The following is a 125000-nucleotide window of genomic DNA, read 5'->3' on the forward strand; positions in this document are numbered from 1 at the left end:
TAGGGGTTTATTTCAAAATTTCCAACGATCAGCCCTGTCTGTTTCATAAGGGAGTCCCCCAGGGGTATAAGCATACCAGGGTAGAGCAGGGGAGAGGGTCATCCCGAAAAAATACAATGAAAAGCTTAAAATTGTCCTGACAACTCCCACCCCACCCCCAACCTATAAAACTTCTTTAATCATACAGAAACAAGGTCTAAAATCCTTGAACTTAAACAACTCAAGGTGAAACCTTTACAGCTGCATTCAACTATATGATCTTTTACTTAGTTTGTTTTTCTAAAAGCTTCAAAATGACTTGTGTTTGCTGTTGTTGCATGGCAGCAAACATTTGAAATTTTTGCTGCTGCTGGGCCATCATTTGCATCATTGCTGGCTGTTGCTTTTGAAACTCATCTTGCTTTCTACTCTCAACTTCAAGGTGCTGCTTGTGCAATTCCAATTCTTCTACTTTCCATTTCTGAACCATATCATTCTTCTCACGTAGGTTTGCCACTGTGTCCCCACCACTCCTTCTTGTGATTTTTGGCTTGGGTGCATTCTCTGCATCCTTGTCTTCATCACCCTGCTTCCTTTTCTGTGTCGAACGGATGCTCTCCATTGCTTTATTCCTCATCTCAACAGCTTTGACATTATCCACTCTTTTCCTGTCAGTTGCCAGGGTGTTTTCAGCATCAGCTTCCTTTTCTAGTATTTCTTCCAATGCTCTCTCAACACCATTCATGTCAGTCTCAATGCCACTGGCTTTCTCCTCTTCTTTTAACTTTTTCTTTAATTTTTCAATGAGTAGTGTGTAACGCTCTCTCACCGAGCGCTTGGTAACTTTAAATGTTGGAATTTCCAAGAAGTTAAGATTACTGGCAATCTGATCCCAAATTTTCCCTCTTGCAATACTGCCCTTTTTAGCTTGGAGGGGTCCTAAAGCCAGAATTTCTTGACAGAGAGAGCGGTCATGATCTTCTGTCCACTCCATGTTAGATCTACATTTTGAGAAAATAAAACATGGATGTTTTAAAAAATACAGCTAAAGCCCCATTCAAGAACCTGTCATCTGTTCTTAAAGTTAACCTTACAGGTTCTCATGATTGATGTTTACTGTCAAATAAGGTTATGTAGGTTCATATTTTCTTCAAGAAAAAATTTGTTCTTGCTAGAAGAAATTTGTATTATCTCCATAATAATTACCTGATTAGAATATTTTCATAGGGTAACATTGACATTCATGTAAATAAGTCAAAATGAAAATCTTAGCCCAACAGGTTCTTAAAAATTAGTTTCTCGTATTCGGTACTTTACTGTACATTAAATATTCGCGAGTATGCTTAAGTTTAATTATAATTTAACCACTTCGAAATGTTTTGATTCAGTGAAGATCAATTATGAGTTCAGAACTTTCCATAGCAAATCAGGGAAGTCTATTGTTTTTATAAATGCAACGAGGCATAACCCAAGCCTAAATTCGTCAACTCATGATAAATATATTTTGCAATAAACATTAATAAACACCTAATCAACGAAGGTAATTTGCCCGAAAAAGCCTTACTGATAACTCACGATGAGCCTGCTTGTTTGGCGCGAGAAAAGAGACGTGGAAAAATATAGCGAACTTCACTTCTGTCGGAACAACTCTAATGACCTTTTTTTTTTAGAAATAAACCAAGAAATAGGACAATAGCAAAACTTACTGGGTTGCTTTCTTTTCCATGGCTTTCTCACTGAAAGGAAAACGAACGACGGTCAAAATTTTCGGAGTCATATTTTCTTGCTCAACTCTTTTATTTTGCTCAGATATTTCACAGTCTTTCTTTAAAAAGAACAAACTGTCAAAATTTCGAACTAATTTAGTTAATTTAGTTAGTAAAATAAGTTTAAATGATGCTATTTTGATAAAGTTTACTCACGTTTTAGACGCAACAGCAAAATGGCCTCTTTCACGTCGCAGACATGGCCTCTACGGCGCGAAACGTCACAACGACGGCAGCCGGAAGTAATTCTGGCAGTAATTTTACTTCCGCTTGCCGTTGCATGTGTCAACCGTCGTCGGATCTTAAGCTCACTAATAACGAACAGTGTGTACACCTGAGTGAGTGAGTGGCACATTTGCATATCGGATTCCCCGCAACAAACACGTTTCTACGCTTCACGTATCCACGAGTTTAAACATAGGCACGCAAGGCGTGTAAGAGTTATTTTTTTGTGAGCTATAAGTCTCGGAGATAGGAGCATTCGTGGAACTGTTTACAGTAATGATTTGGTTGATTTGACAAGTTTTTTTTGGTTGCGATGTACAGCAAGAAAGAAACTGGGAGTTTATGATGTACATACGATGTTACATCGGTAATGGTAAGATAACTAAATAGTAAGCCATAAAATGTTTGACCGAACAAACTACAGTAATCTGACACGTCTCCAGATTAATGTAGATACCATCTTATTTTCTAACAGGCAATTTTATTCGTTTTTTGATACAACCCACACTGTGATTAGTCTGACACGCGCACATGCATAACTCCCTCACTCACCGATGACGTAGCCCTTCCCCCGGGGGAGGGGGGAGACTCCTCTATATGGGCTATATAGGTCTGTGCGGCCCCGAAGGGTATGGTTTTTCAGCCGTTTTGGTCATAAATAGGGTATCGATTTTAGCTGATTTTGGCCATTTTGGTCATAAATAGGGTACGGTTTTTGCACTCTAGCCTTGATATGGGTATGCTTTAAGAAGAAGCCACTTTTTCATCATTATCGAAAAGAAAATCAACAAAAGCCCTTCACAAATTCATATGTTTACGGTAATTTAACATTGGTTTGAACTAGGGAGCTAATTATAACGCAGTTCTGAAACAGGGTTTTGATTTGAGGGTCAGGTCGTAAATAGGGTTTCGAATATTTGGTCAGGTCATAAATAGGGTAAGGAATATCGCAGATTTTGGTCATAAATAGGGTAAGGGTTTTGGGAAGCGGGCCGCACACCCCCAACCAATTTTTCTGGGAGTACCCCCTCGGGAGCCCTTCCAGCCCCCAAGAGGAATTTTTGCTCAAAAATACTCAAGTTAATAGAACTTTTCGCATTTTATACGAGTAGTAAGTTTACTCTTTTTACACAACACAACGCAACAACACTACTTCGCCGAAAATTTAAAGAAAGAGAAAAAAAACCTCTCTGACACGCTGAAAGTCTGATTTAATTAAATTGCACTTTAACTTGGTGCCACACAGTCTTCAAAGAACATTTGAACAGTTTTCATACTTTTTACCTTTAAAAATATCGGACTGAAAAGAATGTCATAAAATGCCCATCAAATAAAAATATTAAACTGCTACTGCAGAGACGTAAAAACACTCTAGAAAGGAAAGCTTTTTTTTTTGTTTAATATCCTGGGAACAATAGCCGATAACTTGTAAGCTCTAATTAACCGCGCGGCCATGGGCCGAGCGCGGTTGTAGGTATACCCGTGGTTTATTTTTTTTTTTTTGTCGGTGACCAGACGCAGACCTCCGCTCGACCAAATTCCGAGTCACGCAACGTGTGATGTTTTTTCCGCCAGAAGCTGTTAAAACATCAATACACGGATAATTTTACGGATATTGTTTCCTTTGTTGTGGGTAAAATATATTTTCTTTTGGTTTTATCGAAGCGTTGGATTCAAAGGGATTAATAAATACGCTAAAAAAAGGTATTACGTCAGCCATGGAATGCGTTAACGTTGCAGCTTTCACTTTCGCTACGTGACTAATAAGATCGTGTTTACTTTGGAAGTTTATTTCGCCAGAAGCGACGGTCATTAATTTATTTGCAAGTTTGCGAGTATTTCTTGTGGTTTTAGGCAAATGAAGTAAATTCTTTGGCTCTTTCATCGCAGCGAGTTCATAGATCGGAAGGAAAATGAAATATTTGCAAGCCAAGCAAAGAACATGTCAGGACATGCAATGATTACGTCATTGGTAGGGAAATAACCACCGTACTAAAGATAGCTGTCGATAACGCAATTCTTGAATTATGTGACTCGTGTGACTTCTTTGCTAGCCCTTTACTCAAGGAAAATATTAAATTTAAACTTGACTTTTAAGAAAGAAAGCTGTTGTTAATAGTGTTCGTATCTTCATGCCCATACATATCCCAAAGAAAGTTCCAGATTAACACTATTACGTCATCGGAGATTTCGCAAGGGCTACGACTGATGGTGCAATAGTACAGTCTGTGTTGATCAAGTGATGTGATGTCTACAGTAATCAATGAATCATCAAGGATTACTTTCGAATGTACACTGCGTTGCAACTGTAGTGCTAAGAAAATAGTTAAATTTTAAAAGCGCGGTTTTAAGATCTAACAGATCTTCTTGTTTTTTTGTCGGTGACCAGACGCAGACCCCCGCTCGGCCAAACTTTGAGTCACGCAACGTGTGATGTTTTTCCGCCAGAAGCTGTTAAAACATTAATACACGGACAATTTTACGGATATTGTTTTCTTTTTTGTGGGTGAAATATATTTTCTTTTCGTTTTATCAAGGCGTTGGATTCAAAGGGAATAATAAATACGCTGAAAAAAGGTATTACGTCAGCCATGGAATGCGCTGACGTTGCAGCTTTCACTTTCGCTACGTGACTAATAAGATCGTGTTTACTTTGCAAGTTTATTTCGGCAGAAGCGACGGTCATTAATTTATTTGTAATTTTGCGAGTATTTCTTGCGGTTTTAGGCAAATGAAGTAAATCCTTTGACTGTTTCATCGCAGCGAGTTCATAGATCGGAAGGAAAATTAAATATTTGCAAGCCAAGCAAAGAACGTGTCAGAACGTGCAAAGATTACGTCATTGATAGGGAAATAACCACCGTACTAAAAATAGCCGTAGATAACACAATTCTTGAATTATGTGACTCGTGTGACTTCTTTGCTAACCCTTAACTCAAGGGAAAAAAACAATTAAATTTAATTGTGACTTTAAAGAAAGATAGCGGTTTGTAATAGTGTTCGTATCTTCATGCCCATACATATCCCGAAGAAAGTTCCAGATTAAGACTATTACGTCATCGGAGATGTCACAACGGCTACGACTGATGGTGCGATAATAGAGTTTGTGTTGATCAAGTGCTGTGATGTCTACAGTAATCAATGAATCATCAAAGATTGCTTTGGAATATGCACTGCGTTGCGACTGTAGTACTAAGAAAACAGTTAAATTTTAAAAGCGCGGTTATAAGATCTGACAGATCTTCTAGTTTTTTTTTGTCGGTGACCAGACGCAGACCTCCGCTCGGCCAAATTCCGAGTCACACAACGTGTGATGTTTTTTCTGCCAGAAGCTGTTAAAACATTAATACACAGATAATTTTACGGATATTGTTTCCTTTGTTGTGGGTAAAATATATTTTCTTTTGGTTTTATCGAAGCGTTGGATTCAAAGGGAATAATAAATACGCTAAAAAAAGGTATTACGTCAGCCATGGAATGCGTTGACGTTGCAGCTTTCACTTTCGCTACGTGACTAATAAGATCGTGTTTACTTTGGAAGTTTATTTCGCCAGAAGCGACGGTCATTAATTTATTTGCAAGTTTGCGAGTATTTCTTGTGGTTTTAGGCAAATGAAGTAAATTCTTTGGCTCTTTCATCGCAACGAGTTCATAGATCGGAAGGAAAATGAAATATTTGCAAGCCAAGCAAAGAACATGTCAGGACATGCAATGATTACGTCATTGGTAGGGAAATAACCACCGTACTAAAGATAGCCGTCGATAACGCAATTCTTGAATTATGTGACTCGTGTGACTTCTTTGCTAGCCCTTTACTCAAGGAAAATATTAAATTTAAACTTGACTTTTAAGAAAGAAAGCTGTTGTTAATAGTGTTCGTATCTTCATGCCCATACATATCCCAAAGAAAGTTCCAGATTAACACTATTACGTCATCGGAGATTTCGCAAGGGCTACGACTGATGGTGCAATAGTACAGTCTGTGTTGATCAAGTGATGTGATGTCTACAGTAATCAATGAATCATCAAGGATTACTTTCGAATGTACACTGCGTTGCAACTGTAGTGCTAAGAAAATAGTTAAATTTTAAAAGCGCGGTTTTAAGATCTAACAGATCTTCTTGTTGAATTTACTCCCATATGAAAAACAAAAGTGTCGAGTTACCATTTGTAACTAAAAATAGCAAACATCTCGTGGGAACAAGTGACGACGATTCGTCAGCTCTAATTGAATTTACTACTTTGTGAAAAACAAGAGTGTCAAATCACCCTTGTAACTAAAAAATAAAAATATCTCGTCATATTTGCATGCAATAAGAACAAAACAATCGTTACCTGCACTTACTATTGTAAACGTTAGAACTGCTTCAAATCTAAATAGTCTCGTCTCCTCTAAAACATGTCCTAAGAACTAGAACCGACGATTCGTGACCTCTAATTGAATTAACTCCTTGTGAAAAACAAAAGTATCAAGTTACCCTTTGTAATTAAAAATAAAAATATCTCGTGCCATTTGCCTACTACTCATGAACTGCTTCAAAACTCAAGACTCATCTCGTTCATAACTAGCCACCATTACACTGAAAATTATGTACTCTAAAACAGCCCAATGTACGTATGTAACTGTCACACTCCCCTCCAAACCGGACTAAAAATCACAAACCGGCAACATACACGTCACTCTTTATTTTTCAATTACCAAAGTCCTTGTGTTTATACATACCTTGTGTTTCTCACGTACCATTTACCTTTACAACAAGAAATTTGATTGGCTGTTCATAGTAGGTCCAGTCTGATTGGTGTGACATACATACATCTCTCTCTCACTCACTCACTCACTCACTCACTCACTCACTCACTCACTCACTCACTCACTCACTCACTCACTCACTCACTCACTCACTCACCCATTGACCCGTCCATAACATACCCGACGCGCCGACTAAGAGGTATTTTTTTTACAAAAAAATAACTCAAAAAGGACTCTCTGGCTTTTCTGATTGAATCACGTGAGGAAAGGAAAAGTTCAAGTGGGATTAGTTGCATGTCAGCTTAGCAGTGATTAGGATGAGAATGAAAATGTTCGGCAACAGTGGTGGGTTTGGATTTAATGTTACTTTTGTCGACAGAGCGTCTCTGTTCGTTGAATCTGTCTTTGAGAAAATCGTTACTTTCTGCAAGTGGAATTAATGGATAAGGGACATTTAGGTCAAAAATTAGCGGAATGTGGGATTCTCAGAAACCCCCTAATGGGGCCTTACTTTTCCAGTCTCGGCTTTGAAACCGGATCACCCTTCTTCATTTGTCATCTTAGTCCGTGAAAAGCGCGTAGATGAACAAATTAAATTTTAATCCAACTGTAAATTATGTTTAATAGGTTTCAGGTTCAACTTCTGAGAACTGAGCTGAATTGTCTACAGAACACTTGTTCACTTTCAAGAATCATTTCTACAATGATTCACGGAATCATTGCAGAAAAACTGTAACAAAGTTAAAGATAAATGATAGTGAGTATACGTCCAACCAATTTGAAATTCTTATGGAGGAAAAAAAGTTCTACGAAACACTTTACAAATCACAGAAGTCTGAAACCCACACGCGGTCCAAACCAACCTTTTTTGAGACTGAAAACATTACCTCTTGAAACGAAGAAGAAAAATTATCATGTGAAGGCATAGTCTCCGAAGATGAATGCCTAAGAGCTCTAAAAGAATTTAAAAATTGTAAAGCAACGGCACTGATGGCCTTTCTGCGGAGTTTTACAATTTTTTTTGGTCAGAAATCAGCACCGATATAATCGGTAGCTTCAACTACGCCTTCAAAACGGGGATTCTTTCTATTAGCCAAAGGCGCGGGATCATATTGTTAATTCCCAAGAAAAACAAGGATAAAAGCCTGCTTGAAAATCTCAGACCCATCTCGTTACTTAATATCGATTATAAAATTTTGACAAAATCAATTGCGAAAAGGTTAGAAAAATCCTTCCAAAAATCAACCCTAATCAAACCGGTTATATCAAAGGCCGTTTCATAGGCGAGAATGTTCGGCTAATTCAAGACGCTATGTTTCACACTAAGCAAGAGGAGATACCGGGTATTGCCATTTTCTTAGACTTCCGAAAAGCGTTTGACACAGTTAAATGGGACTACTTAAAAGCTGCGTTACAAAGGTTTAATTTCGGTTCTGACATCCTAAATTGGTTTGACGTCATTTACAACAATGCCTCTAGTTGCGTTTTGCACAATGGGCACGCATGTGAATTTTTTCTTTTAGAAAGAGGTGTCAGACAAGGTTGTCCTTTGTCGGGTCTACTCTTCGTTATTGGAATTGAGCTTCTCCCTAGTGCACTACAAAATGATCCAAACATTAGAGGTATCCAGGTGGGCCAGAAAGAAATAAAAATTGCGCAGTATGCAGACGACACCACGGTACTGGTGCGTGATCTCGATTCCGTTTCGCAGTTACTGAAGCTCTTAAACAATTTTAAGAATATCAGGGGCCTAGAAATTAACAAGCATAAAACTGAAGCAATGTGGCTAGGTTCTTGGAGAAACTGCAATGAAAAACCCTTTGGTTTCAAATGCCCCCAAAACTCAATTTACGCCCTGGGTGTTCACTTCTCGTACGACCCTGTACTTGCTAATAAGCTAAATTTCGAAGAAAAGGTGTACACTCTAGAACAAACGCTACACAGCTGGAAAAGAAGAAACCTCACTCTCATTGGCAGGATAAACATCGTCAAAACACTAGGTCTAGCCAAACTTGTATACAGCACCTCGCTTTTGACAATCTCGAAGCCGCTTATAGACAGTATTAACAAAATTATTTTTAGTTTTATTTGGGAAGGCAAAACCCCCAGAATTAAGAAAAAACCATTATCGCAGAAAAGAAACGCGGTGGCTTGAAAATGATTGATTGCGAAATCATGGAGCGCGCTTTGAAAATAGCTTGGATCAAACGCATTATAGAAGGTGGTGATGCGTCGTGGAAAACCATCCTAAACTACGCAGTCAGACAGTTCGGTGGTGTTGATTTCCTGATTAATTGCGACTACGACGTAAAGACGCTCAACTTAGAACAACTCCCTGAATTCTACCGCACGGTTCTTTGTTATAGGCAAGAATTCAAGTTTCCAATTAACAGCAAAAAAATACCCGTAAACGATCAAATAATCTGGAATAATCGCAACATCCGGCTGGACGGAAAGACAATCTTTATTAACGAATGGTACAACAAAGGCATCATCTACATCCAAGATCTGCTCAACGCAGACTTTAATTTTTTGTCTCTAACAGGGCTTATAGAAAAATTTCGTGTAAAATGCCCGTTTGCAGTGTACTATGGCCTCATAAATGCAATTCCAAAAACTTGGAAATCATCTCTCCGCAGTACCGCCACCTCCGCCAACAGTTTAACACCTAGAGCCGCAACACCTACACAACATTTCTCCACAAAATTAGCATACTCAAAACTACTTGAAAAAAAGATACCTATCACCGACAGTAGAACCCAAAATTCTAAATCACGGTTTTACTAATGAGAGCATTCATAATGTTTACTTGCTCCCATTTCGTATCTTAAAGGAAGCAAAACTCATGTTTCAACTTAAAATCATCCACGGCATCTTACCTACGCAATCCAGTTTCTTTCGCGCCGGTTTGACGGACCTCGATAATTGCCCTTTATGTAATTTAGAAAGCCAGTCATTGCCTAACTTACTGATCACATGCTGCGAGTCCAAGAAATTTTGGGACCTTTTTACCCGCTGGTGGCAGATAAATTTTCACCAACATATAGTTCTATCAGAAAAAGTAATCTTATATGGCTGGCATCATAACCGTAGCTCAATTAACTCCATAGCCCTCTACTACTCTCTAATAATTGCAAAATATCATATTTTCGCTTCAAGCATACGCGTTGGCTCCTTAGACTTTGATGGCTTTCTTTTGCGCCTAAAAGACAAACTCTGTATCCTTCGCACTTTGGCTGTTAAAAACAAAGAACTTGATCAATTTAAAGAAACGTGGGCCGCTTTGCTTTAGTCGTGTATCTGTACTGTCTGCGTGCGTGCGTGTTGCTTTAGAGAATGTAATGATAACCGCGCTACAGTCATTATGTTACCACCTGGTGCAAGTGATTCGTGGAAGTATGATTTATAACGTACTGTAAGTAATATAACAGTAATTTTATGCAACGTCTTGTAAGTAGTTAATGTCATACGTAGTAAATAATGGTTGTAAGCGAGAAATATGATGCTCTTTAAGTAAGTAAAATAGCATTTTGTTAGCGATAATCATAAACTAGTACTGTATCAGGTGATAAGTCGATGTTAGTACTGTGTTGTAAATTGTAAGCTTTTAAGGCTAGTATTTTGTATTTGTAAGGTAATACATGCTATGTGGTAATTAATGTTAAAAATATATATATTACTATTGTAAGTAATGTTAGTGATGTAAATAATGTTAGCATTGTAGGTAACGTTAGTATTGTAAAGCACATGGATCTTCCAATAAAAATAAAAAAAATTTAAGAAAAAAAGATAGGTTCAATTGCCTTGAAACATTGTCAGACAGAAAGGAAATCTTTCGGTAACTATGTCTCACAGTTTTGCAGCAAATAACTTCTTGAATCTTTTGATGTGGTAGCAAAATGAACCATGGAGTTTCTACGGGCCGACTCAGTGCATTGTATGTATAATTATATTGCATGTGCAACTCAAACGCAGCAATAACGTCTAACCCTCCAGTATCTCCTAGACAGATGATATAATATTTACCGATTTCTTGTCGTACGCCTTGCTCGAGGAATTCAGTACCTAAACGCGTGTTTGATGTAGCTGTAAAAGTAGCATTTCACACCATCCTCTAAACATACAGCTTCCATTCGATATCTCTTTATCTTAGTTGGTAATAGCACAACCACTACGGGAAAGTCTTGACTACTACTGCTACCACCACCACCAGCGATTTTGAGCTCTACAGCACGTCAAATAATGTTAAATAACAATTGGTCCATTATGAGAAGGAGAATTCTGATTGGTTTCAACAATGAACGGCCGAGATGGACCACCCGCGAATTAGTTTCGGCTAAGAATTATGTCTAGAAAACACTTTCAGTTAAACTTCCACGAAAACGACTTAAAAAAATGACATAAATATAGTTACCTTTGGAGCATGTTTACCGAGAATGCTGGATGCATGAATTTATCGGCAGAGTTAAAAATGGGCAATTACAATCTATAGCTCATAGCTCATGACTGGATGCACGTCTATGAGTTATACAAGTAACTGTGATTTTGAACATAATTTTATCAGATGTTTCATAACTTGTACTTTCTTTAGGTTTCAAGTCCAGCTTCCCTGACATGTCACGTCACTCCGAAGACAGTCACCCTTAAACAAAATGAAAGAATGTCGGGGCAACTGATAGTGAAGTCTTCAACGGCCACAGAATCAGGGAACATGCAGGTGAATGTGACGGCAGAATGTACACTAACGAAAAGAGAGAAAACAAATTATCATATTTTTAATCTTGAAATTGTGATAAAAAACAGAATCGTAGAGGCGGAAGTTAAGGAAGAGGAGAAACCAACAATTATCACAATCATTGGCATCTTGGTGGGCTGTGTGTTATTACTTGCTTTGCTTTTGTTAGTGATTTGTTTGTGTATAAGAAAGAGGGGCTCGTGGAATGTATGGAGGTCTAAATCCAAGCAAAAAAAAGAAAGGGTGAAGGTAGAAATATCAAACCAGGACAATGGTGTCGACAAGCCTGAGATGGTGTGATACCTTGCATATAATTAACTTTATACACGAACTCGTGTCTTCTTGAATATAATGGAAGACCTTCCCTTTGGCCCTTGCTTCTTGATAAAAGGTTGCCCGCTACCTTTTGAGGCCATATCGAACCTATTGCTTATTAAAGCTGTATTTACTTAGTAATAAAATTTTATTTCTGGACAACCAATTCTTTGCCAATTCCGAATATTTAAGGAAATGTTTTCTTCCCGTCAAGTTTTGATGGTCTGCCATTATATAGTACAAATATCATTAAATTTAATTACTTCCATTGGTTTAGAGACATTTTGTTAAAAAGTATTTTGCTGAAATGTGGCTTGGAGGCCTTTAAAAGGGCAGGAATCAACAGATGATCACATTTGCTGTAGCACGTAATTTTCGATGACTAATTTTTTACTGCAGATTTTCCGGGACACTGTCCGGACAAGTTTTATCTGTGCGTGCTTTTGTTTTACCATCCAGTCGAGTCAGAGTGCTTGTATTAGTAGTACCACTAGACAGGATATCACTCATGTTCTGTAGGATGAGTTCTACTCATTTTAGGCATGAACTGTGCGCATTGTCTTGAGGGAAAAAGCTATCACTTGCAATTGCCAAGCAAAATTCTTAAACAAGTTTCTGTCCTGATAACCATAATGTTCTAAAAATCAGTTAGAAAGCTAGAAATTCAATAGCTGATAGTTTGGTGTACAAAATACTGTTAGTTAAACCAGAAAAAAACCAATAAATACTAAATACGACAAAGTACTCAAAGTATGTCTTTCAGTCCAACCGCTCCACAGTCATTTTTAACTTGGACAATCCAATCCATCCTTCCTTCCGTCGATTCCTGTTACACTTTTTTGTGATCGAATCCGCATCTACCATCACATCTCCTCGTGCACTCTCTTACTGTTGCGTTTTGCGCTATTTCTTAACAACGCCAGTGGGCTTTAACTTTAACTTAGCCTACGGATTAAAACTGTACGGGTCCGCAAATGATCCCAGGACCGCAAATGATCCCGGACGGCAAATGATCCCCAAATTGAACAGCAAATGATCCCGTACTGGAAATGATCCCCATATTGGACCGCAAATGATCCCGATCAAAAAATAAGGAATGGCATGGATTTATATCAGAGGAAGGTGGGAACATATGCAAAAATTATGACCTAAAATCATGTTTTATCATTTTACAAAAAAATATTCCACAGTTGCTGTATTGTTCTTCGTACGGTTGAGATCGTTTTCACTGTCACGCAATAAAAAAAATAATAAATCGAAAACCAACCAATGGAAAAAGCTAAGACATTGGATGTACGCTATAGAAGATAACTAAATAAGACACTTCTCCAAGTTTTAGGCCTGTGCGTTTCCCCAAATTTCAGAAATTCGTCGTAAATGTTTCTCAGAAATTTACAGAGCCCAGTAAGGTCAGTAAGAAAACGCCATGTTGGTCCCCGTGGTACACCAATATGGCAGCCGGAATATAGTGTAAAACATCTAGAACTTACTTTGGGTTTCCAGGCGACTGATTATCAGCATTAAACAAACAAGCATTTACATAAGCACTTTTCCTAATGCTCTAACTTCCAAAAAGGCTCAAAATCATGAGAAGTATATATTTTTCAACAAACTCGATCGTAGCCTTGTGTCACGCAACCTCCACAACCCTGAAATTCAGAATGCTCTGGTTTCCAAACGAAGCACGCTAATTGTAAACAGATACAAATATACCGCCTCTTATGCCTGATGAGGATAAAAACACGTCACGTAAAGACGATCTATTGAATTAGAATTCTTAGAAAAACACATACTTGTAAACATTCTCGAAATCCCGGTGGCGATAGTATCAAGCATCTATCAAACAGCTAACTTGTCAAAACGAAGTGCAAGCCTTGGCCTTGCTTGGTCATGAAGCTGAACTTCATAACTATAGCTTAGAATTTTGGCTTCTTAGAGTATTCAAGTAGTCATTTCCGAGGAATTAACGCCAAAACACGACCAAGGAAAAATAACAAAATAAATTTATTCTAATTTCCAGTGCTATACACTAGGTGCTTTACAGATCTGTGATGAAGCGATAGGCTTGTGGGTCTACTCAGGTGACAGCGTCTTCCTTAACAGTTGCTTCATGGTTAGATTTTAGTTTAAAACTTTAGACGAGTGGCGTTAACTGCTGATAAAATGTGATTTAACTATAACACCGACATATCAATATTTAGCAAAGGAGGATATGTAGCGTATGTTGCACTGATCATAATTTTTACTGAGAATTGCAAAGAAATGTAAGCCAAGTCGCGTTTTGATGATTGAGTGGTAATATTCATAACATCGTAGTTAGCAACAAAATTTAGCCGAAAGTATGCAAAAAAAGCAAGTTGTAAGCCTCATTTTCTCTTGATTATAATTATAAGATGGCTTTAATAAAAACATCGGTATTCCCGTACGCCAATTCCTTATCCACACCATCCTACCATCCACGCCATTCGTTATTTTTTAGTCGGGATCATTTGCGGTCCCTATCGGGGACCATTTCCGGGTCGGAATCATTTGCGGTCCAATTTGGGGATCATTTGCGGTCCGGGATCATTTGCGTTCCTGGGATCATTTGGGGACCCGTACAAAACCCCAAGTCAGTGGCATCAAAACTGCCACTGTTCACAAACGATCCATTTTTCAAGTTGAGTGGCTCATAGCCACTTTGATTGGTTACTGGATTCATTTTACAGCAGTGGGATAACTGGATACGTCTTACAGCAAACAGAGCAAGATACATTCATTTAACGGCACACTGTGTTAACTGGAGTCAGTTTGCAAGACACTGTGTTAACTGTATTCACATAACAACACACTCTGTTGACTAGAATCATTTTACAGCACACTGTGTTAACTGGAATCATTTTATAGCACACTGTGTTAACTATATTCACATAATGTGAAGTTTATATGAAATAATTCATATATGAACTGCGGTTGTGGATGAAAGTGAAGAATGATCATCGCAGTTAATTTTCCAATTTAAGCAATTGGAAAGAAGAAGCCTGAAAAAAATCAGGGCTTCAACGGGATTCGAACCCGTGACCTCCGCGATACCGGTGCGATGCTCTACCAACTGAGCTATGAAGCCACACATTGGGAGCGAGGTGAATTAATCGAGTTCATATCTTCCCGTGAGGAGTGAAATGATGTGAAGTTTATATGAAATAATTCATATATGAACTGCGGTTGTGGATGAAAGTGAAGAATGATCATCGCAGTTAATTTTCCAATTTAAGCAATTGGAAAGAAGAAGCCTGAAAAAAATCAGGGCTTCAACGGGATTCGAACCCGTGACCTCCGCGATACCGGTGCGATGCTCTACCAACTGAACTATGAAGCCACACATTGCTTAAATTGGAAAATTAACTGCGATGATCATTCTTCACTTTCATCCACAACCGCAGTTCATATATGAATTATTTCATATAAACTTCACATCATTTCACTCCTCACGGGAAGATATGAACTCGATTAATTGACCTCGCTCCCAATGTGTGGCTTCATAGCTCAGTTGGTAGAGCATCGCACCGGTATCGCGGAGGTCACGGGTTCGAATCCCGTTGAAGCCCTGATTTTTTTCAGGCTTCTTCTTTCCAATTGCTTAAATTGGAAAATTAACTGCGATGATCATTCTTCACTTTCTTGTATTCACATAACAACACACTCTGTTAACTGGAATCATTTTACAGCACACTGTGTTAACTGGAATCATTTTACAGCACACTGTGTTAACTGTATTCACATAACAACACACTCTGTTGACTGGAATCATTTTACAGCACACTGTGTTAACTGGATTCACATAACAACACACTGTGTTAACTGGATTCATATAACAACACACTGTGTTAACTGGATTCATATAACAACACACTGTGTTAACTGGAATCATTTTACAGCACACTGTGTTAACTGGATTCACATAACAACACACTGTGTTAACTGGATTCACATAACAACACACTGTGTTAACTGGAATCATTTTACAGCACACTGTGTTAACTGTATTCACATAACAACACACTCTGTTGACTGGAATCATTTTACAGCACACTGTGTTAACTGGAATCATTTTACAGCACACTGTGTTAACTGGATTCACATAACAACACACTGTGTTAACTGGATTCATATAACAACACACTCTGTTAACTGGATTCATATAATAACACACTGCGTTGACTGGAATCATTTTACAGCACACTGTGTTAACTGGATTCACATAACAACACACTGTGTTAACTGGATTCACATAACAACACACTGTGTTAACTGGATTCATATAACAACACACTGTGTTAACTGGATTCACATAACAACACACTGTGTTAACTGGATTCACATAACAACACACTGTGTTCACTGGATTCACATAACAACACACTGTGTTGACTGGATTCATATAACAACACACTGTGTTAACTGGATTCATATAACAACACACCGTGTTAACTGGATTCACATAACAGCACACTGTGTTAACTGGATTCACATAACAGCACACTGTGTTAACTGGATTCACATAACAACACACTGTGTTAACTGGAATCATTTTACAACACACTGTGTTAACTGGATTCACATAACAACACACTGTGTTAACTGGATTCACATAACAACACACTCTGTTAACTGGATTCATATAACAACACACTGTGTTAACTGGAATCATTTTACAGCACACTCTGTTAACTGGATTCACATAACAACACACTGTGTTGACTGGATTCACATAACAACACACTGTGTTAACTGGATTCATATAACAACACACTCTGTTAACTGGATTCATATAACAACACACTGTGTTAACTGGATTCACATAACAACACACTGTGTTAACTGGATTCACATAACAACACACTGTGTTAACTGGATTCAAATAACAACACACTGTGTTAACTGTATTCACATAACAACACACTGTGTTAACTGGAATCATTTTACAGCACACTGTGTTAACTGTATTCACATAACAACACACTCTGTTGACTGGAATCATTTTACAGCACACTGTGTTAACTGGAATCATTTTACAGCACACTGTGTTAACTGGATTCACATAACAACACACTGTGTTAACTGGATTCATATAACAACACACTCTGTTAACTGGATTCATATAATAACACACTGCGTTGACTGGAATCATTTTACAGCACACTGTGTTAACTGGATTCACATAACAACACACTGTGTTAACTGGATTCACATAACAACACACTGTGTTAACTGGATTCATATAACAACACACTGTGTTAACTGGATTCACATAACAACACACTGTGTTAACTGGATTCACATAACAACACACTGTGTTCACTGGATTCACATAACAACACACTGTGTTGACTGGATTCATATAACAACACACTGTGTTAACTGGATTCATATAACAACACACCGTGTTAACTGGATTCACATAACAGCACACTGTGTTAACTGGATTCACATAACAGCACACTGTGTTAACTGGATTCACATAACAACACACTGTGTTAACTGGAATCATTTTACAACACACTGTGTTAACTGGATTCACATAACAACACACTGTGTTAACTGGATTCACATAACAACACACTCTGTTAACTGGATTCATATAACAACACACTGTGTTAACTGGAATCATTTTACAGCACACTGTGTTAACTGGATTCACATAACAACACACTGTGTTAACTGGATTCACATAACAACACACTGTGTTAACTGGATTCATATAACAACACACTGTGTTAACTGGATTCACATAACAACACACTGTGTTAACTGGATTCACATAACAACACACTGTGTTCACTGGATTCACATAACAACACACTGTGTTGACTGGATTCATATAACAACACACTGTGTTAACTGGATTCATATAACAACACACCGTGTTAACTGGATTCACATAACAGCACACTGTGTTAACTGGATTCACATAACAGCACACTGTGTTAACTGGATTCACATAACAACACACTGTGTTAACTGAAATCATTTTACAACACACTGTGTTAACTGGATTCACATAACAACACACTGTGTTAACTGGATTCACATAACAACACACTCTGTTAACTGGATTCATATAACAACACACTGTGTTAACTGGAATCATTTTACAGCACACTGTGTTAACTGGATTCACATAACAACACACTGTGTTGACTGGATTCACATAACAACACACTGTGTTAACTGGATTCATATAACAACACACTCTGTTAACTGGATTCATATAACAACACACTGTGTTAACTGGATTCACATAACAACACACTGTGTTAACTGGATTCACATAACAACACACTGTGTTAACTGGATTCAAATAACAACACACTGTGTTAACTGTATTCACATAACAACACACTGTGTTAACTGGAATCATTTTACAGCACACTGTGTTAACTGGAATCATTTTACAGCACACTGTGTTGACTGGATTCATATAACAACACACTGTGTTAACTGGATTCACATAACAACACACTGTGTTAACTGGAATCATTTTACAGCACACTGTGTTAACTGGATTCACATAACAACACACTGTGTTAACTGGAATCATTTTACAGCACACTGTGTTAGCTGTATTCACATAACAACACACTGTGTCAACTGAATTCATATAACAACACACTGTGTTCACTGGATTCACATAACAACACACTGTGTTAACTGGAATCATTTTACAGCACACTGTGTTAGCTGTATTCACATAACAACACACTGTGTTAACTGGATTCACATAACAACACACTGTGTTAACTGGATTCACATAACAACACACTGTGTTAACTGGAATCATTTTACAGCACACTGTGTTGACTGGATTCATATAACAACACACTGTGTTAACTGGATTCACATAACAACACACTGTGTTAACTGGAATCATTTTACAGCACACTGTGTTGACTGGATTCATATAACAACACACTGTGTTAACTGGATTCATATAACAACACACTGTGTTAACTGGATTCACATAACAACACACTGTGTTAACTGGATTCATATAACAACACACTGTGTTAACTGGAATCATTTTACAGCACACTGTGTTAACTGGATTCATATAACAACACACTGTGTTGACTGGAATCATTTTACAGCACACTGTGTTAACTGGAATCATTTTACAGCACACTGTGTTAACTGGATTCATATAACAACACACTGTGTTGACTGGAATCATTTTACAGCACACTGTGTTTGTTACAAGTAGAACGTGAGGGACTGGGCCCAGCCCCAGGTTACTTATTATTATGGGATCGAAAATCCCACGCGTTGGAGAGAATGAAAACAAAACGAGGATCGATGAGAAAACGTGTTGTCATTGTAGTTTTGTAGTAGTTCCTGTGCGAGATTGAGTAGAGTGTAACACGTTAACTGGATTCATATAACAACACACTGTGTTGACTGGAATCATTTTACAGCACACTGTGTTAACTGGATTCATATAACAACACACTGTGTTGACTGGATTCACATAACAACACACTGTGTTAACTGGAATCATTTTACAGCACACTGTGTTAACTGGAATCATATAACAACACACTGTGTTGACTGGATTCATATAACAACACACTCTGTTAACTGGAATCATTTTACAGCACACTGTGTTAACTGGATTCATATAACAACACACTGTGTTGACTGGAATCATTTTACAGCACACTGTGTTAACTGGATTCAGTTTACAACACACTGTCCCGTACGAAAATTTGTGGCCCGACTGAGCGAGATTAATATTATAGCCCGATTCGGGCCACAATACTATTTTTGTGTCGAGAACTGAGCGAGACAAGGCGAGGCAAGGATTTTGTCTCTCTAGCACGACTGGACGAGACATTTGTCTGGCGTAGTTTATTGCCGATAATATGGCTAGAACTAGCACGATTGTGTACAAACCGAATTTATCCGCTTACGCGCCAGTACCGAGACATTTGTCAGGCTGTGTTATCGTTGTACTTCTTGCTAAATTCGTTTTACAAGTACGTAAAATTTGGACGTGACATTTGTCAGGTCTTGTTATCGGCCATAATCTTGCTGATCGGGGTGACACCTCGTACCATAAAATTATAATACAACAGGATCGTTCTTTTGCATCAAAATATTCATTTCAACAAGCTTATTCTCTCCCAGGTTGCATTTTTGTTCAGTTTTCAGCTTTCGCTAGAGGTCTTGCAGTGTTTACATTGCGTGCGACGAAAAACTCCAAGATATGCGTAGTTACGAAAACATGGAATGACCTAAAATGACCTAAAATGATCTAACATGATCTAGAATATATCTAAAATAAATCTAAAATGATCTAAAATGATTTAAAATGACACTAAAATGATCGAAAATAACCTTTACTGATGTAAAAATGAGCTAATATGACGTTTGATCTTAACTAAAAAGAACTACAGTACAGAACTACAGGAGTACAGTAATCTAAAGTGATCGAAAGTGGACTACCAAGTGAAACTAACGTAACGCGACTTTCAGTGTTCTATAGTGAATTACAGAACTGAGTGCTTACCAAAGTAAAGGCTGATTCGAGGAAGCTGCTGTGAACTGCCGAAAGACCGAAGGCGACTCGAAAAGTTTCGATGGTTTCCGTAAATTTCTGAGGAAATTCCCGATAATTACTGCATTACAGCCGCGGTTTTGATTGGTGTAAAGTGCCTAGTTTTTTTTCCGGCAACGTGGTTTTGATTGGTGCGAAGTTCTAAGTTTCGCTCAGCAATGTGGTTTTGATAGGTTTGCTAATTTACGGTAAGCGAGCAGGAGTTGAATCAGCGGGTGTCTGGAAAACCCGAATAGCGAAGAGCGAATAGCCGCGAATAGCGAATAGCGAATAGGCGCCATTATAGTTCACCACTAAATTTTCTCCGATTGCTATTGGTTTAAATCGATCACGTGACGCGATAGTGTTCGTCCGCGGAGAGACACTATCAGCTCATAGTGCCCGTCCGCGGAAAATACCCGGATGGATAGTACTCGTCCGTGAAACTTTTTCTGTAAACAAGCGGGTTTACAGAAAATAAACAATTTAAATTGTATTAAGTGGGTTTTTGTCGGTTTTCTTTTCAAATTTTACATTTGGCTTTCACGGCTTTCATCTGAAAAACTTGAAAATAATCAATATGATTTTTGAACTAGCGCGCGGAAGAAAATTTAGTGGTGAACAATAAAGACAATAGAGTGTTTATGTCTCGGAACTATCGGTCTGATAGTTGCCCCTTGGAAATTTGATGTTCTTAAAACTAACATATTTGTCCTCGAAGCTTCGCTTCTCGGGCAAATATTTGTTTTAAGAACATCAAATTTCCGCGGGGCAACTATCAGCCGATAGTTCCTCGACAGAAACACTCTATTGTTTAAATAGCGAATAGCGAATAGTCCCGAATAGCGACTAGCGAATAGTACGAATAGTGCGAATAGTCTCGAATAGTGCGGATAGTGGCGAACAGTCTCGAATAGTGGCGAATAGTGGTAAATAGTGGCAAATCGTAGCAAATAGGGTACCCAGTATCTCGCAGTCAACCTCGCACCAACGTAGGATGGGATTTTCCCGCTAAAAAAAGCACACACGCTTATCAGGACAAAAGGTGTTTCTAAACGTAATTTCTTTTGTTTTAACCACTGCAAAAGCGTTAATACGACGTTATTAGGTTATCCTTGTGGTTTTTGTTTTCTTAATGTCGGCGATGGACAGCCCTAGCCTGAGTTCGGAGAAGAAAAGGTGATAAATTCATTGAAATTCTGTTGCTTATTTGGATAATTAATTAACGCAGGATATTAGATCTAAAGCGGTGACTATTGATGACTGTTCGTCACTATTCGCCACCTTTGGCGACAGTTCGCCACTATACGCACTATTCGAGACTATTCGCAACTATTCGCACTATTCGGGACTATTCGCTATTCGCTATTCAGGTTTTCCAGACACCCTTGAATCAGCTGGTTGAACAAAGGCACTCGCGATCGGCACTCGGAAACGGACCAAAAAGCAATAAACGGGTCTGTATCAACCTTTCGAGGTTAGCAATGCATTGCGGGAATTTTAGAGAGAATTTCTCAGTGATTTGGTGATAATAAAATTCAGCACAAGCTTTCATTATAAAACTTTTCTGGCCTCGAAAGCCATTTAAATGCTTTCGGCGAGCAAGACTTGAGCATGAGAGTTTTACCGAATTTCTGTTTTAAGTGAAGCCCTACATACGAAATTCTTCTGTTTCAAAAACATTAAAGATAATACTTTTACTGAGCTTTAATAACGGAAGTTTTATAAAATATTGGTAGCCTCTGATGAATTACTTCAGTCGGCCCTGTCTTCAGTTTGCTCGATCGTAACTCTTGAAGGAACAGCCGCTTGAAGGAACGACTGCAGCGTGCACAAATATAAAGTTAACCTACATTTCTAACATTTTCCTTTCAACCTCAGTTTTCTGTTCAGTTATGCTTATTTTATCAAATAAAGAGAAATCATTTTTTAAAAGCCATTCATTCATGTGTTCAAGTTCAGCCTTAGACGAACAACTCATCAAATCTAAAACGAAGTGAAAAGGAAAACGTAACCCACAAACCTGCTATTGAAGAAGAGCATCTAAAATTTAACAGTTCCAAGCCAGGGGCTTTTGTTCGCTTTCTTCTCCACTCTTGTTTTTACAGCTGTAAGGAATGTCCTGTTCTATATTGTTCTTTTCTTTTGCCGCAGTGGCCGTAAAGGACAGAGAGCTCCTGGAGTTCAACCACCAAAAGTTTGTCCTCAATTCTTCGGAAAACCGATCCAAATTTTACTAACTTTTGAGAAACGCTTTTACCGACAGAAATTTTCGTTTGTTGTTGGCTTGATAGTTAGGTTAACTGAGCAGTTTGAATTTGTTTGTTTGTCCGAGATCGAGAAAACGTAAACTGACTCACCGCGATCCAGGAAACATTTTGTTGTGTCGCTTTGTCAGATTTTGAAAGAACATTTTCGCGCGGTTAATCGTGCTTTTGACTTAATGTATTGAGAAAAAGCGAGCGAGATTCAATAAAAAAATGTTTTCATTTGGAATTTCCGGAAAATTTCGCTAGTATTCGAGTCATTCAGTTTCGTTCACGGCACCTTCGGCTTTTCAGCCTTCAGTTAGGAAAGCACTCGAGTTCAGTTGTGATATTCGTTGGAGATCGGTGGAAAGTGCTATTTTAAATCATTAAGGCCTGTCCAAACGGTAAATGTTTGGCGCCCAAACATTATCAAACATTGTTCGGTGACCAAACATGCTGACGTTGAAGTGAGTGGCCAAACGGTTAAAACATGTTTGATAAAACACCGATAAAACTATGGATACAGGCCGCTGAGCAAGCGTGGGACGCATGCGCGCGCCAAACATGTTTGATACGGCTGTCCAAATGAGCAAAACATCGCCCATCAAACACGAGAACAAAAGAAATGTTTTAAGTTGTTTGATCGAATGTCTGATGGCCTTCAAATTTTTTCAAACACGACCAAACACGATCAAACACGATCAAACAGCACCAAACAAGGTGGCCAAACGGTAAAATGCTTGGCCACCAAACAATGTTTGATGGTGTTTGGTCGCCAAACATTTCCCGTTTGGACAGGCCTTTACAGTTAAGTTTAAAAGTCATTTCAGGTCATTTTGGAAGTTTAGCCGAATAGAAAACATTTCTATTATAAGTAGAGGAGACAAATATTACAACAAATAGTGGAGGGAGCCACCAGCAACAATCGAGAGCAGAACAGGAGACATGCTGAACACAGATTACAAGCCAGAGAATATTAGAAAATGCCACACGTTATTTTAAACAACGATATTAAGGAAAAAACAGCCTCGAGTAAACTGGTCGGCGTCAAGTGGTGTGATATTCACAAGGAGTGGTATATAAAGGTATGATTATCCCAGTGAGAACTAATACAAAGCGACCTAATTAAACGCCTAAAAGAAATACATGTCTATTTAAGAAAGAACATGACACGTCAGCTTGAAAAATGTATATGTTATTGACCGGCTGGGAGGTGCGTGTAGGGAAAAACTGCGACCATTTCCAAGCATTTCCAAGCCCAAGGTCACAGTTTTTTCACTATACGGACCGACCATGAGCCGGCCAATAACATGTTTCTCTTTTTTTCCTGCAGTAAATTGGCTTAAAAGTGGGTTTGTTTACGAAACTTTGTCATTGAATCGGCTTACGCGCCGTCTACAAACCATTCGTAAAAAATCTAACGGCGAACGAGCGAGTAACGCAGATACTAGACAAAGAACGATGTATTATAGAACAGATTTATTTATTTTATTTTCACAGAGGTTCGTAATCCTGGGAAGTTTCATGCTTTTATCACAAAATGCACAATTCTGGTTATTTTTGGCTCTTAACAGCAGGACTACTATAACACAATAGGGTGTAAACTTTAATGTTTGTTTAATTAATTAATTTCAATTAATCAATTAGCTTTGTGGGGAGGGGGGCTGGGTGGGGTAGCTAAAAGGTGCCCGTGTGCACTACACAAAACTTGTTATACTCACGTTACTTCCTTTGCTAAAATAAAAAAAGAAATATCTACATATCTACATATCTACATATCTACATATCTATATATATATGGTTTTGCAAATCTCATGCTATCCTTGTGGTGCTATTCTCTTAGGAACAAAAGCAATTTGCTCCAAACGCATAAGCAGATTAGTTAGCGTCAAAAGTCGACTGTATGTTAGGTGAAAGATACGGGACTACCCACAAACGTTGAGTTCTTTTCCTTGTGGTAGAACATAACATGTAAGACGCATGCGTTCTAGCATTGCTAGAGTGATAAACTCCGTTCTCGAGTTCAGATGCACGTTTCTTTTATTTTGTAATGAGTGATACCACACTCTCGTTTTGGCCGGAGATAGCAGCTTTTTTTGTTGCAAAGAACGCTACCGTGGCTTCTTATCTACAGGATTCTTCTTTAGCTGGATTCAAGAAATGTCGTGTTGTGTGTTTGCCAGGGTTCAAATGAAGAATGGAAACATATTGCTTCTCCTTAGCGGCTTGTTTGTTTCCTCTTCTATGAAAGAGAGCCAAAAGTTCATATTCAGCCGAAACTTTCCCGCGTTACTTACATGTAAAACTAGTAAATTTGTGACAAAAGAAACTTCGTTATTATTGCGGCAGACTCCGTAGCACTTACTGGAAACCGCCAATTTTATCAGTCGATGAGGTGACTCGCTCACCGATGTGGGATATAATTTTGGTCAAGTAAAGATCTCTTCATTCAATAATTCTTGTTGAAACGCTCCTCAGTTGTATTACTCGATAGCATTGTGTATTAGTTATACGTGGTTTTATTGTTAACACCAAAGCTGGCAACAGAATAAGAACGCACTATTCTGTGACTTGATGTGACTATTTGAACATAGGCACGCAAGGCGTGCAAGAGTTATTTTTTTGTGTGAAGTGTCGGAGATAGGAGCATTCATGGTACAGTAATGATCTGGTTAATTTGACATTTTTTCTTTGGTTGCGATGTTACATCGGTCATGGTAAGATAGCTAAATAGTAAGCCATAAAATGTTTGACTGAACAAACTACAGTAATCTGACATGTCTCCAGATTAATGTAGATACCATCTTATTTTCTGACAGGCAATTTGATTCGTTCTTTGATACAACCCGGTGTGACACGCGCACATGCATAACTCCCTCACTCACCGATCACATAACCCTTGCAACCTCCAAGAGGAATTTTTGCTCAAATATACTCAACTTAATTTAGGGACTTTTTCGCATTTCATACGAGACGTAAGTTTACCTTTTCACACAACACAACACAACACAACTTCACCGAAAATAGACAGAAAGAGAAACAAACCTCTGACAGTCTTCAAAGAACATTTGAACAGTTTTCATACTTTTTACCTTAAAAAATATCGGACTGAAATGAATGTCATCAAGTAAAACTATTAAACTGCTACTGCAGAGACGTAAAAACCGTCCAGAAATGAAAGCTTTTTTGTTTAATATCCTGGAAACAATAGCCGATAGCTTGTCAGCTCTAATCGAATTTACTCCCATATAAAAAAACAAAATTGTTAAGTTACCATTTGTTACTAAAGATAGCAAACATCTCGTGGGAAAGAGTGGTAACGATTCGTCCGCTCTAATTGAATTTACTCCCTTGTGAAAAACAAGAGTGTCACATTACACTTTGTAACTAAAAAACAAAAATATCTTGTTATATTTGCATGCAACAAGAACAAAACAATCGTTACGCGCACTTACTATTGTAAACGTTAGAACTGTTTCAAATCTAAAGTCTCGTCCCCTCTAAAACATGTCCTAAGAATTAGAAGCGACGATTCGTGACCTCTAATTGAATTTACTCCTTGTGAAAAACAAAAGTATCAAGTTACCTTTAACTAAAAATAAAAATATCTCGTTGCATTTGCATACTACGAACTCACGAACTGTTTCAAACCTCAAGGCTCATCTCGTTCATTTAACTAAAATCCTCAGCCTAACCCACAGAAAATGTCGAAGTAAACCCAATACATGAATACTTCTTCCTCTTTTATAGAAGAATGAATACGGCCGTTCTGAACTTTATCGGGATCAGATCTTCTCACATACCATTTACCTTTACAACAAGAAATTTGATTGGCTGTTTATAGTAGACGCAATCTGATTGGTGTGACATACATACATCTCTCACTCACTCACTCACTCACTCACTCACTCACTCACTCACTCACTCACTCACTCGCCCATTGACCCGTAAATACTCGACGCGCCGACTAAGAGGTATTTTTTTTGTAAAAAAAATAACTCAATAACTAGATTAGTTTTTGTTTACCGGTGAAATGAAAACTTGCGTTTTAAATAAAACAAAATCGTTCCTCTTCGACTTTTCAGCAGATATTTAACTTTTATATTCCATTTATCACCAGAAGTGAGTGACAAGAAATAGACATCTTTCTTATATTTTCGTGGAAACAAAGGTATCTTGTTGCATACATTGGCGAGGAAAACAAAAGTATCAAATTACAAACGCTGGCGTGAAAAGTAAACTTGTCACATTTGCTTCAAAATGAACGAACTCAACATAAAATTTAAAACTGTCTAGACAAATGGTAATTGTAAGTTATCTTTGGGGCTTGAATCTCAGAGAGTGCAGAGTGTTATTTACGGCTCTGATACAGTAGTCAAACAGGTTCTCACCCATGCCATTCTCTCCCTTGGTAGTCAACTAGGCCTTTTCTCGTTTGCAGAATATGAGCAGACAAAAACTTGACATAATCTTAGCAGTGTGTATGCTCAATGTTTGTGTTTCTTTCAAGGCCTAAAAATAACTTACAATAACCGTTTGTCAACACGGTTTTGATTATTATTGTGGTGTTTTATGTTGAGTTTCGTGCATAAATTCAATAATTCTTGGGTTGCAGTGTCATGCAATAAAAAAATAATTCGAAAACCATTCAGTGGGTAAAGTCAAGAAATTTATTTATTTATTTATTTACTCAAATTCAATTACACAGATAATAATACACATGAAAAAATTACTCGATTCTGATTGGCTAAGAGCAGTGCAGTTCAAGTGTAACACCAGTACAAAAAGTGTAACACCAGTGTAAAAAGTGTGACATCAGTGCAAAAAGTGTAATACCCGGTGCAAATTACACATCGAAATTCTAGATTATGATTGACTGAAAGATAATAGGAACTTTTCTAAGAAAATGATATCACGTAAAATGATGACGAAAATTTTGTGCTGAAACTTTGAAAAAAGTTTTCTCAAATGAGAAAAAATGGCTTCAAGAAAGATCTTCCGGCACTTCCTCCGCACGAATTTTTTCATGTTTATATTATTAATAGGTAATCATACGGTTTTTCTCGTTCAAAAAGCTCACTTGTGCAAATTAATTCCAAATTGAACTTGAAACCGTATGATTACCTATACTAATCAAAACAAAAACAAAAACAAAGAATTAAATATATATACAAGTATAACTAGTGAGTCAATCTCAGATAGTGCAGACTGCAATTGATAGCTCCGGCACGGTAGTCCCATAAGTACTCACCCCTGCGCGGTTCACTTCCGGTTTGTATCTACCTTGTAGTCTGCTAGGGCTTTTCCTCTTAGCAGTGAGTACGTTTCAAGGTTGTATTTTCATTCAAGGTCCGAAAATTACGTACAATTACTGTTTGTCACGACGGCTTTTAAATTGTACTCTGGTGTTTTGCGATGATTTTCGTTCATTTTAAATTCAATAATACGTTGAACAAACGTGACAATTTAGCTCTTCGCGCCAACTTTGTGTCACTTGTAACTTGTAACTTTCCTCGCAAAGGTATGTAACATGAAACCTCTTGTTTTCTCCAAAACACACGGAAGATGAGCTTGTTTAGGGGGATAAATGAAAGAAGGTTAAATATCTGACGAAGAAATGGAAGAGAAACAATTTTGTTTTTTTCTCAAAACGCAAATTTTCTTATCACAGATGGACAAGAACTAATTTAATTATCAGAGTCACGGAATAACACTTTCTTTTTCTGTTGCCACCTTTGTTGTTAACAATAAAACAATTCAAAATTAATACACAGCAATATTAATTGATACCGCTGGGATGCGTTTCAATGAGAAGTACTGAAGGTAAACAGCGCTACTTGGCCGATATTGTCCTGCATCGATGAACGAGTCTCCTCAAATACTGATTCAATTAATTTGCGCTTTCATTAGGTGCCACGGCGTCTGCAGCAATATTTGAACACTTTCCTGGTTTCTTTTGTCACAAATTTACAATTTGCAGAATATTGAAGCCACTAACTTTTTGGTCTCTCTTACAGACGCAGGTAAGGCAAGAAGTAAATAAGCCGCTAATGAGAAACTTCACATTTCCCTTCTTTATTTAAACCCTGACAAACATACTATTGTAGTTTGAAAACAGCAGATGATATTTGCTGAACCGACCTGTGGGTAATTCTAAAAGATACGTTTAACTTTTGCACTAAAATGGGACAAGTGGCGCTACCTAGTACCTGACATTACTTGACATAAACTAGTGAGACAATCTCTGATAGTGCAGAGTGTAATGCATAGCTCTAACGCAGTACTCTTGACACAGTTCCTATATAACCCCTGCCATTCACTCCTAGTTTGCACTGACCTTGCTAGTCAGCTAGGGATTTTGATGAGACATAATCTTAGCAGCGTCTATGTTTGATGTGTGTATTTTCATTCACAGTCCAAGAATAACTTACATTTAATTACCGTTTGCCAAGACAGCTCTCGAATTTTACGTTGATTTTTGCTCATTTTAAATTAAATAATACATATAAGTTGCGAACGTGACAATTTTACTCTTAACGAAAACGTTTGTCACTTGATGCTTTTGTTTTCCTCGCAAAGGTATGTAACCTAAAACTCTTGTTTTCTCGAAAACACACGGAAGATGTGCTAGTATTCTTTTCACAGCTGGAGATAAATGGAAGAAAGTTGAATGTCGGATGAAGAAATGGAAGAGGAACGATTTGCTTTATTTGAAACGCAAATTTTCTTTTGACCGATAAACAGGAACTAACTAATTATCAAATTGTCACGGAACAGCACGTTCTGTTTCCACCTTTGGCGTTAACAATAAAACCACTTAAATTTAAAATACACACTGATATCGATTAATACAACTGAGGTGCGTTTCAACGAGAGGTATTGAAAGTAAACAACGCTACTTGACCGTGATTATATCCTTCATCGGTGAACGATTCCCCTGAAAGACTGATAAAATTTACGCGTTCAGTAGGTGTCTGCCACGGACTCTGCAGCAATATTTGAGCAGTTTCCTGGGTTTTTTGTTCAATTTGACAAGTTTTAATGCCACTTACTCGAGAGAGTCTTGGCTCCGGGTATGAACATTTTGGTCTCTTTGATGGAGACAAAGGATGCAATAAACGCACTACTGTAGTTTGGAAACAATAGATGATATTTCTTGAGCCAAGTTAGGCGTAATTCCAAGACACGCAGTCACAGTGACCTCCTTGTATCGTGCTAACGATGCTAGAACGCATGCGCATGACTTATTAGGGCTCTACCACAAGGAAAAGCGCTCAACGCTAGTGTGTGATCTTGTATGAAATGTATCTTCCACCTAATATATGTAGCTGACATTAACGCTTATTAATCTGCGCATGCGTTTAGAGCAAATATTGTTTTTGTTCTAAAGAGAAAAGTACCACGAGAGCAAGGGGCTTTCTGAAACAAATATATAGCTTTTTGAAGCGATTATGATAGTAAGGTAGGTACATGCACCGCCCATTTTACGTAGTGCTCACAAGTACCTACCCCATCCTAACCCCCCTTGCTGCAAGCCTAATTAATTAATTGAAATTAATTAATTAAACAAACATTAAAGTTTACACCTTATTTCCATAGTTCCATATTGCCATGTTGCCATATTGCCATGTTGCCATATTGCCATATTGCCATAGTGCTTCAGCGACGTCAACCCCCAAACCATCCCAATAGTACACTCTGCACTAAAAACCGCGTGGAAACATAGTATATAACACTTACGATGCTAGAAGGCATGCCCCTTACATGTTGGGTTCTACCATAAGGAAAACTACCCAATATTTGTGTGTTATCCCGTATGCAATGTATTCCCCACCTAATATATAAAAGACACGAACGCTGTGTAATCTGCGCATGCGTTTAGAGCAAATTGGTTTTGTTCTTGAGAGAATAGTACCACAAGGAGAGCAAGGGGTTACTTGAAACAAATATGTAGCTTTGCGATGTTTATTCCTGACGTAGATATCACACGTTTTACGTAGGGTACACGTGTACCTTTCCCAGCCCACCCCCACCATTTTCTTGTCTCTAGACTAATTAATTAATTGAAATGAATTAATTAGACAAACATTAAAGTTTACACCTTAGCGCTTAAGTGACTTAGTACTATAGCGGCAGGCAGCCCCCGAAACCACCCCAATAGTGCATTCTGTACTAACTAGTGAGACAATCTCAGATAGTGCAGAGCGCAATTGATAGCTCTGGTACAGTAGTCCCATAAGTACTCACCCCTACTCGGTTCACTTCCGGTTTGTGTCTATCTTGGTAGTCTGCTACGGCTTTTCCCCTTTGCAGTGTGTATATTTCAAGGTTGTATTTTCATTCAAGGTCCAAACATTACGCACAAATTAATTACTACTGGTGCTTTAAGTTGATTTTCGTTCATTTTAAATTCAACAATACGCTGAAGCAGCAAACGTGACAATTTAGCTCTTCACGCCAACTTTGTAATTTGATACTTTTGTTTTCCTCGCAAAGCCATGTAATATGAAACCCCTGTTTTCTCCAAAACATAAGGAAGATGTCCTTGTTTTTTGGAGATAAATGAAAGAAAGTTAAATATCTGATGTAGTGATGAAGAAACGGAACAGAGACGATGTTTTACTAAAAATGCAAATTTTTACCGATGAACAAGAACTAATTTAATTATCAGATAGTCACGAAATACCACTTTCTTTTTCTGTTGCCACCTTTGTTGTTAACAATAAAACAATTCAAAATTAACACACAACGATATTGATGGCTGAAAGCTTTTCAACGAAAAGTATTGAAGATAAACAGCGCTACTTGGCCGATATGAATGAGTCTCCTCAAAGACTGATTAAATTAATTTGCGCTTTCATTAGGTGCCACGGCGGCTGCAGCATTATTTGAGCATTTTCCTGGTTTCCTTTGTTACAAATTCACAATTTGCGGAGTATTAACGCCACTAACTTGAGAACTTTTTGGTCTCTCTTACAGACACAATTAAGGCAAGAAATAAACAAGTCGCTAAGGAGAAGCAATATATTTGAACTCTGACAAGCACACTATTGTAGATTGAAAACAGCAGATGATATTTGTTGAACCGACCTGTGTGTAATTCTAAAAGCTATGCAGCCACAGTAACGTTTCACTTTTGCAATAAAAAGGGACAACTGGCGCTACCTGAAAAATAACTGCCGTCCTTGGTCACATGACACGATATATAAAATACTGCGTGTAAAGATAGTTATTACACTAACAATGCTAGAACGCATGCGTCTTACATGTTGAGCTCTACCATAAGGAAAACCACTCAACATTTGTGCGTGATTCCGTATGCAATGTATCCTTCACCTCATATAGAAGCCACGAACCCTAACTAATCTACGCATGCGTTTAGGGCAAATTAGTTTTGTTCTAAGGAGAATGGTACCACAAGGAGAGCAAGGGGTTACCTGAAACAAATATATAGCTTTGCGATGTTCAAAGTTAAGCGACGGCGATGGAATGTGTTTTACGTAGAGTACACATGTACCTTTCCCACCCTACTCCCATTACTTCCTTGCCTCTAGACTAATTAATTAATTGAAATTAATTAATTAAACAAACATTAAAGTTTACACCTTAGCGCCATAGGGCCATAGTGCCATAGCGCCATAGCGCCATAGCGCCTTAGTTCCTTAGCGGCAGGCAACCCCCATAACCATCCCAATAGTGCACTCTGCACTAAAAAGGAGATATCTGAATAATTAGGCCAGTTTTGTGATGTTATAGGAGATAAATAAAGAAGGGAGTCTGTACGTTTCCCAAAAACTTCAAATATTCGTCGAAATATTCTCCACAAATTTACAGATCCCACTATAGAGCCGCCATGCATGTTGGTGTACCTCGGTGGTACACCAACATGGCGGCCGGAAAGTAGTGTAAACATCTGGAACTTACTTTGGCTATCTAGGCGACTGATTATCTGGACTGATCTAGCAAACATTTAAATAAGCACTTTTCCTAACACGTTAACTTCTAAAAAGGCTAAAAATCACGACATAGTTAAGTATATATTTTTCCCCAAACGCGTACATAGCTTTCTGTCACGCACCGCCACAACTCTGAAATTCAAAATGTGCTTGTTTTCGAACGAAGCAAGCAACTGAGCTGGAAAGTTTTTAACTCTTATGCCTGATGAGGATGAAAACGTTGACGGCTCTTTAGTTTTAGATTTTAGAAAATGATGATGTCACGTGCATACCAAGAATACGTAGAAGAGCAAATGTGACAATTTTACTTCTCACGCCAACGTTTGCAACTTGATACTTTTGTTTTCCTCGCCAAGGTATGCAACATGATACCCTTGTTTAATCGAAAATATATGACAAATATGTATTTTTTATTTCCTCACTGCTGTTAGCGAACGGGACTTTGGGCGCGATGCCCAACGAGTTTGCCAAGCAGAAAGGTCTCTGATGAGTCCCTTGGCCGGGACGAAACGAGCTGCGTAAGACTAGCCACGAACAATGTATTATCACAAGTAACTGTCAACTTCATTGTCAATTTTCACTCGTGAATTTGTGCGGTCGGGAATCCTTATGCGATATAAGGCGAGATTGCTGTCATCATTTTGTTAGCGAACGGGACTTTGGGCGCGATGCCCAACGAGTTTGCCAAGCAGAAAGGTCTCTGCTGAGTCCCTTGGCCGGGACGAAAGGAGGTGAGTAAGACTAGCTATATCACAAGTAACTATCAACTTTATTGTCAAAGTCAAATATCTGATGAAAAATCGAAGAGGAACGATTTTGTTTTATTCAAAACGCAAATTTTCATTTCGCTGATAAACAAGAACTAATCTAATTATCAAATAGTCACGTCGAGTCACGGAAGAGTGCGTTCTTATTCTGTTGTCACCTTTGGTGTTAAAAATAAAACGTCAAACTAATAGACAATGCTTTCGATCAACACAACTGTGGAGCGTTCCAAAGAGAATTAATGAAGGTAGAGATCGTTACTTGACCGAAACTATATCCTACATCGGTGAGCGAGTTACCTCAAAGACTGACGAAATTAGTAAGTGCCACGGAGTCTCCGGCAACAATTGCGAAGTTACTAGTTTTACATTTAAGGTCATTCCACTGATATAGAACCTGCACTGAAATTTTTGTGAAACTTTGCCTATTGATTGTTTATATTATAGGAACTTAAATTTTGAAATAAAAATGAGGGGTCCCCATGTTCGTTCAGGAGCAACAGCACCTTGTTTATACCCACATAAATCCTTAAAATAGCATCACGATTGTAGTCACGATTGCTTGCTAAATTCACGTTTCCGGCGATTGCTTTTTGTCCTACACTGAGAATTGGTCCAAATTTAATTTACACAGAGAAATTTATTACTCAATTCAAAACAGAAAAAAAAAATGATAGGTCACCATACTTGATTGCGAGAAAATGACGATTTACCTCTATGGCGAGGTCCAGCTGTAAACAAATAAGCCGCCATTTTTTAATGCGCGCGCGCTAATCACGCGTGAAATTATGCGCAGTAGGGATGCGCAATGCAATACTGGGGAATGACCTTAACTAACGCGGGAAAGTTTCGGCTGCATATGAACTTTTTGCCTTCTTTCACAGAGGAGGAAACAAACAAGCTGCTAAGGAGAAGCAATATCTTTCCATTCTTTTATTTGAGCCCTGGCAAATACACAACAGTTCTAAATCAGCAGACGAAATTTCTTGAATTGAGCTAGTGTTGATTCCAGAAGATACGCACAGTCAGAGTAGCGTTCTTTGCATTAAAAAAAGGAGAGCTGACGTTACCTGAAATATATAGCTGCTATATCCGGTCAAAATGAGAGTGTGGTATCACTCAACAAAAAAAAAAAAGTGCGGAACGAAATTTATCAAACTAGCAAAGCTAGAACGCATGCGTCTTACATGTTGTGCTCCACCACAAGGAAAAGCACTCAACGTTCGTGTGAAATCCCGTGTGAAATGTATCTGCTACCTATCATATAGTCGACACTGACGTTACCTAATCTGCGCATGCATTTTGAGCAAATTACTTTTGTTCTTAAGAGAATAGCACCACAAGGATAGCAAGAGATTTTCGAAAATATATCTAGTATTGTCATGTAATGTAAAGAGCAACGTAATTATGCCCCGTTTTGCGTAGTCCACACGGGTACCTACCCACCCAGCCCCCAGCCCCCCTGCCCGCAAGACTAACTGATTATTTGAAATTAGCTAATTGAACTAACAATAAAGTTTACACCTTATTACCTTGATGAAATATAGCTTTAGCGGACGTCAACCCCCAAACCATCCCAATAGTGCACTCTGCACTAATAAACGAAGGACTTCTTCAATAGCTTCGTTCACCGAACAAGATGATGCGACACCCGCGTTTTATTTGAAAAACAGTCGGGGATCACGTGATGCGTAAGCAACCAATTGGGTAGCAGCATTCATACTTGAATGCCACAAGAGCTTGAATAATAGTTTGCATACAGGCGTTATTTTTTTCGCGCTCTTCTCCTCGCGTGCGCCTTGCACTTCGCGCGCGCCCCGCATTCGCCTCTGTTCGCCTAAAATAAGCAAAAAAATTACCCCTGTTCTGCAGGCTAGTAACTTACCAGCAAGCAAGCATTTCAAAAATGAAGTAACTGATCTAAACTTCAATGGACATTATGATTACTGGCATGACTTCTCATTTATTCGTTGTCTTCATCTACATTATTCTCTTTTTCGATTCTGTCATGAAAACTTTGATCATTTTCATTCCTGAAGCATCTTGTTATTTCTTCAATGGTTTTTCCTTTCGTCTCGGGAACCAGATAGAAGGTAAAAGCAAAGAAAAAGGCCAGCAATGCCATGAAAACCAGGAAAGTGTAAGGATATAACGTTTCCTAAATGAAATAACAAAGATGGTCCTGTTAAAAGCACGTCTACATGTATCTTTAATATATAGATTTAGGCCAGCCTAAAAGCGTAGCTCCTGGGCCGAGTTGTTCAGAGCCGATTAAGCTAACCCATGAAAAGGTAGAATTTTGATTTCGTGTAACTTTGCGGTGAGGTTTTCTGTATATTGCTTGGCCTTCGGTTTTGAGCTTTAATAATCACCATATACACAAAACAAAGCAGCAAAACAACATTTGTATAGAAGAAAAAGTTATAATTCGGTTACCTTTTAACCCTGGGTTAGCGTTAACCGGCTTCCGAACAATCCTGCCCTGTTTTCAACAAGTTAACTGGATATGAGCCCGCAATCTAATCGAAAGCCAGCACTTGGTCAGCAGTCAACTTCAAAAAAACAGGTGTCCTCAATGGGCTGTAAACTTGAGCACGCGATATGGTTAGGTGCATTGGTCAGGGGATACTTTGTTTTGACAGGTGTCATGCAATTGATCATAACATGGATGTCCAATATCAAAAAGGTACATGGTAAACCAAGGCTGCATGTCTCTGTCCTCCTATTATTTGGAGTATGGCCGCTAGTCATGATAACCATGAGAAAATTAACTCATGGGTTTCCTTTTCTTTCCTATATGGGTATGGGGCTCGGCTTGGCGGCCCTTCGGGCCGCCGGAGCTCCGCTATTAGAGAGAGCAAATGCACAGAAAAATCGAGCAAAGCGTGGCCACAGTCAAAATTTAACTTACTTTTATTTCGAGTTTACAGAGAGGTATTTATTTGTTTTCAAAGGTTTTGGGGTTGATTTTTCTAACTACGGTCTACTTTCAGGAATACTTGGGAAAATAGATTTCGCGCTCTCTCTGGCCATAAAATGGCCGAATAAATTGGCAAAAAACAGCATTGCAAAAACGTCCTCGCGTTAACAGTTAAAATTATATCTTCGGGAATTAGAAACTAATGTTAAAAGAAGACGTTTTTGGCACTCTATGTTTGTCTGTTTTTTCGCTTGCAGATGATAGCTGTCATTACGCAAAAACATATCCTTTGATGAAGATTTGACAATAGCCGTTGCAAAGCAAGCTTAAGTCTATAATAGGCCACGTTCGATATATCAATACTCTAACATGGCTCCGAGGCTTTCGGGGTTTCTTTTGTCTCTCAATTCCCAAAAGAGACTTGGATACAAAGAAAACACCATCAAATATAGAAGATTGTCCTGAAAGCCTCGGAGCCATGTTAGAATATTGATATACCGAACGTGGCCTATTGCAAAAAAACTTCGTTATGTGGCCGAGCTCGAATGGAGCTCATTTTATGGCTACCAAGTGTCGAAATACTTCTCTTGCACGAGATATAAAAATTTGCTCGGGTTTTTCAGCGGGCGCTTTGAAAAACACCCCCAAAATCTGAGAATTTTTTCTGAAATTCCAACTAATTTGCATATTGTCACGGGAACAAAACAATGACACGTGAGCGAAAAGCGGTTTAATAAACTGTTGCTTCAGAAAACTCCGCTTCCAGTAGCAAAATATTGATTTTAAGGTTTTTTAATTCGGTTAATCTAATGCTGTGGTGGATGTGGTAACAGAGGAGTACATTATATAAAATTATAAGACAAATTTAAGTTAATCATTGAGACTCGGTCTATAAGGATCACCAGGTCATAGCATATACTTAATTACTGTACAGAATATTTCATGAACTATAATAAATCATCCCTTAAACCTGAAATGAACGCTCGTCTATGAAACCATTAATTGTATTAAGTTCCTGAATATACCCGTAAACCACTCCTCAACAACTATACGGCCAGTATCATGACCTTTTTATTCAGCCTACGTAACGCATGTCGGGATCAATGATTTACTATCACCATTTTTCCACTTGTAAAGTGTTTGTTAGCTGATGCACGAAAATGACATGCAATTCCTAAGAAAATTTTGAAATATTAACAAATAAATTATTTCAAGCGAGCCTTGATTATATCTTCACGGCCATGAATTCCATTTTGCAACTCTCACTCTCACAGGTGTTCGAAGACGTCGTTATGAGGTCTGATTTAGATGTCAATCGATCAATCAATCAATAAACTTTATTTAGAGCGGGTGACACATGACAGTATACACTGATAAACTAGTGGCCCTCTGCTGAAATCTACGAGGAATTATGGAATAACTAAGTACAGTACAAAGTATAAACAATAAAAAGTTACAATATGAAAAAACTTTCAATAAAAAATTACAAATATATACATGTATATCCATAATTACAATGATTTAAAAGTTTCTAAAAATTCCCAACTATATATAATAAATGAAAGTTTAAATATTAAGTTTAAATATTAAGAGATTGTAAAATGGTCAATATTAGCGTATGACCCCACCTTAACGTACTCGACATATTTGCATTTAAAACAGTAAATGCTTCCGCTGGATCTTATTTTAAGGGGTAGAGAATTCCATAATAAAATTGATGATGTTAAAAAGGTTTTACTCCCGTCTGTTTTCCTGTTGTACTTGGGGCAGTTAGTGTTATGTGACCACAACGCGAGGATCTTACTGATGTGTCACTTACAAGAACTAACTTATTACATAGATATTCTGGGCATTGCCCGTTTAGACATTTAAAGATATCACACAGTTTGTTAACATTGATTTCATCATAAAAAGGCATCCAGTTCAGCTTCTTAAATAAACTAACAGTTCGTTCTTCCTTAGTGTTTACATCTAGTATAGTCCTGGCAGCTTTCTTTTGTAATGGCAAAACTCGTCTAATGTTTGCTTTGGATGTCATACTCCAGACTGCTCCGCCATATAGGAACAAGGGTTTTATAGTTGCATTATATAAAAGTATGCGTTCATTGAAAGGTAGGTAATCCCTAATTGATCTCATGACGCCTATACGCTTAGCAAGTTTCTTACATAAATGTTCGACATACTCGTTAAAAGAAATTCCGAGTCACCGTACACTTCAAGTAGCTTATGGCTCGTGGTAGTCTCCAGTATGTTTATGAAAGGTGCTAAACATGGCAAAACCAGAAAACGGCAGAAGGCAATGCGCCTAAAAATTTTTTTAAAAATTTATCCAAAAAATAGCCTGTCAGTTGGGCGATGGCAAGCGAACTATTTTGGCGATTGTCTTAAGTTTGTGAACGGGTTTCCCGAAATATGTCTATAACTGAGCCCGTTTGCACTATACAGACATGGGTGCAGTTTTATCCGTTAAAGTAATTTATTATATGGGTGGCACTAAAAACAATCAAAGTTTGCAGAGTCTTACGTAAAGCTAAAATCGCTAAGTGAAAAGCACCATCGCCAGATCTGTCATGCATCCTGAGCGGAACACCACGAAGAAACTTTTAAGTTATCATTTTAGACACAACAATTACCGAAATATTGAACTCCGTCACAGTTAGTTCTCATCAAATAGATTCTCTCGCTTTAACACAGGCAAGTGTAAATCAACTTCCAGGATCATCAGATGTAAACAATCGGGCGGTCACTGTCGGCAACAGTGTTTTTGATTTTTTTTTTTTTTTTTATTGCAATATCTTACATTACATTACATACAAAAATTACCTACTACTTACAATGTCAACGTAACTTACAATTTAACGATAATAACAAAACTTACAATACTAACATTATTTACGATTTTTTTAATAACTTACATTACAATAATATCTTACATTACAATTTGTTAACAAAAAAGGCCAAAATCAAGACGAGGCAATTGCCTCGTCTTGCCTCATGAAAGCTACGGCCCTGATAATAAACAACTTAATAACCTCGACCGTTCGGTCGTCACGGGAAAATCTCAAACCTTGGCCTACCGTATTGAACTCGCTACCGCTCGGACATTACGGCAAGGCCTCAGTTTGAGATTTTCCCGTAATGACCTCGCTCTCCGTTTTTAAGAAGTTAATAAAACTAGCCGATTACTGATCTTTGAATCCGGGTTGAAAAAGGCATAAGGCAAGAAATTTGCAGCCCAAATACACTTTCATCTTAGAAAATCAGTGCATCATTACACCTGTGAAAACATTCAAATTGAATTATGAAATTGAATTAGCTTTGATTTTCAACGAAAATATCATGAACTTTTACAATGGACCAAGAAACTTGTTCGGTAAATTGTCCAACACTGAGCAAACAGAAGCGGCAGAAAATAGTTTGGCCTCTATACGATAATCGGTGTTTTGAAAGGAACGAAAAAAATAGGTCCGCAGTGCGTACATGTGTGGCTTACAAGATATACTGATAAAACTGAATTATCATGAAAAACTAGCGAGACAATCACAGATAGTGTAGAGCGCAATTGATAGCTCTGGCACGGTGGTCCCGTAACTACTCACCCCTGCTCGGTTCCCTTCCGGTTTGTGTCTACCTTGGTAGTCTGCTACGGCTTTTCCCCTTAGCAGTGTGTACGTTTCAAGGTTGTATTTTCATTCAAGTTCCAAAAATTACGTACAAATTACTACGGGTGTTTTACGTTGATTTTCGTTCATTTTAAATTCAATAATACGTTGAAGCAGCAAACGTGACAATTTAGCTCTTCACGCCAACTTTGTAACTTGGTACTTTTGTTTTCCTCGCAAAGGCATGTAATATGAAACCCTTGTTTTCTCCAAAACACACGGAAGATGTGCTTATTTTTTGGAGATAAAGAAAGAAGGAGGAAAGAAAGTTAAATATCTAATGTAATGATGAAGAAACGGAACAGAAACGATGTTGTTGTAATAAAAATGCAAATTTTCTTATCACCGATGAACAAGAACTAATTTAATTATCAGATAGTCACGAAATATCACTTTCTTTTTCTGTTGCCACCTTTGTTGTTAACAATAAAACAATTCAAAATTAACACACAACGATATTGATGGCTGAGAAGCGTTTCCACGAAAACTATTGAAGATAAACAGCGCTACTTGGCCGATATGAATGAGTCTCCTCAAAAACTGATTAAATTAATTTGCGCTTTCATTAGGTGCCACGGAGTCTGCAGCAATATTTGAGCACTTTCCTGGGTTTTTTTGTCACAAATTTACAATTTGCGGAGTATTAAAGCCACTAACTTGGGAATTTTTTCGTCTCTCTTACAGACACAATTAAGGCAAAAAATAAACAAGCCGCTAAGGAGAAGCAATACATTTGAACCCTGACAAACACACTATTGTAGATTGAATTTGTTGAACCGACCTGTGTGTAATTCTAAAAGCTACGCAGCCAAAGTAACGTTTCACTTTTGCAATAAAAAGGGACAATTGGCGCTACCTTAAACATAGCTGCTGTCCATAGCGCCATAGCGGCTTAGTGCCTTAGCGGCAGGCAGCCCCCAAAACCATCCCAGTAGTGCACTCTGCACTAATGACTATTGAGACAATCTCAGATAGTGCAGAGTGTAATGTATACCTCTGACGCAGTACACATAACACAGTTCCTATATAACCCCTGCCATTCACTCCTGGTTTGTATTGACCTTGCTAGTCAGCTAGGGATTTTGATGAGACATAATCTCAGCAGTGTCTATGTTTGATGTGTGTATTTTCATTCACAGTCCAAGAATAACTTAAAGTTAATTACCGTTTGTCAAGACAGTTCTCGAATTTTACTGTAGTGTTTTACGTCGATTTTTGCTCATTTTAAATTAAATTATACATTTAGGCAGCCAACGTGACAATTTTACTCTTCAAGAAAACGTTTGTAACTTGATACTTTTGTTTTCCTCTCAAAGGTACGTAACCTAAAACTCTTGTTTTCTCGAAAACACACGGAAGATGTGCTAGTATTCTTTTCACAGCTGGAGATAAATGGGAGAAAGTTGAATGTCGGATGAAGAAATGGAAGCGGAACGATTGCTTTATTTAAAACGCAAATATTCTTTTGACCGATAAACAAGAATTAATCTAATCATCAAATTGTCACGGAACAGCACGTTCTGTTGCCACCTTTGGCGTTAACTATAAAACCACCTATATTTAAAATAGACACTGATATCGATTAATACAACTGAGAAGCGTTTCAACGAGAGGTATTGAAAGTAAACAGCGCCACTTGACCGAGATTTTATCCTTCATCGGTGAATGAGTCCCCTCAGAGACTGATAAAATTTATGCTTTCAGTAGGTGCCACGGAGTCTGCAGCAATATTTGAGCAGTCTGTTGGGTTTTTTGTACAATTTGACAAGTTTTAACGCCACTTACTCGGGGGAGTTTCGGCTGGGGGTATGAACATTTTGGTCTCTTTGACAGAGACAATTTAAGGATGAAATAAACGCGCTAGTGTAGTTTAAAAACAACAGATGATATTTCTTGAACCAAGTTAGGCGTTATTCCAAGACACCCAGTTACCCTAGCATTCTTGTATCGTGCTAACGATGCTAGAACGCATGCGTATGACTTATTAGGGTGCTACCACAAGGAAAAGCGCCTAACGTTACTGTGTGATCTTGTATGAAATGTATCTCTCACCTGATATGTAGTTGACACTAAGGCTTATTAATCTGCGCATGCATTTAGGGCAAATATTGGTTTTGTTCTGAAGAAAAAAGTACCACAAGGAAAGCGAGGAGCTTTCTGAAACAAATATATAGCTTTTTGAAGTACTCAGAGAAGTAACGTAGGTACATGCACCACCCATAGTGCCATAGTGCCTTATTACCATATTGCTTTAGCGACGTCAATCCCCAAACCATCCCAGTAGTGCACTCTGCACTCACGCTTGATGGATATGAAATCATTATAGTGAACTCAGTGCTACATGCCTCGTTGGCTATCCATCGTGTCATATCCAACCTGGACTCATGGAATAATTAATGTACGGTCAACAATGTTAATTAAAAAAAATAGCAAAGAAATCATTGTCTAAATCTCCAAATACACTAAGCTTACTTTTCGAACAATGTGATTATGATTTCTAAGTAACTCTGACATGGTAATTTATTTCACTTTTGAATATCTAACTTGGACAAAGAGAAAAGGTCACAGTTCATATTCAAACTGAGGCGAAGAAGCGTACTTACTCAAAAGGGTAAAAATATATTCCGCAAATCGACGGCTTCACAGTCAACTGATCGTTGAATGACCTCTTCCGTGACTTACATTTGTAAACAAGTAATTCCACTAATTCCATCCAAATGTAAAACGATGAAATATATTACCCTCCTGTTTCCGAAAGTCTTGAGAAGGCGTCTGTGGTTTATGTTGCTTTCAAACTCAAGCGGTACTGTCTTTGAATTTGTGGTCACCGATCGAGACATTTTAAACTTCTGACGGTTCAAAGCAGTGAATATTGGCTTTTAAAAGTTCAACGGCTCCTTAGAACCTGCACTGGACACATGGCAAGTCTGTCCTAGCTTTCGAGAGGAACTTTTCTCCCGTTGTCTCGATTTGTCGACTTGCATGAACACCTGAAAGTGAAACAACAATTGCACACGGGTTTCGTTATTTGTACTTAATTACGAAGTTAGATTTTCGATACGTAAAAGCAATGATAAGATGCAGAACTCAAGACCAAGCTCAAAATCAAATACGACTTACCTTTAAAACTAAAAGCAGGGGAAACTAGAGACCACATTGGCTAGTGCGCCGTACGACACAAGACGACGTGACTAACTCTCGAAGACAAATAAATAAATAAATAAATAAATAAATAAATAAATAAATAAATCAGCTCGTACAATAGTGTGGCTATACACATCGTGTAAGCTACACAAAAAAACACCATTAATTGGAGGAGTGGATTGCCCTTGCTCCACGTTCGCCGTGTCTAGTAGCAATGTTGCTCGGAAAGGTAACAGCTCATAATAATTATGTGCTAAATATTTTCCTAAGTATAAGACTACCCATTTCCTGAATCTGAAAAGAATACTGTTTCCAGAGTTTCTAATCTAGTAAATTGGTCACGCGCTGTCCTTACAATGCGTGACCCTCTTGGCATGGAAAAAAGAGGTGAAATCAACAACTCTTGATCAGTAGATCTATTTTTTTGCGTAAGTTAACAGTCCGTCATAGAATAGAAGAATCATGGAGAGCAGTACGTCGTCGTTTATTACCATTGTTGGCGGCCATTGCAGAACTGCCGGAGTTAATGAAAATGGTTCCTTTGCTTAGCTGTAATCGAGATACTTCAAGATAGAAGTCTACCTGAGTCGAATTGAGGATTTCTGGAAGAGTTGTAGCTGCTGTCCACCAAAAAATGCTTTCTCGCTTTGTAATGTGGCAATCGTATCATGACAAGAATTTTGGATTTAAGCATAAAGATGGTACGGTCACACTTGGACCGTAAAATACAAATAACATAGAAAAGGTAGGGTAAACTGCCATTGACAAGTTCCACCCCCCCCCCCCTTAAAAATCTCCAGCGTTAAGGCCCATTTTAATATCGCGTTAATAAAGCGATTGATTGATTGACTGACTGACTGACTGACTCTGACTGACTGACTGACTGACTGACTGACTGACTGACTGACTGACTGACTGATTGAATTGTAATCGTGATCTTGTAATCGCTGTGCGTTACAGCCGATTATGATCAAGGAGCGTCACGGACTGACGTTACCGTGACTTTAAGTCGTGACCCTTGACCCAATGAACTGATCCTTACCAAATCTGGACCGCAGCAGTTAAAAGTAATAAGGACTTTAAGATACGCTACGGCGAGATGCTACTACGGCTACTTTGGCCGTGAGGGACTAGGTTGACGACAGTGTTTTACTTGCCAAACTCAAATGATTAAGATTTTGCTGTACGGCAACGGTATGTGCAGTCTCTACGTGTCTTTACAAAAATGACTACTTTCAAGGAGACCAGAGATTATTCTACTTTCATACGAAATAGGTTTGATTAATTACAATGATTTCCTTCCCCTGTGTCCGTCTCATATCTCCCAGAACTCAGATTTGCCTTTTAGAACTGGATAGAACCGCCTGTAATTCCAACCACAAAACAAAGTATAAACTCTGGTATAAAAAAAGCTCGATTTCAACACGGTCAGGTTGTTCGTAAGATAATCCTTTTTTCTTCTCCCATCGCAACCGATGAAAAAGTTCCTTGAGGGCCTTGTGTCTCAGCTGTGGTACCAATAAGCTTATCTCCAGATACGCAAGTTCAAAGCTCCATCTCTCCGTACGGTTTTGCCCATTGTAATAAATTGCTCCATGCAGTAATTGGTACAACTGTGATTACTTCGATCGAACTGTGTCATGATCAGCTGTAACATTCTCAACATATTTTTCTGTCACATGGCAGAAACAAACATTCCCAAAATGACACTCAAGTGAAAAGGGACCTACGACTCCTAGGTTATAATGACGTGATATTTTATTGTAGGGGCTCAGAAAGTTAAAAAAAAAGTTATAGGTCGATTTTAGTGTTCCCTTGATCCCAACAATCTAGTCAAGAGTTCCCTTGCTTCCTGAAAATAATTTGACAGTATCCCCTGTTCCCTAAAAGTAAATGCTCTTGTTCCCATGTTCCCTAAAACCCCTGGGAGGGGCTCATTAAGACTGGTTTCATTTTTGACCATGGCCGCGATTTTCGAATCTTGCTCGATTTTTCTGTGCATTTGCTCTAAAACGCATTCAAAATATCAAAACAAAACCAACAACAGAAAGGAATACCCGGGTTCCAATGCTGATCTTTACACCACATGGTTAGGTTTCAATAATGAAATTACCTGCAATGATGGAAATACAAGTCCAACCACAAAGTTTGACAGCCAGTTAGCAACGCCTGCTATACTAACAGCAGCAGCCCTGGAGCTTTGAGAGAAGAGTTCAGCTGTTATAAACCAGGGAATTGCACCTAAAATAGAAGATACAATGAGATAACAAGACAAAGCCTCCAAATGAAAACTAAAAATATTTTGACCGTCACAACTACAGTAGTCAACAATATATCTGTTATAATATTATGAAAGAAATCAACCCACTCAAATAAGTATACAACAGTGCGCTCAGATAAATATAATGAACATTTCTCATTTTGACATTAGGGACCTTAAGATGTCAGGGCGGGACAAGCTAGGACGGCTACCAGAAGTAAATTTACCCAACCGGGCATGCGCACGAGAACTCTCGACTCATTTCTCTGCCTTTGTCGTCTCGTCGAGGGCCATTTCGCCCGACTTGACTTCGTATCGAAAACGTGAGTATTTTGCTCTTGTTTTGCCCTTGCAAATGGTCCAGTCGACCTTATTTTCAGTTATATTGATGAGAATGTTTATTGGCTTTACGTCTTTCGTGATTGTAGTGTAGAAATAGTACGCTGAAATACAAAAAAGATGTGATTAAAAATATTCATTGTCTGTTCATTTGTATTTCAGTCACTGTTCAGTCACTGTCAACTTTATGGAAGCTCAAAATGAAATACAAACTGTGTGCATTGAGAATACATCAGCGTAAGTACAGTCGATAAAACGTTGTAAGAATGAGTGCCATGAAAGCATCTATCGAGCAAACAAAAATGCAAATTTTCAAACTGATGTTTAGTTGTTGTTGCTGCTTCAACTACCCGAAACTTGATGTAATATTTGCTTTATTTTTGTAATGCTTCAAAAGCTTGTTACAATTACAGATGGAAATTGAAATGTTCACTCAATGTCAGGATTCTCCGGAAACAGGATTCTCAAACGCTCGGTGGTAAAAACCATCTGAAGCAGGTCGATCTGATTGTTCATTTAATATTCTCGTATGAAAATTCTGGTTTCTTTATTACATTTTAATACTTACAGAGATATTTGCTTCGCTTATAAAGAAGTATAAATTCAGCATCGTCTGCTCACCATCGTTTAAGCTTAATAGGATAAGACTCGGATTTCTTTACCATCTCTTTAGCCTACAGGAAGTTATTGCTTTTGTGAATAGCTTTTACGAAGCTCAAGTTATTGACGTCGCTGTCCTTTACGAAAGTGCACATCTTAAGCATTTTGTCTTTGGTGACACAACGGGACCCGCGAAAGTTTCCCGCGTCCACAGCCGTTCCCATCCTGGCCTTCCCGTCCTCGTATTTTAAGGTCCCTGATGTACCATAGTTGGGAAAAATGTCTATGTTTTTTCCGCTAGTTGTTCTCTGAATTGAAACACAAAAATGATAGTAATATTGCTATTTATCTTTTTCTCAGCTCGTGAGCGGGCGAAATTCAACAAATCCTGCAATTTGATTGGTTCCTGGAGCGGGCGGAATTTTCTCATCCGGACCGCCACAGCGGGCGGAATCCATTGAGTTGATCTATTTTCGTGAACAAATTAACGGTAATCGTCAATCTTTCGCCCTTTTTACACTTCCATCGACGATTTATCAACGCAAGTTTATCTCTATTGACCTTTAAATGGCAAGGAAAGTCACTGTACGTAAGTAAATTCAATTGAGTTTTTTGAAGTTGTAATAGTTTGTTTGGCTGTTTGTAGCTCGGTGATCGGCGCTGTAATGGCGCGAAATCCTGTGCGTCTCTCTCTGTACAATTTTAAGTAAAAAATGAGTCAATTTCAGTGAGTTCACCTCTCTGATCGTTGCTGTATTTGAGAGAATTTCTGTGGAACACACTAAACGAATTTCCTCGCTATCTGCTGCTCAGTTTACGGTAGAAAACTCTGAGTGATTCGCAACAACTGACAGAAATTGTTTTTGTAGTACAACTTCAATCTTTGCACGAAACTTCACACCGTAAAAACACTTTCGGAGAAAGTGTTTGGTGAACTAAATGCAACTAACATAAAGTAGTGCGAAATAAATCTGTTCTTTAATACATCTTTCCTTGTCTAGTATCTGAGTTACTCACTCATTAGATTTTTTACATATGGTTTGTAGACGGCGCGTAAGCCAATTCAATGACAAAGTTGCGTAAACAAACCCACTTGTAAGACAATTCACCCCAAGAAAAAAAGATAAACATGTTATTGTCCGGCTTAGGTCGGTCCGTATAGTGAAAAACTGTGACCTCGGGCTTGAAAATGCGGCCCGGGCAGCATTTTCAAGACCTCGGTCACAGTTTTTCACCATACGGGTCTCCCAGTCGGCCAATAACGTATATATATCATACTCATCTTAGATTTGTACCTGGACCAACTTGAAAAAAGACAACAACCAGCAATGTGGCCACCACAGATACATTATTCATTCCATACAAATTCTGCAATTACCAAAGACAAAATCATTTCAACAATAGAGACCACATGTAATAGGATATTTAAAAAAATCTGGTCTGATAGGTGAAAAAGGAAAGCCCTTAATTTGTAAAAGTGCATGTTTCACTAAGAAACACGATAACGTTAAGGTGATTCCCTAGTAAAAGAACCCGCCATAGATTTCCGATGAAACTTGGTATGCTGTTGTTACAGGACAAGGAGATATTAATCAAAGGAGACCTATGGCCAAGCTCGTGGATTAGGTAATCTAGAGATGAAACATATTGGTGAACTTGCAATTACTGGTGTATTATTAAATGCTGTTAAAACAAGCCGGGTTTGTACCATGCAAGGTCGCACTTAACTCACAAAGTGTAGGCTTTTTTCGTTGGCTTTTTTTTTTTTGCACACGAATTACAAAGACATACGTCCAGAATAGCTAGGGTGGCAAAATTGCAGCAGAACATGGAGTGGTCACAGAGGACACTCCTGCCCAACAAATCATAGCAGATCTTGATGTTGATCTGCCAGCTGGAAAAATTTGCAAGTATTCAAGTCGTACGAGCTCACCAACGTTTTTCATTGCATTTCATTTAAGGTTATAGGTAAGGTTTCTTATGAGACAGTACTTCTTTTCCAATGTGGAACCACTTGTCTCTATATATATATTGTACGTAAAATACATCAAAATAAGTAGACTCTTTTGCAAGCATTTTCAGTGTTGATCCGACAAATCTGTCGACCATAAATATGTGTTCCAACAATAATAATAACAGCTTTATTGAAGTGTCAATGTATTTAGTATTAACTAATAACTGGGGACAAGCTCACAGGGTGTTCCTTTCCCTTTGTTATCTTTTCAATCAGGAAGCAGAAGTGTAAACAAAAGACAGGGTAAAAATCATTTAAGCTTATCAAAATCAAGTATTTGGGAGTTTCTTTCCAAGTTTATGTGCATTTCAGATCCCACTTAGCGTTCAGATTAATGTACTAAAATAAACAAGATAAGTATAGAGAACGCAACTTTAATCTAAACTTAGTTCGATGGCGGTTGAACATGGACAACTCAACATGAAAAACTTAAGTGTTTAAAATGCAAAGCGGTGAACGAAGGTCCTGCTTGATTGAACGTTGGATCTCACAGCAGATCTAATCAGCCAAACTTGAAAAGTAAAACGATAATACGTCACTACTGCAAGGCTGACACAACGTCGTAGAGTTAAAACAATATTTCGGCTGGCCTCAGGTTTAGATGTTACTAAATTATAAACATAAGCACGCAAGGCGTGCAAGAGTTATTTTTTTGTGCGAAGTGTCGGAGATAGGAGCATTCATGGAGCTGTTTACAGTAACGATTTGGTTAATGTAACAAGCTTTTTTGGTTGTGATGTACAGCAAGAAACAAACTGGGAATTTATGATGTACATGCGATGTTACATCGGTCATGGTAAGATAGCTAAATAGTAAGCCATAAAATGTGACGGTGAATTAATCAACATGACACGAGCGTGGGACAAAGAAAACTTCGCTCGTGTCATTAGCTCAGTGGATAGAGCGCCCGCCCGATGTTCGGGAGGTCATGGGTTCGATTCCTGTCGGGGACTCAGAATTTTTCTTTGTCCCACGCTCGTGTCATGTTGATTAATTCACCGTCACATTTCATTACCGAGCTTAAAATCCACCATCTTTATTAACCTAAGCCATAAAATGTTTGACTGAACAAACTAATGTAATCTGACACGTCTCCAGATTAATGTAGATACCATCTTATTTTCTAACAGGCAATTTGATTCGTTTCCGCACTGTGATTGGTGTGACATGCGCACATGCATAACTCCCTCACTCACCGATCACAAAACCCTTCCAACCCCCAAGAGGAATTTTTGCTCAAAAATACTCAAGTTAATTTAGAGACTATTTCGCATTTTATACGAATCGTACGTTTACCCTTTTTACACAACACAACACAACTTAAATGAAAATAGCAAGAAAGAGAAAAAAAACCTCTGACACTTGGTGCCGCACAGTCTTCAAAGAACATTTGAACAGTTTTCATACTTTTTACCTTTAAAAATATCGGACTGAAATGAATGTCATCAAATAAAACTATTAAACTGCTACTGCAGAGACGTAAAAACCGTCCAGAAATGAAAGCTTTTTTTTTTAATATCCTGGGAACAATAGCCGATAACTTGTCAGCTCTAATTGAATTTACTACCATATAAAAAACAAAAGTGTTAAGTTACTATTTGTTACTAAAGATAGCAAACATCTCGTGGGAAAGAGTGGTGACGATTCGTCCGCTCTAATTGAATTTACTCCCTTGTGAAAAACAAGAGTGTCAAATTAAACTTTGTAACTGAAAAACAAAAATATCTCGTTATACTTGCATGCAACACGAACAAAACAATCGTTACCCGCACTTACTATTGTAAACGTTAGAACTGTTTTAAATCTGAAGTCTCGTCCCCTCTAAAACATGTCCTAAGAACTAGAAGCGACGATTCGTGACCTTTAATTGAATTTAAACCTTGTGAAAAGGAGAAGTATCAAGTTACCCTTGTAACTAAAAATGAAAATATCCCGTTCATTTGGATACTACTAACTCACGAACTGTTTCAAAGCTCAAGGCTCATCTCGTTCATTTAACTAAAATCCTCAGCCTAACCCACAGAAAATGTCGAAGTAAACCCAATATATGAATACTTCCTCCTCTTTTATAGAAGAATAAATATGGCCGTTCTGAACTGTATCGGGATCGTAGCTCCTCACATACCTTCACAACAAGAAATTTGATTGGCTGTTTATAGTAGATCCAATCTGATTGGTGTGACATACATACATCTCTCACTCACTCACTCACCCATTGAACCGTAACATACCCGACGCGCCGACTAAGAGGTATTTTTTTTTAAAAAAACATAACTCAAAAATGAAATTACAATATCATACAATGGTGCCGATGTCTGTCTTGCATTCAATAGCTGTTTCGTTCATCAAAAGTTGTTCGTTTCACTCATATAAGCTGATTAAGGTCGAGGAATAAGACACATTCTCATCAAAGCTTACCACATTAGCTTTTCAGGTCACTTTCCAGCAAACAAATGCACATCTCCTGGTCATTTTGACGCCTGGACGACTCAAATGCTCCTGAAATTCAGCCTTCAAGTTGGCCATAGTACTAATTCGAACATTCGAAGTCAACTCCACTTCAATTTAACGAAACACCTGATATTAATGGTCGTGTAAAAGCTACAAAATCATCAATATTCGGGCTGGTACGATGCACGCATTGAGAAGTAGGCTCGCACTGACTGCACGGTTACTAATCCAATATGGCGTCGGGCTCGGTTACTATTCCAATATGGCGTCGGGCGCGGTTACTATTCCAACATGGCGTCGGACTCGGGCGCTCTCGCTCGGGCCGACTAATAAACCAATTTCGATATATTAAAATTCTGCCTAAAACAATGGACCTCAGTACGAGGCTCTGGGGAATAACTACAGAGTTTGTGGGGTTTATTCCCCAGAGCCTCGTGCTGAGGTCCATTGTTTTCGGCTGAATTTTAATATATCGAAATTGGTCTATTACGAGCAGTGTCTACACCTGAGTGAGTGAGTGACACATTTGCATATCGGAGTCCCCGCAACAAACACGTTTCTACGCTTCGCGCATCCACGAGTTTAAAAACGTAGTAAAAAGAGGGCTCACCGTGCTTGTTTTCACGCCCTAATGTTGACAAATACGGTTATTTATGTGACTTTTGGTAATTTCCGTGCGCGACAAATAAGCTCGATAATTTTTCAATGCAGCGTGTTATATCACACAGAGTTTGACATCCTTTGATTGTTTATTGATCTACGTCCCAGAAAAAATGTCCTAAAATACCCTGCATTTTTTTTATCCTTTAAAGGAAACATAATTTGGACATGCGCTGTTGGGCCCGTCATGTCTCCCTCTGTAGTATTTTAATCATTTGCCAAACAAGTAGCCATAGATTTCTGCAAACTTTTTTCTCAGTTATTGAGGATATTGTTCTCACTGAAATTATGAAATAAAAAGTGGGGGTCACCGTCCTCTTTTAAGAGAAAAGGAGCATTTATTTCGCTATCGAGCTTAGTTTGAGGGAAATCTCTTACGTTTTGTACGCGCACGCGCTCATGTGCGCGCGCTAATGATGCGGAAATCGTGCGCAGTAGGGATGCGCAATGCAGTACTACGGAATCACCTTAAGACAAAAATCTTTTCAACACCGCCCTCCTACCTCATAACGGAAGGATACTGTCATCACAGCATAGAAGACAAACATGCCACCAAATCCTACCAGCAGTAATGACCTTCTTCCAATAATTTCAACTGTTTTAACCTGAAATTATACAATGTTACTATTGGGAAAGCTTTCAGAACCAAACAGATGTACACAAACAGATACATGTACATCAGAATGCATGGTCTGGATCAAAATTAAAAGACACAAGAAAGTAAACCAGATACAGCTCGAGTGGAGCAATACATACAAACCAGCTACACATTTAGAGAAGATTCTGCAATACGCAACATATTGTCATCTAGTGTATTAGAAACAAGTAAATGGTTAATTAAGAGAGAGAGAGAGATTTTACAGCAGTTTATGAAGAAAAGCATCGAAACTCTAAAGGAGTTCTAACAGGTTGCTGCACCTGCTACAGTATGTTAAACAAACACCTTCAGGAAAATGAAGGACAAGCGACGCCCCATACTCATAGAAACCTGTGAGTCGTTTTTCTCACGGTGAAAATAGCAGGCGGTATTGCTCGTGGGCGCGTATACACGACGATGATGGCGACGACGACCTTGTCGCACAACATGGCGGCCATACTCCAGACCAGCTAATAGGACATGCGGCCTTAGTTAACATTGTACATCTTTGATATTGGACATCCATTCTATGGTCCATTGACACCTGTCAAAACAAGGTATCCACTGACCAGTATCACATGACCATATTGCGGGCTCAAGTTTTGTGCTCATCGAGGCCACGTGTTTTTTTAAGTTAACCGCTTTTCGATTAGATCGCAGGCTCAAACAAGGTCAACTTACTGTAATTAGGGCTGCGTTGTTCGGAACTAACCCGGTTAACGCTGACCCAGGATTAAAAGTTAACCGTACTATAAATTTTTCTCGTATAAAAATGTTTTTCACTGCTTCTGTTTTGTGTAGTTTGAGATTATTCAAACTCAGAAGGTCAAACAATATAAGCAGAAAACCTCACCAACAAGTTAAAAAAAAACCCCTTAAATCAACTATCCTGTGTTTGCTTAATCAGGCTTTAAACAACCTGGCTTGGCTAAATCTAGATTATAATTATACACAACATCAAGTAAAGCAGTCAAATCTACGTGGGTATCAAAACACTTTGACCCAGGAAATAACTGTAAATCGACATTTTTCCAATCGTTGACTCTGAATGGCAAACCTTTAGGGGACCTACAACTTTTAAAGACAAAATTGAATAACTTGTCAAAATAGGACTCATCACAGCAGAAATCTCACAATTGCTATGGGTAATCAAATGCGTGTTTAATCTGTGTTTATCTTCACCAAGAAGAAACCTTTCAACTTCAACACAATTTGCTTCATTCAACCAAAATGCCAAAATACGCAGCTAAAATCTACCACGAAACAGATTTTCTCAGTACTGAAGGACATTCATTGACTTCTCCAGGTTGCTGTCTGATGCTAGCTTCTTCAGTAGGCATTTTTCAAGTTAGATTTGCCGAAACGTTTGCCGCGTTTTGTCAGTGAGTGGTGAACTTACCTAATCTTTGGCAAAAGTATAATGCTTGCACCTTTGGTTTTAAAAAGTAACAAAAGATGTTGGAGGTTCTTAGGACATCTCGTTGGGTCCTTCCTCGTGTTTCGCTTTGGACTACTAAGCATTTTCACATTTATTTTTCAACTCGAATTTTGTAGTGCCGTTGTGATCGGCTCCAGCATAATTCACTTCAAGCTTGAGTTCATTTTGTCCGCACTGTCAATCATTTCCAATTTAAGCATTTTGCACTAAATTTCACTTTTCTGCATTGATTTAGCCAATCACAAAACAGAAATCATTGCAGCTTGTTAATTACAAATATTAAGAGGTAAACTGAGAAGGCTTTTAACGTATTTTTAATTGTATTTTATCATATTTTGTATAAGTTGTATTGGATGTATATTATTAGATCAGAAACAGTTTTTGATGTGAACATGAATTCTATTGATCACTACCTTTCAACAAGTTCTTCATCTCTAATAAAAGTGTTAGTAGACTTGTTTCCAACAAATCATGGTGCTCTTTTTGTTATAAAAAAAAAAATCATGGTATAGAGCGTTTTCATTGTCACGCGCAATAGAAAATAAAATAAAAAACGATTCAGTGGATAAGGTCAAGAAATTGTGATATTACAGAAGATAAATAAAGAAGACAGTTCTCCAAGTTTAATGTGTGTACGTTGTCCCAAAGTTGAGATAAATGTTCCGCGCAAATTTACAAAGCCTAGTATGGAGTCGCCATGTTGGTGTTCCTCTGTGGTTCACCAATATGGCTGCCGGAAACTTACTTTGGTTATCTGGGACAATGATTATCTCCGCGGAACAAATAAACATTCAAATAAGCCCTTTTCCAAATACGACAACGTCTTAAATGGCTCAAAATCACGAGATAAATACATATTCTTCGACAAACGCGATCGTAGCTTTATGCCACGCACCAGCATAACTTTGAAATTCAAAACGCGCTGGTTTCCAAACGAAGGGCGCTATGGCTGGTTTGCAGTGTCACGCCATCAAAAATAAGAGATATGAAAGATGATTGATATATAAATAACCTCGCCAAGTTTTAAGTCTGTACGGTTTTCCATCCGCGCGTTATTCGGAAAAGTGTTTCACTCAAATTTATAGAGCTTTGTATGGTGTTGCAATGTTTGTACCCCTCGGAGGGACACAAACATGGCGGCCGTAACAGAAACATCTGTCATTGAGTTTTGCCATTGAAACGAAACGTTATTACTCTAGAGCTCCGATACATTGAAATTAATACTTTGCCTAGAGCAAAAACTGTTTAGTTAGTAAAAACTTGAGCAATAACCCATCTTTTGACTTACTCGACAGCCTTATCGAACCGCCATTTTAATGCCACGCAACGCATAAACTTGGAAATTCCGACGTGCTCCATTACATAATGAGGAACCCTGTCGGGCTTAAACGTTGCAAATCGTCAAGTTATTAGAGGGTCTTACATCTGATGAAACTAAAACTTCACGAGGATTGGTAATTTCTTATTTTGGAAATTGATGACGTCACATGAAAACCGACAATGAGCTGAGAAGTTGTAAGCAGATGTAACTTTAGCACCTCTGATGCCCGGTGGGGATAAAAACTTTGCTGGCCCTTTAGTTTTGGATTTAAGAATTTGATGACGTCACGTGAAAACGCTCTATTCTAAGGCGTCCAAAATGTTGCGTATTGAATGGAAGTCCCAAATAACTTTTTTTTTCTTTTCGTGAATTTGAAGAATGTTCTGATTTCAAAACAAATTTCTATACTTTCCAAGGGCTTACGTCTGTACTACACCTCTAGAGGAGATCAACAAAGTTACCTCCTCCTTAATAGATACACCTACTTCAAATATTTTCATAAAAAGTTCTTAAAGAGTAAAGACATACATGTACAAAGTATCATAATAGTAATTGGACCGTGTGGAGCACAACCCAGGGAGTAATCAGTCGCGAGTAATTTCAAAATTGGATGAGCATGAAGCGCAGGGCCGATTTGAAGTCACGAACACGATCACTTCCTGACTTGTGCAACTCAAGGGCCAATTGCTAATTAATCGCATCTATAACAAATTTTGAAATTATAAAAGTCTTTTGAAAAGTTCTATTTTACTACCAGCAACTATTTTAGTATTGACACTCAAATTAAGGTATGCACTCACTCATTCATATTTATATACATTTCGCCGATAACAGTAAAATATAAAACTTCAAGGTAAAAAGCTGTTAAAATTATGAGTCTAAACGTTTTTGATCTCTTTGATCATCATCAGAGTGAAATATATAATAAAGCTATCAAAGCATATTATTTCACTCTTCTGATGATCAAACAGATCGAAAACGTTTAGACTCATAATTTTAACAGCTTTTTACCTTAAAGTTTTATATTTTTCATTCATATTTGTTACATGAAAAACCTTGGAGGACAATATATACCGAGTTACATTAATCAAGAGACAATTATTAAAAATTGGGATATTATTTTTTTCCTAATGTATTTCTGACACAAGTAACTCATTATCTGACCAAAATAAAAGTCTGGATATTGCACACACATCCTAAAGCTATCAAAGCATGTACTTACTGTAACACCAGTCATAATTACACTGACAACACCAACAGCGCAAGATGCTACACGACTTTCTTTAACACCAGCCTTCTCAAGTATTGATGTGGAATAATAAAACACCTATGAAAGTTATTCACAGTTAGCTAGTAGAAATTGAAATTCCACTGTATCATTGAAATCTCTGTCAACCTCATCAGGTGTGGCATATTTACAGTAATTTCTGAAATCATATGCACATTTGCTGTAGGTTTCACAGAGTGTTTCACAAGGTCTTTTAAGCTTAATGCTGAGGTTCAACCCCCTTGGATGGCTGCTCAAAAGTACATCATGAGACATTTCTTTTGCCAACTATAAACCCAACCTGGACTTGAAAAGGTAAATTATTTCGTTTCTTCATACAACAAATCATCCACATTCACAAATTTCACCTGTCCTTACTGTAAATGGGCACTCGTGGTAGCCCTTCACTACAGCCTCTATCAATAAAACGTTCATTTCGCCCGTCACCTTACGACTCGCAAAACTTCAGCGTAACGTTTCCGCTTGCGGCTAAGAATTATAAATCGTTCATTTATTAAAACCGATAATTAAAATCGATGCAATTAAGGTACCTTACTACAGTTTTCATGGATTATGACAGCCCAATTTCTAACTCTTTTGAAAAACGTTCCGAGATGCTTTTCCTTTCTCTATTTAATGTTTGCGGAAGTCTCTATTTAATGTTTGCTGAAGTCTTTTACCATTCTATTTGAAACTTGAACAATTAAACGTCAACAAATGGCCAAAATGAACGACCGAGTACCTAAGGAGAGACTGGGAACTAGTAGGTTAAACTACGTTTTTCTCAAAATCTACCCGTATGAACCCACCTCAAAATTTCAGGAATAAGAAATTGGCTCTGATTTAACATTCATGCAAAGTGAAATGAAAATCTGTCAGACAGGTTTTGGGCTATTTTTGATCTCACATTTTCTTAGTTTGCAAAAAAAAATCTGTCTTACAGATTTTTGTGTGGGATTTCCCACACTTTGTCAACGCCAGCGATATTTATTTATTTATTTATTTATTTATTTATTTATTTATTTATTTATTTATTTGTCCACGAGAGCAAAGCGTTTGTCATGTGGTTTCTACTTGGCGTGTAGACTGGGTTCCACTAGCAAGAGGTTGAGTGTTTTTGTGCGGCGGCCATTAGTGTGATTACTCTTAGCGGGTGTTGTTTCTTGGCGAATTTGTCTTGGTTTTGAGATTCGGAGGGAGTCTTCGGCCTTAGGTCTTAGTGTTTTTCAGACACTCGCTACCGTATTTATTTTTGACGCGCCATTTATTATAAAGTGGGTAAACATTCGCTTTCTGTATATGCGCGAAATTCTTGGATGAATAAGGAACAATCAGTAAATCAAACAACAATCATACAAAGTTGCAGTTCTCGGACAGAACTTTCTGCAATTACATATTTAAATTATTTCACATTGAAATTTCTTTGATCAGATGAAAATCCCGACAATTTCTGCGGAAAGTGAAATTCTAGTCGTATGTTCTAGTAAACATTGTGCATGTCGCGCCGCGCAGTCTGCAACTGTCGGAAGACAATTTACGCTTGATTGATTTCATTACTTTCGACTCCCGTCTGTTGCCAGAATCAGCATTTTTATATCAACAACCGAAGTGTTACGGACAGATATAACATGATAAAGCCCAGTATTTTCCTGTGTATTTATGGTTAGCAAGTTGAGGTCCTCTCGACTGATACACCATGACTTCTTGATACGTTGCGTGACGGTGCAGTTTCCGTAGACTCACGAGTTTAAAACGACTAAATATTTGCATTTGCCTTCAAACTTCACGCTAAACATTTTCACACGTACTGGTCATGTTTAAGCACAAAACCTAATTTCTAAAAGTATAATTTACATACAGTTTTCTCAGCTGGAAGCACGAATATTAGCTGACATTTGTAATCGAAGCTGATTTGTCGTAAACAAACTCCGTGCAACCAGCGACCGATTCTAATATTTCCGCTGACGAATAAAAGTAGACTACATTTCTGTTGCCGTTTCATGTACATCGAGGCGGGGAAGGCGGGGGGGGGGGGGGGGGAGCGGGGGGCGTCTGCGTAAGAGCTGAGGCTAACTGAACTATTTGTCTCCACTGATACTAATCAACACATCCGAGGACAAATGTAGCTCATGAAATAAAGCTGTTCCCACAGTAAACATCCCCAAGCCAACGCGATTCAAAAGTTGTGTTCGTGAACATTAATTGTCCCAGTTATGTAACACGTCATATGACATCCCGACGAAACAGGCCACGTTATTGTTGATTGCACGGTCCAGAATCGCAACCGAAAACTAAACCTTCTCGTGTGCACTTGCTTTTCGATGATGTCATTTGTTTTCACCCCTGCTGCGAAAAACAAGCCCAACCTGCAAAATGTGTTTACTCCAGTGACTCTTTCAATGACCCCCCCCCCCCCACCCCCTAATAACTTGGAGCTATAAATATGTCCGCTGACTTTTTTTTTTTGTTTTTTTTTTCCCGGGTTTTAGTACACGTTGTGAATCAACGGTTACACGGGATTTTGCCAAGGTAACAAAAATGGCACACGGAGGAAAACCATTTTACCCTTTTAGGGTACATATTAATGACAAACGGAGACACGTGATTTCCTCGTAATACCTTGGACATCAAAACACCAATGCAACTTACTACATTAAATGTCAAGGGCGCTGCATGTGATCTTTTTTATGTATCCATGGGTATTAACCACGGGAAATTTACCTCCGGAAATATTGGTCATACCCACTAAATGCAGTATCCCGTGGTAAAAGGGTTATTTACCACGGCAAAGAGTTCCGTGTAGCCGAACCCTAAGGGAGCGAATTTCCTGGAAACTAAAGTTCAAACATGTTTCTCCTGTAACCGTTTTTTCGTCTGCAGCTTGGGATCTTATAACCAGGACTCTACGGTATCTTTACTCGATGTTCATCACTACAAAACGACAAAATGTATAAATATTCACTTTAAAGCTACAATTTCTCTGATTTATCCACAGCGCAACAACTCTTATTTGACTGAAATCCCACACAAGTTCGCATTGCGGACCTATTTTTATTTTACTTTGCATGAATGTTAAATCAGAGCCGATTTCTTATTCCTGAAATTCTGAGGTGGCGTCATATGGGTAGATTTTGAGAAAAACGTAATTTAACCTACAGTCTCTTCTTAGATACACAGTCGTTCATTTTGGCGATTTGTTGACGTTCAATTGTGCAAGTTTCACATAAAATGGTAAAAGACCCAAGCAAACAGTAAATAGAGAAAGGAACCTTGGAACATTTTTGAAACGATTTAGAAGTTGGGCTGTTATAATCCATCAAAACTGTAGTAAGCCACCTTAAGAAGACTTGCATTGCGAGTATCGGTTTTCATTGATTGGTGAAACCAATCGATATTAATTGATTAATTTTTATCGATTATAAAATCATTATGTACATGTATTCAGATATCAGGTCACACTGCCTACAGCTGTACTTGGGATAAAATTGCTTGCTTGTTACTGTTGCCAAAAGACCCATTGAATGTGGTTCACAAGAGACAAAACCCTTATAATTATTAGGTAAAACTTTCCCAAACAATTTGAAGACTCCAAGCAGCAGATGGTTACTGCCGTGGTGTCAGAGATTACGAGTAATGATCAAAATGCTGATATCCTGGTCGATCTCTAAATTTCTCCAACAAAATTTCCACCCCCTAGTAACTTAAAATCTGCTGAGAATGATGTTCTTTGAAAGGTATGCTAAAAGCAGCTACATATATAAGCAGCAAATGTATGAAATGGGAAACGTTTTTCTAAGAGGCAATAAACGTATTTTTTTATGTTTATGGAGCCTTGATCAATATCAAACAATTACTACTGTGTAAATTGATGATCAGTTGATCATTATGCCAGCTGATAAGTCATTAATGATGGTCACACAAAAGGAAAGTATATACGAAGGTTTTAAAATACATGTATGGCAAATTCAGAATCAATATAAACACAACACCGTCTTTCAACCGTTTGACTGAGGTAAATTTGTAAATTTTCATCCTGGCTTTTTGTTCTGTAACTGTAGGGTTTTGTTTCATTCCTCTCACAGGCAATTCAGAATTCTATCCTTTCAGTTCAAACATGCCAATGTGCAAATGATTTCAGGTGGTACTGTATACATACATGTACCAATCCTACCATAAACTGATTGGTTGCGAAACAATTAACATTCCAGAAATTTTCTCTGGTGTTCACGGTATTATGGGAAAGACTGTAAGTGCCATTCTCAAACTCATTAATAATTCATCAAGTTTAAAACAAAGGAAATCATGACCTTGACGGTGTTTGGATATCTGATCTTGATTAGCAAAGAATTTTACGATTTTAATTCTCCTGTTTCTCCTTCATTTTAATTTTGATTGAGAACATATATCAAACACTCAAGACCGTGTTTGACCAAATTTCCAAACACCTCGTAGTTCGTCAAAAATACTCCGCTGTGCATCATATTTTCAACTCTGTTCTCGGTGTTTGGAATTGTGGTCAAACACGGCCTTTCATGTTATATCTATTACTTGAACTCTTTCTTCTAGTAATAAGTAAAGTACATTGTACTCCAACACAAACACAACTTACTGCATTGATTCCACTAAGCTGTTGACCCAGCTGTAACACAACACTTATCAGCAATGGAATTCTCAGTGCTTTCATTTGAAGCAGGCTGGCCACAGTGACTACCTGCTCTCTCAGCTGATGTTCCTGTTCAATCTGTCAGTCAAATCATTTTAATGCTATCAGTTATGTCACTACAGAGCACTCATTCTGACTGTTTTTGACAGTTAAATATTTTGAGGAAAAAAGGTTATGACAACGTACCCTCATTTCTTCAATGTCCATCATTACATCAGTAGTTCCTCTTAGCTTATTCAGGGCTGTTTCCAAAACAAAAAACAAAATATTTTCATGGTAAACAAGGGCTAAACTTATTATTATTGCACTCCACACAGATTTTAACTTTGAATGATTTTTCTTTAACGTGCTTGTTCCTTTAATGAAATACTGGAATGACATTCAAACTGAGACCAGCTCGGGCCTTAAAACCATAAGCATACAAGCGGGGAGGGCCGGGTCCAGCTATGGAAATCATGTTATTTTTCAGGCAAAATGCTCATGATTCAGGCAATGACACTTGAAAGAAAACATTACAAAATAATGCTGTTGGCGTGATTTCCAAATCTCCTAAATAAAGTTTCTAGTTTCATTCGAACCTCCTGTAAGCGACCACCCAAAATGTCAAACCTTGATGGTTACTTATCGGAGGTAGTCATTTACGAGAGCTTAGACCATATTGGGTCCAAATTTTGCCTCATTAGCATATTTTCTTCACATTTTTAATGCTTTTGCGCGCACGCACACACACACACACACAAAACTTTACAAACACATAACTTTCATTAAAACCCTCCCACTAACATAAGCGCGAGTAATTACAATGACTGCTAATACTTTACATACAAGTACCGTAACTTATATTAATACAAAGATACCAACGATAACATAAGTAATTACAATAACGCTAGCACTAGTTACATTTTTTTTGACAAATCTAAACATGTATTCTAAGTGTTTTTAATTTACAGTATTTCCCTTATTGTTATTCAAAATCTACATAAAGGAAGAGAAATAAGGAGAAGAAGAGGAACTTTGCGTTGTAAAACACTGATTAATCTTTTCGATTTTATACTTGTATTTTATTTTATTGATGAAATACTGATTTTAAAGGCAAACTTAAAACAAATTTGTTTTCTAAAGCGTTTTTATTAAAATCCGAATAGTATTGCAATTTCTTGGAATTTTAGATTTTAGTTAGGTATAAATTGTACTTTAACACTTGTAATTTTTCACATATAACTTAGTTTTTTAGAATTTTAGTTTTTAAGCTGTAATTTTCACTTTTAGCGTGTAACGTTCATTTTTATGTATTTTAATTGTAATGCGCATTTGAACATATACGTATGGAATTTGCGCACAACAAATTCATAATTATTATTATAATTATTATAATCAATGATCTGTAGTGGTGGTGAGCTATTTTGGAGCTTACATTTATAAATATGATGGTGCAAGAAGAGAAGAGTATAATTCAACTGCAAATCTAAATGGAAGTGCTTTTTCGATTTTCATTTATCTAAGGTAGGCGGGAAATTAGTTTTTCTTGGTAATTTGGCACCAAAAGATGCCAAAAAAACTTCATTTAAAAGATGATTTCATCCAGGAACTTACTGAACTGTGGACGGACTTAAATTATAGGGATTCCTTTGCCTCTCAAGCTAATTTCAGTGCTGGTCATATTTGGAATAACTCAATGATCAGAATCGCAGGCAAGACTGTATTTTATAAACACTGGGCTAATGCAGGGGTGATGAAAATTAACGATCTGATGACAAGTGATTCAAGAATAATATCTTACAGTTGTTTCAAAGATAAGTTTTGTTTTCAAGTTTCGTTCCTTGAATTTTGAGGAGTAACCTCGACTATCAGGGGTGCTGCGAGATCTCTGAAATTGACACTGCCAGGAGAAAAAATTCTGGAAAATGTACTGCTTAAATTAAACTCGTCCAACAAACCAAGTCAGGCAGCTTACCAAATCCTCATCACCAAAAGATGTACTCGCCCAGAAAAAAGCCAAAAGAAATGGATTAGAGACTGTGAACTCGACGACGTGGAAAGTTTGGACTGGGAGTCAATTAATCTACCACCTAGGATATGTACATTAAGCACGAAATTAAGGAACTTCCAGTTCCAATTTCTACACAGGAGAATAGCTACAAACTCTTTTCTATTTAAAATTAAATTTTCGGAATCAAATCTTTGTTGTTTTTGTCAAACAGCACAAGAAACGTTGTTTCATCTTTTCTGGGAATGCCCGATCACAGAAGCCTTTTGGAATAGCGTTCAACAATTTTGCGTCTCTGTTGATTTAAAACCAGCCTCACAAGTTTTAACTTTTTGCTAATGTTCAGGTCTCAAAGGAGAAAAAAGCGCCTTGTTATTCAATCATTGTTTACTACTTGGTAGATTTTACATTTATTCTTGTAACTGCAAAAATGTTCGACCATCCTCAATAGAATACGTTAATCAGGTTAGATGCAATTTAAAAGTAGAAAAACACGTTTCAATTATTACGGGAACACAAAACGCTTTCCAACAGAAGTGGCACAAAATACTCCAGTCATTATAACTTCCTGATCTCTCCTTTCAACTTTTGTTTTAACAGGTAATTTAATTAAACGATATTTAGGTTCTCCTTTACATTTTTGAACAGCTTTTAACTTAGTATTTCATGGCCCATAAAATTACTTTTACCTACACAATACACTGTATATTTATTTGAATTGTCAGTTTTCGGATTTTTGCAAGTACAGCGTAAAATCCAACCCAAAGTAAGGCCAGCCCTTACCAAGTTCACACAGCCCTTAACATGTTTGCATTACACGTAAATTGATGTTCATGTTCATGTTTAAGGATTATTCCACTTCTAAGAGCTCTGCTGTACTTGTACCTTGCACAGTCTCTGCTTCTTTATTTAGGTTAAGTAATAAATAACGTGGACTTCTTGGAGAAAACGGGAGGGTTAAGAACTGAAGCATGGCAACAAGAAATCCAAATCCAAGTGAGTAAGGCCACCCATCATCTGTACCAAGCATCTGCAACATAAGTCATTGCAAAGTAAATCAACTAACTTTTCCAATCCAGTACATGTACAAATTTATACTATTGGTTTTCTTTTCTTGTCTTTTAGTAGACATGTCCCCGGCTAAGGGTTAACATGACTTGTGCAGATTGCAAATTCAATGATTGTGCATGATTGTAATAAAACCAGAGACACTGGAACAGCCTGAAATACCACTCTAAACACAGCACGGGTCAGTGGAATTATCCAAGTTAAGTTTATGACCCAAAGCCAAATAATAATATAATATTATTGACTGCTGCTACCCTGGCCTTACGATTTAATATTTCTTACATGTATTTCACACACTCAGTTACATTCGGTTGTGAAATACCAAGAGTGAAAAAAATAGGTACGCAGTGCATACATGGTCAGACATGCAATTTCCTTATTACCTTATTAAGAGTAAAAAGTGTTGTAGTGATCCTTCGTCATTTTATTTGAAACATGAACGATGCATATATGAATGTAAAACCAATTACTAAATAATGACAGATTTTTTTAAAGACATAGTGAGTCTTTAAAGAACAAGTAAAGACCATTTATTGCAAGCTTGCTCAGATGACAACTCAGATGGTACAAATATGGAATGATTTCTACTACTCTGGTCATTATGTACTGTCTTGTGAAACCTTATCTAGCCAAGTTATACTTGTTTACACTGGGAAGTCTGTTATGCTGAAAATGTGAAGTAGGCTAGGCCAATAAGATGTAACCATTTCAGTGTCCTACAAGCAGAATAAAAGAGGATATGAATTATAATCAATATAATTTATTAATAATCCTTTATATTAAATGAGCTTTGACATTTCCTGCCAAACTTTCACTGAAGTGCAAGCTAAAATTAATGTTAAATACAAACACATTCTATCAATGGTAATTCACATACATGTAGAAGCAAAAACGTTTGCCGAGTACACTTTGACAGCAAGCTGTATAAACCTATGTGTAAAGATCTGAGCCATAGCAGCAGCATTGAAATCAGTCTATGGTGTTGATAAACAAAGTAAATTAAAGAGTTTGCTACACAGTCTTCCCTGTGAGTAAGGAGCAGAAATAGTTTAACTGACATCAGAGTCAGTCACAACTGGGGCTGGGTTTGTTTCAACGCAGACAACACCCCTGGCAAGGCTTAATTCAGGGACATTTAAGAAATAGAAAACACAGAGAACATGTTTTCTATTTCTTTTAGGAAACACCGTGACGAAAAAAAAAAAAAACAGCTTGTTTACTTTGATCATCAAAATGTAAATTCTCTTTGTTCGTGCCATCATTACGTCAACAGCTCGTGCTAGTTCTGTGTTTCCATCGAGCTATAGAAACACGATTTTTAACCAATCAGCGGGCATATTTTCTTAGGACTGTTTTCTAAAAGCTTAAGAGAAACGATAGAAAAATATCTGTGTAAGCCAGAGACAATTCATTTTCGTTATTTTGAAATAACGAATCAGTACCGCTAAATAATCCGATGTGAGGTAAAACAAAAGCAGCATAGCACACCATAATTTTTCCTTGAAGCATCCTCGATACTCCCTGAGAGCTTAACTGGACGTGGCAGCTGGACGTGTCACAAAATCCCTGGTTAAGTCTAAACCGACGGTTTAGACTATTGGCCACGCAGGCTAGGTAAGCTTATTATTTTGCTCAGGTTTGTTAGAAAAATGCTTCAAGGTTATCTCAAAGTCACACAATCGTGCGATCGAAGTCAGCTATATTGACTTGAGTAAGGTGTTACTTGAGTATTGATTCCCGCGCTGATGCAAGGTGTTTGTATGTTGTAATCAAATTAAAATGAAGAAGAAATACTCACGTTTTGTTCTCATAAAAAGCCACGTCGCACACAAAGAACTTGCTGGTTAACAGCTACACCACACATATAGAACTTGCTGGTAAACAGCTACCCCACACGATAAAAACTTGCTGGTAAACAGCGATGCAACGCAAAAAGAACTTGCTCATAAACACCTACGTCTTGCTCGTGAACAGCTACGCCATATTCTTAGGGGGCGACCTTGAACCTTTCAGGGGTTGATGAGAGATGGGTAGGTGATTCAAGCTGAGCATGAATTTTATTTATTTTTGGACCCTGAACGCTCAAAATATATCTTTCTCAGCCCTCTATGATTTTCTTTTCTTGTTATATTAGTGACTATTTTTTTTTAGTCAATAAGCAGCTGGGATTATGTTTTTCATCGCAATTACCCCACCCCACTCCCCTCAGTAGAACATTTTGCAATAGCTTGAACAGCCTGCCAGCCATCCAGTCTGCCTGAGGCCGGGGGGTGGGAGGGGGAGAGAGACTTCGCATATGAAAGGGTGGGGATGCTCGTCGGAAATTTTGAATTAAACCCCTAAAGGAGACTGCAATCATGGCATGGCCCAGGATTTTTTGAGCCCCTAAAGAGACCATATTTAAAACATATTAAATTATTATATATTTTTATATTTCTCCGCGTGAAACCCTAAACAAGACCTTCACGGCTACATATAGGCTACATATGCTGGTGTTTTGCCCAGAACACTCCAAGTGAAACCAACAAGACGACAACTATCCCTACCCCTTTCATATGCAAGTCCACCCCCTGGCCCTGGTAGTGGAATCATGGAACAATGTCACGTGATCACAGAACACGTAGAGCGAATGAGTTTCATGTCAGCGCTTTCTACTGAGATCACAGTTTATTTACAATATAAAGTTTACGTTGCGACATTCACTTCTCTTTCTTGTGCTAATTCCCCGCAATACGTCTACAAGTGGTGGAAAATCTAAATCATGTCGAATATGCGAACAACAATAGCAGAATTACAAGGAGTAGCGCCTGGACTTATCAGCGCTGTTAAAGATTTGACTACAAATGTTAATCATGTTACTCAAACTGTCGGCGACATAGCCCATGCAGTTCCTGCAGCTCCTAATCCAGATAATACACAAGGCCTTCGCATGCCTTTCATGCAGCTTCCTTCTTTTCGTGGAGATAGCGTGGTACAAGACGACATTTCCGAATTCCTCGAGCAATTCACTCAGCAGAAATCGCATCTTCCCGCCAAAACAAGGTTGTCGCTTCTGGAACAACAGTGTTGGCCAAGATCTGTGTTGTCGATCGCTAAAACTATAGAAGGCTATGAAGGAAAAGCGGCAGAGGAAAAGCTTAACATTTGTAAAGCGAATCCAAAAAGACAAGTGCCGCCGATTAGCAGCCGAGTTAAGTGCCATTCAACAAGAGCGTGGTGAAATAGTGGAACAGTTTGCGTTCAAATACAAGAAGATACTGCATCAGCTGGAGAAACTTGGCATTGCAAAAGATTGTCCCACCTTTGTTATTTCACAGTTTATTTCTAAAGTCAGTCCCACTATTGCTCAGCAGCTCGTTTTGAAAGCATCAGAACTTGAAACGCTCGATAAGACCGTCGAAGTGGCTCGTCGTGTTGAGTTGTCATTTCAAACTCTGTCCAATGCCTCGAATGCAAATACGTCCTGGATGAATGGAAAGTAACACTGAATGCGTTTGTTTCTTCGACTACCCCTGTAAAACCTCAATTGCAAAATCAGCACCCTCAACGACAACAATAGGCTTGTTATACTTGTGGAGAGACAAACCATCTGTCACGATCCTGTCCTAAATATCGCAAAGAGAATTCCACGCAACCCGAGATCTGCAGAAATTACAATTGTTTTCCCAAGTCCAACTGCGAAGAAGACGGCAACAAATGCAAGTACGGCCGGGAACACCAGTGCCAATTCTGCAATAAATGGGGCTGTAAAGCCACCAAACATCCAGAAAATCGTCCATTAAGTACATTGTGTAGCACTACATCTGATGACACCCAGTTAATTCTGATCAGCCATCATTATCTACCCCTTTGTTTGGATTACCTGCCGTTACCATCTCTGCACCTTCAGCAAAGCCAGAAGCTCAGTTACATCAGCGTAACATTCTGTGGACCTCTGTTACATCTGCAGGTCAGCGCTTGCCCTTGCCATTGGATAGCTGCTGTTCTGTATCGCTTGTGAGCAAACTCTATGCTGATTTTATAGCCTCCAAACGACCCAATCTCAAGTATTATCCCCTGGAGGGGCCTATTTCTGCGGATCCAAAGTCTAATATTAAAGCAGTTGCCATCACGGGAATTCCTATCACATGGGAAACAAAAATTGTCCTTACTATGCTAGTAGTTCCAGGTCTTGTCTGGCCAATGCTCTTTGGTGAGAACCACCTCCATGCAACTCGATTAAGCTTTGCTTGATCATTATGTACCGTCCATCACCTTTTAGCATCCAAGTATGTAGTTTCTTGTCCAGTGCTCTCTCGATAATCCACTTGAAGGCTTCACAAACGTCTCAGCAGCCAGTGGGTCTTTATCACATGAAAGTGGACCAACAGTGCCAAAGCCACACATCAGTATTACGTGCCTTCTTACCGGGGCACCAACATCGGGTGTTCACAAGCATTCACAATCTCTTCATTGTGGTCTTAACTTTGTTATGTACAGTCTGCGTCACCCTTCCTGCAGCTTTCATGGGATACCAAGTAGCGCGTCAACTGCTTTGGATCGAGGGCAAAGACATTCAAAAAAGGGTTAAAGTTCTCAGTGGTCCCTTTGATCTGAGCCAAATTTCAAGTCATGTGACACCAGAAACTGCACACCCGGGCAGTGATCCATGCTACAATGCACGCCTCGTAGACCTACCTGAGACAACAGATTCAGTCCTTTCAGAAGAAGTTCCAGACATGCACATTACTTACTGTACCACCTTAGCAGTGGAATCTAAGTTGAAGAAGACAAGTATACCTGAGAATGTTATTCTAGGCAATGTTAGAGAAATGACGAAGGATGATGATGCTGTTATTGAGGAAGCCGCTGACAATACTGCAAAGCAACTTGCAGATGGATGGCTCACATGGGCAAAAACACAGCAGCCACCCACCACATCACAAGTTCCAAAAAACACTGAACAGAAACCTTGTGACTTAGTCGCTTGTGCTCCAAAGCAATGGCAACTTTCAGTCCAAACAAAAGAAATGGAAGCTTCTGGTCTCAACACATCCATATTGTCTCCTTTCTGTGATACCTTCCCAGAATTTGACTGTCAGGGTCATGAGTTTCCTCCAGTAGAAGAACATACCTGTGACCCCTACTAACCTGTTTACACTGATGCTGTATTTCAGGCCTTGGATCTATATGGCCCATAGTATTCTACTGTTGATGTAGATATTATGAAGGGATTCAAGGAACTTATCTGTCAATATCCTACTGCATTTCTTCTCCCTGGGAGTCCACTCAGAGCTGTCAAAGGGTTTGAACAAAGAATTGACACAGCAGATGCACCTCCCATCTATAGTCACCCATACAAGAAAAGCCCAGAAGAACTCAGAGCAATCAAAACAGAAATCGAACGGATGCTCAAGCTCAAGATAATACAACCGAGTCAATCAGAATGGAGTTCCACATGGATCCTGGTCTGCAAACCTCCAGAAAAGGGTAAACTGCAACCTCCAAGATTTGTGGTGGACTATCGTCACCTCAACAGTGTGACAGGAGGAGATGGTTATCCTCTCCCATCCATCTCAAGTGTTCTGGATGCTGTCAACCAAGGAAAAGTATTTGCAAAATGTGACTTGGTCAGTGGATACTGGCAGATTTCCGTCAGACAGTCAGATCGACACAAAACTGCACTCTGTACAAACCTGGGATTGTATGAATTTCTAAGGCTTCCCTTCGGATTGAAAACAGCACCAAACACCTTCCAGCAGATTTTGAACACTGTATTTGCTGACTATTTGCACAAGCGGCCTGTTGTTTATGCGGATGACATACTTCAGCGGGCAATGACAGAAAAGGAAGCCCTTGAACAGTATTCCCTGTTGTTTGAGAGACTAGTTAAAGTTGGCATGCAGCTGAAACCTTCCAAGTGTATATTCTTTGCAAGGGAAATCGAAATACTGGGACACCGTATCACCTAAGAAAGTCGAACACCGATAAGTAAAGGAGTAGAAGCAATCTTATCAATGCCCACACCAGCTAAAATTTCTGCAGTCAAATGTTTTCTTGGACTCTGTGGATATTTCAGAGACTTTATTCCATGTATGTCTACCTAAACACAAGCCTTGCGATCCCTCCTCAAGAAGGGTGTATCATTTCAGTGGACAGAAGAAACAGCGAGAGAGTTACTAGACTTGAAGCAAGCAATCACTGGCCCTGATGTTATGCTGTTCCATCCTGATTGGAATGCTCCGTTTGAATTACATGTGGATGCTAGCAAGCTTGGATGTGGAGTAATGTTGGCTCAAGAGAAGGATGGCATACTTTGCCCCGTCAGATTTACATCCCAAGCATTTACACCAGCTGAATCACGTTGGACAACTATGCACCAGGAACTCTTTGCAGTGAAATGGGGACTTGAACAGTTTTACTCTTATATTCTAGGCTGAAGAGTTAAACTGGTAACTGATCATGCAAATTTTAAATGGTTGACTACAATGGCACCACAACAGGCAAAAGTTGCAAGATGGTGCATGAGTATGGCTGAGTTCGACTTTTTCATCGAACACAGAAAAGGGGAAAGAAACGTCGTTCCTGATGTCCCCAGCCGTCACCCTGCCAAAGAGAACATTCCTGATGATAATGTTGTCATACCTCCAGAGAACGCTGCTATCGCATTTATTTTATCATCATCGCAACCTCAGTTGATGTTCCAAACCACACCCCTGAACTTGTTCGTGGAACATTTAAAAATGCCTATGGCTTGTCTATACAATGCATGTCTTATGCCTCAAACTGATGGCTTCAACACTGTCTGTCTTGCTACAGCTCCAAAGAGAGCCAAGCATGCAAAGGAGTCTCACGTCAAAAATTCAACCACAAGTCAGACCAAGACTCAAGAAGTCGGTAAATCTCTAGAAAGTTCATTGTCAGACTGCAATTTTCAAGACTTTGAAAATTTCGAATCTTTGAACCGCAATCATTCGAGTTTTGCAAAGCAACAAATACAGAATTGCTGTTGCAATCTATTAATCAAGTTTCATACCTCAAATCAAGGTATGTCAGCAATCAAGAACATTCCAAAGGAACATTTGCAGTGGGTTAAACAAATGGCAAAGCACTCGGCTGTTATTGACAGTTTGTTAATGTATCGAGATGAATTTATGGAAGACCCAAATCGCTACCGTATTTTGGTTCCCAATGAAATTAACTTCAGCGTCACCTAAAAGTATACCATGACTCACCAGTTGGTATGCGTCGAGGGTGGGAAGCTACCTACGGATCCCTTTCACATGACTTCTATTGGCAGAACATGGCTAAGCATGTGCGGAGCTGGATCAGGCGATGCCCCGCCTGTATCAAATTTAAGTCTACTGATCCCAAACATAGACCGATGCAAATTCGCATCTATGACCGTCCCTTCAACACCATTAGTATAGACTATGTTGGACAATTGCCTACTACCCCAACTGGTAACAAATGGATTCTGACTGCTGCTTGTCCGTACTCTAATTTCTTGCGTGCAATTCCAGTCCCAGATAAACAAGCAACTACTGGCGCACGAGCCTTGTTTAATGATGTCTTCTTGCAGTATGGCTTTCCAGCAGTCTTGCAGAGTGATCAAGGAGGAGAATGGCTTAATGCAGTATTACGCTAGCTAACAAAACTTCTCTCTATTGAACACATTATTACGACTAGTTACTGTCCACGCTCGAATGGAAGTACAGAACGCGTTCACAGATGGTTGAATGCAGCTGTAGGAATTTACTGTGAGAAATATCAGGAACGCTGGGAAGAATTTCTGCAGCCAGCGGTATATGCCCACAATGTATCTCCAATCCCTGGTACAGGTCAAATTACTCCATTCTTCCTGGTATTTGGATGTAATGCACCATCACCAGAAGTCATTACTCTAGACGTACCTGTAGAAACTCTCTCAAGAAGCTCTTATGCAGAGCAGCTTGCGTCTCGTATGTGCGAAGCACAAAAACTGTTTAACAGCATCAAAGCAGATATGAAGAGAACTCAAAGAGAATACTATGATAAATCATCCAGAGAACTTAACATAGCTGAAGGAAAGCAAGTTTATGTTAGAAGACCACCTCCAAGTTCACAACCCAAAGGATCAGCCACATGATTCATCCGTAGATTTGATGGTCCTTACACTGTTATAGGACATGTTCACGGTCACCAGGATCTGTTACGACTTCAACACAAATTCACTGAGGATGAGCTTAGAACCGTAAACATTGAAAAGATCATTGTTGTGCCAGATGAACTTTCAGAAGAAGCTTCTGATCTCAGAAATTATGAAGACCAACCACCTAACCCACAGGCTGTTACCACTCCACAATGACCCGCCCATAAGTGCACAGCAATTGATCCTGATTTAGCAAAGTTAGCATTTTCTTTTGGACAATATCTGAATAGTCTACCAGGTGCAAAGGAATATGCCTCAGAGGCCTGCAAAGTGGTGTACCAACAGATTCCCGATGGCCAGGAAATTTTGAAACCTTATGGAAAGCTAAAAGGACTGATTTCAAAGTGCCCTGATCTATCTATGTCTGGCAGATCACATGGTGGAACTTATATATTAACACTTGATAAAGACATGTTTACACCTTTAGTTTCCGAAAACTAAAATCCCTTTTAAGAAGGGGTGGGCTTGTGAGGATTTTGGACTGTTAAGATTTTCTTGTTAAAGTGTTTCACATTTATTCATCTGTCAACCTTATTCATCATGTAGGCTTTTGTTGTAAGTAAACTCCTTTTAAAAAGGGATGGACTGTAGTGGAATCATGGGACAACTACGTCACATGATCACAGAACACATGGGGCAAATGAGTCTTGTGTCATGTCAACGCTTTCTACTGAGATCACAGTTTATTTACAATATAAAGTTTGTGTTGCAACATTCTCGTCTCTTTCTTGTGCTAATTCCCTGCAATACGTCTACACCCTGAGGACCACCTCGCTTCTCAGTTACATAGGTCGGACATTAGTATGTCCTCCCAAATATGGCATGACATGGCATGTGGTCAATGGTGTTTAAAGCCAGAGTAACAGGTATAGTACATGAAGATGAAGTGATAAGGAATTCTATGAACATGCACCTCATATTCAGAGGGAGCCATAAGTTCTTCATGCTAAGGGGACCCGCACATTGTACATATACAGGTCGCTTATTTATTACTATGAATGCAAGGCCTCATTACCAACACTTACCTGTTTAAGTCCAAATATCAATCCTACAAGAATTCCTGTGACTATTCCTAACTGATTTAGTACACCAAGAGCACCTCGTAATCTGATTGGAGCAATCTCTGACAAATATACTGGGGCGACAGCAGTATTTACACCTGTTGAAAACATGCACCAGTCAATTTAAATTAGTGTCATCAGTTGTATATTTGAATATCTTATGAACAGTCACAATTATACAAAACGTATTCAAAACAATTTCAATTTCAGTTTTTCTATCAATGTCACATATTCAATTTAAGTAGAGATCTACAGATCCATAGTTTTAAAGGACCTACTCTGCAGAAATAGTTTCGTCTTTCCGAGAAAAACAACATTTTCAGTCTAACCTTCAGACTCAATTTAGCAAGTCCCAACTGGGCTGAAAATTGACCATTTTCATTTGATTTGCACTTTGGAACAATTGAGTGCAGAAAAGTAGTAACACAACCAGCTCATTGCAGAGCTATCCCTCATCCAAAACACACAATTTCAAGAGTAGTGGACTAATCCAATTGTTTGGTGGTAAACAAACCAGAGTATTCTCCAATGTTGAGTTGGTCGGTCAGTGAAAAGGACTGAAGGCTTTTGTGCAAAAAGGGCATACCGTATATAGCATTTTGGGCCGATTTTTATTTTTTTGCAGGATCGAGCTAATTTTTGGCAGACTGACTTGTTTTGACATGAAAAGCATTGTTGCAGTTTTCCGAGCGGCATCTTTTAGAGCTAATCCTTCGAAGGTGGATTTTGACGCGGCGCAAACTTAAACGGTTACTTTTAGCAGCTTCGACAGCATGGTTTTTTTTTAAAAATAGATGTTTTGATTTTTGAAAGAAGTAGAGAAACAGACCGGAAAAAAATATCGACCGACCTCGTATCGAACCGGTGTCACGACAAACAAACTCGAATACGGCTTGCGAAGCAACAGTAAGAGAATTGTGTAATTATATGAATAATAAAACTAGCGGCAAATACCACGCTTCGGTGACTTCATCATTTAGCAAAACAAAAGGTTCCTTTTGGTTTTCGCTCAACAAAAGATCTCCAAGATACCCCTGGAAAACTGAGTTTTTTGCATACGTTATTTCTCAAAAACGAAGCGCAAATCAACAAAAACAATTACGCAGCGATTCTTTTCATGTCAAAACTTTGCTTGAATTTTAAGCCATAAAACCAGGTTAGCATGTACCATTTTTTCATTTTACCTAAGAGAGGAGGCCCTAACACTCAGTTATTTGACAGATTCCACCACGTGTTTTTTTTTGGCAGAAGCCAGGCCTACAATAATCCACACCCCACCTGTACCCTGTGTGCAAAGACTTTTGCCGAGAAATATGCTAATAAGAGACACAGAGCAATTGATAATGTCGGCTTATTTGTTAAATTGTTAATTACTGGCGATTTCTGCGTGACAGCAGGTTGAATGACTACATCAAACAACACAACGGACCACAAACGTACAATAGCATAAGAATGATCAGCACTGATTCTTGGGGGATTCAAATTCACTATTTGCATAATGGCCATCTAAACGTAATGGAATACTGTTGAAATGGCAGAAAAGAAATGCTAAATGCTAAAAGCGGTCCACTCGACTTCGGGACCAAAAATAATTTTCCTTCATTTTTTGTCAGTGAAAAGGGTTTGACACACATATATTTTTTGCTTTGCTACGAGCCAAAATTGAATTTCGTTTTCATACGAATTTTAAGGCACATTCATTCGCTGGTAAGCTTAGAATTTTTCGAAAAGTTTTCATATTTCGTCAGTCAAAGTAATGAATGTACCTTAAAATTCGTATGAAAACGAAATTCCGTGAGCTGCATTTTAGGCGACGTAGCACGCTTCACAAAATCGGTGAATTTCACCTTTCTGATCACTGTCGACAACCTCAGTTCGGCCAAAATTCAATTTTGGCTCGTAGCAAAGCAAAACTAAGGAATTGGAAAATAATAAATTGCTTTTTATTTATATGTGTCAAACCCTTTTCACTGACAAAAAATGAAGGAAAATTATTTTTGGTCCCGAAGTCGAGTGGACCGCTTTTAGCGGGACTGCCACTTTAGTTGTTTTATGCTTAGGTAGCGCTTATATTTCGAGTTGAAGTTACTTAATGACAAATACAGTCTGTGATAGCACTTTTGGTCATGCATTCAACTGCTGGCGTGATTTTGATTTTTTTTTCAAATAATTTTTTGATGAGTACCTGATCGTTTGTCCAAACTGATGTTTGCATAAAGTGAAAGACCTACCCTAGTATAGTTAGAATCTAAAACCTTTTGGAATCCCGAGAAATGGCACATGGCCAAGCTGACAATTGTTTTCACCGACCGACTAACCCAATGTTTTTGTTTGTTTGTTTTTTTTGCATTTACTAGTAAATCAAAGTTTATATTTTTTATTTTCTATCTTTTTTAAAATTTATTTTCACTTATTGCAATACCATTACATTAGATACGAAAAAAAGATGCCTACTCTACTTACAAGAGGCATCGAAATAAAACTCTTCTTCTTTTGTTGAGGCAGTATATAAATAATATTTGGCTATAATCAAGCAGAGGTTTAAGCCAAGATGACGAGCGAAGTTGTCTGTCACGCCATACATTATTTCATTTTTATCGAGAGTGATCCTACCTCCGTTTTTGGAGCTCCACCAATTAGTAAAAAGAGACCAAAGACGGAAGGAAGGCTATAAATGAGTTGTATTGTATGTTCTTTTCGACTGGCTTCTTTCATCCTTCTTTCGGCTGTAGGCGTAACGAATTTACTCTTAACAAAGAATTTAGTTGCTGATCTGCAAGAGAGTTTATCTAAAGGTATCTTATCCTTCTCAGAACGTTTTTCTAAAGGTTTAGTAACATTTCCTTTGAGAATATTGATCCATTTTTGAGGGACTGCGTAACATAGACCGAAACAGTTTAAGAAGTGTGTTTTAACTTTGAACTTGCTGCAGAATTCCTCAAAAGTTAGCAATCTGTTACCTTGAAAAAAGTCTTCAATTTTAGTTAATCCAGCATCGTGCCATTTTTTGTAATAAATGGAATATCCTTCTGTCTTAATGTGATGGTTGTTCCAAACAATTTCATTTAATACCTGCTTTTTGTTATTAGGAGTACTGCAGTTAATTTTTTGCCAGGCGCACAGAGCTTCTTTGTAAAAATCAATCGGTATATCAACTTTAAGTAGCTTTAAGTCAAAATTACATTGCAGAAGAAACAGACCACCAACTGGTTGTAGGTAGGAAAGATGGATATGACTCCAACTTGCGGTTCCATTGCTGTCACTTAATCTTCTTACCCAAACGACTTTAAGCGCTTCAATGATTATTTGAAAATCAGGCATGTCTAGCCCTCTCTGCTCTTTCAGCCCTATCATTGTTCTGTATTTAATTTTAGCTTTCTTGATCCATACAAATGGAGTGATTGCTTGATTTACCATGGCGATGAATTTTGTTGGAAAAGTTAGAACAGATGTGTTATAAACGAGTTTGGGAATTGCTAAGGATTTTACAATCGTTATGCGACCATAAAGTGTAAAGTTTCTAGGATACCACAAGTTAAGGAGGCTTTCCATTTTGATTAGTTTCTGTTCAAAAATTCTTATTGCAAACAATTTCATCATTATACGAGAAATTAATTAACTCAATGTTGGAGAACACTCTGGTTTTGTACACCACCAAATAATTATATTAATCCAATATTCTTGAAATTGTGCTTTTTTGGACAAGGAATAGTTCTTACATAATTTGGTTGGAAACTACAAAATTTCTGTGTTTGATAGTTGCAGCATGTGAATCAAATGGAAATGATTGACTTTTACTACAGCCTACTTATATGCAAAAGTAGGGCAAATTTTGTTTTATTTTTTTATTATTTTTTATTAGTCTTACCACACTATGTTTGATTTTTGTAGGTCAACATTTGCTCTTAACCTCAGCAATCTGTGCCACAAATTCACAACCAAGCCCAGAAGGTGTGGAAAGTCTAATTAAACAGACCTACAATGTACTAAGCTAAGGGTAAATTGCAAACAACAAAATATAACCTTACCACTATTAAAGCCAACAATAAGGCGTCCAGTAATAAGTAATGATGGTGCTTTAGCGTGGTATGAGAAAAACATCATCATAGAGCCTAACAAGGCTGGTAGATTGTTCAACAATAGGGTTCTTTTACTGAAGAGAAAAAAAATTAAAACAGGTCTTCTGATGATTGGATATGCGGATTTTTTTATCTCATAAATAAATGAAAGTTTAAGGCCATGGTGGTATAAAACATGTGCATGTGTTGATTAAATCACTTTACAGCATCAACAATGGATAAAAAGTGCACAACAACAATCACAGGGTCTCACAAGTGTGTTAGAGAAAAACCTTTAAGAGTACTTCACAAGTCAGGGACCACAGAGGCCATTATTTTTAAATTGGAAGGGCTAAAAAATCTGGTAAAGAACCCTAACCCTAAAACCACTAAGGGGTCACTGTTTTGCCATTATTCATGCATCCAGTGCCCTAGACACTCAACCCAAGCAAAAAGTGCTCTAGCCCTTCCAGCCCCTCCCTTTTGTGGTCCCTATAAGTAATAATAACTTTGGAATACATTGGACAATGGTACATTTACATTGTGTTGCTCCAGACAATATCAATACCCCTTTGTCAGTTTGAACTGTCCCACCCCAAACAAACTTTTTCAAACTTTCCTTTTAAAAGTTTTCATTTTTGAAACCCACTACCCCCTTGGAATTTCCATTAACCTTCCTTGAGGTGGGTATAGATATTTTCTGGAACTCCACATTTCAGTAGGAAAGCCTCATGAAATGCAAGTAATGGAGATATTCTATCCTGCCTTGCATTTAGTGCATGTGGACCTGCTCAGGAATCAAGAAAGGCCTGCTCCTTTTAGAGCAAAAATATTGGAAAACAATCATCTGATATTTTTCAGACGAGCAGAACCTTTGATTTTGTGCCCAATAGTCACCTTACTGAGTAGCACCCTCTTTACTTTGAATCCATGGCTAACTGGTACCTCACAGAGTAGTGTATGCTTTGATTTGGTACATGTCAGGCTTCTAGCCAGGATTTGAAAAGTGGGCATCCAAAATGTGCTATAGGGTCGGTCTGCCAAATGAGCAATTTTTAAGACAACATATGAAAAATAAAACAATTTTCTTTAATAAGTGGCCATCCACAAGATGCCTGAATGCCCATCTGGCTAAAAGCCTGCAGGTACACATTCAATAGTCAACTTACTGAGTTGTACACTCTTTACTTTTATGACTAATTGTATGTTACAGGGCACATTGTGTAGTGTACACCATCTTGATTCTATGCTCAATAGTCATCTTTCTGAGCAGCGTCACTCTTTACTTTGATTGGTAAGTGGCACATTTCAGGGAAGTGCACACTTGAATTTTGTTACTCGCCAAGTAATTAAAAATTAAAATGATTTTTTTGGTTTTAAAGGTACTATAATTATGTATAAGTAGTGCACTCTTTGCTTAAATGACTAATCAGTTTGTTACAGAGTGGTGTACACTTTGCACAACTTTGAATCTTCTTGGTTTTAGGGGTCGGTACAAAACGTGGACCCCTCAATCTGGACCCCCTACTAAACCCCTTCTGGACCCCTATTTGGACCCCCTGGACCCCCATCTTAACCCTTCTGGACCCCCTTCTGGACCCCCATCTGGACCCCTTCTGGACCCCCATTTGGACCCCTTCTGGACCCCCATTTGGACCCCCTATTTTCTCTTCTGGAAAATACGAGCTCTATTTGGGTCGAGACAAAACATGGACCCCGCCAATCTTGACCCCCTACTGGACTCCCTTTTGGACTTTGACCCCTTCTGGACCCCTTCTGGAGTCCCTTCTGGAGTCCCTTCTGGACCCCCATTTGGACCCCCTTCTGGACCCCTATCTGGACCCCCTATTTTTTCTTCCAGAAAATATGGGCTCCTGATTTAAATAATTTAACTTAGAACATAACTCCATGAAGTCTATTAATTTAATCGGTGAGCAAAATGTGAAAAAATTAATGAATTCATGTAGCATTGTGTGTAGAATAATATAATGGCTGCGGCTGCACTATGAGAGTTAACTGGGTTATTTCTAATTAATGAATTACGATTAACCGGGTAACTGAAAAATTGTGAGTGGCCACTATTTTCGGCAGTTCATTGAACTTAAACCGGGTTAATGGTTAACATGGAAATTAATTAAAGAACAATAGGTTTTTAACCGAGTGAGGTTAATTTTAAACTACCTTTCTGTGTGGTCTAACCCAGCATAGTGGTCTCTTATCAGTGCCGTGCCTTGCCTTTTTCGTGAAATGTGTCAGTCATCATGGTCTGTATGTGACATGTTGTTCACTGTGGCACAAACAAGTGCATAATCCTCTACTGGCCATGGCAAGTGGTAACAACAGTTTGAAACAGTTTTATTACTAGAACGGATTTCTAGTTTTTTCCTAATATGTGTTGGCTATACCATATCAGTCAAGTTTGCAAGGAACCTTCACACCTGAACCAGGGCCTGAACAAGAAGCACTCATTCACCTTAGAAGGTGAAATTTTAATCGACCTCTGCAAAGAACACAAGAATATGTCAAAGCGAAGGGGCAGTTCGTTAAAATGGCAAGAAATGCAGATGAATGAATGAATTCATGAACAATGTTAAGTGAGCTGCATTTTCCAAACATAAAAGCTGTAGACTGAAAGCGTTTCCCAGTTCCTAGATGCCATAATTCACACTTCTCTGTTGATAAAGATGTTCAGGAGCAAATGTTTCTTTTTGTCATAAATGAAAGAATATGACAAGTTCTTAGTGAAAGGACTCGATGTTCATTCTGAGGTGCTCTCTATAACAGCCACGGTATTAAAGTCACGCATGGCAAGATTCCTAGTGATTTCTCAAATCCTGGCTGATTTTTCAGATAGAGTCAAATTCGAGGACGATTCATTCGATGGCGATGGAAAACGCTCTGACGTCTACACAAAATCAACATCGTGTTTGAAAGAACTGCCTTGGAAATTCATGTATAGTGCGCATGAGAAGGAAGACAGACGGCCTTATCCATGAATGTAAAGAGACTGAAGGACACGAAAACAAAGAAAAAGAATCAAGAAAATAAAAGACCATAGTTCTCAAAGTCTGTCGTTTTGTTGGTTTATCCATGTCATGACATCAATAATTGAGTTCACTCACTTCATAACCAATTTCAATGCAGCCGCCCATTAAATATAACCCCGTTGTTTTGTCATAACCAACCTTTAACCGGGTTAAGTTTTTTGGGAATTTTAACCAGGTTTCTTAAAAAATAAACTCAGTTAACTCCAACTACAGCCATCATATTATTCACAATGCTGCAAGAATTCATTGTTTCTTCACATTTTGCTCCCGGATTAAATAGACTTCATCATGTTATGTTCTAAGTTTAATTATTTAAATTATTTAGCAATAGCCAGGCCTTGAAAGCTAATGAGATCGTTCAAGCTATGAAGTGAACAGGTCAAAGGCACTCTCTTTATCTTGGTTTACTTCAGGTAATAAATCTTCAATGTGCAGAGTTCCATGAAGATAAAACTGCTACGTTGTACATGTAGAAGGGAGCAACTCACCTGCCTAGTGAACTGGCAATGACTGGACCAACAAGAGCACCAGACATTCCACCAACAGCAAATATCGCCACAGCTGTGGACCACATCAAACTTGTAAACTCTGTGTGTTTATTGAAATAATTCCTTATGTTCTGTTCAAAAACACAAACAATTGAGAGTCAAATGAAATACAGTCAAACTTCTCCTTATAGACACCTCCCCCAACACAAACACAGTTCCCTTATTCCCAATGAAACCAGATTTATCTAATAATAAGGACACTTATCTCTGCCCCAGCCCTCACCACACATTTTTCACATTTGCATCTTGTTACAGGATTTGAAGTACAAATTTAATCAGGGCTTGCAAAAACAATTGAATTCTAGCTTGCCCTTTGAACAATTAAGCAGCTCTCAAATCTTGCTTGCCCTAGGCAAGTCCAAGTTTATTTTTAAGCGATGACATCATAAGTCATCGCGAGATGCTGGACTGTGACATTCCTTTGGATAAATGACTTCATCCTTATGTCACATGATTTATCCTGAATCAAAGTGAGGAGAACTGGGAACTAAACTCGTTTCCTTACAAACTGCCATCTTGATTTTCGGGCTTACACAGTATTTTGCGAAACAAAACAAAACTGTATTTTGCAAAACGAGCTCTTGGAAGACGCTAACGATATGTAACTTATTTCTTCTGATTTTGTAGATACCACTCGATGCAGTGATGATTTTTGAACATAGAGCTTGAGCCAAAAGGTCAGAAGTGCCCTCGTTTCGCAAATTACCAATATGTATTTTGCAAATCGAGCTCTTCAGAGACTCTAAAGATATGTAATTTACTTCCTCCAATTGTTAAACACTTTTGATAGATTTTAAAAATGGTCCTGTAACCAGGTGGTTGATTCATGATTGAAAAACGTTACTGTGGTTTAAAAATGTAAAAATGTTAGTAAAAATTCTTTTTGTAAAAGTCCCAACGTTTTGGCTAAAACTTCAGCCTTCATCAGGGGAAAGTGACAAGGAATTTGTTGAAAAGGCACGTTCTTATACTATGCAAATCGGCAAATTGGAGCTAATTATGTTCTGTCCCTAATCTTCAAAGATCTTATGTAGAAGCACAAATTGACACAACAGACGTATTTTAGAAGCATGGGAAATTAACACTTGTAGGAATCCGCTGAACTGTGATGATGGTATGCATTTGCCACACAAATTTTTAAATTTAGCCCTAGGGGACAGAACATAATTAGCTCCGCTTTGCTGATTTGCATAGTATAAGAACATGCCTTTTCAACAAATTCCTTGTCACTTTCCCCTGATGAAGGCTGAAGTTTTAGCCGAAATGTTGGCACTTTTACAAAAAGAATTTTTACTAACATTTTTACATTTTTAAACCAGAGTAACGTTTTTCAATCATGAACTTTACATAGATACAACTTGATGTAGTGATGATTTTTGAAGAAAGCATTTGAGCCAAAAGGTCAGAAGTACCCCGTTTTGCAAATTACTGATTTGTATTTTGCAAAATGAGCTCTTCAAAGACTCTAAAGATATGAAACTTATTTCTTCTGATTCTTAAACACTTTTCGTAGATACAACTCGATGTAGTGCTGATTTTTAAGCCGAGAGTTAGAGCCAAAAGGTCAGAAGAGCCCCATTTCGCAAATTATGTTCAATTTCATGCACAGTAAGGATGCGCAGAAACAATAAGCACATACATCCTTAAGGTTGTAAAAATGGCAAAATAACTAAATAATATTAAAAGTTAGGGGAGAAACTACTTCTTTTGGTGCTTAATTTAGGAGTTTTGACTTTATTGTATTGAATTAAAACCAACATCAATGGAAACGAATGAAAGGGTTTTGCTCACTCCCACCACTCCTCTGTGCATTATTTTTTCATCCTGTTTCATTCTCTTCAATCTCCTCACTCCACAGACAGGTTGTACCTTCAGTTACTTCTAGTTACATTTTAAGAATCCCATTGTTTGTTTATTTTGCAATTTCTAGCCAGAATTTTTGAAATGGTAGTTAAACATCATAATTGCTTCTGCATGCATTGCATGACATTTATTTTATTTAGTTCAAACACAACTTGCCCCGACCCTCGCCCATTGGGCAAGTGAGAATGAAAAGTTAATTGCCCAGCAGGAAAATCTGCTTGTCCCAGGTGACCAGATGGCACTTTTTTGAGTGCTCTTAATGTATTACAGTGGCTGAGAAACACAAATCCCCTATGGCTTAGCTTATTATTCATTTACTACAAAGGGTAGCATGGATAATGCAGTGATGAGTGTATTTGCCTCCCAAAGAGGTAGCCCAGGTTCAATTCTTGCCTGGTAACATAGGTTAGTTGGGTTTGTTGTTGGTTATCCAATCTCTTCCAAAGAATCAACATGTCCAAATTCCAAGTCGACCAGAATAGAGGACCTGCATGAAAACTAGCTACCTCTCTAAATATTGCAATTTGTTAATTAACTAATTTGTTTACTTATTTCTCTAGAGGGAGCAACTACACAAACAAGATAATCACAGGGGTGTGCTTTGTTTTATCAATTTCTTGTTTCTTTTAGAGGGGAGGAAGCAAATACAATTCTATGAAAAAACAATTTTGTTCTGTGTTTCTTCATCCTTACTTTGGTAGGTTTTATTTAACTAACTGGTCTTTAAGGTAGTCTATAATGTTGGAAAATTTCATATTAAATGTTAAGTCAGTCTTGAAAACATTGAAGTTGTTAACCTCAATTCTGAACTGAACTACATGGCTTTGTTTTCCTTATTTATTTCCAACATCTCAGTGTTCTTAGTTGATTACGTACTCAGTCAGCAAACCCAGTTTCAACTGAGATCATTAAATTTGATCACAAACTTGACTGAGAGAGTGTATATGATCTTGGCAAACTTCAGGCATATCACAGATATCCTTACCCACCAGAAATAATACTGTACATTCATATAATTTTGAAGTACAAAGTTTAAGACAGAATGATCATGCAAGAGGTAATAATCAGTCTGTGTAAGCTAGAGGGTAATGGTTGGGTTTAAAAATTCATTCAACTAGGCAGCTGGAGCGATCCTACTTATGATTGGCTGCATAGAGTTAGTTTCTTGTCAGGACTTTCAATTTTGGCCATAACTCAGATTTCTTACTAAGAGAAGGAAGACTTGTTGACAGAAATTAGGGTACTACGTACAAGTACGCAAGACAAACAAATTTAAACAAGAGGGATTATTTGTTGTATGAGTGCACTTGTTTCAAAATGCACCATTTAATAGTGTAATCAGTACCAATCCATGTAAGTTCCCTAATTTACTTTTTGTCGGGTATACCTTTCCAAAAATGATTATTAATTTTCATACATGGTGTCCTCACTGTATCTACATACTTGTGAGGACATTGCAAGAAAACTATGGCACAGTTTTGGGAAATGACATACCCAGCCACTGTTAATTCTCAACAAAAATAACAGAAAAAAAAGGAAAAAATCCTTTGTAGCAGATTTGAACCAAGATGGTAGACAAATACTCTACTCCTGTGTCCTGCCAACTGAGCCATCATGGCATCATATATATATATATATATATATATATATATATATATATATATATATATATATATATATATATATATATATATATATATATATATATATATATATATATATATATATATATATATATATATATATATATATATATATATATATATACTGAGTCTCATCTCCCACCATCTTGGAAACCTACTGATGTTGTACCTGTCCCCAAGGAAAAGCTGGTGAAAGATAGCAATAAAAATCTTCACCCCGTTTCCCTTCAGTTTTATCAAAGATAACCAAGGAATTCGTCGTTGAGCAGCAGGTTGAGCCAGCCATGCTTAAAAAGATCAGAGAACCAGTATGGAGCCATTCCTAAATCATCAACCATGCACGTGTTAATTAGTATGCTTGACTCATGGACCAATAACACACTGACGGAACCGGTTCTACCTTTAGAGTGGTATTTTTTGATTATAGCAAAGCTTTTGATCTGATTGATCATGCAATTCTTGCTAGGAAACTGACATCCTTGGACATTCCCTATAGCACCTTCTGGATCATCAACTTCCTGAAGGACTGTAAACAGACTGAGATTAAACTAGATTGTGATTTCATGTCGGAATGGAAAGATGTACTAGCTGGAGTCCCTCAGGGAACAAAATTGGGTCCACGGTTATTCATTCTTATGATAGATGATGTTGGTGCCCTTGATATAGATCTTTGGAAGTATGTAGATGACACAATGATTGCCAAGCCCATTCCAAAGAACAGGGCGAACAAAATCCAAGATGCAGTAAATGACTTAATTCCTATTAGTCCTCAGTAAAAAGGTTTCAACTTGACAAGAGGAAATGTAAAGAAGTGCACATATCCTTTACTAAGAGTGACCCAGACTTTCCACCCATCATCATCAATGGGAAGGCTATCAATGTTGTACATTCTGCCAAATTGCTCCGCCTTAATATTTCTAATGACCTAAGATGGAACTGTCATATTGCAGAAATATTGAAAAAGGGGTCCATCGACTGTACTTTCTTAGACAACTGAAAGGGGCTAACATTGCGCCCAAAGACGTTGTGACATTCTATACCACCTGCATTCGTCCTATCATGGAATACGCAGTATTCCACCATGGCCTCCCCAAGTACCATGCAAGATCTGATCAGCTTGAATCTCTACAGAAGCACGCATTCAGGATTATTTTTCCTTTGTTGTCCTCTAGGGATGCTATGCCAGCAGCAAACCTAATCAGCCTCAGAGAACACTGCTGTGGTATATCAGCAAAGCTTTTTGCCAAAATAATTAGCAATCAAGATCACAAGCAGTAGTAAATGGAGCATTCGACAAATACCACCAACCTCTGCTGCCGCGGCTCGCCTCGCCGGCTCGGCTCGCTTCGGCAGCAGGAGGTGGGTTGTATTTGTCGAACATTCCATGCATTACTGAGGGGCACCATCAGTAACCCTTGCTTTGTCTCCACCCCCTTTTGAACATTGCCCCTCGGCAGCGGGAGGTTGGGGACCGCTCTGTTTTTAGATTCTGGGACAGGCAAATCCACATTATGTTTAGAGTCTCACCTTCAGCTTGACTCAAAAATAAGGCGGAATTTGCCCACCCCTAATCTGAGCTTGCCCGTCCCCAGAACTCTCATTATCCTTGTATGTTAAAGCACACGAAATAATTAAAGATTAGCGGTCTTAGACATAACAAAATGGGCTGCGGTAGACATGGATTCCTCAACACAAGCCACATGAAAAACAAAAGAGCAAGACCGGTGAGGAAAGAAGAGCCTATCTGCGGCTTAGTAAAAAACTTCAATACAGAAAGAAAGAAAAACGCTGTCAAGACTGTATATCTGTTGGAAACGACGGTTGGAATCATGCAAAGTTTAGACCCACAAGAATTGGTCAATTTTCTCTTGTCAAAATAAGTATGAAATTCTTGTGTGCCAAATCTGTAATTAAATGTATAGCAATATTATAAAAATGGCTGAGGGTAAAAAGTCTCACAATTTCTGCAACTGTTTGGAAGAGCTTGAAGAAAACGAAATGTCCACCCGGTTGGAAGGTCTTGAAGAAGAACAAGAAAAAATGTACAACAGGTTGGAAGAACTTGAAGAAGAAAAAGATGAAATGTACACCCGGTTGTAAAAGCTAGAAGATTCTACCAAACTATTAAGAAGTTTTGCCACCTTTGAGGCAGGCTTTTTGGTTGCGAGGATAGCAGTCGCTGTGACGAGGCTAGCCTTCGGCCTTGACAAAAAATAAGCAATTGAAGCTTAGAAAAGGGCCAGTTGAGCAAAGCCAAAACTTTCCAAATACTCAAGAGAAACAACAGGAGACAAGTGGTGGTGCTTTGGAATTCTGAATGATGAAAAATTTCATTACTCTTAACTGAGTTTGTTTTTTTTTTTCTAGCCTCTTCCATCACTTGAATGATTTGATATGTTATATTTCTTGACTCTTACTGCCAAGTAGGCAGCGAAAGTTCGCTGAGAATGAAGCAAATAGCATGAATTACTACAATCATTTCTATATAAGCGAGAATTTTTATTCAAAACAGAAAAAAACAAAACTGGTGGCCACCAGAACCTCTCAGGAGTGATTTGGAATTTGGAATTTGGAGTGCACCCATCCCTCCTGAGAGATTTTCAATTTATTCTTTCCCACCTCCACACTGCTCCTAGAGCGCTAACAGACTTGTTATGTGAGCCAAGGATCTCATTATTTGCCCTTCGGCATGAGGCTGAACCGGCACTTCCGCCGTTTCCACGACCATAGCTCTACCCAACAGCCTGACACCATCTTAAGGCAATTAATCAGTTTATCCCATGGCATGGCAGCGGGGGTTTTTCACCATGCCATAGGAGGTGAAGCATACAGGTATACGATGGAAAGCCCCTGATTTTTCTAACCACAGTATACAAGTATACAACACAGAATTTGTGTCACATGTCTGAAACTCTTATATATCATTTGAGGCAAGATTTTCTACACTTGTGGAGCAAAAAAATGAGTCTTCTGAACAATATGACGTCAGGGAAAGTCCCGTAAGGCAATCAAGTGGAACTGACGATCATCGTTTCATAATATGCAAATGAAACCGCATGTTTTCAAATGTTAATTCAAAGCAGTGGGGTCAGTTATTTTTTTAATCAATTCGGCTTCGACTTTGCCACAGATATCTTTCTCCAGTTTGTCAACATCAACAATCTTTCTGCTCGCCGGTTGGCCAAGCAGCTTGGCTCAGACTTGTTCCTTCAGGAAGTTGTACTATTGAAACTCAGAAAGAATGACCTCAAACTCGTGGGCAGACACGGCGTTATTCAAAGCTTTGGATAACAATCTGTTGACTGTGTCACGTTTGGCGACGGCGAGCGTGGTAACATCTTGATGCTTTTTAATTTTTGCCTCAAGTTTCCTGCTGGCTATTATTAGCCCTGAAGAAATGAGAGCGAAACAACCACCAATGCCGCCTGATGGAACTGTGGCCGGCAGGCCAACCACAGACAGAGCCGAACTGAGGCTCGCGCTTGAAAACGTAACCGAGAGAACACTCTAACCCGCAGCACCCCAATTAACGAATTTTTTTACCCGTTTGTATTTCTACGCAATGAGGCGATGGTGGCCGACCTCTTGGTCCAAAAATTCGGCCATCTCGTCGATCTTTTGCAAATGGAAATTTTCAGCTGGTGCCATCAGTACGGGATAGAGAGGCTCCTCAGAAGGAGCGGAAGGCAAAACGTTTGCAGAGTCAAATTCCAGAGGCATGCCTTTGAAATCAAAGAGCTTGCCATGTTCATCTTTGACGCTGACAGTTATGCTATTTACATGGGCGTCTGTCGAACAGTCGCGCAACACCTGTTGAGGGGTAGAATTGTAGCTTACCTTGACATAAAGCAAGCCTTTTATGTCAAATCTAACCAAAACATCTGATCTATTCCCATTTAAAAAGTTTTTGGTCTTGTCAAGCAGATCGCAATGAATGAAATAGGTGCTTGGGCTGTTAAGCTTTTTGACATAAGAAATATCGCTTAGTGTCACCCCGATGCCAAGCAACCAAGCCAAAGCGTAACTAACTGAAATTTGTCGTTTTTTCTGTTGTGTCTTGATCCCTTCTTGTTATTTTTAGAACAGAGTGAGGTTTATTTCTTTCTACTGCAATTTTTGCCTCATTTTTATAATTTTTGAAACTCTCTGTTAGCTCTTTTGCAAGGCTCTCAACAGTATAATGCCCCTGAGGCAAAGAGGCAAGCACACCACCAGACTCTTTGAAATATATTTGCCCCACTCTTTCAAGATTATGCCAGCTATTGTACAAACTGCAAGAGAGGAGTCTGATGAAATGTACCTTCGGGAGCAGCTCCTCAAAGTACACAGTTTCTCCGTTATTTTGCACAACAATCGTAAGCACCACCATTATATTGTACAAATATAACATATTCAAAATGGATAGCACTATGTTCAAGCACTTTGAAAAATGGGCGCAAAGGCCCAATACGAAAGCCAAAGAAGCCACAGCCCAGACAAACACGTGGACCGCATTCACAAAACAGTTCCCGAATGCTGATAAAAACCAATTCGTGGCACAAATCAATATTGATGAAAATTGGAATGTGTCAGCAGAAATGTTCTTCAAGGCAGAAAAAGGTTTCCTTCAAAGCATGTTTGGTTCAGACAGGCGGTACTGGAGCCAAAAAATGAAAGCCGCTCTTGGTTTGACAGGTATGGCAGGCTTTCCATATCAGTTGTTGCCCATAAAAACCGAAAAAGGGCTGCCAATACCAGCCGTAGATTTCACAAAAACAGTGCTAAGCCTGAAAACTCTTCAACCAACTCATAAACATCGACATGACCCCAGACACCTTCTTCATGACACAATTCAGAGAAATCTTCCAACAAACAAAATTCAGGCACAACAGTGCAGCCGAATCAAAACGGTGGCTTGGCGGGCCCCACATGTCATATTGGCCCCAACAGCTCAACTTCGCTGTGTTTTGTGCAACACAGGGGTGTGGAATTTCACGAGAAATCTTTGACAGCGGGCTGGCACTGCCGCCGCAAATAAAAGCATTTTATAAATTCCCCATCTATTTCACGGTCAGGCGCATTTTGTACCAGCTTGCTGGAATTCAGCGCATCAGCACTTTGCCAGGCAATCCAACATTCAACAAATCAGACAACCATTCTGACGTGGCTTCATACAAAAGAATCTGCGACGAGTTCGGCATAAGCCCCTCAAGTGATTTTCACTTCACAAACGGGGCCAACCACAGGCTTGGAAGCATATACTTTTATGTGTTAGGCCGCTCAATGAAAACAAAAAACCCGTACCCAGGCTACAATAAATTCAGTGATGAAGGTGGGAAAGCCATCAAAGGAAATCTGATTTATTACATCAAGCCAGAGGATGTGCCCCAGTACAACTGTTTCGCCCCAAACACAGCCTCTGGGTTGACATAAGCAGGTCTGGCGCGCATAAACCAATCAATCGAAGCGTTCGTTTACTGCATCTTGGGCACACAGGTGAATGTACGCAGCAGTATTCTTGGCCAAGGCAGCCAAGTGAAAGAAGCCCAGAGCGAGTTTCTGGTGTTGATGGAAGACGCAATCAGACACCCCGACCTGGCTCAGAGCATGCAAAGGTACCAGCTGGTGGTGGATGAAGCTAAGGTAAGGCTCAACCTGGCGGTCTGCTTTGGGGCGTGGCTGATGCCTGCAAGAATGATCATCAACACAGAAAGCAGTTGGTTACAACAAAAAGCTGAAACAGGCTGTTGCTGGAATGAAACTGGGGGTTAACAATGAGGTAAACCCAGGCAGAAAAAAAGCCGCGTTCAAGCTCATGGCAGGCGGTCCATCAAAAATCAGCCCGCCCAACAGCCACCCATCTAACCCAATTCACAAAGCAGCCATGGCCGCCCAAACAGGCAAGCCAGGCACAGCATCGACTAGTCAAGCCAATGCCCAAACAACAGAACCAACGGCTGGCACTACCAGTGCCCAAACAACGGAGCCAACGAGCCAACACGAAATCAACAAAACAGCTGTCATTACAGGTAAGGTAGGGCTCACAGCATTGCTATTCATGGCAGCGCATTAACAACGATTTTTGATATATTTTTCAACAATAAAGACAACAGCCACGAAAATCAGAAGCCAGGTGTGCTCAGCAAGATAGCTAATCACTTGCCCAGCCATTTTGAAAAGGCAGCTCACAATCGCACCAATGAGCCCGTGCAGCAGAGAAGCGACTTTCGCACCTATAGCCTCAAGACCGTTTTCCAGCGCTTTGCCAGTGGCTTTCAGAGCCTTTGTTACTGAACCGACAACAACCCCAGTTGTGACTCCTGCAGCCAGAAAGATTGCGGTTACTGTCACACCATATTTTTTGAAGATCCCTTTTATTTTTTCTAAAAGAGGTATGTCTTGCTCAAGCCGGGTGTCTTGCCCAGTTTCTTCAAGCCGGGTGTCTACCCATTCTCTCTCTCTTTCACACTGCTCCACTCTTTCTTCTGCTGAAGTTCTGTCATAAGCCGAGGTATTCTTATTAATAATAATCTTCCTGTCTTCTTCATTCACTCTCTCCAGATCTGCTCTTTCTTTTTCAAGTGTTTCTATTTCTTGTTGCAGGGAAACTTGGTATATACCAAGCTTTTTCTGAAATTCTCTTTCTTCTTCCACTATTTTTGCATAAGTTTCTTTAAGTTGTAAAACTTTATCTTCGGCTTCTTCTTTTTGTTCAGGATTTCCAGATGGGTCTGATGCTTTATACATCTCCAGTGTAATTCGCCAGTTCAGAATGTCTTGTTGTTTTTTTACTGCTTTGAGAGCTCCATTCCCTTCCACTTCTTCCTCTGCTAAATCTTCATCTTCTAAAGTTTCGAGCACCTGAATACTCTCTTCCAATGGGGCTTCCTCTTTTTCTGATTGAAAGCTTTTCATATATTTGCTACGTGCCTTTATAAATTATGTTCTGCTTCCAGAGTTCTTAGTTTTCCTTTAAGTTTTTTAATTTCCCTCTCTGAACCCTCTGCATTTTCAAGATCTTCAATCTCTTGTTGTGTCTTCCTTATGGATTCTCTTTTTTCACCCATTTCTTTTTTACTTTTTTCTCCTTGTAAAGCCTCATATTGCTTCTCTTTCAATTCTTTTCGTTTTTCGTATATCGTTTGTTGAACTTTCCCATATTTAGACAGCCCAAGAACAGTTTTTATTTCTTTCGGAAGGTTTTTATTGATCTGTTCTTGACCTGTGCTTTTTTCTACGGTCATCAGGTAATACAGTTTTTTGCCATTTTAACTTGAAGTCTGCCTTTTGAGTTGCATGATACCTCAAGCTTGCTTGAGCTCATGTCTGGAAATAAATCCTTTACAGCAAGCCAGGCTTGTTCACTCAGTGTCGCCGTGCCAAAGGACATTTCTGCATAAGAAGGAGGTTTTGACAGCCCGCTTTTTTCATGCTGCGTTGTTTGCATTGGAATGTCTTCTTTACCATTAGAGACTGGTGTAGAGGCGGAGAGTGGAAGAAAAGGATTTGTTTCATTGCCGCCAGGGGTGGAAAAGTAGTTGTTTCATTGCCGCCGGAGGGTGGAAGGAAAGGAGTTGTCTCGTCGCCGCCGCCTGTTACATCATCAGAGACCTTAAGCAAACACTTGAGGCGGTTAGGTGGAGGCGGTGATGGCCGCGCGGGAGTTGGGTTGAGACCGCCTCCTCTTGGCGCGAAATTAGAATATTAAGCTTTCGTAGAAGCGGCGGCGAGCAACGGCTGTTTTGCTTTCGTTTTCAGTTGTCCAATTTGACTTTGTTCGTGGATTTTACGAGCATAATGGCAACTTTTCGAGAAGTCCGAGACCTTCTAGCTGTTGCATGCTTTGAGGACATCATAGACGAGGATGAATTTCTGTTGCTGAGGGATCTACACACGTCGAAAAATCTTTACTTTCCTTACGAAGACTGAATCAGCCTTTTCTTTACTAGTGCAACCAAGGTCACTGGCCTCTGCCTCCTCCCATTTTTCTGATATTTCTTCCATCAGAATATCCATCTCGCTATCTTCGATGTCAACTCCACTCAGTTTCGCCTGACTGTGATGTTTTCGTTTTGCCTTGAATTTGTCCAGTAGTAGTTTGAAATGTTCCTGTACGTTTTTCCGCTTCACCTGAAACTTCACGGAGGTTTCGTCATTCAGACGATCCGTGATGGCATTCCATACTTTTCCTCGATCTACAGTCCTTGGTTTGAAGATCCATGGTTCTGAAGTTCTGACTTCTTTCACTAGGATCAAATCATGTGCTTCTGTCCACTCCATGATCGAGCTAGATGAGAGAAAACAAAAGCTTATTAAAAACAGGTCCTGTCTAACGATTCACCTTTCGGAAATATTCCAAAGTTATAGAGACAAATTGGAAGAACAAAATAGCATTTTGTACCAGGAAGTACTTGCAATCTAAAGTTTTAAAGTCTACAAGACGTGAACATCACTCGGAACAATGTGAATCCAGGAAACTCACCCATTTCTTTTGCTTTTCTCTCCTTCGCTTGCCATCTTTCTTCTTCACTCACACCTCCAATGTGAAGTGAGATTTTCGCTGTAAAGCAAACGAAATATCAAATATTTGCAAAAAAAAAAAATACAAAGAGACATGTCAAAAAACATTTTTAACTTTATAAAAGAGTTTCTGTGTATTTAAGGTGCTACAAATGGGAAAATAAAGCAACCGTCTCTCGAGGCGGCCAAACCTACCTTTCTCGCCGCCGCCACTGTTGGAAGACACGGGCAACACTCAACGTGATTATGCTAATTAGCTCGAGAGCGGGAAATTTTACTTCCGGTTGGCGTCCACCTCGCCGCCTCCAGTGTTTGCTTAAGGTCTCTATCATCGTCCTCCCAGTCGTCATAAGGTTCATAAGCGGATTTTCAGAGCCGCCTTTTGACTTTGCAATATATTTCAATTGTTCTTTTTTAAATTAGAAAATAATCTTGGAAGGTTATACGAAGTTGTTTGTCACTTGCTTGACCGGCAAAAAGCCTGCTGTAGCAATCAAAGCCAAGGTTGTTTCAGCAAAACCTTCCACTCCATACTCAATCCTGCGAGCAGCACGGGGTTGAATTTTGGTTGAAAGGGATAAGAATGTATTTTCAAGGCGTCAACACGCTTATAGTCCCTGATGACTGTGCGGCCTCCAAAGATGCAAAAGGGCACACTGGTAAGCTTATGAAAGTCGGCTTTTCTCCCCGCCACACGAACATCAGCATGTGGGTGCTGACCCAGCAGCTCTCTAGCGTCGCAAAGCCTTTCCGTGAAAATGTGGCTGCCATCGTGCTGTTTTACACCCCTTTGGCTAAAACCATGCAGGCGATTCTTGAAGAATATGCATGAGAGCTTTCGCAAGATGACCTCAAGCAGCTGATTGTGAGGCTGAAAAAGCGCAAGTTCTCCCACCTGGTGTTCTCTCTTTGCCACCCTTTCACAATTGAATTGAAAGAATAAAATTACGATATATACGATGGCTGAAGTAAATGATCATACAATGGCTGAAGTCATGAGCCTTCTGGAAGCTGAACCTGACTCTAGAGTCATTCGCTGCCAGGGCCAGACATTCCAGCCCTCCATGAAGAGCTTCCAATTCTGGTTTCTACAGGCAAAGCAAAGGAAGCGATAGGCGTGCAGTTGACACAAGACAATGTTAAGCACTTGGAAGCTAAAGATGTTGAAAAGTACTACAAAAGGTACGAGAGTTATGTGGGCGCCAAGACTACTCACACCTTTGTTGATAGCTGTCTCTTGTTGTACACCAGGGCAGTTGGGATGTTTTTGCCGACTGAAGACATTGAAGCTCTGCAGAATGATCTCAAAAAAGATTACGTCATTACCAAAAAGTTCTCCACCCTTGTCAGAAGTCTTGCGTTGAGATGTGGGCGGCTGCTCATGGTAGCTAACACGGCGCTGATCACAACAAAATATATCGATTTCAGTCCACTGGAGCAGCACCGCTCCACAGTTGTTGACCAAACTGCTGAATAATTAGTAAGCATTGCCGAGCAAAACTGAATAATTAGTAAGCATTGCTCAGCATGTGGTTTTTTTCTCACCCGCTTAACCGCCGGCATCAGCTGGATTGCAAAAAAAGTGGTGAAAGAAAACTTTACCTGACTCCAGCAGCAGCGCCATGAACTATGCAAAATTTACGGCTGTCCTGGCAGGTACATGTAACATCGCACTCAAAGATTACCTTGAAGACAAAAAAATTCTTCTGACTTCTTTTTAGAAAAAGAATGTTGTTATAATATCAATGGCACATTCTTATATTTACCTCAAAAAAGTACTCAAAACTGTTGGGTTATTATGGCTTCCACAAGGGGCAACTAGAAATATCTATAGTAGGTAGATTATATTTGGAGGGATCCTGACAATGACTCCAATTACGAAGACTCTGATTTTGATCCTTTGGATACCGAATCCTTTCCACTACCAGACAAAGCCCCTCCGTCTCCTCCATATGAAGATCCACCACAGCCATACATTAATTCAAAAAAACTTTTTACACATATGCAATGGCGAGCATTGCGATGATGATCGGGGGCACGATTCTTAACGCCGCTGCTTTTTCCAGTGGCAACTATCTTGCCATTTATCTGTCTGGCGACAGCGGGAAGGCCACATTGGAGGAGAAAACTTGAGACGACAAAGCCCTTGAAGATTATCAAGCTGCTATGGCCAAATACATGCGTGACCGCACCAAGCTTCTTGATTGGATCGAAACCAACAGAGAAACCAAAGAACAGGTGAAGCAGAACTTTACAAACACCAATTACGCATTCAAACTCTATAACCAGGCCCACCCAGACGAGCAAATCACCCTGCCCAAAGAGCCTCGCTTCACTGACTTTTGTCAGCCCAGTGAGCAGCAAAAACAAGCCGAGCTGCCTTTTGTGGGCAGCAGCACACTCGCTCTCGGCTACACAACTTTCTGTTTTCCTTGAATTTGAATGAACACAAAGGTGTGATGAATGGACGCTAAGCTTGCCAAAGTCTACTACAGCCCCCAGGGCTACTGGAAAGGCATCTCTACCATCAAAAAATTAGCAGGTGCTGCAAAAGTCCCTGAAGAAACCGCCAAGCAGTGGCTTATCAAACAAGCCCTCTGGCAGATATACCTTCCTGCGCCGCGATATATTCCTCATCCCAAATTCAACGTATCGGCGACTAACTCGGTCTACCAAGTGGACCTTCTTTTTCTGCCTCATGACAAGCTCCCTTGTGGGTGTAAAATATACAAATACACGCTGACTGTTGTCGACGTCGTCAGCCGTTACAAAGAGGCTGAACCTCTGACCTCCAAAGACTCCGCTGAGGTTGCAAAAGCTTTTCAGTCAATTTACAAGTGCAGCCCTTTGACATGGCCTCAGCTGCCGCAGGTCGACCTTGGGCACGAGTTCATGGGAAGCGTGACAAAAGAAATGGAAAACCACAAAACAACTATTCATCGTGGGCGCCCTGACTATCGTGGAACGTTTTAACCGCATGCTCGCCGAGTGCTTGTTTGGGCACCAGTATGCTGTAGAAATGCTTTTCCCTTTGGGTCAGCGGTCGACTGCCTGGTTCAAAAGGCTCCCCAACGTTGCTGCCGCTCTTAACGGCGAGGTCACTTGCTTGACCGGCAAAAAGCCTGCTGTAGCAATCAAAGCCAAGGTTGTTTCAGCAAAACCTTCCACTCCATACTCAAGACCTGTTGGTGTGAACGAAAAAAAACTTCCTTACAACGTGAATATTCGCTATCTCTACCAGCCTGGTGAACTCGAAGGCGGTACTAAAAGAGCTACAGATCCAATCTGGTCTTTGAAAGTCTACATGCTTGAAAGGTTTGTGACCCGGTCAGACAAGCCTGTTTTATATTATTTGCACGAGGGTCCTAAGCGGGGTTTTGTGCACAAAGAGCTTTTAGTTGTCTGCAAAACACACAGCTTCCACCTGCTTATGCCATGTGAAATTCAATTGGCTCCATGTGGATCCCATCTGGCTGCACCCAGTGTTTGTCATAATACATGCTCAGCCCCAGCTTCTGCTGCTCATAAGTGGCCATCCGCATCGCATACAGAATCCTCTATTTTCAACTCTATCAGTGGTGCCACCCAGGGCCACCTTGACACTCTGCCAGGTCTTGAGATTCTGCCTCTTCGACATGCCCTTTGTGCTGAGCTTCTTTTTTTTTGCTGTCTTGTTCGTCGATAAAATAGTACTTCGAACATAGCGCGATCATCCGGCTGCCTTCACGTTCAAGTTTGAACAGCCCTGGCATGTGCCCGCTCCACTTGTCCCAAACAAGCCACTCTTTCTTTTTCTCCTCGAATTCCGCTCTCTGATCTGGCCAAACAATGGCCTCAAGCCACTCAGCAGAGATGGCAATGTAATTGCAGTCTGTGTCCATCTGAATAACTTGAAGTCACAGTGGTCGAGGTATCAATCTAAGAAGTCGTAATAGAATTCAAGCATCCTCAGCTTGGCCAGCTGATACACCATGACGCCGATCTGGAACAGGCGAGTGATTATGATCCACGCCTTCCTGCTTTCCAGCTCATAGGCATCCCTGATCTCCTCCAGATCACTAAAATATGCGCTTCGCAGAGCCCTGTCCACCACTTTCTCATCCTTCGTGTACACCACACGTCTGCCGCTCTAGCACTTCGATGAGCTTGCCATACGCGCTGTTGCTGAGCAGCTTGAACACCTTGGCTAGCAGGACCTTGCTCTTGTCTACATCTCCGGTCCAGCGGGCTTTGGTCACCTGCTCCACGAACCAGGTAAAGATGTTCATCACCTGATAGTTGATCGTGTGGTGCACGGCTGTGATGACTGCACCATTTGCAACATACCAGGACAAGAGTGGTGCATACAGCAGCAGCTTTTGCACTGACAACGCTCCCACCAGCTTTTCCCGTTGCCTCTTGTTCTGCAGGCAGCGTAATCTTTCATGTATTGGGGCACCGCTTTGTCGAGGATCTGTTTGGTGAAGAAGAAGGGCAGCATTTCTTCAAACTTCATCCACAGCTTTTTTGGGATTTCAATGTCCACTTCCGTGAATCCAAACCAGGTTCTGGCTTTCAGATATTTTGTAAAGCTTGGCGTGACTTTGGCCAGTTTGTCATAATGCACGACCCTATCTTTTCCACATGGCATTTCTCTCAACATTGTCAAGAGATAGAGTGCACTGACGTCGTAACCTATGATGCACTTGCACAATCACAGGCGGCTGTACCGGTGCAATCTGATGCGTGTCACACCAGCTTCATGGTACCGCGTAAACACCAGGCTTTGACCACCCACGACCGCATTCCGTACGCTTCTTTGCTGGGCCTGTACAGTTTCGGTGCCGCACTTGTTTGTGCCTCTCAGCAGGTAATGCAGGCTCACACCGGGAAGGCTGACGGCATCTTTTAAGATGTCAATGCCTTTGGCTGTGTAAAGGCACACATCTTTCCCAGGGCTTCTAATCCCGGCCCCACGTCGCGGTCGTTGTAATGACAGAGCCAGTCGGCGAACTTGCGCATCCCTTTTTCTTTGAAGACCTTTTCGCACTCTCTCCATTGTGAGAGCTTGAGAACGAATTCACCTTTCAAACACAACAACCAGGCCGGGTAATCTGACAGGAGAGGCAAACCACTTATTGCACCTTGACCCTTGTATTAGCCAGCAGCTGGACAAAATGTTCTTTTTTCAGGTTCAGATCATAACGTCTGCTGTTGAACCCGAGAACGGGGACCTGGTTGCACCATTCTGCGATCACCCTGCGCCCTTTTCCTGTTAACAAGTGGCTGTCTTCCGTCATGAACTGGGCTCTGACGCAGGCTCAGATGTTTGCACCGTGCCTCTCTAGCTCTGCCATGAACTTTTTGATGAGTTCTTTTTTGTTTGCATCGCAGATGTGCATGGGGTCTCGTTCCAGCGTGTCGGTGATGCTCACTGAAATAGGGACGTGCACGCTTTCGTACATCAGCACGTCTGTTACCGCCTGTTTCTGGGCAGAGTGCGATTCAAAATCATACAAAATAGTGTGTGAATACGTTTTCATTTCTATCCATGGCAGGGCCTTGCCGGTTTTTGGCATGTCACACTCCCATTTCTCGATGACGCAATAGCCAGCTTCTCTAAGGGCTTGCGTCCTTGCAGCCATGGTGAGGAAACAGTTTTCTCGCATGTGGCCATGGTTGATAATTTCTTCTCGGCTGTTCAGAAAACAGTGGTGGCAGCCATTCCAGTGGCAGCCGTGGAATTGGAACACTGTGTTTGTCTTGGAGTCATATCCATCAACCGGCGCTCCCTCAATCCACCGCTTGCCACCATGGCTGCATAACATGTGGTGAATATGGCAGCCCAGGTGCTTGCTTGCTCGCTATAGCCAGCAGATTGATGTCGCCGAAGCCAGGGGTTTGCCATAGAAAACTCTCATAAGAGGTCTGCAGGGCATCGACTTTCTCGTTTGGGCAGATGATAACCGTTTTCCCATGCGAACATGTTTTGCTGTCTTTGAAGATCCCAGGCTTTTGTAAAACGGACTTGGTAATCCACACATTTATACACCCTTGCTAGCTTCTTGGCATCTTTGATCAAAAACGCATGCTCATCATAAATTCCAATCGTCATTATACTATGCAGCTTGTCTGAGGGATTCTTTCTTAAATGCCATATGGTTTCGCCGTTTTCTTGGTGCTCAGGTTCATAGACTCTGATCCCAGGCCACTTTGCGACAAATTTCCCTTGATTGACGAACATCTCTCCTTTATCCAACTCATCCAGCGACATTTTTAAGATGTACCTTTGTTTCAAAAAGCTTCGGGCTGGCTCTGTCGTTGCCTGTGTGCTCTGATCAGGGCACACCCCCTGATGCACGCCAGAGACACAAGTTGTCATCAAATGTGTCCAGCGCCACCATTTGGCAGCCGTGGGCGAGGTTACACAACGAGTCTGGCTAGGGGCCTGTGCCTAACATTGGCTGCCTGTCAAGCACGACCTTCACTTGGATGTTAGAAAACTTTACAAACCCCATTTGGTGTTCGGCACTCGATGTTGTCAGTATTTAACCGTTCAGTTTCCTGCGCATTCAGCAAGGTTTCTGCATTAGCAAAGACGTTCATCCAAGGCGAGCCCCTGTACTGTTTATAATACACCATTTTCAAGCCCGTTTTGATGTTTACTATTACATAAGCGTAGATGTAACACATATAGAACTCTGAGTGGATGCGTTGCCTGAACTTTTCTATGATAGAAGGTGTTTGATTGGTGCCCAGCCTCCTAGAAAAGACCCATCTGATAAACCTCCTGCCTCTGTTTTCCACCCCCTCTTCCACCCCCTCGCGCACGACATACTGCTCCACGATCTCAAATTGTTGATCAATAATCGGGGTTTTTTTACCGCGCTGTGGGGGGCACTCTTGATAAACCGTTTCTTGTGGCGTGCTTGATACATCGCTATTCTAAGGTACCAGCAATGTTCAAAAGGGGGTGCAGACAAAGCAAGGGTTACTGATGGCACCCCTCAGTAATACATGGAGCGTTCGACAAATGCAACCAACCTCCTGCTGCCGAGGCTCACCTCACCAGCTCGGCTCACCATGGCAGTGGGAGGTTGGTGGTATACACCGATTCCAGAAAAAAACCGGAAGTTGCATGCAAGCGAGGCTTAATAGCCCTCGAGCTTTCAAAATGGTGGTCGAAATGTTGGGGAAGAACGAAAAAATTCGAATGTATGTAGGTTAGAGCAACTTGTCAGGAGCAAATGTGGTAAGGAAAAGGAAAAGGGCTGGACACAAGTGTTGTACGGCTGCAAACTCTAATAATTGAAGCAAAAACCGACCTCATTTATCATTTCCACAACTGAGTTTTCTTCGGACAAGCCAGATAAACAAAGAAGGAAAAAGTGGGAAATACTTATGAAAAGGGAAGATACCTATTTTACTTCGGTAGGAAATATTTTCTATTTTTCCGAGCACTCCTTGCCAAGTGATTTTAAACTGAGTACACTTATTGAAACTGGGAGCCGTACCCTTGGTTTCCCCCTGCACAAAAGTTGAGGAGGAATCTCTGTGTAGAGCGAAAAGATGCGAGGCATCAGAGTCTGGCAAAGAAGCTAGAAGTGAATACAGATGTGAATACCCATCAGCTTCAATCAACTTAGGAATTAATCAGTTTTCATGCCTCTGAGGTAAACAACAAAAGTTTCTCAAAAAACGATGTTGAATGTGGAAGGACATTAGTAATTTAAATACAGCCATTGATGAATTTTGAATCCTTTTCACTCGCTTAATATTTCCGCAAGATCTGGCTTTTAGGTTTAATATTTCAGAATTAGTAGTGTCAGATAAATTATTGCATGGGCAAATTTCCTGTATTTGATGTTGGGGAGCCTGCCCCTTATTTATTTACCTGAAGTTTTTTAGGCTGAATTTGAAAACATAAAGTGCAGAATAGACTGCAGGGAGATAAAAAGTCAGACACCCAAGACTTGGAGAAGCAGAGTGAACTACTAAAAGTCTGACAACACATTTTAAGGCCTTGTAGGAATTTCTCTAATGTCAGGGATTTGATAGACAGCATTTACTGGCAAGCAAGAAGGTTATAATCTTCATTCCTTCTATGCGACCGAGTAAACCAGAGCTGACGATAATTTTACTAATTTTCTGAGGAAGACTGTTTTTCAACCATGATCCAGAACTGCAAATGTAAGAATACAAGCTGAAATGGCTGTTAGGAGAATAAATGGATGGCATATAATTGATGGTATAACTCCACTAAGGTTGTGTAGAGTTGTTAATCAACCCTGGATAGTGAGCTATTTACTAGTAGACTGGCAGAAAAATAAGTTATCTAATAATTCCTGACACCTAATGTTTAAGAAGGACACATGGTCTGGTGTATAATTTGCTAATAACATAAAAGTACAATTGAATTTGACCTGATTGAGAATTTCCTACATTGTATGATCTTATAGATTCCCAAATGGTTTGAACTACTTTGAAATATTCACTCAACATTACCAGAGAAAAACTAGAAGTAGGTGAATTCTCTCATATTTAATGCTGGACAAACTTATTGGAACTTTGATATACATTATTTATTCTGGCTTTAGCAATAATCACATCTTGTAAGGCCATCTCTAAGCATTAGGTAAGCCAGTTCATATAATTATGATATATGTGTCATAAATTGTTCAATATTCTTTAGCATCTCCTTCCACCATTCTATGTTCAAGGCAATTTGCTCATTAAAAAATTCTCAGTTTCTTCCAATTTATAGCCAGGACATTCCAAGTCTGTTCACGACAAAGACTAGTTGTTGTACATTGCACTTCATAAACTGAAGTAAATATGACTCTTGTTTACTTTTAAACCAGTATCAAACATTTTGCATATTGATTTTATAAGGCAATCTTTCAGGGTCTCACCATCCATAACAATGACATTCTTGGCTTCAATGATTTCATGGAGATTGCTCTTACTTGGGTCTGTAACCAGCTCAGCTGGGGAGCCCCCAAGATTTCCCTTTCTCTTGTACAAAAAAGGCATTTTGTTACTTGCACCTTCGTCTATCCCTGCTGATGCATTATTTCAATGTACTTGTCCATTTCTAGTTAATATTCAAGGCCACCTTTCATGGCATGCGGCTGATAGTCTTTGTTACACTTCTTTGATAATTTTATTGGTGATTTCACCAATGAATCAGCTTTGTGATTGCGTCCTACCCAGTAACGCATTGATCCTGTCACTGTATCGAATCCTTGTTTGCACCATTCTTGGCGAGTAGATTGTAGTCTTGTTTAATACTCTGATTAGCATCTTTTGAACTCAAGGATTTGTCTTATTCTCTCGCACCGATTGTTAATTCATGAAGAGAGATCGGATGTTCTGACTGAAGTCGTCAGCGAAAAATGAATCAGCCGTAGGAAATTTGTTTACGTTTGGATGTTGTGTTGCAATATTCCCGATATCCGGAACAATTTTTAAATTTACTTCCGTATGTTCTTTCGAGCTCTTGCTTCATCAGTTTTACTACTTTAAGCTACTTTAGCTTTAGTAAAGCTATTGTTCGGGTCAGGGTCGTAGATTTTTAAAATTTTCGTTTCATTCAGATTCTTTTTCCTAAACCGATCATGAATAAAGTTCTTTTAGGCAATAAAAATGGTGAGGATGTTTTTTCGCATATTAGAGATTGAGACAATCGAAGCATGGCAAACATATCTTTCCAAATGTTCCTTTATTTTGCCACTTTAATTTATACGGCAACTTTTAAGCCAGAATTTCATTTGCCTAAGTGTCAATATTTCAATCTGTTCTTCGCTCACACTGATGCCAGGAATATCATCAGAATAGAGATTGACATCTCTTCTTTGTTTGCCATGTTGCTTTGGATATTTACCGCGAGGGCTATTAAGCCTCGTTTTGGTGCGACTTCCGGTTTTTTCTGGAATCGGTGTATTTGTTGAACGCTCCATGTACTACTCAAGCTACACCCCCTCTTACCCCCGCCAATCACGTTTGTCAACAACCTCTGCTGTGTATGCCCATTTCAGTTGCCCCTATATAAAACGAACAGGATGATTGTTTTCATTTCTTGATTTTACTTTGCATTGCTAATATTTTAAAGTAAAGTTTCTGCATGATTCAGTAATGTACTGCAACAGTTGAAACTCAATAAACTATCTACAGTCGAACCTCCCTTTGCGACCACCTCTCGTAACAACCATCTCTCCTAAACAATGAGTTTCCCAAAATACCATAAGTTTCCAAGTCAAATCAGTATATTTGGAACCTCTTGAAAGTGGCCACCTCTAATAAGCAACCCCGACCACTTTCAGAGCTAAAAGTCTGAATTTTCTTTGTTTTTAACCTCCCATAGGCGACCACTTTACAGACAATAGAGCAGAACTGGATAATAATGTATTGTTACATTATCACATCCCTGCATAGTACAAGAGACAGAAATTTCTCTCGGGGAAATACCTTTTTTTCCTTGAAATTGACTTTTTATATGAATAAAGCATTAAAACTTTCAAGTCTCTGCAGTTACCATGGGTTAATGGGACAAAATTTGAAGGCAATATGGTCTAAGCTCTCATAAGTCAAAATGACACAAGTGCCTAAATACAATGATTCCAGTGAGTCCAAATGACAGAAGTGCCTAGATACAGTGATTCCAAATGGAACAAGTGCCCAGATACAGTGAGTCCAAATGACACAAGTACCAAGATAATGTAATTTGTGATAGTTGGTATTGACATAAATTAATGTTTTGCCAACACAGAACAGAGAACTGGGTGTGAGCATAGTACATGAAGGCTCATGGGTAGTATGTTTGTAAAAGGAGACGGTTGAAAAACTTGTGACATTCTATGGTCAGCCTTGCCACGAGCACTTTCCCATAAGGTTTTTTAGTTCTCTTCATCACTTTTCCTTAGTTAGTTATGGATGAAGCAGGTGTCAGGAAAGTCGTCACTGAAAACAACAAAGATCTTCTCGTTCAGATCAAAGATCTCATGAATTCTTCAATTTCTAACCTCATACCATCTAACGAGTCTATTGCTTCCCAACAGATGTCAGAGATTAAAAGGCTGAAGCAAGATTCCCTTCCTCACTTCAACAAAAAGAGCAACAAGGAGCAGTACAAATCTAACAAAGCTATTTAAGATGCTGTTAATGACTCCCAGATTGCCCTCGAAAGGAACGATGCCTAGAAGACCAAAGCCTTAGATCTTCTTCAAAAGCGTGAAAAATTAATTCTACCAGCTGATAAATCATGGCGTGGATGGAAACTGGTCCTCGAATATGAACACCATGATCTCGCAAACGACAAAAATGAGAAAAAGATATACAGGTCCCAATCCAGAGCAGCTAAGTCCACGAAGCGTTTCACTTCATGCTCAATCCGGCAAAGAAGTAATGTCACATCAACTTCAACAACTGCGCAACTTTCCACTTCACAGCTACCCAAGTTATTTTCGCATCTAAACCTCTAGCTTTGGTCTCAGAGATCGGCATCTGGTTTGCGCTTTGGAGGGCTTCTTGTCCTAAATTGCGATTGAATGTTCCTTCTAATACCAGTCAGAATCCCAAATGACTCACTTCAGACGTCAATTTGGAACAAGACCTTGTTCATGAGGACAGCGACAAATCAGTTTTTCTACATGTCACTGGAGATTCTTTTGAGGTTAAATCTGGCAATGACTATTTTGTCCATTAAAGGACAGCTACCTGGAGCCCTGAAATTCTGGAATGACATTCACGCACCTCAATTTATCCTTGATGTTATTGAATATGGCTATAAATTACCGCTTCTTCAAATTCCTCTGCCCTTTACAGCTAAAAATAATAGTTCGGCTTTGGAACAGTCAGCTTTCGTAGAAAGTGCCATCAACAATCTCATTATCAACAGTTGTGTCACTGAAGTGTTTGATGCTCCTGGTATGTCTCTAGGCTTATACCTAGAAATTTAATTGCAGTCTTCAATACCGTACCAACCTGGAACTCTTACGTTCGTCTTTCGTCTAAAGCTCTGGCTGAGTTGAATTTCTGGAAATTTAATGTGGCAAGTCTTAACAGAATACCTATTTGGCCTGTCAGGCACGAGCCATCTAGATCATCTACTCCAATGCTTCTGGCTCAGCTTGCAGCAGTTTCATCGAGTTCAAGGGCAAGATGTTCCATGAAAACTGTTCAGATTTTGAGAAAGCTCAAAGTTCTACGTTCAGAGAGTTATTAGCCATTTCTTTATCAGTGAAAGCCTTCGTGGAGTCTTTGAAAGCCCAGACAGTCACATGGTTCACTGATAATCAGAATATTATCCAAATCGTTAATTCCGGCTCTAAGACTCCAGCATTACAGGAGCTTGCTATGGATATCCATTGAAGTTGTTTACTTAATGCTACTAATATTGATATGCAATGGACCCCAAGAGACCTACATAGTGTGGTGGATGATCTATTATAAGCAAATTCATTGATTATGACGACTACTTGATCAGCGATACAGTCTTCAACGCTCTTGATGACTTATGGGGTCCAGGTTCGCTTGATCCTACAATGCCTAAATCCAGTGCTTTAATTCAAGGTTTTACCAGCCTGGTTTGAGTGGTGTTAATGCATTTTCTCAGGATCGGTCTCATCATAATAACTGGCTATGCCCTCCTGTGTATTTAACATCTAAAGTTATCAAGCAGATGGAGCTTTACAGTGCTCAAGGAACTCTGATTGTTCCCCTTTGGAAGTCAGCAGAATTTTGGCCTATCCTGTATTCGGATGGTTTCCATTGGAGTACATTTATCCATGACTGGGTTATCCTGCCTAACTTTCCTAATTTATTCATTAGCGGGAAAGCTAATAACTCTATTTTGGTAGCAAGCTATTGGCATTCGTTTCATTAGCTCTACGTCTTGACTTCGGCATCATTCCCAGATTGGATTTCAAGTTATCTCATAAAAGCTTCCTAGCTCCGTTTGTTGATTCCATTTGGGCAGACGCAGCTGTTATTTGCAGCTGTTATCTTGTCTTGCCAATAAGGCGTATTTGCATGAAGTACTTACTACTTGATAGTAATATCAAGTTAAATGTGTTATGCTTTAAAGAGGCATCCAGGAGAGGCCCTAGAGGGGTGATTTATCACGTTTTTTGTACCCTAGAGGGGTATATTATGTTGCCAATGTGCAAAACCTTAGAGGGGTATGCCCAGTAGAATAGCGCGGTTTTTGTATTGTGATGCGTGAGAAGTGTATTTCCTGGAGGGCAAAGTGGCTTTACTTACTGAAAACAGTCAGTTAAATGCAAATTCAGCATTGTGTGCATTGCTGCCTTCTCCTTGGAATGTTTTAGATTTTCTTGATATTTTTCCTCTTTCTTATCCTGAGATACTGTACCCTCACTTCCATTTTCTGGTCTTAAGAGGCCCAAAATTCCACAAGAGTGGATCAGCTAACGGAAAATCTCAAATCCACCATGCTAGCTTCCAAAGCATCTGGGACATCAGAAAATTACTTGAGAGCTTCTAACAAGTGGAAAGCCTTTGCTAGCGTTGTCTTGGGTACCTTAGAGTTTCCAGTCAGACCCACTGATTGTGCTCTCTACTTGCAATACCTTGAGTCATGCAAGTCTGTCGCTACCATCAACTGCACCTGCAAAAGTTCACCAAACAGACAGACCCTGGCTAAATGCTGATCTTAAACAGCTTATTCAGAAAAGACCGCAAGCCTTCTCATCCAGTGATACGTTGCTATTCAAATTACTTAGGAACAAAGTAAACCATGAAAGGAAAAGGTGTCGGGAGATTTATTATGACAACAAGGTGCGTGACTTTAAGGACACGTGCCCTCGCGATTGGTGGCGTGAAGTTAAACAGCTCTGTGGAAATGGTGGTAGTGCGCGGGAAGACATAAGGTCCATTTTAAGAATCCACACAGACTGCACTGACCGAGACCTCGCTGATAAAATCAACGAGGCTTTTGTCGGTGCTATGCAAGAGTACAATCCGCTATCTGATGACGTCATGGTTTTATGCGAAGTTGACAAGCCTATTTCAGTGACAGTTGACTCTGTTGCAGCACGCCTAAGCAATGTTAGCGCGTCTAGAGCAGGGGGGCCTGACAACCTGCCAAACTGGGTGCTGATATACTAGCTCCAGCTTTAACCGAGGTGTTACATCAATTACAGAATTTAAAGTCCCACGTATATGGAAGCTAGCGGATGTTCCACCTGTTCCCAAGGGTGTGTCTATTGAAGACTTTAACAAAGACCTGAGACCCATATCTTTAACATCTACATTGTCCCAAGCCGCGGAGGGGGTTGTCTTTGACCGAGAATTCAAACCCTTGACACTCGAGTGTATGGACCCTAACCAGTTTGGTTTTATTCCAGATTCAAGCACTACGTTCGTACTCATCTCCATGCTGCATCACTGGTTCGAAGCCACTGACAGGACTGGTGCCCATGTTAGAGCAGCACTCCTGGACTGCAAGAAAGCCTTTGATCTTGTAGACCACAATTTACTGATTGCCAAGCTCCATAGCCTAGGAGTAACACCCACCGTGGTCAACTGGGTGGCGCACTTTTTACGAAACAGATATCAACGTGTCAAGCTAAATTCTGATTGCTTCTAGGATTTTAAACCAGTCCCGGCCGGAATTCCACAAAGAACCTGGATTGGCCCATGGCTCTTTTTGGTTATGATCAACGACCTCACAACGAGCAACACCCTCTCTTCCATGTGGAAATTCACAGACGACACCACGGTCTCGCAAATTGTCCCCAAGTTTGGTGCTTCAATGCTCCAAGATACAGTACATGATGTCCTTCGATGGTCTAACAACAATAGATTCAAACTGAACTCACTTAGGTGCAAGGAACTCAGAATAGACTTTCCAAGGGAACGTAACTTGGACACTGTTTCTCTCACGGCTAATGGTAATGCTTTTGAAATTGTGAAATCAGCTAAGATATTGGGCATCACTGTAAGGAATGACCTTAAATGGAATGATCATGTCGATAATATCACTACGAAAGCGTCTCGACGAATTTACTTGCTTAAGCAACTCAAGCACGCTAGCATAGACCGTAAGTCTCTAATTCAATTTTATTGTGCATGCATACGTTCCGTTCTAGAATATGCATGCCAGGCTTTCCACGCTAGCTTGCCAGCCTATTTGTCCAACCAAATAGAGAGGGTTCAGAAAAGAGTCTTAAGGATCCTATTCCCAGAGGTTTTGTATTGCAAGGCCCTGGAAGATGCGGGCTTCAAAACACTCTTTCATAGACGTGAGGAATTATGTAGCATTCTGTTTAAACAAATTGTAGAGTAATGACCAGCATACACTAGCTGGCCTGCTGCCCACGCGCCATGACAGTGAGAGATATAATTTCAGGACTAGGCATATGTTTTCAATCCCGAATGTAAAAACAAAGAGGTTTAGAAATACTTTCATAATGCACCATGCAAATAAACAACAATTGTAAATAGAATTTTGTACTAGTTTGATGTATTTTATTATGATATAATTTTTTTATGTATAGTTAGGAATTTTTATAGTTTGAATTTTTTAAACATGTAGTATATAACACAAGTAATTCAGCTTATAGCTGGAAGTTGTGAGTTTAATAAATGATTTCTCTATCTATCTATCACCTTCTATGCATTCAAATGGATACATCTTCTTGCAGGCGTCGACTCACCAATATTACACCCTACTGTTATTGCTGTAAAAGAAGGAGCTGCTCGCCTTGCCAGTCAGCCAATAGCCAATAGAAAGAAACCCCTGGTGGCCCACCACCTCAACCTTCTTGCTGCAGAGACCAATCTAGAAGACCTTTTACAATCAAGAAATTTAGTCATGTTCATCCTTGCATTTTCTGGTTTTCTTAGAAGTTCTGAGTTATGTGCTATTTGTGGTAGAGATGTTCAGTTTAACAAGGGTTACATTACAATCAGCATAGAGAAAAGCAAGACAGACCAAATATCAGTCATTATTGCTGAATCCCCATTTAGCACGTGTTTGTGTTCTTTACTTAAACTGTATGCGCAGAAGTCCCAGATTCCTGAAAATTCAGACAAGTATCTTTTTAGGGCTATTTCAGCTTCAGGCAATCATAAGAGCCTTATCTCTATAAACAAACCGATTAGTTATTCCACCTAATTAGGCAGTCTTTTAAATAGTCTTTCGCAAATATTGTACCAGATATCTGCAAGTTTAGTACTCATTCAGCTAGGTCAGGTGGAGGTACTTTAGCTGCTACCTCTGGTGTTTCAGAGAGGAATCTTAAGTGCCATCATCGCTAAACTATAGTCACGGCAAAGAACATTTGTAAAGGATTCTCTTGTTAGTAAGCTAGAAGTTTCTAAGGCTCTGTCTCTGTGAGCCCAAGCCCTGCATTTAGCTATCTGTCTTAGGCCTGGCTGACCAAGGTGCCCATGCCTCAACCTTTGCGTGTGTTCGGTTGTGCAGTGAAGGCAAAATAAGTAATTTGCAATAATCGGTATTGACATAAATTAATATTTTGCCAACACGGAACAGAGAACTGGGTGTGAGTGTAGTACGCGAAGGCTCATGGGCAGTACGTTTGTTAAAAGAGACGGTTGAAAAACTTGTGACATTCTATGATCAGCCTTGCCACTGGGACTTAGGGTTCTCCTTATCAGGTGGTAACCAGTAAAATTTACAGCTTGTAAGAGCACTAATTACCGCCTGCAAATGCTCAGAAGTCTTAAAAATACACATTTACGGTGAGCTAATCTGGTAAGAAAGTAATAGATGAAAAAGAAACAGTACACTGTTATAGATCTATGTGTGCTTTATTTTGTTAACACTGACTGATACCTTTCAAATTTCGAAGCAAGTGATTTTTCGCAGGCTTTCTGTTAAACGTCATGACATTCGTCAGTTCTCTGCACATGCAAATGTTGTGTCATTCAGTTATTCAGTTTCCACGATGAAATGGCAGCAAACAATGCTGTCGTTCCTGTCCTGTCCAACAGTAACAAGAAGTCATGAAGGGTAGCAGGTAAGCTTAACAATAATTTTAGGGCTAAACAAAACAAAGCTCACGCACTAGCGATGAAAAAGCAGCTGATTGCCAGAAATGACCACCTTGACAGCTCTACATTTGCCAGCTTTATAGCAAACCTGTGGGGACAAAGCCAGTCTTCATCACGAAATTCTACTTGAAATGTATTATCACACAAACCATTTTACATTATAAGCAGTTTGGAAAGGGCATTGTCAGAATAAAATGCATTTAAACAAAATTTGACTTTGTTTTATTCAACCTCTGAACCTAAAGGTGTATCGTTCACATTATGAATGTTTCGATGGAGAATTTTCGATAGGCATGATGTACTGTATGTTTTGGGAAATGACAAAGTTGAGAATGACCAGCCACCTGAAGCTGCAAATGTGCCTTTGTGATCAACAGAAGAGCGCGTGATAACTAAACCACCCTCAACCGAAAAATCAGCAGAAACATCCGAGTCAATCAGAGCATCACCTCCGGAAGATGACAACCAATTGCCACTCAAAGAGACAATGCCGTCAAAATTGCCATTGGAAGCAGCATCAGAATTAAAAACATTTAAACCCTCTGGTACTTCAGACAGACTGCAGTAACTGCTGTAATTGGAGAGTTTTTTTAAAAAAGAGAAAATAACACAGAACACGAGATTCGGGAGTTGTACAATGGTGGGAGAGCAAAGGAAAAATAACTAGATTTGTAATAAACCGAGTGACTTTAAGTGTACCCCCAAGTTTGGTACACTGGTTTGAAACCCTTTTGCATGGAAATTTCATACAAAAAGGGTGGAAAGAGAACTTCAGACTATCTAGACAAATGTTCCAATATATTGTCCAATGGCTGATCCAGATTTGGCTTTAGTTACTTTTCTGCCTTGAAACTAAATGCAGAAATGTGTTTAATTGACTAAAATAGGCTCTAATAATTATTAACAAATCTGTCCACAAAAGATATGTTTTTTTAACTCTAATGCCACTACATGGACATGGTTGTATTTTCATGGGAATGTAACATACGAAGTTAAGTTTTTGGTAGAGCTTTAGTGATGAAATGAGCATTGGATGTCAAGAAGATGGCACTCATCGAAGGTCCAAGAAGCGAGTTTCAAAGGAATTTGTATGGTGGTGATGCTTTTATTTTGCTCAACAAAGATGGTTGCCATTTCACTTGGGGATTGAGATTTCAGTGAATATTTTCAACACAATGCAACGAGTCAAGCTAGAAATTGGAGAAGAATGAATTTGTTGTATGAGCATTTATATCCGTGAATGTTATCTAAACAAGTTGAACAGAACGTTGACACTGTTACCATTTGTATTTTGTCTTGGAGAGCTGGCTCGACTAGCTTGAAATTTAGGAGGATTTTGACTACAAGGAGTGCATTATTTTCCAAATATCACTTGTATCCTTAGAGTTAGTTAACTTTATTTATTTCTTACAACTGGTGGTGTTTTAAATTAAATGCTGACAAGAATAATCTGTTGTTGTTTTCAATTTTCACTTGTGTGCTGTTATGCATAACGTGCCATTTTCTCACATTTTTATATTTTTGGATCAAAAATTATTTAAAACATATTGCTCGAACCCAAGCTTATTTTAGGTCACTGTTGTTCTTATTACAAATGCAAGGCTTGGAGAAGGTTTCGTGGTCATGGCTTTTTCTGATGCAGAGATATTCAACAAAACTTGTCACTTAAGCAATTTGTACACCCGAAGCATGCTACAGGTCGTAGCACTGGGCCAAACAAAAGAAATTTCCAGGAAAAGTTTGATATTTAGCTGGCAATAAATTGGGAAGCAATAATGAAACAGTCGCTTGAACTTCTTGTTTGTACACCAAATGTTTACTTTGCAGTTACTGTTCACAACTCACTGGCAAAGAATTATTTTGCAAGTTGCACTTAGTCCTCAAGTTTACAACCCTTAAGGGCGCTTACCAACTGCAACTTTACATGTACATTCCCAGTTATTCCCTACATGTATATGTATGTGTTGAGAATACATGTAGAAATTAAAATCTCTCTGAAACTTTTCATTTCAATTGGGTTTTCATTTCACAAATACTGGTAATATGCTTGCTTTGTCAGGGAATCACTGAATTTCCTGGGTAAATTTGTAAAGTAAACAGAAGCCCTCCAGGCTCCCAACATTTTGCACGTGATGGAATGCTTCTATTCGCCGCAACTCAACTACAACAAAACAACATTCTTCAACAAAAGCACGATCCAAAGCTGAACAAAAATTACTCAGCAAATTACTATCTATTTATATGTATAGTAAGTTGATTTTTGTTTCAGCAAAGTCTAGCCTGAATTTAAATGGTGATCAAAACTCTCAATCTTGCCCTCTCCGTCAAGTTGTCATGATCAAGCCAATGGAAACGACAACTTGTAGACAAAAGAAACATTATTATATCCCTCAGTTAGTATGCGCGCTGTGATTGGTCAATTTAGCAGGCCGTACTCTCCGTACGGCCCGCTAAAATTTAAAGTTGGTTTTGTTGCCACCCGGTTTCGTAATTTATCGGTGAGTGTTCTTAACTTTTATAGCAAGAGAAAGTTCAAAACTTTCTTATACTCTAAATTATGTAATAAAGTGGCCAACGACTTGAAAACAGTTTCGAACGGACTCGCTTTGCTTTCTAGGTGCATCAAAAATTTGAAGCCTTTCCGAGTCCGCATGAATAGAAATCATTTCCGAACCCATCAGACACACAGTAGAGCTATAATAAATATCTTACTAACCTCGTCTTCTTGGTCCATACTGTAAGTTACGGATCCTCGTTTTTCCCCTTCGATTTATGACCCACGCACTTCGCGCCTGGGCCATAAATCGAAGGGGAAAAACCTCAGTCCGTAACTTACAGTATGGACCTCAAACTCGGTTAGTAAGAGGTATATTATGTTAGCTCATACATACTAATGAGATATACATGCATATAGTGTACAGTATACGTGAAACAGTGTACAGATATACATATGTATACGCATGTGTGTGGTTTGGCTGATGCAAAATACACATATATTTTGGTTCACTTATTTCTGAGCTGCACTGTAGCTCTCAAGTTTTTACAGACATCTTCATTCATTGAGAACATGTAGTGAGAAATTACTAGGACCAAGACAGACCAAAATGGTGAATCACGAAGGTTTCACAACTTCAAAGCAGGCCTTTTGTCAGGTGACTTTTATGAGTGCATGTGCCTGTCGTGATCAGATGTCTGAGTTTCTTTCAGACGAAAAAATGAAAGTCCATCTGCCGAGCAACCTCAGTGAAGAGCAAGAAAGAAAAACCCATCCAGCATGTAAAAATATCCATGAATTCATGGCATGGCTAGTAAAATAAGTTATTTGGGGAACAAACTGTATGATTTCCAGTAGACAACAACAGCCATATTAACCTGTAGTCACCCGAAAAACATAAGTATTCTCTATTTACATGTAGTTGTTAATAGATTGCACATTAAATAAAATTCAAAATCATTCAATTAGCCAGTGATACAGTCATTTGCGATCAAGCTGTTTTCCCTGGACCAGTAACACATGCTGCTCCCTTGTGTTAAGGTTACAGTATACCTTTGGGTCGGCAATTTTGTTCAAATTTGGATTTTTGGGTCAAAGTAGTGGTCGAAGAATAATCTCTAATTTCTGAAAAAAAAAATTTGAAAAAGGCTACATACTGGCAGAGAAATGGCAGTTTTACGTTTTCGCTGGAATTGAAAGTTTCCCTCTTGATTGACAGCCCTATGGTATGTATGCAATCAACCAAGACGGTTTTCACAGGAATTACCTGTATGGATGTCACGAATTAACTTCTCAGTTGATCAGCATTGTTGTTGTGACTACCAAGCATTCTTGGTATTAGGTGTAACTCTATTAAGTTATAAGTAAACATAGACCATGTTAAAAACATGGACCAGTTCAAAAAAGCAAAAACAGTGAAGAACGAATGAAAATACATCAATGAGTGAAGAAACGAAAGTTTGCCATGTGGATAAAGTTACAGCTATCATATAAGGTGGGCAAAAAATTTGTGGTAAGAGAAAAGGAAGGTTCTGCAAAAATTTCGGAACTGGATGGTAATAATAGGGATGTTGACAGAGACTCTTCAGATAAGTCCGATATCAACAAATCATCGGACTCATTGAGACCATTTGAAATATTATCCATGCACAGTTGACAACACACAGTTGCTCCACAGTGCTTTCTTTTGTTTGGTTTCTTCGCCCAGCCACTCTAGCGTTTGTATCCTTTTTAGTCTTCCCCGTTTTGCCAGAAAAGCTTCAAGCAAAAGCAAGCTACAGAAAAATTATCTCTCCGCCTTCAAGGCCTCGAGCGCATTGTGAAACACAAGGGTTTTTTGGAGATTCGCACGTAAATTTCATTAGGAGGTTAATAGTAGTAAATTCTCCCCGCACTGATTGGCTCAGTTATCTGAGAACCCAGTTGAAGGCGTTTGTGGGCGGAGTTTGTTTGCAAAGCAGAAGATTTTTCTTAGCGCTGTTTTCTCGAACAAAATTTTTTGCTTAAAGCAGACACTTTAAAGAGTTATAACTCGACGGGAATTTGTTCAATTGCCCTGAAATTTAGACAGTAGGTAGTTTAACATATAAACTACAAGAACATGGATCTGCGAATTATTAATTTCGAAATACTTTTTCTTCGAGAGCGATTTTTGTACAATCACTCCACATTTTTTTAATCCTATTTCGAAAATGTTCTGAAACTTTTTACTACAATTGAATATGCCAAAACGAAGACCCTTTTTTTAAGTGCTTTGGGCCCTGAAACTGAGGAAAAAATTAAATTGGCGAAAAACAAAATTTGCTTTGACTTGTAGCTTTCGAAAGGTGATTCTGGCATTCACGTTTTGTGGTCGTGAAAAATTTGACAATTCATTCTATTTCAAAATTTTTGGTATACTTTGATAGCCAGCTCTATAAGCTTTAATTTGATGTAGGGGTTTAGGTATCTACATCTTAAACTGCACATGCTACATCACTTGCACGCGAGACACCCATGAAGGTATACTGTAACCTTAACTGTCATGGAGCGACAAGAATGACTAACTGACTTACTGATTGATTGATTGATTGATTGATGGATGGATGGATGGATGGATGGTTTTGTAGAATGACTTAAAAGGAGAACAAACTTGTTACATGTTAAATGCCATTCCATTTTTTTTTCCACCTCCCCCCCCCCCCCCCCCCCCAATGTAGGCATAGAAGGGAAGGTCGAAATTTCTTAAGGTCATGGTCTGTAGTTGAAATTTTGTGAAGGGTATAAGGAATAACTCAAAAGTTTCCAAAGGTTAAAAGGACGCTTTTGACATTTTCTGAGGGGTCTTGAAAAAATCCTGTCAACACTTGAATGACCTCATCAACAGCGGGGGTTCGGATATTAAATGGAATGGCCCTAACAGCTGCGCCCCAAAGTCGTCACATTTACATATGAAATACGATAACCTTTGGTGAACATTTTTAGTGTACCAAACTGTAGTTAGGTTAGCCGCTCCGATTCAGCACATGAATGGAGCGCCTAACTAGCTCATTACCTTCTCCGGTCCATTGATACACGATGTACCGTAGCCAAATTGGAAAGAGGAGCCTAGAACTACCACAGCTGCGGTGTAGACCAGCCAGAAACTCCATCCCGAATTTGTGGAAGAAATTCTTGGACGGTTTGGAATAAGTTCGTCTTTTTCCGAAGTTAGAAGTGAATGAAGATCTCTCTCCTCTTCTGCCATAATAAACTACATCTGTTGTACGTTACCTTGCCTCTTCATATTAAAGCGCCACCAGCGATTCACCAAGACCAGAAGCATATATTCTTCTGCCAAGACTAACACAACAGAACACGAAATGACACAACCTCGTTCCCAGGGTCTCTCATGGAACGGTAAGATGAGAGACCCTGGGAACGAGGTTGGACAGGACACGACAGTGTACCGTTGCAGTTATGTCCTATGTAGCAGACATGTCCTCTGACGTAATGTGATATACGGAGCCAATCATATCATGTGTTCTATCTAATAACACGCAGCATAAAACTGGTAACTAAACTCCGTTGCAGTTGGGTCTTCGAGCAAAATTGATTTTTGGAGGGGTGGCGTTCGGAAGCAGTATTTGACTTTGTATGTCTTTACTCTGAACCAGAGTGACTCTGAACGTAAATATGCAGCGACTATTTGCAAGAATGGCATTTACCTCACAAGATTTCTATCGAAAATTGACCGCTTAGTGTATTTTCAGTTTCAAATTTAACATGAAAGTTCGATCGAAGATTTAAACAGTGGTTGCTCTCCGGTTTGCGAACTGCGTGTTCCCGGCCAGCCAATATTAAACTCTGCGCTTTGATTATCCTCAAATTATTCAGATCGTTTAATGATATTACAGAGGCAAAACAAAATTTCTGAGAAGCAGTGTAACCAATTTTAGTCTCGGTGCTGTAAAACTACCACTCAATCTGCGCAGTATTTCTCTATTCCCAATCTTGTCACTCACACGAAATCCGGTTCGCGAAAGCCCTCTTCTCAGTATAAGTTTGTTGAGGCTGACTGAACCTTTTTGGGTAAGCCATCTCCTGTAGCATCGAACATTTATTACAGAAATTTTCTTGTCGAGTAGATTTTTATGGCCGGAGTGCTTTCTAACTGTTCCTAGTTCGATTTGCTTTACAAAACAGCAGTAGTAGTCAAAAAACCACAGAGCACTTTGTGGCGTATTGAACACACCACAGAGCGCTTTGTGGCCTACTCAAAACACCACAGAGCGCTTTGTGGCCTATTCAAAACACCACAAAGCGCTATGTGGTGTTTTATTTTGGGATTTAACATTGAAAACTGGATGGCTCGTTGACTCGCAAATATCTCACAGCTATTTTCTGAAATAATTTGGTTTTTCCAATTTTTCACACCACAAAGCGCTTTGTGGCCTATTCAAAACACCGCAAAGCGCTTTGTGACCTATTCAAAACACCACAAAGCGCTTTGTGGCCTATTCAATACACCACAAAGCGCTTTGTGGTCGTCATCGTAATCATAGCGATTCTGTCAGTGGAAATTATACTATGTGGACAAAACTGGCAGAGGGGTTCTCTTATTTTGACAGGGAGGTTGGCAAGATTTTCGCACCACCCCTTACATTAATTATGCATGCAATTTTTTGACTGACTCGTTCTTTTCACGATTGCTGTTTGAGTATAATGTGATAGTTTGAGATAGTTGCATACATAATTAATGTATGGCGCTGTACGGAAATCGTACCTGGAGGTTAGCCGAGTGCTCTTAAAGAAACCTCTGAAAGGAACCAATAGATTTTCGCAAACGTGCTGAGCAAGTTTATGTTGAACACTATTTCAGTTTTTGTTTTTAGAAAGGAATATCACCGAACCCCCGATATAAGACTTGATACCCTTAAAAGTACTCGTTATGGTTATCTGAGAGAGCACTGACTGCTAATGAGATTTGCATTCCTGGGATCGGCTGGAACTAGCTACAACGGGTACGTGTTATTAACCGGGAGAGACGATGAAATGAAAGCAGAAGGTTGAAAATTAGGAATTCAGTGATACCTCAACCTATCACTTGTTTCGGTTAGAGAATCTTAGAGGGATTTATTATGTTCATTGATTTATAGCTCTATTGTTAGTCCTCGTTTGTAGGCACACCCCTCAGGAATTTACCATTGAACATGGAATGAAACTTTAGTCGGATACTGATATGGGTATTTCTTTTTTTAACAAGTCTATGGATCTCGCCGTGACATTGCAAGGCGAAGAACTCGACCAATGTTTTACCAACACGGACCTCATACTAGTTCAATAACATAATTCAGTTATGACAAAGAAGATTACAAATCTTTTTTTATTTATTTATGGCTAGACTGGAATTTATACAACTGGTGTTTTCATGAGCAGGTATAATTACCATTATCACTATCAACTGGAATCTTATAGATCTTTCTACACACGGGCGAACCAAAACAATCTGACTTGTGACCTTGAATTAATTGGCTTGAATTATGTGCAATGCTCACGTATGATACAAACCGTTGCTTTATCCAAACATTTTCGAAAATTATAATTTAGGGCATGTTTTTAGCCTGTGTTGTAAAACCACTATAATCTTGAGATTTGTATTGTTACAAAGGCAAAATAACCAAAGTTAGAATTAGTTTGAGAAATTCTATTTTTGACAGATAAATGCCTTTTGGACATACTAATATAATACTTATCATTGCATTTACAGTGGTGCACTTCTAACACAGACCACCAAACTAATTTTTTTCCATCATTTTTTGACATGTTTTCAACAACTTTCCTATGGCTTCCATTCAAATCTGCAAATCCAAATTATGAAAAGAAATGTGAAAGGTGGAGTTGTCGACTGATCAACAGGTTACATGATGCTTGATATTTTCACCATTCATGCATTTTGATTAGCTTATTTAAACCAAGGAAGGTGGACGCAGTTAGTCAGGCACGACTGTGGCTGGGTTCTTATTACAAAGATGAAAAGTTCTGTCACTCTTTTGTCCCTTAAATCTAGATCCAACAAACTAGTCACAGGCAACACAGTGATTTGTGGTTCATTTAGTAAAAAAAAAAGTAATGACATATTTTCTTCAGCCTTTGAGCTTGGGCTAATTTGAAAAAGCTGTTGTAAATGTAGAACAATCAAAACAATTTCAGACTCATCCTCTATTTACTTAATTATTACTTATTAATACATCTGTTAAAGAAATCCTGATAAAAATTTTAAAAATCTACGAAATAAACACTGATTTTATCACTGTCACTAAACTCATCCTCTATTAACTTTCTGTAGAGGTGTTCATCATCATTGTCTTGTTCTTCCTGCCCTTCCACTTGTTCTTCTTGATCCTCTTGTCCTTCTTCTTCTTCTTTGTCTTCTTCTAACTCCCCCTCCTCCTCATCGATCATATCATCTAATGCCTCCAGGTATGGTTTAGCCAGGCTATTAAAAATATGGAGATGGATTTACTTCATTAATAGACACAACAATATTGTGGAAAACTGAAACTTTCTGTGAAGGGGCCTGTTGCGGCTATTTCGTGTTTTCTTTGTGTCCTTTTTTGTTCCGTATGTTGATGTATTTTTTCACATTCTGCATGCTTTTTTTCTCGCGTCGTATGTAAATTTCGTTGCGTATATATTTGTGTTATCCTTTCATGTTCGTTTAGTGCTAGTTTATCGTCCGGTACACTTGTATCTTCTTGGTTCCCTGAACCCCGTTGCCAGCATTTTGGTAAGCCGTTTAGTTTATCGTCTGTTTGTGTTTTCCTCTTAGTTTTCTGCCGTCTTCAGTTAGTTATTTGTAGTAATTCGTTTCATGTTTATCTTTAGGAATTTACCTTCCTCCTACGGAAAGTGAAATAAATTTGCTGGACTAATTGAAACTCGCTTTAAGTTGTGTCTGAAGTCGGCCCTTTCCCTCTTCAGGGCCCATTTCTTGAAACTTCCTGGCTATTCAAGGGCTTGTCAACTTACAAGGACCGTTTTCAGGCTGCTGTTTTGGGCCCAAAGCACCAAACTACCTAATGAAACTGAAATCAGTTTTTAAAAAGAGCATTGGAATTACAATCTAAAGTACAACAGTAATATTATTATAATTCAAATTATAAATATTCGTACTGTATTTTGAAAGTGGAAGTTTTTTCACGAGGAATGTGAACGCCTTAAAGAGATCTTTTCCCGACTGTGCTATCCTGACGACCTTGTGCAGTCAATCATTCGTAGATTTATTGAATCAAGTGTCCGAGGATTCACATACTCGAGTGGCTGATAAAAGGCGCATTTGATCATATTCACATGTTAATTTGCGCCTTAGAAATATTAAATATTATTATTATTATTATTATTATTATTATTATTATTATTATTATTATTATTATTATTATTATTATTATTATTATTATTAAAAGAGAAGCCCCAGTCAGAATCGTGTTGCCCTACAAGGACCAGAAATCTGCAAACGTAGTACGTAAACAGCTGGCTGACCTCAGTCGGAAGATCAACGCAGATATTAACCCAGTTTACACAAGTAGAAAGATCAAGGATGAAATTAAGGTCAGGGAAGACAAGCAGCCTCTTGTTAGTCAACAATGCGTGGTGTATTCATTTCAGTGTGGCCTGTGTGATGCAGGCTATGTCGGTTACACGTGCCGACACCCACACCAACGAATTGAAGAACACAAAGGATCGGCAATCGGAAACCACCTCAGAGAGCAGCACGATATGGAGCCAGAAGACATCGCACAGAGTTTTCGAATCTTAAGAAAGTGTCAGAACAAATTTGGCTACCTTATTTTTGCAATGTTTTTTTTTTATCAAAGAACTGAAACCAATGCTAAACAAACAGTGCGATTCAATTCGCGCCCAATTATTTGTTTAGAGCAATTCTTGCTAAGATTATTTTATTTTTCCATTGTATATTTTTAACACTTTTTCACATATTTTATCACATTTTAGCGTTCGCCACATTCTTATCTATTATAAGTTGTTTTTAACATATTTATGGCTATATGCTATTGTAGAAAATTTACTCACTTGAAAATGACCTCGTAGAGGTCGAAACGTCGTGACTTTTTAGCGCTAGTTTTTATTTCAAAATCGATTTCTAAGAAACTACTTATTTACATACTGTATTTCTATACCTAACTGAGAAAACCAGTTTTTGATTAATATGATGCAAATGGACTTCTCTATAAACTCACTTCCTTCAACTTAATGTCTGCTAATTTTTCACGCAAATAGCAAACCACCAGTTGTGATTGCAGTTACCCGTCTCACTCTACATAGCAATTTTCAATTTGGTTTCAAAATTAACTTGCATTTGGGTTTGCATCACTGTGCTCTATTTTGCATCCTGTACTTTCTTTGTTGCGTTGTTTGTAATATTGTTAATACTCTGGTTCTGGTTTCAAGGCACTTCAATGAAAACTGTTCAGACATCACTTCCTTCCTGCATGAGATGAAGTAATAGTTAAAAGCACATGCCATTTTTGGTCTGGGACACTGATGGGGATTCCTGGACAGGCCCCCAGAGGAGCTCCCATCTGCTTTCAAAATTGCATCATTAGCCTAGCAAAACTAGTGCCAGTCCTAAACCCCACATTAGAATTTAAAATCCTTAAAACTCATAGTCTTGTTGTTATTGGGATAAGATGTTCTAGGTTCCGAGCTACTTTGTCTGAAACACCTCACAAGATTAGAAGCCACAGATTTAGGAAAGCCATTCCCTAACAGAACGTTTTCATCATTGTTCTTTGTTTCTGAATGAGAGAGTCTATTTCACATATACGAGAAGCCTGGTGCAACAAGGCCTAACCCAAGTAATTTTGGCAAGTTAACGTACTTGACTAGAAAACGAGACATTCTGTCCAGTGTTTGTGTGATTCCTATAAATGTCAATGGATGTTCTTTTCAGAGAAATGTCCAGGAAATGGATCAAGCCATCTTCAAATTTGTTGACTGTAAAACATGTCAGATTTATTTGGTTTGTCCATCAACAGCATATCTTCAAAATAACGTCCATAAAACTACTCATTTATAAGGCCACTGTCAAGCATTTTACGAACAATATCATTTTTGAGTTCTGTCATGATAAAAAAAAACAACGGCCTAATGAAGAACCCAACAAAATGCCATCAATTTGGTTGTCGAGTGCTCTCTTAATTTGGTGTTAATCAATTTATTGTCATTAACTCCAAAGAAACCAATCTGAACAACTGTCAGGGCTTGCAAACTCCAGTTCCTCTTAGAGTGAAAACAAGGTGTTTTCCTTCCACATCTACATGGGAGAGTATCATAATTTATGTGGGTGGTGGTGGTGTATCGAGTTGTGCTTGACAAACCCTTTTCATTTTTTATGTTTCTACATATAGCAATATAAAGGAACTGTTTTTTAACTGTTTAATAGCAAACCACTTTATTTTTAAAAAGTGCCTGTTATTTTTAGTTAAAGTTAATTTGGCTAACAATTCCTTTCTATTTAAATGTATGTTGCTTGAAAACTGTGATCTGGTGGCCCTAGATGCAATTTGAGTTTTTCTGTAATTTTGAAAAGTCAAGCCCCACTGTTTGTTATTAATATTGTATCAAAAGGATAACACCATTCTTATCATGGTTATTCTATTGATTCCATTTTATCATTACTTAAGGTGGTTCTGCAGTTATTGTGGGCACACTACCCCATGTCAAAGTTTGCAACATAAATTTTGGGGCTTTGAAGTGTTGGCTAAGAAATTTTGGGAAATATTTTGTCTTTCACTCGGTGATAATGTTACTTAATTCCACTTACTGGGGAAAATATTTTTATTCTTACTGGTGTTTGACTGGACCCCATTTTTTGGACAACAACACTACCAGTAAAAAAAATTTTGCTGGCATACTTTTACTCAATTTCTGGAACCAGCTTATTCTGACTTAATAAAAACCATGCCCAAGTTTTGGGGAAATCATTTGAGCAGAAGTTCAGAAGTATTAACTTAAAGGTCAAAGACATGTAAACTCAACTCTAACATTCACTGAAAGTTTCTACAATTGACTCTAATTTCCAAAACAAGCCATGAACCCAAATTTTGTGAGAAGCTTGCCCCAAAGCTTGCTAAATAAAAGTGGCTAGTCGATTAGTGATCGTGCGAACCATAAAAAGCATTAATCCCTAGTTCTTAAAATACTATAAAATGCTTGATAACCTCATTGAATTTTCAAAGATGCATTTTGCAACAGTATTTGGAAATAACTTTTGTGTCAAAGTCTTTCCACACAAATTGTACGGTACAGCAATATTTTGGCTTTAAGTTTTACTGTTGTGACTCAAAAAGAAATGGGACACTGTTGTCAGGATTGTAAGCTACTCCCCGACTGATCTCTGGTGAGGAAGAGAAGCAGTTTTATTAATCTATGATTACAAATACAAAATAGGCACTACAGGTACAGGCTGAGCCATCTTTTTGCCATTCCTTAATATATAGTTAAAAAGACAATTATTAATAATAACAATAATAATAAATAAAAATAGCAATAAAAACAACAACGATGACAACAAAAATAATAACAATAATATTAATGATAATGATGTGCTTCTGGGCATGAACTATGCTTTCATTCATGACAGTTGGTTCATTGTATTTGACCAGTAAAAGTGCTTCACTGGGTCTATTTGTTAGAAAAGTGGAGTCTCATCAAAATGTGTGGGCACAGTTCATGGATGTTTAAAATCTTGTGAGGGTTGTGCTCTATGACTGATTAATCACCCAATGAATCACTGTTGCAACACCAAAGCAAGAAGGCAAGTTTATAAAAAAGTTGAGCATTTCTGCAAGTTGAAATTTTCTCGTGAGTGCTAATGGGCAACAAAAGTCTACCAGGTAGGCAACTAAAAAGACACACGGGGAACCAACAAAAACAGAACTAGTTGCCCAAAGGGCAAATTAGCAAGAAAGTTACTGTCGAACACTGCATAAATAGCCGTCAAACTCATTCTAAGAGCTTTGCGGCATCCAAAAATTTTCTTTACTCTGCCTCCTCGACTCCTCAACCTCTCTTAATTCATTTATGTTTGTTGTGCCCCAAACCATTGCAGGAAAGAAAGTGAGTGCTTTGCAGGCTGTAAGTATACATGTAGAATACAGTAGGGGCAATAATTATCTCCTCAGAGCTTTATTATCTAGCTCTCTGCACGCACTGCAGGCCTATGATGAGGGAGCATCATAGGCCTGCAGTGCGTGCAGAGAGCTAGATAATAAAGCTCTGAGGAGATAATTATTGTACATGTATGGTTTACCAGTTTTGTCATTTAAGTTAAGGTTGTCATTTGCTAACACAGAAAGCTCAACTTCCTACAAGCTGTTTTGTTCACAGCTTTTGGGGTTTTAAATAAGAGTCACAACAAAGAATAGAAAAAATATGTGCACTGCGACAAATGCTTGAGTAACTACATATGATATGCAAATATCTTCTGTGTAACATGTAGCAAAAATTGCTTGTATCACTGCCATACATCTATACCTTAACCTATAATATACCACAGAACCTCCCAAACTACCGGTAAGTTGACACTTTTATTTTATATCAATTTTAAAAACAAAATTATTTTGTTCTAGTGGGGACAATGGGTTGTTGACTAGTTTAATGGATACACAAGAATAATAAGCTGTGCATTAACATGGTACTGTACAATCACTTCTTCCTTAAGATTTTGAAACTCCATCTACTAAACACTCCCTGTGCTAAATTTTAAGCCTTCATAGCAGGGATGAAAAGGAATTAAAAACTAGAAACTGGCTAATTTATCCAGGTGCGAAGAAGATGTGTTTTGAAAAATAGTTGGCCTTCTCTAACACATAATAGTTGGCTTTCTCTAATACATAAAAGTTGGCTTCCTCTAACACATTTGGTTTGCAATGTTCTTCTTAGTATTGCTGGAGTACTTAGTGTACAAGAAAAAACTCATAAGCTAACCAGATATTGAAGTATAATATGAGGACATACGCCCTAAAATTCTTGAGAAAGTGCTGCCATTACAGTTAAGACCCAATTACGTACAGGTAACAAAAAAATGAATTATTTTGGCAAGACACAACTCTAAAAAAGTTATCAATGCATGGCAACTGATACATATCATGGTAAGGGCTGATGCTCACCATCCCTAGTTCCTTCTCTACTACGACTTTCTTCGGTTTGTGCATGTTTTCCCTCATCCAACCCATGATGATCATCCATTACTGCAAAAACAGAAATTCAAAGCATTATTGTTAAACACAAAATCACACAAATGCAATTATATTTTAAGTTACACTGACTATTTTAAAATAACATACATGTACAGCCTTGTAGATTAAAAGCTGTTCCTCAGTAAAGGGAAATTTAAAAGAAAACAAAATTCAATCAGAAACAACTGCAAGAGTATGACTATCTTATCAAGACCTAGGTTTTTAAAGTCTATTTCAACTGACAATGAAACCAAAACAGAACAGACTGAATCTCTAGTGGCAAAGTTTAGCTGGTGAGAACTACATCTTATTATATGGCTAGCTCCGCGAGCGGGCAAGATGAATCAAATCCTACGCTGTGATTGGCTACCCGAGTGGGCAAGATGGAGCTATCTTGCCCGCTCGGGACTACCTGCCATGTCCCGCAAGAAAAATTTCCCCGAAAGCCATATAATAAATCCTTTATTGACCAAGCTTGATCGTTCAAGATGGCTGGATATTGGCCTCGTTCTTTTTTTGCGAGTTTATGGACCTCGACTCCGTCTCGGTCCATAAACTCGCAAAAAATGAACTTGGCCAATATCCAGCCATCTTGACCTCACACTTGGTCAATAACCCATATATATTTACCAAGAGATAAA

The 125000-nt window shown here is 39.0% G+C and overlaps 4 protein-coding genes, 2 long non-coding RNA genes and 1 pseudogene across 8 annotated transcripts in view; 1 reads left to right on the top strand and 6 right to left on the bottom strand.

The window, feature by feature from the left end:
• The window catches only part of LOC149116692 (uncharacterized), a 1665-nt pseudogene extending 1491 nt beyond the window's left edge, over nt 1–174 (bottom strand).
• Nucleotides 1–12514, top strand: part of LOC110061550 (von Willebrand factor A domain-containing protein 7-like) — a 57012-nt gene extending 44498 nt beyond the window's left edge. Inside the window, exon 11 of the mRNA XM_089282458.1 lies at nt 11312–12514. Within this exon, the coding sequence (XP_089138584.1) occupies nt 11312–11755 (444 nt within the window). The 3' untranslated portion in view covers nt 11756–12514. The remainder of the gene's footprint in view (nt 1–11311) is intronic.
• On the bottom strand, nt 181–1926 carry LOC149116693 (uncharacterized). Its single transcript, XM_089282459.1, has 2 exons — nt 1686–1926; nt 181–980 (listed from the first exon to the last, which is right to left on the bottom strand). The coding sequence occupies exons 1-2, from the start codon at nt 1754–1756 to the stop codon at nt 263–265; spliced, it is 789 nt and encodes a 262-aa protein (XP_089138585.1). The 5' UTR covers nt 1757–1926; the 3' UTR covers nt 181–262.
• Nucleotides 12515–34229: 21715 nt separating the features above from the next.
• On the bottom strand, nt 34230–115495 carry LOC110040734 (solute carrier family 2, facilitated glucose transporter member 3-like). 2 transcript variants are annotated; one of them, XM_020745998.2, is made up of 12 exons: nt 115176–115495; nt 80567–80697; nt 77002–77126; nt 72938–73071; nt 63560–63704; nt 60874–60929; nt 60634–60765; nt 55980–56084; nt 51865–51966; nt 47532–47604; nt 45151–45278; nt 34230–35469 (listed from the first exon to the last, which is right to left on the bottom strand). In XM_020745998.2, exons 1-12 carry the CDS (start codon nt 115365–115367, stop codon nt 35275–35277), a joined length of 1518 nt encoding a protein of 505 aa, XP_020601657.2. In that variant the 5' UTR covers nt 115368–115495; the 3' UTR covers nt 34230–35274. The 2 variants fall into 2 exon arrangements, with proteins under 2 accessions (XP_020601657.2, XP_020601658.2); XM_020745999.2 differs by lacking the exon at nt 51865–51966.
• LOC149116694 (uncharacterized) lies at nt 36279–45139 on the bottom strand. The gene is made up of 2 exons (XR_016205449.1): nt 43014–45139; nt 36279–42883 (listed from the first exon to the last, which is right to left on the bottom strand). It is a non-coding gene; the product is annotated as an uncharacterized LOC149116694 (long non-coding RNA).
• Nucleotides 91178–92507, bottom strand: LOC149116695 (uncharacterized). Its single transcript, XM_089282460.1, has one exon. It carries the CDS (start codon nt 92389–92391, stop codon nt 91999–92001), a length of 393 nt encoding a protein of 130 aa, XP_089138586.1. The 5' UTR covers nt 92392–92507; the 3' UTR covers nt 91178–91998.
• A 1976-nt stretch (nt 115496–117471) lies between the features above and the next one.
• LOC149116696 (uncharacterized) overlaps nt 117472–125000 on the bottom strand; it is a 13945-nt gene continuing 6416 nt past the window's right edge. Inside the window, exons 2-3 of one of the 2 annotated variants that reach the window (XR_016205450.1) lie at nt 124291–124371; nt 117472–118598 (exon numbers count right to left, since the gene is read on the bottom strand). This is a non-coding gene — a long non-coding RNA (uncharacterized LOC149116696). Of the gene's footprint in view, nt 118599–118897; nt 124372–124467 lie in introns of those variants that run through there. The other variant, XR_016205451.1, reaches the window with a different exon arrangement.

This window comes from Orbicella faveolata, unplaced genomic scaffold (genome assembly GCF_042242905.1).
Source record: "Orbicella faveolata isolate gen_17 unplaced genomic scaffold, um_ofav_v1 contig_12, whole genome shotgun sequence".
NCBI lineage: Eukaryota > Metazoa > Cnidaria > Anthozoa > Scleractinia > Merulinidae > Orbicella > Orbicella faveolata.

Excerpts from the sequence above, each read along its gene's own strand:
- LOC149116693 (XM_089282459.1), bottom strand. The coding sequence starts at position 1,756 with ATGACTCCGAAAATTTTGACCGTCGTTCGTTTTCCTTTCAGTGAGAAA. Across the intron at positions 981-1,685 it reads ATGGAAAAGAAAGCAACCCA|ATCTAACATGGAGTGGACAG; the intron begins GTAAGTTTTGCT and ends CTCAAAATGTAG.
- LOC149116695 (XM_089282460.1), bottom strand. The coding sequence starts at position 92,391 with ATGGAGTGGACAGAAGCACATGATTTGATCCTAGTGAAAGAAGTCAGA.
- LOC110040734 (XM_020745998.2), bottom strand. The coding sequence starts at position 115,367 with ATGGCAGAAGAGGAGAGAGATCTTCATTCACTTCTAACTTCGGAAAAA. Across the intron at positions 51,967-55,979 it reads TAATTATGACTGGTGTTACA|GTTAAAACAGTTGAAATTAT; the intron begins GTAAGTACATGC and ends GTATAATTTCAG. Across the intron at positions 47,605-51,864 it reads CAGTATCCTTCCGTTATGAG|AATTTGTATGGAATGAATAA; the intron begins GTAGGAGGGCGG and ends TGGTAATTGCAG.